This window comes from Anomalospiza imberbis, chromosome 19 (genome assembly GCF_031753505.1).
Source record: "Anomalospiza imberbis isolate Cuckoo-Finch-1a 21T00152 chromosome 19, ASM3175350v1, whole genome shotgun sequence".
NCBI lineage: Eukaryota > Metazoa > Chordata > Aves > Passeriformes > Viduidae > Anomalospiza > Anomalospiza imberbis.
In genome coordinates, this window is record NC_089699.1 from 4235857 (window position 1) to 4374015 (window position 138159).

At 52.7% G+C, this 138159-nt stretch overlaps 3 protein-coding genes and 2 long non-coding RNA genes across 11 annotated transcripts; 3 read left to right on the forward strand and 2 right to left on the reverse strand.

The window, feature by feature from the left end:
- The first annotated feature begins 1026 nt into the window (after positions 1–1026).
- On the forward strand, positions 1027–85683 carry MYH10 (myosin heavy chain 10). 5 transcript variants are annotated; one of them, XM_068209273.1, is made up of 43 exons: positions 1027–1142; positions 3579–3955; positions 14844–15000; positions 29806–29833; positions 40022–40124; positions 44789–44818; positions 48343–48435; positions 50445–50508; positions 52237–52335; positions 53215–53358; positions 53659–53754; positions 57163–57281; positions 57717–57869; positions 58247–58420; positions 59694–59867; positions 60621–60735; positions 61785–61847; positions 64156–64349; positions 64605–64726; positions 65054–65123; positions 65221–65381; positions 65964–66072; positions 66159–66290; positions 67044–67250; positions 68361–68498; positions 68971–69094; positions 71291–71462; positions 72203–72415; positions 72518–72662; positions 73695–73901; positions 74820–74924; positions 75908–76060; positions 76370–76618; positions 77157–77369; positions 78094–78306; positions 79483–79644; positions 80259–80387; positions 81482–81570; positions 81859–81982; positions 82066–82274; positions 83031–83139; positions 83403–83575; positions 84042–85683. In XM_068209273.1, exons 2-43 carry the CDS (start codon positions 3611–3613, stop codon positions 84184–84186), a joined length of 6024 nt encoding a protein of 2007 aa, XP_068065374.1. In that variant the 5' UTR covers positions 1027–1142; positions 3579–3610; the 3' UTR covers positions 84187–85683. The 5 variants fall into 5 exon arrangements, with proteins under 5 accessions (XP_068065374.1, XP_068065377.1, XP_068065376.1 ...); XM_068209276.1 differs by lacking the exon at positions 61785–61847; XM_068209275.1 differs by lacking the exon at positions 61785–61847 and having other exon boundaries at positions 79483–79638; positions 80253–80387.
- Positions 79501–80960, reverse strand: LOC137485059 (uncharacterized). The gene is made up of 3 exons (XR_011005166.1): positions 80845–80960; positions 80253–80413; positions 79501–79638 (listed from the first exon to the last, which is right to left on the reverse strand). It is a non-coding gene; the product is annotated as an uncharacterized lncRNA (long non-coding RNA).
- Positions 85684–86639: 956 nt separating the features above from the next.
- Positions 86640–88196, forward strand: LOC137485061 (uncharacterized). Its single transcript, XR_011005168.1, has 2 exons — positions 86640–87800; positions 87997–88196. It is a non-coding gene; the product is annotated as an uncharacterized lncRNA (long non-coding RNA).
- Positions 88064–111737, reverse strand: NDEL1 (nudE neurodevelopment protein 1 like 1). 3 transcript variants are annotated; one of them, XM_068209284.1, is made up of 10 exons: positions 111622–111638; positions 103259–103329; positions 102821–102918; positions 101306–101459; positions 99567–99715; positions 98428–98564; positions 96256–96429; positions 95435–95526; positions 93256–93407; positions 88064–88310 (listed from the first exon to the last, which is right to left on the reverse strand). In XM_068209284.1, exons 1-10 carry the CDS (start codon positions 111629–111631, stop codon positions 88223–88225), a joined length of 1125 nt encoding a protein of 374 aa, XP_068065385.1. In that variant the 5' UTR covers positions 111632–111638; the 3' UTR covers positions 88064–88222. The 3 variants fall into 3 exon arrangements, with proteins under 3 accessions (XP_068065385.1, XP_068065387.1, XP_068065386.1); XM_068209286.1 differs by lacking the exon at positions 103259–103329 and having other exon boundaries at positions 111622–111737; XM_068209285.1 differs by lacking the exons at positions 103259–103329; positions 111622–111638 and adding an exon at positions 106428–106589.
- A 10827-nt stretch (positions 111738–122564) lies between these two features.
- Positions 122565–123213, forward strand: RNF222 (ring finger protein 222). Its single transcript, XM_068209779.1, has one exon. The coding sequence runs from the start codon at positions 122569–122571 to the stop codon at positions 123211–123213; it is 645 nt and encodes a 214-aa protein (XP_068065880.1). The 5' UTR covers positions 122565–122568.
- The last annotated feature ends 14946 nt before the right edge of the window (positions 123214–138159 follow it).

The following is a 138159-nucleotide window of genomic DNA, read 5'->3' on the forward strand; positions in this document are numbered from 1 at the left end:
CCCCCAGGTTCCAGCTCTGATGCTCGCTCCTGCCGCATGTCCCCGCTCCTGGGGGATCTAACACAAATTCCTCTCACAAAATGCCTTTAACGCCGAGCCCCTCGCTCGCTGCGGCTGGGGCGGGCAGCAGCCGCGGCAGCCCCGGGCCGGAACAGCCGTGCCTGGGGCAGAGGCTGTGCCCGCCCCGCCGGGCTGGAGGCACCGGAGCGCCCCGGGGCTCGGGAGGGAGCACAGCCGGGAAAGGGCGGGGAAGCTGTCCGCGACGAACCCGGAGCGCGGTCCAGCAGCCCCCGAGGCACCATCCCCAAACCCCAAACCCCCCGGCAGCACTGGCAGAGCCCGCGGCGCTCGGGGGCTCCGCAAGCGCCGCCGTTGCCCCGCCGCAGCTCCCGCATCCCCGGCGGAGCCGGAACGGCGCTGCCCGGCGGGCGAGGGCTGCGGAACCACGGGGAGACGGCTCCGGGGCGGGAAACAGCAGCGGGGCCGGGCACGGCGGCCGAGGGGCGGCAGGGGCGGCACGGGGACACTCGTCCGGGACACCGCGTGTCCGCGTCCGTCCGGGGAGTGACCCGGGGGCGGCCACCGGGGGCCGCGGCCGGGTCCGCGGGACGGGCCGCGTGGGAAGCGGGCCCGGGCTCTGCAGAGCCGGGCTCCGATCCGGCCCATTGCCGGTGCCGGTGCCGGGCCGCGGGGGCGCGCGGGCGGGGGCGGGGGAGGCGCGCGCCCGCCGCTCGCCGCAGCACCGGGGACGCGCCCCCGCCGGCCGTGCTGCAGCGCGGGGCGGGGCCCGCCGTGACGGGCGTGGCGAGCGCCCAATCAAAGCGGCGCTGCGGGGTGACGGGAGCCAATGGGCGCCGAGGGGGCGGGGCGGGGCGCGGGGGCGGGCCGGCCCACGGCGTGCGGAGGTTGCTATGGCTGTGGCCGGAGAGCGGCCGCGGCGCGGGCCAATGGGAGCGCGCGGGGCCGCTGACGGACGCGGCCGCGGGCCAATGGGCGCGCGGCGCGCGGCGGCGGGGGCGGGCGGTGCGGCGGGGGGCGGCGGGCCCGGCGCGGCGCTAAAGGAGCGCGGCGGGCGCGGGGCGGAGCGGGCGCGGCGGAGCCGGCGGGCGGCGGGCGGGAGGGCGGCGGCCGGCGCTGCACAGGTGAGCCGGCGGGGCCGGGGCACCGGCACCGGGGGCGGTGGCGGCGGCGGCTCGGCGGGTCCCGCCCGCGGCGGGGGTGTGGCGGGGGCGGCGGGCCCGGCACACAAAGACCCCCTTGTTGGGCCGCCCGCCCGCGCCGCCCTCCCCCCGCCGCCGGTGCCGGCCCCGGCCGCGAGAGGAGGGGGCCGCGCTCGGCCATTTTCTGCGTTCCCCGCGGGCCCCGGGCGGGGGGCGCGGGGCTGCGGGCGCCGCCGGGCCGAGCCGCGGCCGCCTCTTTGTCCTTCGGGCCCGGCGAGGGGCAGCGCGGCCGCGGCCCCGCGGCGCCGCTCGGGCCCGGGGGATGCCCCGCCGGCCCTGCCCCGCCGTGCCCCCCGCCCCGCTTTTGTTCAGAACGTGCGTGAGGTTTTTTTGGGATTTTTTTTTTTTTTGCCTTTATTCGCACGTCGTCTGTTGGGATTCCTGCATGATAAATGCGCTCATTTGTGTGTTTCATTTGAATGCCATTGTTAGCGGAGGAGCCCTGGGTAGGGTGAGCTGCAGCTTGCTTTGCCTCTGCAGAGGGTCTTTTGTGATGGGCTTCGTGGGGTTGGAAGCCCGAGTGCAGGAGTGACCCTGGAAGTCTTGTGCTGCCCCGATGTTCAGGTTCGTCTCAGGAGCTGCTCTGGAGCCGGGTGCGCCATTCGTGTGTGCCCGGTGCATGCACGCGTCTATGAATGCCTTCATCTCAGTCTTCACCCTTTAATTCCGTCGGGCCGCAATAATGCTTAATTTTGTCGTTTGAGCTTTATTTGACCTTCAGGTTTCCGTGCCCCTCGGTGTGTAAAAACGGCGTCCTGGCCGCCTTGGGCTGTCTCACCTGCCTGGGGAGCGCTCCGGGCCTGACACCGAGGGGCACTGGCGCTGGCACGCCAGGGTGGCACTGGCGTTCCAGGGCTTTGTTGGAGCTTGGGCTGGAGCCTGGCACCGTGGGGACAGTCACCTTTCTCACGTGGCTTTCAGGGCTCGCTTATTTCATCTGTGGGCTTCTCCAGCCAAATGTGGCATTCATTGACTAAACCTTGGATTTCCTGGTGGAAGAATCCAGCTATCACTTAGAGGTGTCCCCTCGATGATTCCATCTTGATTCATGGAAATTTTCTCGGAGAAGCTCTTCTAAAATACTTTAAGTGTTGAGTCATCATATCTTGATTTGAATTAAGCCATCTGTGCTAAGGGATCTGCTCCTGGCACCCCTGAAGGGTTCAGTGACTTCAGGCTTGCTTTACCCTGAAGTTGGACAATGTACCATATCTCTTCGCCTTAGATGGAGACACAATTATCCTGTTTAATTATACCTTCTTCTCAGGAGGGTTGGGTTGCAGAACTTCCATCAGGGCGCGTGCCATAGTAGGAAAGGTGACAGAAGCAGTTTGGGAGCCTCCCTGGCTTTGTTCCCAGCTGGCCTTTGGGTTACCTGCTGGGAAAGGATCCTGTAGCCAATGTGAGGTTCTTCAGCAGGGAAGGTGTTGCGTGTTACAAACCAAGACGTTGAAAGTCCTCAGTACCAGGGGTCAGGTTTTACCTTGGCGCTCTGTGGGCAGCTCCTGATGGATCTGCCTGCTCCAGGAGTCCTGGCTGTGGTGGCAGTGCCTGCAGAAGGGACAGGGGCAGCCAGGTAAAATGAGTGTGCAGGGGCCCTTGTCAATCACTGTTTTTTCTCTCTGCTTCAAGTTACCCGTGGAGCTGTTGGAAAATCCAGCATCATTCCTTGCAGTGTTTTGAGCCTGGAGGTAAACTTGAGATCTGGAGACATTTTTTGGAATATGGTGATGTCAGCACTCAGGACTGGGAACGGGAGCAGGCTGTAGAAATGCAAAGCTTTTTCAGGAAGAATATGAGCAAGGCTTAGCTGCCCTGATGGCTTGCAGAAGCCCCAAGTGTCCCAAGTTCTTGTCTGTAGCTGAAAATCCACATTTTTAAAACTCGTCCTTGCCGCCTTCTGGTTTTTGCGGCAGAATCCAGTGAGCAGATTTACGGGTTTGTACCTATCTGTGCATTTGTGTTTTTCACTGTTCCATCACAGCTGAGTTTACTGCCAAGCTTCTGCTCTGTTTGCTCTTGTTCCTTATCTGAGCCCAGAACACAGGTGTGTGTTTTTCCTGCCCGCTGCTCTTGCTGTGATGTCTCTCCCTTGCTGCTGCACAGCTGGAACCAGTCCCTGCTGGCTGTCCTGCTCTGGGTTTGGGTGACACTTGACAGGTAACTGAGCTTTAGTGTGGCACAGGTGTGTGTGTGAGCAGGGCCTCAGCTGTGCAGCAGCTTCTCCAGGCTGGGAGCGATGCCTGGTGCTGCTCCTCCCAGAGGAGGTGTTGGTGGTGGGTCACCGAGGTGCTGTGGCACGGAGCAGGGTGAGGCTGGCGTGTAACGTGCTCCTTGCTTTTCCCTCTGTGCTGGCAGGGTGACTGGGAGCGAGCCCTTCTCTTCCCGGGATGGCGCAGAGGTCGGGGCAGGAGGATCCGGAGCGGTACCTCTTCGTGGACAGGGCTGTCATCTACAACCCTGCCACCCAGGCCGACTGGACTGCCAAGAAGCTGGTGTGGATCCCCTCGGAGCGCCATGGCTTCGAGGCAGCCAGCATCAAGGAGGAGAAAGGGGACGAGGTGTTGGTTGAACTGGCAGAGAACGGGAAGAAGGCGCTCGTCAATAAAGATGATGTTCAGAAGATGAATCCTCCCAAGTTCTCCAAAGTGGAAGACATGGCAGAGTTAACCTGTTTAAACGAAGCCTCTGTATTGCATAATTTAAAGGATCGCTATTACTCTGGGCTCATCTATGTAAGTAGTAATTATGGGATCCATTCTGGGTGCTAATTCAGCTGACCTTACCTGATTGCCATCCCTGCTGTTAGGGTAGGTCTTGGCTTTGATTTTGGCAGCCTAAATACTTTGGATGTATCCCCAGCGTTTGCATGAGTCCAAAGTCTTTTTCCGTGCTGTGTGCAGGTCTAGAGCTCTGTCATAAAACAAATAATAGAATTCTGTGAGCATCTTTCAGCCACAGAATGTGAAGTGGCAGCTTGGGGGGGCTCTGCTGGTGCTGCTCCTTGGAGCACTTGCCTCCTGCTGGACTGATCCAGTGAGCAGTGGCGAGTGGCTTCCTTGAGCTGAGGGAGGTGACAAACCCTCGCTTTGCTGGATTGCTGTGTTTAACTGCTCATGTGAATGTGCACATCTCTTGTTTTAACTTGCTGCATGTTAAAAATGGCAATAAGAGGCTCTGCTGGTATTTAAAATATGAAGTTTGGGAGTACTGGGAGTGCAAAATGTCTTTTTGGAACTGAATACCAGCCTAGCGGCCAGGAAGGGATGTGTTCAAGTGCTTAAAATAAACCAATAAGATAAAGCTTGTTTTTTTCCAGTGGTTTTGAAGCACTAATTGAACATCTGGCTTATCACCATCTTGCTCTGGAGCTGGGAATCACGGTGCCCTTGGTGCTGTGTCTGACCCTGCTCCTCCCTTGGGCTCTGTCCCAGGTCTGTGCCTGCAGTCAGGAGCAGCTCCTGCTCTCTTGGCAGACTGGTTGCACAGTGACTTGTTGGGTCAGGGAGTCAGGAACAGCTACAGGGAGACTTTCTGTCTCAAAAGACACTGGAACATCTGCTTAAATGCTTGGTTCACTTTATAAACACTTAAAGTTAAATCCACTTTATTTAGTCCTGATAGTTGGCTCATTTTTCCCTCCATCTGGGGATTAGGGGGTACATTTTTAGCTTGACCCTTGATAATACTTAGACTTATTAAAAAATATGTACAACTACAAAGTGTTTTTTTTGTATTTGTGTGTCCTTGTCAGCTTCCTCTTCCAAGGTTTTACACCGAGGTGCTCACAGCAGAGCTGGGTGAAAAATACTTCTGGAATGATTCCTGCATAAGGAAACTAAATGCATAGTTAATGGAGACGGGATTGAAAACTAAAACTAAACAGGTTGATAGGTCAAAAGTTTTCAGTCTGTGTATCAATCCTAATTATGGCTGTTAGGAAATTCATTACAACTGTTATAGCTCTATGTCATTATGAAGGTTAAAAACCTGCAGGCCTTAAATGTCACAGCAAGCTGGAGTGCAGGGAGTGCAAACGCAGGCCCAGGTGCTTGTGGGGATGGTGTCAGAACCTGTCACTCGTGTGCACACAGGGTACAGCACTGTCACTCTGGGTCTGACAGTGCCCCCTCTGTGAGAGACTGGCTGCTCATGGCTGTGGAGTTTGTGAGGTCCTGCAGGTGCCTGACCTTTGTTCTCTTCCCAAAAGGAAGAGGGCATTCATTGCTGCTCTGCTGAGGCAGGCTGGAGCTTGTTCCTTGGCTGTGTGATGCTGCTGCCATGCAGGGGGGTCAGTGCATGTGATTTTGTGACAGACCTCCCTGCCCCAGCTGGGAGAGCTTGGGTGGGTTGAGAAACTCCAGGATTTGTTGGGCTTTACTGGAGGCCTGGGTTCCTGGGACTGCTGGAGGATGCTGCTCTTCCCAAGAGCACTGGTTCAGTGCAGCTGCAAGAACTGGCTGCTGGGCTGAAATGAGCCCTGGCTGACGTGGTGACGGTGTGCAGAGGGGCAGTGCTGGGATGTGTGGAGGACTGAATGCTGCAGAGATCCACAGGCCAGAGGGACGCTGCAGGAACTCGAGCTGTTGGGGTTTGAGTGCCGGGGGCTCTGTGGGGCATCCCTGAACTTCGTGAATGTGGCACTGCTGCTGCTGGCACAGCCCACGGTTCCCATTTGCCTGGTGTAAGGAAAGGAGCCCAAGTGAGCTGAGCTGAAGTGAGTTCTGGTGGTTTGGCCGTGCTGACAGGAGCTGGTTTGGATTTCCAGGTGGTACTGCCATAAAATCCAAATGAAAATGGTGTATTTTGGTGTTGGTCTCAAGCAGCTGAGGTGCAGGTGGTGAATCTGATCAGGTGTCCTGGAATTTCCCAACAGGCAGTGTGGGGTGTTGCCTTTCTAGGAAGTGAAAGCTGCAAGAATGTCAGCTGGAGCAGACGCGTTTCCTCTCAATCCCTAGAAAGGACAGAGCTGGGGGCTTTGGCGGCTGGGTGCAGTCATCTGGCTGTGATCTCCACATGACACTGCTGCAGGAACAGGAGGCTGACTCAGGCCTGCAGGGACCTGGGCAGTGGTGCTCACTCCAAGGGTTTCAGGTGACATCCAAGTAGGGATGGCCAGCAGTTTCTGGAACTTGCAGCATCTCTGGTGCCTGCCAAGTGACATGATCTCAGGCTCTGAGCACCACTGCTGAGCTGTGGAGAGCGTGGAAGGTCAGGGCTTGTAAAGGCATGGTGGCAGGGCTTGGTCCTGTCCTTCTGGGGTCTGCTCGTGGCAGCACAGAGCATGAAAAGGAGCAGGACTTGTACAGAATGCTGGGAAAGGTGGTTGGAGTGTTAGTTACGGTGATCCCAGTTTTGCTCTGGAGATGAAATAATTTCTTGCTCCACTTTTAGCATCATCTATTCCATTGGTTGCCACAAGGTTTATTTGGAGTGTTAGTGCTGGTTCTGTGAAGGTGCAGCCACCTGCAGCAGGTAGTTTAGTTGTTTTTTCATTGTTTCTGCCTTTGTTTGGAGCTTTCACTCTCCCTTGTGTTTCATGGCTGAACTTGCCCAAGCCCTGTGCTTTTCCAGGGGTGTCAATGTTCCTTACCTATCATTTGAGTCACTAATGCTCTAAATTGATCTTCACGTGCTGCTGGAGTGGGTTTTACTTCCTGGAAATGCTTGTGAACGTTGATTCTCCAGTTCAAAACTGAACTGCTGTGGCTGCCCTGCTCTGGAGTGGCCAGCTTTAATCCTGGCTTCAGGCTGCATTAGTGACATCCTTCAGCTGCAGATCAGGAGCAGGAGGTGGTTCACTGGGAGGGCACCCAGGAGGAATACCCACAGGCTTAGGAGGTCCTTTGAAGATTTGGAATAAACATCATTTTGCTCAGACTGGTTTTATGGTGATTCCTGAATAGCCTTATCCCATCAGCTGAGTTCCAGGTGACTTTCTGGAGGTGTTGCTTTAAGAAAGGTGTAGTTCCAGTCAGAGGTTTTGGCTCGCTGAGCTCTCTACCCTGGGTGAGGAAACATCTTTATTCTTACAAGACCTGCATGTAAAATGCCACTGTGGAGGCTTCTAGATCTCAGCCCTGGAGTTTGGTTTGTGCTCAACTTGTGTCTGCAGAATATGATTTCATGGGGGGAAGAAGTTTTTGAATCAGACAATGAGATGGAGAAATGAAATCCACTGGGAAGAGTGGATGGTGAGGGTCCCTCAGCCCTGCATGCTGCTCTTTCAAGACCACACTTAATTCTTTATCACAAGCTGTGATAGACATTAGGTGACACTTTACCCAGCAATTTAAAGCTCTTTTGATGGCAAGAAAGGCTCTTCAATCCCACTTTTAAAATGTATTTTATATTTAGAAACATCACCTTATGTACCTCTTGTGGACAGAAATATCCTGTCAAAACCAGTGGGTGTCTCATGGCTGTACTGGTTTGCCACAAAGCCCTGATTTTCCAGGGACTCCAACACCTGAGCTGCAGGTGGCTGGGTTTTAATGGTCTGACTGGTGAGTGCAGCTGAGCACTGAACAGTTCTGGGATAAATGGCACACCCCCCACTCAGTGGGTCTGTAATCTTTGGAGTCTGAGTGCCTTTTCTGGCAGGACCACGAGTGTGGCTGGTGCAGTCAGAAGTTCCCCTGCAGCAGGATGGGATGAGGGAATTGCTCACTCGAACACAGGCTGTAACTAAGCTGCAGTAAAACCCAAGGTATTCCAAATTCAATGTGCTTTATAGTGATTTAGTTTAAAAACGCTTGCTGTTGCCACATCTGTTGTAGGCCCAGCTTTCCTGCTGGAAGGCCTTGCCCGCAGGTGGTTGTGTGGCTTTCTGATGCCCCATAAATCACTGCAGCTTCTCCTTAACTGCTTCCTGACCCCATTCCGTCAGCAGGATTACAATGAACAGAATTTCTCAAACGTGTGACCCCGTGCCAGTGTCCAGATGGGCTCTTGTGACTGGTGGGGGATGCTGGGGAGCCCTGGGCTGCGTTTGGGGGCTCAGGTGGGGACAGGTACCCAGGTGTGTGTGCTGTGGGCTGAGTCAGGTTAGAGTGATGAGTTTTGCTGTTCCTAGAGGAAGGACAGCAAGCTGGTGAAGCTTGAGGAAAGGTTTAGATTCAGCTTCAGAGTCCCCAGACTCCAGGGAGCTGTGCATTATCTTCCCTGCCCACTCCCCCGTGGTTTTTTTTAAGCCAAGACTTTTGAAAAAGCGCTGGAAGCTGTTTATGTGAGGCTTTGAGTTGCTGGAAGCCTCCTACTGGTTCTGCTCTCCTGGCACAGGGCTGCTGGGTTTTCTTTGCACCAGGGAAGTAGAAAACGTGCTCATTATTGTGCAAGTAAAACACTGCAGCAGGTATTTGTTGATAATTGCAAGTGTTACCTCTGTAATGGGTCTGCAGCCTTGTGATTTCACTTCTGAATGTACTTTCCATTTTACTGGAACAGAAGAGGGAAGGAATGAGAGCTGTGCCACGGTGCCCAGTTCCAGAGCCTGCTGTGGGTGGCAGCTCTTACAGCCCTGCACTGGAGGAGCTGTCTTTAAGCTGTTCCTTCTGCTAAGCTGCTGCCTCCTGTGAGGCCCAAGTGTAACCTAGAACAATCTGTGGTATTATATAAGCATCTGTGTTCTAATTGCTTTAATTTTCCTGCTGGTCCAGTTGGGAATGTTTCATGAGTGTCAAAGATTGGTATTAAAAGAAACCTGCAAGAAATGGAGTTTGTTACTTAATTCTTTCCTACCACAAGCCAGTCACTGGATCCAATACCCAGCATGTGGCACAAGAAATGCTGGGGTTCACATTGGAACTGCTTTGACACAAGAACTTTTCTTAATGTTGGCTCTGATTTTTGGAAGACTCATAAATGTGGTCAAGTTGAGGGAGCTCTGTGCAGGGTTAGAAGTGTCTGAGGGACTTCAAGGCAGTGAATCAGGTAAGCAGAGGTATGAAAAAGGGCTTGTTCTTGTCAAACTCTGTGCTTCTGTAAAAAAGGGTGGCTTAAGAGTGTAGAAAGGAGCAGCAGTTTGCATTGTTCTCTCCTGTGCGAGTGCTCAGGTGGGTGCACTGTGCTGCAGGACACCCCTCCAGCCCCGTGCCTGTGGCAGAGCTGCTCTGAAGCTGTCTGTGGAGCAGTCAGGCTCTGACATGCAGCTCTCCAGGAGCCTTGTGGAAGGATATAAATACTCCCGTGGCCCTGGTGCAAGCTCAGCTCATGTTTTAGCCCAGAGCAGTTGCTGTGGCTGCGGCAGTTCTGAGGCCGGGCTGTGACCCTGAGTGTGTCTGTGTGAGAGGAGGAGCTGGCAGGGCATGGCCTGGGCTGGGGGGTTCTCTCTGAGCACATCACCTGAAGGCTGTGAGCGTGGAAACTCAGCACTGCTGAGCCTCTGCTCAGCCCCAGCTGTGGAGAACGCATCAGCTGTGGTGTGGGCTGAGCTTTTCCATTGCTGCCTGGTGCATGTGTGGGGCTCCTTCCCGTTCTCATTCTCCTCCTGGGCTGCCCTGAGTAGATCTCTGGCTGTGATCCCCAGCCTCTCTGACCCGAGCTTCCCAGGCTGTTCCTCGCCCTTGCTGAACACCCTTTGGTTCCAGTGGTGTCCCCACCCCAGGGCACAGCCTCACCTTCATCCCCTCTGGGGCTGAGAGCTGCCTGCCCTTCTTTAAGGCTTGACTTGGATAATTTCAGGGAGGAAAGGTGCTCTGAGAAAACCATGTCTAGCTCAGGGAACTCAGCCTGGGGTGTGAAAGGTGAGTCTGGAACCCCAGGAAGTGAAAACCAGGCAAAGAAGATGCTCTGTTGAGGCAATTCATCAACTGCAGAGTGTGCTCCACTCCATCAGGTACGGGCTAGTGCTCAAAGCATGTATTGCTGGGCTGGGAATGGCTGGTTTCTGTTTCAGGCAATAATGAGAGCTGTCTAGATGCTTCCTTCAGCTTAATTATTTATGTAGCAATAGAGTGGATCTGTCACCTTTTCTGTTTGAAGAACTGCAGCTAAACGTAGAGCCTGTGTTTGGGGTGATGCAGAGTGGTTGTTGGAGATGCCCAGCCTGTGCCTCATGGTGCTGAGGAGCTCTCAGGTGGTGCTTGGAGGAGGCCTTGGCATGGCATGGCATGGCAGAAGAGACCAGCCCAGCAGCCACAGCAGCTCCAGGAGCTGCTCATGCAGGGCACAGCACCAGGCCTTCACTCAGCCTGAGCTCCTCCTGTGTGTGTGCGGGGAAGGGCTGATGTTGTAAGGGAGGACAGGCCGTGATGGAGCCTGGACTCCCAAGTGTTTTCACCTGGGAATAACTCGGGCTGTTTGCCAGTTCACTCACAGCCACCTCCCTCCCAGGATGTGGGGATGGAATGAGTTGGAAACAGGCCAGTGCCAGGATCCTGAACTCTGCAGGTCAGGACAGCTTACCAGAACCCAAATTACTACATGATACACTACTGGATACAGGCTGGAAGCATCTGGAACCCTTCAAAGTGCACATTTGGTGTCCTGAAGGGGAGCTTGTATAACCAAGCTCTGTGTCAGAGCTCTCCTTTGCTGGTTGTGTCTGGAGCCCTGCCTGGAGAGTGCATTCCAGGGTGTCCAGTGGCTGTGGGTTGGTGCTGTCTGTTCCTGGGCAAAGCAGGAATGTGTTCAAACAGCTGATCCATCAGCTCAAGGTGAATCAGCATCTTGGCTTGCCTTTCAATTCTTAATGTGCTCATCCACCTCTGTCAGCTGAAAAATGAATGAAGGCTGGTTCTCCATCCAGCCTGGGCTGTTACTGGAGCTCAGCAGTGCTGATCCCAGCTCTTATTCCCACCTGACAATTCCATCAGAGTCCACCTGCTGCAGGATAGAGTTCATTAAATGGCTGTCCATTTGTTAAGCAGATGTGTATGTATTCCTGATGATTCCTCCTGAGGCTGCTCACCAAGAAGCTTTTTGGAGGGGTTTTAAGCAGTCTCTACTTTTCATGTGTTTGGTTCCCATGCACAAAGCCCTTTCCTGCTTTTTTAGGCACAGTGATGCACTGTGAGACTTGCAGTTATAAAACAGCTGCGAAAGATTTTGCTACCATTTGGTCCCTCCCAATTAAATTTGGCTCATTAAAAGCATCCTTTCTGTGTTTCTCTGCCTGCCAAGCCATGAAGCCAGCCCACCAATATGTTCATATATTGCTTTCTGCAAGAGATGACAGTCAGGAAATAGGGAAAATTCAGTTCCATCTTCTTGTGAGTAAATTGAGGCTGTGCAGAGTGGTGCTGGTTTGAAAAGGTCTCATTTTGAAATTCTGCAGGGGAGCAGCAGGAGAGTGAACTGGGTAACTTTCAGGAAATCAAGGTGTTGGAATTCAGGGTGCTGCATGCAAAGAGCTGCCATGGCACAGCGGCAATGGTCTGGGATAAAAACCTCTCCTTTAGATTTAGTTTCAAATAAATGAACCCCAGCACTGGCAAAATGCAGAATTTTGTGCTTCATAACTTCTAATTCGGCCCTGTTTGATATAAAGATTCTTCAATTAACCCTTTTCAGTTGCCCAGGATATTTGTTGGCCTTCTCTGGTTTGGTTTTGTTGGGCTTTGCTTATTCCATTCCTTCCAGGTTCACAGGTTCATCAACTACTGCTTCAGGAGATAGCCTGGACAGGCTTCCAGGTTAGGTATTATTGATAGAGGTTTGTTAAGTTTGTTTTTCTAGGTTATTAATTCTTTATGTAGCTAAAATAGTAACATTAACTCCAGGTCTGTGCTGGGGAAATAAACTAAAGATGCCAAAGCAACTGGAGGAAGGAGAGAAGGATATTCTTCAAAGAACTGTTTTATCCCAGCAGTTAAGATTTTTTTTTAATTATTTACCAGATCGATTTATTTATGTCTGGGCAAGGACAGTGATTCTGGGGGAGAAAACAACAGCTTTCCTTTGGGAATGCAAAATGCCCAAACAAAGTCCAAGTTGTGGGTGAACGTGCAGAGAAGTTGAGGTGTTGTGTGGCTGGAGGGTCAGCAGTGCACGTGGGTTTTGCAGTAATTCCCTCACAGCTTGGCCAGCCTCAGCCTCCTGGGCTGTGCCTGCACTGGAGGAGCACAGGTGTGGCAGGCACATTCTTCTGTCTCTCAGGTCTTTTTCATAGAGGAGCACAGAGGGAAGAAAGAGAAAACAATTTCTATTTCTGCTCCTTGTTTTCCCATGTGGAATGTGTTTGGAGAATTGTTCACCTGGGGTGATTGCTTGGTTGGGTTCTGGTGAGGATTGTTTGAGCTGCTGGCCAATCCAACCCACCTGTGGCTGCGCTCTCAGAGAGGGGCACGAGTTGTGAGTTAGTGAGATATGGGAGTTAGAACAAGTAGGTTTGTAGTTTTAGTATCTCCTGTAAATAGTATATTGGTGGATTATAGCATAGCTATAATACAGAAATCATTCAGCCTCCTGAGCTGGAGTCACACATCAGCATTTCTTCACCAGGTTCACCTGCGTTTGCAATACTCAGGGGAGGTGCTGCTCCGTGCTTCTGAGCTGTGATTCTGTGGTGGGCTTGGCAGATGGGTTCTCTCCTCTGGTTACCCTCACTTGAAGCCTCGACAGGAAGGCAGGCTTGTGGCAGTTCTCAGAGCCTGCATGTCACTGCTGGTGGTGGCAGAGGGATGTGGGTGACCTCAGCTGAGCACAGGGAGGGTGCTGGGAAGGGCTGCCCACTGTTCAGCAGTTAATTGGCTCCTTGTGTGGTTGTACCAAGCTGTTAAAATAACTGTCCTGCCTTCCTCCCTCCCGGTCTCACCAGGGACCATGAAGGAGTTTGGGCAGGGAAGTGCTGCTGTTCCCAGCCAGCTCTGCCTGACACTTGCCTGCAGCAGTGTCCAGCTCAGTCGGGAAGGACAGGAGCACTGATGCTGGCAGGAGGGACAGTGGTAGGAAAGGAGGCTGGGGAGGAACTGCCCACTTGCCAACAGCCCCATGTTCTGTTGAGTGAATGGCTGATAAGTTGTTCTTTATGCTTGGCTCAGTTGCCCTGATAAGATGTGTTTCCTTTCTCTTGAGAAATAACTACCTTGTTTAGATGGTAAGGCCCTGCAGTTATCATCCAGCAGATCTGACCAAAGCAGAGGCAGCATTTTCCTGCAAGGACATGAGATGTCCCTATGTCAGGATATCTGGCTTAAAACCAAGTTCATTTTCTTTGCTGATGGTGCTCCTGGACTCAGTTCAGAGAACACCTTCTGCCTGTCTTTCCAGAAGCTGGTGGAGGTGTAGAAAGGACAGGGGGGCACCTTTTCCTCCGAATAAAATGTTTTATACTTAAAAAGAAGAAGGCAGATTGGGACTATCAGCTACTGTGTTCATACCAATGTAGCAGAAATACTTTTTAAAATGGACAAATGTTATACCCTGAGTGACCTACTCTTAAAAGCTGTTAATGCTTTCTGCTTATTTTCCCCATTCTTTTTCTCCTCTCAACCTGCAAAGGTAAGAAACGTGGTTTTTCCTGACATTCAGAAAGATGCTTCCTATTTCTGCCAAACCTGGCCTGTCTTGCTCCCTTCCTGAGCTGGTGAAGATGGGAATTTCAGTAGTGACCAAAAGGAGCACCCTGTCCGAGCGTGTGAGGAGACAACGGTGAACGGAGAGATTCTGCTTTCTTAGGAGCAGTCAGCTGTGCTGCTGGAAGGGCTGGAGCCAAGCAGGTTCCTTGGACAGGGAGCAGCCGGGAGGGAGGGAGAGCTGTGGCTGTGCGGGGAGCTCAGCCTCGGCTCCCGGGCCAGGCTCGTCTCTCCTCCCTGCCAGCCCGGGGTCCCTGGCTGCCTGTGCTCCCTCTCCTGCCAGGGCTGTTCTGTCATAACTTCCTCAGGGATACCTGCAGGAGCAGGGATGGGGCTCACTGCAGGAGGCTGTGCTGCTTGCATCACAGGGAAGTGCAGCCCCGTGGGCATTGCTTCAGTGTGGGCTCAGTCCACATTGTCATTTCTGTTCTGTGGCTGAGCAGAAATGTCTCGGTGAAATCAGCCGTGCCCGGTTCGTGCTGGTTCCTTGGTACTCTGCTAGACCACTTCTGTGGAGTGCCAGCTCTGCAGGGAGGGTGTGAAACATCTGCAGGGCTGGGTGCCACGCTGTCCCTCAGCTGGGCTGGCACAGGGGAGGGAATGACCCCTCTGTGGGCTGAGAAGGGCTGATGGGCAGGAAGGACGGGCACTTAGTGGCAGGATAGCAGAAATGATGACATAGGCTCTTCCCTCATCTAGATTATCTACCAGAGCAATGGATATTATCAGTTCCTTCAAAATGAAAATAACTTGGAATGCACATTTTACTGAAGGAGTTGAACATCAAAAGGTGTCCATAAAGCTGGAACTTGGCAAACGGAAGAGAGATTTAAATGTCTGTGGGAAAGAGATCAGATACTCCTCTTCAAATTTACCTACACTTATTATCTTTAAATTACTTTTTATGCAGGTAATTAAAGAGCCTTTTAAGAGAACTAGAAACCAATAATTTGAATGTAGCATGTACTTTGAGTTGCTCTGCAAAAAGCACCTCAATTTTGTTTTAAGATGAATATTCTAGAACCTGTGAAAAGGCCTTCTGTTCTTTACGACTTTATTTCAATACTGTTTACTAACAGAAATGTTTGCTATTTTTTTCTTTTTCCAGACCTATTCAGGGCTGTTCTGTGTGGTCATAAATCCTTACAAGAACCTCCCAATTTATTCAGAGAACATTATTGAGATGTACAGAGGGAAGAAGCGCCACGAGATGCCACCGCACATTTACGCCATCTCCGAGTCTGCCTACAGGTGCATGCTGCAAGGTAAGGAGCAGTCCCTGGGCTCTCACAGCTACCTGGCACCTCCTCAGAGTACCTGCAGCTCGGGGTTTCCTTATCCAGCCACGTGTCCTCAGAGTCCAAGAGGAGGATGTGTGTGCTGCTGAGCTGCAGCAGCGAGGTGACTCCAGCACAGCTGCGCTGGGCCACTGCTGCTCTGGGACTTGAGTCAGAAATACTTTGTTCCTCAAATAAAAGAGCTAAATTGCATGTCCAAAGATGTTGTGCACTGGCTGTGGATGAAGGAAGAGTAAAAGAGTGGGATTGAAAAGGCAGTGCTATAAAAATGTTGGTGTTTTGGCAGCTGGCAAATAATCCGAGGTGACAATGGAACAATGGTGGGTCTGAGTTCAAAAAGAGGTCAGGGAAATACTTAACCTGGAGGAATTCTTTCTGTTTCTCCTAACTGATGTGTCTGTAGTAGAATAGACTGAGTTCATGGAGGGCTCATGGTTTGAATTTTGGCTTTAAGGCTGTGCTGGACAAACACGAAAAGTGAATCTGACGTGACAGAAGTGAGCACGCGCTGTTGAACTGGCACAGTTGCATTTCTGACACAGTGTTTTGGAAGCACAGCTCATTCCAGTACTGATTCATGTTTGGGGGGCTGTTGAAGATGTGGGGACAGCAGCCAGGTGTGTGTAACCAAGAGGCAGCTCTGCACACCGCGCTGTGTGTTGTGCAGTAGCTGAGGATGGGCTGGAAGGAGGGGAAGAGCTGTTTGACCCACTACACACAAACTGAGGGAAAGCTGTTTCTGCTGCCAGCTTAACCAACCATTTAAATGTTAGCTTTTGGGTTTTTTAGACACTTGATATCTTTAAATACATCACACAAGTCTTTGTTTCTTGAATTGTGACTTTGTCTTCAGGGCTGCTTAATAATCAACTACAGGTTGGTGAGTGTCCTTTCACCTCAGGAGGGCTGTGCCAGCAGAGTGGGGTGATGCAGGAACCGGCAGGGGAGAGCAGCAAACTGGGGCACCAAGAGTTGTTCTGCTTGCCAGCGGATACCTGGGACTCTGTTTTCATCTGCTTTTCTGAAAGAAGCTCTGACTTCTTGACCAGAACAGCAGCCTCTAACAGCTCAGATCAGAGGACCCCTAATAAGTGCACGTGGAATAATAGCAGAGCAAACCTTAAGATTTATTTTAAGGAGTTTGTTGTAGCAGTCTCAAGTGGATTGTGATTAAGTGCTTCCCAATCTGAAAGCACCTCTTGAAATGGTCTCAAGAATACACTGAAATGTCCTTGAGACAAATGCCCTCTAATAAAGTAAGTCAATGTCAGCAGTTACCACACTCCGGGTGCTCCATATATTTGCTCACATACCCTGCTGGTACTCATTTGTCTCTCTGGAGATCCTGCTACATGGACAAATGTTACTATTTTTGGAAGATGGAATAATAAAAAATGCACATGTTGGTGTATGTTTGGTTACAGTCCCCTTTTCTTTCCTTCTGGTGGTGGAGGTTTATATTTTGTACCAAATCTCTCTGTGCTTGCTTTCTTTTTGGTTTTGATAGTCTGAGTTCTCATCTGAGCTAATGAAGGCGTAGCTTGGAATAAGAGTAGATGAAGCCCATGCAATGGGATCCATTATTTGGGAACAACTTGTTTAAGGGTAACCAAATCTGTGTTTCTAGTGCCCTTCACCTGTGTGGAGCCACTCCCTGTTTGTTTTAGGAGGCATTTGCAGGAGTCAGTGAATTTCCCATTGATGATTTGCCTGCACAACTGCATTGCAGGGATAAATAAAAACTCCAGCACAGGCATGAGTGCTGGTGAGGGTGAGCAGGGAGTGTTTGTGCCAGGTGGAGTGGGGGGCTCTGGCACTGACCCTGCTGCTCCTGTGCTTCCAGGGCCCCTGATGCAGAGAGAGACTTCAGAGAACGGCCTCTGTCTCCACATAAATAAAACTTGCAGTTACAACAACCAAGGTTTTGTAGTCATTAGAGCACCAAATAACATTTGTCTTAACAGTGGCAGATGATTACATTATTCCGTTTGTTTTCTGGTATCAGTGGCAACACAAGGTCAGCTACTGAGTGTGCCCAGGGTTTGGTGAGGATAGGTTTTCCCTCTCAAGTATTTAACACAATGTGCAAAATGTCTTTCATCTTCTAGCTCTGCCTTGTGTTTTAGTCAGCACTCGGTCTTCAATGAAACAGGAAAATATGTCAGGAAGATTTGGCTGGTAGAAATATGTCTCCAACCAAGAGCTAGCTGGGTTAATCAAAACGCTTCAGATTAATCATCAGAGGTGTCTGCAAGCATTTATTCGCAGCAGAATCCTGGGCCAGGATGCTTTTGCTGATAAGTTACTGACACATGCTTGTAGAAGTGTTGCTGTGCAGTTCCTGTCTGTGCACGTAGCTGCTGTGGGAGGCAGCTGGGGTGGCAGCGAGAGGGCTGGGGAGAGGAGTTTTTCCAGTACTATTGCAAGTCCTGCTTCTGCTGGTGCAGCATAGCCATAGGTTTCTTTTGATATGAATGGCTGCTGTGTTTCCAGTATTTGACGTCTGAAGTTTAATTATTAGGATTCAAACCTGAAATTGAAACCAAAGGAATGCCATTCCTTTGGAGAATATGGCCTTCCCCTAACAGAAATATCCTGGCCACTAATCTAGATTAATGAAAGTGGTTGGCTGGATTTTCCTGGCCTGTTCAGTGGTATTTTGTGCAGTATAATCATGTTTATTTTCCTTGCAGCTAATCACAAACTACTCATTTCCAGGTGTTTGTGAGCTGTTTACTGTGATGAACAGGATACCTGGACCTGAGCGGTGACTCTGAGCAACCTGATTTCTGAAACCACAATTTTACTGTGCTGAGAATTGGGCACAGTGAGTAAAGTGTTACTCAGTTTCTTAGTGCTTTCATGCCTCTAATTCAGAGCATGGAGAGTCACAGCTCAGCTTCCAGTTTCTGCTTTGCTGAGGTTTTGTATGCTTAATACTTGTGCCTGAATAAGAAAATGGAGATTTTTGTTTAGATTATGAAAGCAAAGGATTTTCTGGTCAGCGGGACTGGTGCATGTGCATCTCCATAGTTATTCCTTGTCTTAAGCATTCCTGGGACACTCGGAGTTTTCCTAAACTGGGGATACAAACGAATCCCTGCAGTTCTCCGTGTGTGCTGTGCTGGGAAGGCTCTGTGTGGAAGCTCTGCTGCCTGCAGCCATCAAACCCCGCTCTGTTCTTGGCCCCCTGAAGAATTTGCTGTCTGGGGGGACCTCCTGCCCCCCTGGCTGCCCAGGTCAGCCCTCCCTGTGCCCTCTGGGGAGGGAAGGATGGGCTGGAAGCGTGGCTCAGTGCTTGCCAAAGACGCGGGGCAGAGGGTGGGGAGCTCTGACACGCAGCACGGGTCCGGGACCCGGTGTGGGGGGATGCGTCCCCCGGGCTGGCAGGAGGGGTCCGGGGAGGTGCAGAATTGTTCTCCATGGCCGAGTGCCGCGATGAGCGGCTCAGCGGCGGGGCAGCTGGGAGGGAGCAGGGATTTGGGGCAGGCTCTGCAGGGAAAAGCAGGGCTCAGGCAGTGCTGGGTCTGCTGGGTGCTGCCTTTGCTGCAGCAGTTGCATGAAAGATTGAGTTGAGGGTGCTCTTGTTTGGGACAAGCACGTCCTGGGCTGCATTCTAGTTGTGCCAGTCAGGATTTCTCTTCAGGAAAAGACTCATTACCCAGTGCCTGACCGCAGAAGATAATAACCTGCAATTCAGCTTTCCAGACTGGATTTCCCCTCTCTTTCCCCCAGTAATTATCTTTCAAAGTGCTGTGGTAGTAGGGTGTTACTTCACAGGTGGTTTAGTGGATTTCTCCTGCACTTTCCCTTCATTTCCCTGAGGAGAAGGTGAAGCAGGGAGTACCCATACCCAGGGGTGATGGGCTGGAATAAAGCCCAGCAGTGGGGTAGGGCTGGTGCTGGCCCCACAGAGCATTGCTGACATGATCATAAGGAATTGCTGTCCTAATCCCTGCGACAATGTTGACCCTAATTCTGCTTGGTTATGCAATTTGCAAGCCTTGTTGGTGTTCTTCAGTCCTGCTCAAAGTTATGGGCCACAAAAATTTGCCACAGAGCAGGATTTTCATTTAAGAAAATGAATTTTCTAGGGCTGATAAGCCTGTGACAATACTTTACCAGCCAGGGAGATTTGATTGTGCAAAAGCAGCACTCACAAATTTTTCTCTAGTGCTTTTTCCACAGTTGGCTTTCTCTTTTTTCTCCTCCCTTCCATTTTTCCCACTGGATTTCTAGAGGAAGTATGGCTTTGTTTTATTGTGCCTCTTTATTCAGTGACACACAAGTGTTTCGGAAGAAATATTAAGGAAAACTTGTGACTTTTTGTTGCTAAAGCCCAGCTTGCCTATTAATATTACTCTTGTATAATTATGCTTAGTCTCTCCTTTTTATCCTGTTTCCCTGAGGACATCTTGATGAGCACCAAATTAGCACTGATATTTTAGGCCTGCCTTTAATCCTGTTGCAGAGAAGGTTTATCGGAAACAGCCTAAGAGGGGAAGGGAACACTTGGTGTTGGAGAAGCCAGAACTGCCTACAGGTGCAGTGATTCTCTCTTGAAAATATCTTATTGATCTATATTTGTAGTTAATCTTGATTTAACTCCTCCCTTGGGGGCATATCCACCCCCAGGTACGGGAGAAAAGAATTGGAACTAAAGTAAGCCAATTTTTTTCCTTTTAAAGGTCTATTAAATCTTCAAATGGAAGAGGGAAAAATTGCTCTGAGACTGAAGAAGTTGGGAGTGATGGTTGGTGTTCTCTGCTGTGAGGAGCAGATGGAACCTGATAAATGTGCCATTAATGTTCTTGGTATTTCCATTACATCTTGACTTCCCAAAAGGGTCCCCAAGGGCTTTTAACGAGTTACAAAGTGCAGGATGATGATCCCAGCAGAACTGGCTGCTTGGTAAATGCCATCTGAGGGATTTACAGGTCCCTTTATTGTTACGTTGAGAATTCTGGGCTTTCACTTGGTCCACTCAGGCAGGTGTGGAATATAAATACTCAGGTGACAGCACCATTACCATCCAGATTGCTTGTACACCTCCAGGAGTGTCACGTGCAGTGTCTTCCTGGCTGAGTGCAGGGACATTCTTGAAGCAAGAAATGAAGTAGAAAAAACTGAAATCCATCATCTCGGGAGGCTCAAACAGCCTCCTGTCTCATTCCTTTTGAATTTGAAGTAAAATGATAAATACTTCTGCCAGCTGAATTGTTTTGCAATACTTCATCTCCTTCCCCTCACTTTTGTGTTCTGTCTCTTGGTATTAAACCTGTGTGATTCCGGGGCTGGGAGTTGTCCTGGTTGAAGTTCTTGCACCTTGCTTGGCCAGCTGTGAGTGGCATCAGTAAGTACTTACTGAACAAGCTCAGTTGAGCTTACACAATCTAGTTCTAGAAACTGCTTTTTCAACTTTTTTTGTTATGGTTGGAAAGTTTTAGTTCTTTACTGACCTTTTTCCTTCTCTGTGTCAAAATGTGACTGGATCCCTGCTTATTGCTCAGCTCAAGGTTGGGCACTTAATTAGAATGATGATATTTACAGTGAACAGCTCTTTCTTAAGGCTTCATTGCTTAGAAGTTGGCATCTTTTTTTACGTACTTCCAGTAACTTTGTTGTATTTACCAATGAGCCGGGAGTGACAATTGTTACATGAGGAATTTTTAGTTTCCCCAGTGCCCTTCTGAAGTGCAGTGCTGCAATAGGTGAGCCACTTCCATGGGCTTTTTTGGTTGATATTCTGAGCAACCAGAGATGACTTTAATTTTAAAACTTGCTATGCAAGCTGGCCTTGTAATTGAATTGTGCCTGTGCCTACAGACAGGAATTCAAGAGTGAGTGCATCCAACTTGGGAAATCATTCATGGGATGAATCATTTTGTGCGATTACTCAGTCAGCACCTGCTCCTGCACTGAAGCTTTAGTTTAAATGAAACTCCTTTTATTTCTAGGCAGTTGTGAAATGGATAATTTGCTCCTGCTTGGCCCAAGCCTGGAGATGACAGGCACAAGCAGCAATGCCTTGATGTAACAAAACCTCCAATGTCCCTAATCTCGGGAGCAGCGTGAGAGCCCGGCCGGGCCGTGCACAAAGCTGGGTTTTGTCAGTCCTGCCTGCATTCCTCTGGGCTGCTGAGCTCAGGCTGCAGCTATGCCATAGCTGCCAGCACTTGCTGCAGCTTCTTTTCCCTCCCCCTTCCTCTTAGATGTGTTATCCTTTGGCAAGGGAGCAGCAGAGCAGGGTTTATCCCTCAGCCAGTGGGGAGAGGCGAGGGCTGCTGGTCCTGCTCCTTGTCTTGGACCCCAGGCTCACCTCAGCAGCACAATTGCCAATTTCTTGGTGTATACACCAAATTTTGGTGTATCTCCAGCCTCCTTTCACCTGTCCAGGTTGATGCTCTCAGGTACTTGGCTGCTCAGGAATTCCTGGCAGACTTTGGGAGCCTTCCTCAAGGACTCGGAGTTAAAAGTTGTTGTGCGTCTGTTTCAGAGGAGAAGGTGAATAAAAGCTCATGGCTTTCTGATCTCCCTGGGCCATTCAAATTCATCCTGTTCTAGGGCTTTTTCAGAGTGGTGGTAAAGCCATCAGATGGTGTGGAGAAGGAAAATGCAGAAGACAAAGCAGGAAAAAATAGGTGTCTACCTCTTTATGTATATCTGCTGTGAAGCTGCTCAGGGAAGTTCTTGTGGAAATTTGAGGAAAATAGCAGGAAATCATTCTCTAAAGGGTTAGTAAATAGAAAATGCTGAAAACAGAAAATCTGCAAGAGCCAAATCCTTAATCTCAGAGATGGAATAGCTGATGGACTGTGCTGCACAAAACCATTTGGCAGCAGAGCAGCCAGATGTGAGCTGCTGGGGCCATCTCTGAGGGTCCTGCTCAGAATCTGGAGACCACTGCACTCATGAGCAGCTTTCCAAAAGGAATTAGATAACAATCCTAAGCCAAGGGGAGTTGTAAGCAGTGTGAGGAAAGGCCTTCATGTGGGCAAAGAACTGGTTAAAGATTGGTCAGTCTTGCCCATTGTTTTGTGCTTTTTATGGTTTGGGAGCTGCTGCTGCAAACCCTGGAACCTGCGTTCCTCTGTTTGTGCTTTTTGTGCATAAACATCTTGGGAAAGATGAATTCCCTTGGTAATGCTGGAGCTGCTGCTGCTTAAGCAGGAGCTGAAGGGAGGAAGGGTCTGGGACACCTAAATGCAGCTGTGGTTGTAAATCAGATGGAGAATGTGAGGAGTAAGGGGAAGGGAGCAATCTAAGAAACATTTTTACCATAGACTCGACAGATTTTCTATTTTCATAATACATCTGAACAATCTGTAATAATAGAATAGTTGTAGGATATATAGACTGAGGGTTCATCCCAAGCACAGACACAGGTGAGAGCTGCCTCCAGCCCAGGAAGGATGTGGAGCTGCTGGAGCCAGGCCAGGGGAGGCACCAGGATGATGCTCTGAGAGCTGGAGTTAGTCAGCCTGGAGAAGAGAAGGCTCTGGGGAGACCTCAGAGCCCCTTCCAGTGCCTCAAGGGGCTCCAAGAGAGCTGGAGAGGGACAAGGGATGGAGTGACAGGACATGGGGGAATGGATTTAAACTGACAAAGCAGAAGATAAATGAGAGATTAGGAAGGAATTGTCCCCAGTGAGGGTGGGCAGGCCCTGGCACGGGTGCCCAGAGCAGCTGTGGCTGCCCTGGATCCCTGGAATGTCCAAGGCCAGGCTGGACAGGGCTGGGAGCAGCCTGGGAGGTGGGAGGTGTCCCTGCCATGGCAGAGGTGGCACTGGATGATCTCTAAAGTTCCTTCCAGCCCAAGCCATTCTGTGATTCAGTCTGCGCTTTGCACAGCCCTGGGCTGCCCTGCTTTGGGCAAAGAGGAAATGGAACAGGAGACATTGGAAGAACAACCAGAATGAGCAAAATTGTTCGGTAAGGAAATGACAATTCAGGTCAGATGTAACAGAAGTCTGAATCTGAAGTGGCAGAGGGAATAGGGAGCCTCCTCCACCCATCTCTTCCTGTGCAGGAACAGAGTCATTACGTGAAATTTGCAGATAACATGTCCAAAACAGCAAAAAGAAGCAAATTTTTTAACAGCAGAGCTAAACCCTGATAGTCTGTGCCTCAGGATATAGGGGGGCTTAAAGCCTGCGTGAGGAATACACGGACAGGAGTACCTGGAGCAGGAAAGTGCAGGAGGATTTGGTGGCTGCCACGGGTGTCCGTGGCTGACCTGTGCCCTGCGTGTGGCTGGACGCTGCCCCGCACCGTGGCCCTGCTGTGGCACTGCTGTCACACTTGCCATCTCTCCACACCCGTGCGGTGCAGGCATCATCAAACAGCTTGGGAAGGAGGTCCCTGGAGTGAAAGCTGCCAGCCCCTGTTGTTAAGCGGCTTGTGCTTGCTTGGTTGTTTGGAAGGGAGAAGAGCAGAAGTTAAACGAGCGAGCTTACTCGGCAGATCTTAAAACTAAAGGGCCTCCTTGAATCATTGTCTCGGTGGACAGTGTAATCTTTGTCTAAACAGCATTATTCTACGTGGGAAGTAGAACAACTTAAGTAGGATTGATGGAGAATGGAAACCACTGCTGCTGAGTGCTCTGCAGTCCAAATAAACCTTGTCCGGCCTGTGGCTGGCCAGCTCCTGCTAATCTTAGGTTACTGCTAAGCAGAATGCAAATAAGGACTGAAATGTAAGTGTAGGGGTGGCCTGTGTGGGTTTTCATTCCTCCCGGGAGAGCTCCTTGGGAGCCTGGTGAATGAAGGGCTGTAGGGAGGCAGAGATCTGCTCCCCTGCGTGCCCGTGGCTCTGTGGCCATCAGGGAGCAAGGCCTGGCAGCTCTGGCCAGGGCAGCTTTTCCCTCTGGATTGTCACTGCCCCTCAGCTGAGCTGCTGAAACCCTGCTGGCAGCCCCAGCCCTTGGCCTGGGCGCTGAGCTGGGCTCACAAGCCGTGCCTGGCCCCGAGCGGGGCACTGTGGGCATCAGGAGCACTCGCCCAGCCCAGGGAGCTTCCCCCGGTGTTCTCCAGGCTGCAGCTGCCTTGTGTGCTCTGCTCCTCTCCTGAAATACAGCAGCTCCTGTTTGAGAAGGCTGGCTCAGTCACCCCAGACCTGCTTGCATTTGGTAGGTGAGCAGCACGTTCCTATGAGCTGCTGTTCACACGTGTAGCAGCTCTGCTGTAATTCCTGAACTAATTCTACTAAAGCTTCTCTTAATGGTCATTAATAAAGGGAGTGAACTGATAGTGAAAACGAAACCATATTTGAGGTTCTTCTAACCTAATTAGGGCTAAAAAGTCAAACAGAGTGCCAGTTCTCAGTGCTGGTGTGTGGTGGGGACAGAGTCCTGTTTGTTCTGTGCTGCTGCTGACTCAGCCCTGGCTGGCAGGCTGAGCACGTCACACTTTGCTCCTCAGGAATTTGGGGAATTTCAGGCTAATGTTGCAAATGCCTCACTCGTGATTTCTAAAACAGTCTCGGTTCACAGCTTGGCTGAGTCCTCCCAGGCTGGGCTGGGCTGGGTGAGGGAATAAGGAGCGTGGTCACCTCGTGGCTGTGGACATGCAGAAATCCCTGTCTCCAGTGCTGTGGCTCACTGTAACGAGTGGCAGGGTAAGCCAGGACTGGGCTTTGGGTGACCTCTGCCATGTATCACTGCTAATTTTTAACTTAATGTGCTCAGCCAGCAGCAAACCTGGAGCGTGGCTCTTGTGATTTATCTCAGACCTTCCAGAGGAAGGGATAGAACCACTTTTTTTTTTTTTTGTTTTTCCTTTTTGATAAAAGCTGTTGTTACTTTAACTTCACAAATAGCAGGGACACCTCGAGTGTTTACATCAGTGCTCCAGCCCGGAGTGAAGAGGTGTTTTACTGTCCCTTCTCTGCAGCCCTGGAGATCCCTGCAGTGAGGTGCAGGTTGGTTCCAAGGGTTTGTGGCAGCTGGAGCTGGCAGTTCTGGGGCAGCAGAGGAAGAGCAGCAGACACTGCCTGTGTCTGTCGTGTGTCAGGCTGTGTGGGAAATACCAGGTGAACACCCAGGGCTGGCAGCTGCTGAGTGATTTAAAGCAGCCCTGCTGGATGGGCCTTTGAAGCTGGGCTGCAGGCAGAGGGCTGATGTAATTCTCCATGGAGTGATGTCTGAGCACTTTCAGTGTTCTGAGAGAAAAGTGTCTGAGCACTGCTGGAGCAAAGCTGAGAAATGTTGTTATTCTAGGACTTGAAACCGCTGGATACCCACGAGGAGTAGGCTGCATCTGAACTTGGTCTTTCCTCTGGCACAAATTAATGTTACACCTTTTAGGAGAAAGAATGAGAATTTCTGTGAGTTCATTGCTTGACTGTTTCAAAGAAATAAGAATTGGATGTAGAACCCAACCAATATAGGAATGAGCTGATGATGACAAGGCAAGAAGAAAACGAATAAATGCAGTCTGAAGGTGCACCAAGAGAGAGATGGCTTCTCCTGAAGTGACCTTGAGAGTTTCTCGCTTCCAGAGGTTCCTTTCAGCTTTTGGAAGGGTAGTGCAATGATCCTGCTCACCTTTCTTGGAGATCCCTGTGGTGTTTCCATGCTTCAGTCACCTGAACCCCCCTGAGGAGGGTAGCCTGACAGTGATGCTGCCCAGCTCCCAGGGCACTGCTGGGTGGATATTGTCAGTTCAGTCAGAGAAAATGAAAAAGATTTCTGCCAGGCTAAGCCTGGGAAAAATCTTTTCTTCTCTCTGATTGGACTGAGAATATCCACACTGCTGGACGTGCCACATCAGATGCTTTGGGCACGTGCAGGTTCAGCTTCTTTAAACCTTTAAACACTTCTAACTTGGTGAAATTTAGGTGTTAAAACTTGAAACTTCAACTTTGTGTTATTAGCAAGTGCCCTGCTTCCTGGAAGGTTCCCTGGAGTGTTGGATGGGTCCCTGGGGGCACAATGCTGGTTTATTCCTGCAGGCTGCCCTGGCTGTGGGAACTGCACTGGGGAGGGAGTGAGCTGCCCATGGAGGTGAAATGCAGGATAACCAGAGCTCTCGTGGTGCCCAGAAGTGTGTCAGGGCACATTTGGCCTGCTGGGTGCCCAGCAAGCAAACTTGTGCCTGTCACTCTTCCTGCTGGCTCTGGGCAGAGGTGTTTGTTGCAAGCCACTTTCGCAGTGCTAAGTGCTTGATGATAGTTTAGGGAGTAACCAGGCAACATTTTAAAGACAAACACAAATTAAAAAGGCATGCTTCATCTCTGTAACCAGATCTCTTCCCATGTTTATCAGCCCAGCAGGAAAATAGGAAAAAGAAAATAACTGGAAGCTTGGAGTTGAGGAGTGGCAGGTTGTGGGACACCTGTGTGCTGTCCTTGTCATGGAGCATTGATGGAGCAGTCCTGGGAGTGCTCTGGCAGCAGCACAGTCTGTGCTGGTGGGAAGGTCCCTCTCCCCCAGGCACTGACCTGTTTTCACAGAACTTGTCAGGAATGCAATTTTTAAATGACCTTGGGTAGATTGATATCTGAGCCTGTTCACAGGGCACACACACAGCAGCTCCCTGGAGCCTGCATCCACAACAAACAGGGAGCCAGGCAGCTGTTCCTGGGATGTGCTCCGTGGCACCTGAGCATGAAACACCACCTACAAATAAACCAGAGCCCTCTGTTCCCTGCACAGGGCTCTCTTTAGAAAGCAAATGATTTCTCCTCTTTGAGAAATACCAAATAACTTGCCTCCTCCACCTCCCAAAGAAGCAGGAGTTTTTTTTTTATGTCTGCTCCAGAGATGGGGCTGGCATTTGATCCCTGCTCTGGACAGGGAAAAGGAAAGGCTGTGCCAGAGTGAATGATCTACAAGAGTTTTGTGCTTGGGTTTGAGGAAGGACCAGTAATCACCTGCAAATAAGAACCTTTTTCCTCTGCATGCTGTTCCGCTGGCTGGATGTGTGGTAGCCCATTGCTTTCCCTCCAGCCCGAGCTGGGAAAGCAGATTTAACTTTTTTCACCTCGGCACACTTGTTTTATGTTCTCACCTTAAACAAGGGGATTGTGAGTCAGTGGCTGTATAAAAGTCACTGTTAGATAAGAATTGTAGTCAGAGACAGGTTAAAGCCCAAAGCAGGTAAGGCACCTGTGGAATTGTTTTCCTAGATCTGAGAATGAGTGCTAATTCAAAAAATGCATTTCTGGCTGGGCACTTCACTCAGGGAAGCTCCAAATGCCTTTTCCCATTCATTCCCAAATGGTGAGGGGGGTCTGGGCACCTGCAGTACTTTAAATATCAGTGCAGTAAAGGGTCACTGGGGCACAGCCAGTTGCAGAGGCTGGGTACCTGTGTGCTTGTAAACTGTGTTCTGGGAGAGAGCTCCTGTGCTGTCCTTGCAGCCAGGCTGAGGAGATGCAGGGGAAGCACCTGCTCTGAAATCAGGGCTGCAGGCACACTGTGTTATCTGGGGGACGGGGAGCTAAAGAAACCAGCCATAAAACCCCTCCCACGTTAGTCAGGGAGTGCCTCTGGGCAGATCAGCTCCTTCCAGGGCCAGAGGGCTCCTGGCATTTGGCACTGCCCGAGGCATCACCCCGAGCCTCCAGGTGGGTTTGGCTGTTGCCAGTGCAGTGCTGGATGCTGGAACTGACCATCAGCAGGGGGAAGGCATCAGCAGGCAAACCTTGAAGCTTGCCGTTGTCTCCCTTGCACTTTCCTGGTCTGTGAGGTCCCGAGTCCAGATGGACTCAGAGAAATGGGTTTGGAGTGGCATGCTTGAGTGCAGATAATTGACTTTGTAAGGGCTGTGTCAATTCAGGCTCCTGGACAGAGAAAGTTAAAAAGCTTGGCTGCACTTGCTGGAGCTTCTGGCAGTGACAAATACAACTTGCTGGACTTGTAGATTTTCTCTAAATGGAATTGGGTAAGAAAATTCACTTATAGTGTGCCTTGTGTGTTGTGGCACAGTAGCACTGCATGGTAAATGCACGGGTAACAAATGTCATGACACAAAGCATTGACAAACTCACACTGTCTTTGAATAAATTAAACTTCAAGGCAAATGCTAGCTGTGTTAACTTTTTTGAAGTGCTAAACTGAAGAGGTCTAGTTCAGAGGAGGCTGTGTTTTTTGAGATAATGGCCCAGCTGCAGTGCCAAAATTAGAGTGAAGTTATTCCTGGGAAGTAAGAAAGGGAAAAATCAACTTGTCACTTTAAAGAAATGCCTCAGTAAATACTAAAGCTAAGAACTACCAACTTCCAGCTCTACTCACAGTACCAGCTTGGCTTTCACTCAGCTGCTTCTTCTGCAAGAACAAATGATCTGTGCTGTCACCTTGAGCTCGTGCTGCCCGGAGCTGCCTCGGTGCAGGAGTCACTGCTGGCTGCCCTGGGAGCAGCCCAGGGTCAGAGCTGCCCTCCTGGCTCTGCAGGACATCCAGCTGCTCCTGAGCCCTGCCCTGGCCCTGCTCCTGCCACCAAAAACTTCCCTCTGATAGGTCTTGCAAGACCTGCTACCTGATAGCAAACCCAGAAGAACATAAATAAGTGTTTTCCTAATGTTTCTCTTGTCATACTCCCACTGCTTTTGCCCCTTCTCATCTTTCATTTCTTGCAGTCCCAAGCTCCCCATTCCTTTTCTTGGTCTGCAGGAGCTGCTGCACCTCATGCAGCTGTAGGGAATGATCCAGGAGCATCCCTGCAGCCTTGTCAGCAGGGTCACCAACACTTGGAATTTTTTTCTCCCACTTTTAATAATCTGAACTAATATTCTTTAGTTCTCCTGCACTCGTTCTGCTGTTTGTTACCCTCAGGAGGGATTTTTGGAGCTCTCATCTGCTTGCAAGGCACAGCCACAGGCTGCAGGGCTCACCTGGTGGCCCTGGTGAGGCACAGCCCATCACTCCTAGTGCTTGGTGTTTTTGAACAGCAAACTCCAAGTACAACTGACTGCATGTTTTTAACATTTTTCAATCAGAAAGCAGCTCCATTTTTTTTCATCCTTGGTGTTAATGCGGTCTAGAACTTGCCAGGGGTGGCAGCTGTGGCTCAGCCTGTGCTGGCAGCATGCAGGAGCATCTGCGTGCTCTGAAGGGCTTTAACTGAAATGTTGTACTTGCTGCAGGTGTATTCAGATGTTTTGATGATATAATTTTTAATATGGTGCTGAAGTACATTCTGTGAAGCTCTTGTCATGATGAAATAGCCCTTGCAGGCTGCACCTGACCTTGAGGAGCTCTTCTTGAGCGTGGCACAAAGTGCTGAGCAAGTGCTGCAGCGTTTTGGTTTCCCTGGATGTCCTTTAGACAAGGCTTTCCTGAATAAGCTGAATTGTGGGAGCTCTTCAGGCCTGCATGTTCATTTAAAAAAGAAAACAAAACGCTGGGGAGGAAAGCACTTGTTTGCTGGAGGTGGCAGTGCTCTTTCCAAGTGTGTGGTTGTCAGTGTTGTGTGCTTGAAACTGCTTTTCTCCTCATGTAAAGTTTTTTATTCTTTATGCATTCGGAATAAGATGCGTTAGGTCCACTTTATCTGAAAGTGTAGTTAAAAGCCTTACTGTGGATGATTATTAAATTTAACCAGAATTTTGACTTCATTATCTGAAATGTCAGGACTTTTAGGAACTTCCAAGCTGTTGTTTGAGGGGTGTGTGCATGTGAAATGGGGACATTATTAAAACTGCTTCAGAGGGTCCTTGGAATTGTTAAACTGAAAAGATGAATGTTAGAAATATTCAGTTGAAAGGAACTGTTTTGCAGATTACAGAGCAGTGTAAACAAACCCCTATAACCCTGTTTGTTCTTGTTTTGCAGACCGTGAGGACCAATCAATTCTCTGCACGTGAGTGATCATTTTTCATTTGGCATTTTGGGAATCTGTATTGTGAGAGGGGGCTTTGATACAGCTGTGGGAGGCAAAGCTTGGTCTTCAGTCTTGACAGGCAGTGGGAAAAGATGTAGCATGAAGTGATATTTAATATGGGGATGTCGTCTTTTAATACTGTAATTCTCATTACTGAGTTTTCTAGGCATGTTCTACTTGAGAAATGTGATTTTAAAATGTCAGTGAAGAGCTCTGCATCCAGCCCAAAAGCTTGAAGAAGTTCCCATCTCTGCAGCGCTGTGCAGTAGCTGCTCAGTGGGAAAGGCCTGGGGAAGACAAGATCCAAAAGGGGGTCTGGAGACCCTGAGCAGCAGCTCAGCTCTGGGTCTGCCTCCAAGGGATCTCTGAGGAGGGTGACACCAAGGTTCCCTTTTCACCTGGGCAAACCTGTTGCTGTGGCTGAGGTTCTCCTGGATCTGCCTGGGGAGCCAGAGCACAAGTGGGATTTGAGGCTCGTGAGCTGCTCTGTGCTTGGAGGGCAGCTGGCAGGGGTGACCCAGCTTCCTTCCCTGTCCCCCGTGCACTGAGTGTTCCTGCAGCTGCCTGTGCTGCTGCTGGAGAGTCAGCCAGCGAGACGAGGATTCCCTGGTGCTCAGGGAGCTCAGGGAGCCAGGCTGGCCCAGCCCCAGCCTGCACAGGGCAGGGCTGTTCCTGCTCAGTTCCCTGGGCCGGCGCTCCGTGTGCCAGCCTGAAGGAACGAGGGGCAGGAGGGAAGTTGTCCCTGCTGCGAGCAGCCTCGGGTCAGGATGGCTCATCTGGGTTGCAAACCACACCGTGGCTCTGTCCTGAAGGGTAGAACACAGCAAGCTCAGGTGTCTGAGGGGCAGTCCTGGGTGCCGGCGTGGTGGGGATGTGCTTTGGGAGGATCCTGCTGCCTGCACAGCTCACTGGGGAGCCTGGCTGCTGGAAGGAGGCCTGGGTTCAGTTTCCTTCCTGACATGAAGGGGTTCAAATCTCCATCTTGTGCTCCCTGCAGAAGTGCCTCGACTCTCAGAGTCTGTACAAGACTGGGGCTGGATCCTTTCAAGCCATGTCTTCTCCAGCTATGGATACCACGAGTACAAGATTCTCAGGGCCTAAGGACACAGAAGCAAACCGAGTTCTGTGCTTAAGATAAAAGTTGATCTGGTTGACTCAGGCTTGTCTAGGTCTGTGGTTCCTGCTCCTAGCAGGACTTCTGTTTTCATGTGTTGCCTATTTCATGTGCAATGCACAAAGCAGCCCTCAAAGCAGGGATGGGATCCCAGAGTGAGAAGAAAGGCTTTGTTCTCATGTGCTTGTGGATGCCTTGGCAGCGTGTGCTTGCCCCAGGTGAATGTTTTGAAGTAGCTTCATGTTTTGTGTCTGCCCGTGAACTTTGCTCTCCTTTGCATGGTCAGCCAAGCCCACAAGGTTGGAATGGCAGTGCTGCAGGATTTGGTGAATGTCCAATCTGATCATTTACAAATTGGAAAGCCTCTATGCTCTCCTGCCTTCAACTTTGTCATTATCTCACCTCTAAGGTTCCTGTGAGCTTTTGATCCACCTGTACTGAGTGGACAGTTGATCCCTGTTTGCATCTGGTACAGAGCATGGAGTGTGTGCACCTCGTGCTGGCTTCCACCTTGGCAGGGCTTGGCTCTGCCTTGCAGAGGAGCTGGAGCTCGGGTGGTGAGGGTGGGAAGGGACACACATCCTTACAGCCAGACCTTGGCAGAATGTCACCATACTTCTTGGGAAAGCCTTATTCTTCTGTAGGGCTGCATTACAAACTGGGATCTTGGGGTAGTCAATCCTCCTAGTGAGTGGGCAGGGCCATGGGGAGCTCCCTTGGGTAGCAGGCTGGGAAGAGATCCCATGTTTTGATCAGGAGTGGGAAAGCGTGCAGGACTCCCCTTGCACTGCCGGTCCTGGTGAGGAGGCAAATTGTGTGTTCTCCTTCCTGCCACTGGTTTTGCAGGTCTAGACTAAGGCAGGAATAAATAAAGTGCAAGGACAGTGCTAACCACACTGGAGGTGCTTTTGGAAACTCCTGTGGCAGTTCATAAGACTCATCCTTCATCCCAAACTTGCTGTCTCAGGACCTGCATCACCTGATTGACCCTGGTGTTTACTAAGGCTGGAAGCCCTCAGAATGCTTTCTCATTTTTCCAGCAGGAGAGGTTCAGGGCAGCTACTGGGGAAAAAGCCAGCTCCTGAGTGGTGCCCTGAGCTGAGTGGACAGTTGTGGTGTGCCTGTCATTTCCCTGTCTCCAGCTGCCTGGGCAGGAATTGTCTGGGACAAAGCTGTCCCACTGCTTGCTGAGGGTCTGCCTGCTTTGCATCCTCACCTCCCTCCCCCTGCCTCTGTTGGTGAAGTTTCCTGGTTTTTTACCTCCCGTGGCCTTTAGAGGAGGGGCAGTCACTTCTCCAGCAATGTATTTGAACGACACTTTACCAGGTCTCTGGATCCACCCCCTTTTCTTCTTGACAGCAAGGAGTGCTGCTTTTGGGGGAATTCCTAGGTTTAGGGCTGGGGCTGTGACAATCCCTTGGGTTCTTGGTCTTCAAAGATTGTCTCTGCAGTTTTCCAGATGCCTTCCTTGGGTTCTGACCTAGTGAGTGTCTGATCCATTTGTACTTGGGAAACTTCAAACACTCCGGTCTTCAATTTTGTTGTCACCTCACCTGCAAGGTGACCATAAGCTTTTGATCTTCTGAGCTCAGCAGACAGCTGAATGCTGTCACACATGGCATTTTTATCCTTGGCAGGAGAGTGTGTAATTAAATCTGGGGTAGAGGCGGTTTCCCTGTCTTCCCCTGTGCAGATCTTTAGGAAACACCAGTCTGCTTCCCCAAAAAGGCCTGCACTCCTGCAGTCACTATTCTGGTGAATAACAGGCTCTGTGAAGAAGGTGAGTGCAGGTGGATCTTCTTGAGAAATTCACTTTGCTGAAAGTTCTCCTAGTTTGTTTTTTTAGTTTTTTTTTTTTTTTTTTTTTTGTTTTGTTTTGATTTTTTTTTTTTGAGAGCTGAAGAAAAACCTTTTAATTTCACTGAGCTGCTGCAGGAACAGACATTTATCTCAGTGCGTGCTTGGGGTGGGACAGCCTGCATGGATGCTTCTCCAAGCATGTCTCATAACATCTCATTGTTTTGAAGGCAGTGGGGTTACCTGGAGGTTTCCTGCCTCAGCTTCATCACCTGCTGATGTTCCATCAGGAGTCCTGCATAAACTGCTGTTTAAAGTCAGTGGTATTTTCCCAAAGGAGGTAAAAACAAACTCCACTACAGTATGCTGCTGCACTGTCTGGCTGCAGAGCACCTTGTGCTGACATGGAATCTGCCTCCTAGGAGGGCACTGCTGGCCCTGGCAGCTGCTGTGCTGTCCTTCTCCAGGCCACACCTGGTGACAGATCCTTCCTGCTCCTGCTCTGACAGGAGGTGTCTCTGAGCAGGAGGTGCTGTGCTGTCCTGTTCTCTTGGTTACTTCTTTGCTCTTCCCTTTCCCCTCCCCACCTTTGAGGTCCCAAATGTAGACAGTGGTGGTGTTGCAGGGCCGGGCTGGGAGTTAGTGCTGTGCAGCATGCACTGAGTCCCTTGCTTCTGGCTTTTATCATGGCTCATGGTGGTGCCTCCCCTTCCCCATCTGCCTGTGTGAGCTGGGGAGTATTGAGGCCAGGGATGAAATCTGGGGAGTATTGAGGCTGGGGATGAAATCTGGGGAGCATTGAGGAGTATTGAGGCCAGGGATGAAATCTGGGGAGCATTGAGGAGTATTGGGGCCAGGGATGAAATCTGGGGAGCATTGAGGAGTATTGAGGCCAGGGATGAAATCTGGGGAGCATTGAGGAGTATTGAGGCCAGGGATGAAATCTGGGGAGCATTGAGGAGTATTGAGGCCAGGGATGAAATCTGGGGAGCATTGAGGAGTATTGAGGCCAGGGATGAAATCTGGGGAGCATTGAGGAGTATTGAGGCCGGGGATGAAATCTGGGGAGCATTGAGGAGTATTGAGGCCAGGGATGAAATCTGGGGAGCATTGAGGAGTATTGAGGCCAGGGATGAAATCTGGGGAGTATGGAGGCCAGGGATGAAGTTTGTAGAAGGAACTTCTTGATGGAATTACTCATTATGGATGGGCTTTTCTCAGAGGGAACCAAAAGTCCTTTTCCCATATCTAGCAGCCTCTGCTGCTCCATGGCATCCCCCTGATTTCCTCAGTGATGGGATTTCTTCTGTACCCTTTGGCCTTTCACCAGCTGAAAAACCCGAGTATGTCCAGAGACAGGAACATCCACAGCTCCCAAATCCATTGGACAACCCATGGGTGAAAGCCAGATCATTGCCTGGCTGAAGATGAGATGGGAAGGGCTGAGCAAACAGTAATGGTGAGAATTTCTTTTGAGCTTTGAAGCTGGATGGTTTAGTCTTGGGCTGCTAACCACTAACAGATGGTGAGAAAGGCTGCTGGAGCTCTCCTCTGCTTTGGAGTTTAGTTCATCCAGCTTTGCAAAGAAAAGCAAACGAGCAGCCCTCAGAACCAGCACTTTTCTGGGAAGCTGGACTCAACCAACTTCCATCTCATCATTCCCCCCTTGACTGGGCTGCAAATGAAAGTTTATCTTGGACTTTTTCTCTGTAAATTCTTAGATTGCTGAAAAGAAAGGAAAATACGTGTAGTTCCAGAAACTTCATGTTCCTTCTGGCTTATAGGTAATATATATATATATAATAAAAGTAATATATATATACAATATAAGTAATATATATGTGTGTAAAAGCAGTAGCTTTCAGCCTGTGTTGACTCAGCATCCATCACTGGTTTGTACAGAGATGTGATGCCAACACTGCAGCATTCCCAGACCTTCCTGCACATTTTCCCATTTCTGTGGGATGTGAAGCTGAGCTGAAGAGCTTTTCAGGGTATTGTTTTTTGGTGGGGTTTTTTTTTTTTTTTTTAATTTATTTTTCCCTTGGAGAAGCTGCAGCTGCTATTTTGTTAAGTTTTGGTGTTTCTCTGCTCACTGAGCATGCCAGGCTGATGACCAAGATGAAGAAATTTGTGTTGTGGTAATTAGGAATTTGGGAAATACTGAAAAAAGTCAACTCTGAAAATGGGCTGCACTGCACTTTTAGAGCCAGTGTGTTCTGAAGTGGAGACTCTTACCACAGACTTCTGGTATTCCCAAAGCTGGGCCTGGGCCTGATAAATAGGTGTTCAGCAGATGCTTGCAGCCCTACAAGGATATCTAATCTGAGCTGGCTTCCGTAGGAGTGATGGGGTGTGGGGGGAATAGAGGCTGCTTATTAAAGGCCAACAGCAGCAAATACCAAACGTTTTTGTATGCAACCCCTGGCTGGAGTCCAGCTGGTAACATTCCCATGGCAAGTGGTGTGGAGATGATGGGAAGCATCAGGAGGGAAAGGAAGCAGCTCTAAAGCAGCCACGTCAGTAGGAAAGCCAATTAATGACTCTTTTCCAAACTATCAGTTATACCTCTTGCAGAAAATAAGCCAGGTGATTAAGACACCCTTTAATTACAGGTCTTGTCTGTAAATATCTGTTAATTTGTAACTGGCAGATGATCTGCTCAGTTGTGCCTGAGAATAAGCGTCTCCTCTGTTCTTTGCCACTGCTGTTGTGACAAGGACAAAAGGCCATTGTTGGGGCTCTTACAGAGGCAGTTACTTTCTCCTCCAAACAATTTTAAGTGCATATTTCCATGGTTTGGGGCCTGCTGTAAGTGGCTGCTTCCATGGGAGGAGGCGTTGCTGGCCAGGGGAGCTGTGAGCAGCAGGGTGGGTTCTGCGCGCTGGGACCTTGCCCGGGTGCCACTTCTTCACAGGAGGACCCTCTGCTGCCGCACGAACTTCTCATCCCAGGGCTTGTTCCTGATCACTGCATGACTGAAATTCGTGGGGCAGAGGAAGGGTTTGAGCGACCCAGCCATCCAAAATGTAAAATCCTGACTTTGTTTGGGTTAGTTTTTCAGGAATTTAAATCACAGAGATGATCTCCAACTGCATCTGGCCATCCTACCACGTTGCACATCTTCAGGAATATTGTTGGTCTGCAGGCTGTGCCTAGGCAGCAAGACAGAGAGCAGCCTGCCTTGGAACTGCAGGGCTTTCTTTGGATGTGTGGGATGTGTCCCTGTGTCCTGCTTGTGGCACTTTGTCCCTCGTGGTGGAATTCATAGCTCCCTGGGGAAAGGAGCTGGAAAGGGGCCAGTCTGTGCACTGGGCCTTCAGTAAACAACTTTAACCTCATCTGATTTCCCTGTAGTCCACAAGGCATTTCCCAGGTCAGGGAGGGGTGGTGGCCCTGCCATGCCGGGTGCTGTCACTGTCACAAGATGTGTGAGTGCTTCAAACCTGCCTGGCAGTAAGGAAAGCCCCTGTTCCACTACTATTTTCCTTCAGAAACGGTGTTTCCTCTTGGAATGGACCCTTGGAAGGGGCACTCACGTGTTTCTGGGACAATGCCTGGCGCTGGGAGCGGTGCTGTGGGGACAGGAGCTGTTCCCTGGGAAGGGCACCTCCCATCCCTGCTCTTTGCTTTGTCACCTGCGGGTCCTCTCCCTCTCTGACCTGCCTGTTCTCCAGCTGAGAACCCATTCAGTGCTGGAAGTGCTTCTTGTGCAGGATTTGGGCTCAGGCTGCTCAGGGAAAGAGCTGCAGCTGGTTGAGTCAGTGCCTGGATTTTCCTAATCAAATGGGAGCTGGGATGAATTTGCCTGGAGAGTTCTGGGCTTTGCTGAAAATGACACTCCAGCTTTACATGCAATGAATTCAAAACCGTGTTAAACTTTCAAGTGCTCGTGCTGGCTGAACTTTTCCTATTTTAAATGTGCATGAAGCTGCTTCAAAGCAAGAGCTTTGCTGCTGCGGGGAGGAGCACTTGGACATGGGATCGGCATGAATTCACCAGTCCCTGGCAGACTTTGTGTGACCTGTCCCTGGAAGGTGGCTTCCCAGGGAGAGATCCCCCAGTCAATGGATGGAATAACCTCGTACTTCCAGATGGAGCTGAGGAGGGCTTGCTTCCTTGGGAGCACTCTTTGGCATAGCCATGGCTGGAGCGGAGTGTTCCCATTCAGTCCCAGAAGGTTTTGATTCTGCCAGGGGAGCTGAGCCTGAGATGAAGGAGGTGGGATCATTTAGCAGAGGTGAGGCTGCTTCTCAGCCCAGGGCTTCAGTTGTTTAATTCATGGTAACAGATTGAGTTGTATTAAAACAAGGTTTAGAAAAAGTTAAGCTTTAGCTTTGTGATTCCACCCCCATTCCATGAATACTGTACATGGTGTTACTCAGAGTTTACCTTTTTTGGGCAGGTTGATAGAGGTAGAAGATTTTAATTTACTTTTGTAATCCATGTGTTTGCACTCCTGGGAAAGAACCAAAGCATGCAGATGTCATTATTCCTGTAAATGCAAAGGACTTTATCCTAAATCTTCTCACTCTTTCATAGTATGTGGCAGCAGAGCTATTTGCACGATGCTGCAGGAAATACTTGGCATTCTTGTAAGCTCCAGGGAGAGCAAGACTGGGATGATAACATCCGCTGGTGCTGCTTTTGAATGAGGTCTTGCATAAAGACTCTCTAAAACACCCCTCTCTTAGATTTAGAGGGTTTTTAACGCCAGGAATGTGTTTCAAGCTGCTGCCTTTCCTGTGCTTGTGCAGCTTTGCTGGTGTGTCTGCAGCTGACTCTTCCAGCCCTTTTCCAGAGCTGACATCTGAGCTGTATTTATTGTACCAGCTTCTCTGCACTGCATGTGTTACAGGAGATTTTCCTCCTTTAAAATGTAACAAACCTTCTTGTGATTTGACAGAAAAGATTATTTCTCTAGCTTTACAGGCACAGCTAATAGTGCACTCCCAAGCTCTGCTGACAATAAGAACAAATTGTGTTGTTTTAAAATGTAAATGTATATTTTGCTGTGCTTCTTACTTCTCTTACCTGCTGGAATGGTTTTAGCATTAGCATTTTTTAATACACATCCAGAAACAGGCAAAGCTGCTTTTATTATTGCTCATGGTCATGAATTATGTTAATGTAAACACTGCAGTGAAAGGGAAATGAGAAATAAAGACTTGAGAAGCAAGAATTGGCACCTGATGGTTTGGGTTTTTTTTTTTTTTCCTGCTTATCAGCATTCACATTTGCCTTGTTTGTGGGGACTCTGGGCTGGCTGGAAATGAGATTTTTCATTAAGCCAGAGGGTGTTGTTCCACTTGTCCGCTTGTCCCAAAGTGCACCCAGGTTCTGGGTTTCATAGTGATGGTGTCTTGGCAAAAAGGAAACCCAGTTGTCCATTAGCCAATTCTCAGAGTAATCTCCTTTGCAACCAGCTTTTCAGGTAGGACCTTCCAGGTTTTTCCGGGCACTGAGCAAAGGCAGCGCAGTCAGCACCTGTGCAGGGACCTCCCCTGTCTGTCCTGGGGAGCTCTGAGTGATGGATGCAGTGCTTTCTTATCCTCCGTGTCCTGTGTCATTTTCCAGTGATTGTGAGCAAGAGCAGAACCCAAGTGGGTTCAGACAGGGGCAGATGCCATCAATAAACCAGGGAGCCTTGCTCAACCCCCTGGAGCTGCAGGGTCACTGAGGCTGTGCACTAGCCCCCAGCTCACCTGCAGGGCCATTTGCCTGGGGTTTTCAGCCAAACCCGGAGTTGCTGCTGTTCTGTCAGGTCAAACAGAAGCTGTTTCACCCAAAACTCCTGTGAGGAGTCCCACAAGCTGCTGTGAATGAAGGTTCTTGCTCCTGGCTGCAGAAGTGCCCATCCCACCACCCTTCAGCAGAGGTTCTCTCTCTTAGGGCCATTCCCTGTGGGGTTTCTGTGATTTTAGAGTGTTTGAGTCTTGAAAATCTGGGCTAGTGTCAATATCCTTCCTGTATCTGCAGAATTAAAATTGCAAGTGCTCTCTGGGCTTCTCTCTGCAGCTGCTGAGTGCAGGGTGAGGATGGGGATGCTCCTCAGCTCTTACCTGATCAAGGAGTGCAGGTCTGGAGGTGCTGAATCCCTGAGCAGATGCAGATTAGCTAGAAAACTGGGGTGTATGATGAAAAAGGCTGCACAAGAACGGGCTTAAATTCCCCTGCTAAATGAACATTTCCATTTTAATAGCTTAGAGGAGAAATAAGCGGGCAGGGGAAATGTGTGCTTGTCATTCTTACGAAGGAGCTGGCTTCCAAACTGTTAATTTTTGAACAACTGTTGAATGACAGGAGTGCTTCCACTCTTTCCATGCAAATGCCCATAATAAAACCCTTTTTAGCTTCCCACACTTCAGAGCTGCTCCCTGGAAATCTTCCTTCAGTGGCTTGCACTGCTTGAGTCCTGCCTAAGGCACCCCTGAATCCCTCTGGGTGGATTTGTCTGAAGATCAGACCTAGGTTAGGGAAAAAACCCCAAACTGTCATTTCTAGAGCTGTAGTAACCTCATTTGTGATTGCAGGGACATGAACTTGGTCACATTTCCTGCTTTTAATATCTCCTGCAAACCTCTCCATAAATTCTGTCTAAACAGGGTCTGCTTTAAATCCACCTCTGGCTTAAAAATGAAATGTGCATTTGCTGTCTTTATTATCTGTGAACTCTGCCACTCTGCACTGATAAATTCATTTCTTCATGGTTTCATGTAGCCCTGTAGCCTTAAATATATTTTTAGCCTAGCAAATATTCCGAGATGAGCAGTGGAAAGAAAAGAATCTCTTGTTTGAAGTGTGTTTTACTGCACTCTGTTTCTGGCTCCTAGAGGTACTTAACTTGGTAATTCCCCATACCAAACCCTGGTGTATTAAAATCGTGCCCAAGTGTAAAAGTGTGTGTGTATAGCTCATGATTTAAAAATAAAAATGGATCTGCACCCCAAAACATTCTGTCTGCAGTGATCCAGGGGACAAGTGTTTCATGTCACCTTGGGTAGCAAAGGAGTTCAGGCATAAAGCCAAAAGCTCTTAATCAAACTGATGTCACACCTTGTATCAACACCTCAAGGCTCAGGAGATCTCTAGGATGAGGGAGGGATTTTAAACAAATACCTTTAGTTCCCTGCAGCACCCCTCTTTTGGTCTGTGCATAGCCAGAGCCATGAATGGGGTGAAGTGAGCTGTGTCAACAAAGGATTGCTGAGGTGTTGAGGGTGACTTTTGAAGGAAATGTCTGCTCTGTTTTGCAGAGGTGAATCTGGAGCTGGGAAGACTGAGAACACCAAGAAAGTTATTCAGTACCTTGCTCATGTTGCTTCCTCCCATAAAGGAAGAAAGGACCATAATATTCCTGTAAGTTGGGGTATTTTCTCATTTCTTCATTGCTCTTTTTGCAAATTGCCATCTTTGCATTTGAAAAAATGACTTTTTAAAATTAAACTGGAATATAATCTGTGCAATTTTGTCTCAACCATTATTTTCTCTTTAGCAGTGGCTGAAACGAGCAGTTACATCAAAATTTCTAGTCCATGTCAGCTGCCTAATTTCTGTTGTGAAATTAAAGGCTTTATACAAATAAAAGCAAAGCCTTCTGATGCAATAAACCCCATTTTTCAAAAAGATTCTTTAAAGCCAGGCAATTGTAACTGAATTTAGTTCCCACTGGATGCACTTTTCGGTACTACATTTGTGAATAAGCTTTCTGTGCTTTCAAAAATTAACTTGTACATGGGAAAAATCATCCAGCTTAAAAACTGCTGTAGACTTGCTGTATCTAGAAGCCAGCATGTAATTAAAAGCTCAGATTTTATTACACTATAAACAAGTGAGTGTATACTTTTATATAAGAGAATATTGGTTTTTTTGGTAGCTTGAAGCCAACTCTGATTTATATAGAACTTTCTTCAGATTTCCTGCCAGGCTTCAACGTTTGCACTGAATTTTTAGTGATTCTTTGCTTTTAAAAACCAGGAATGGGTTTGAATGTTCGTTGTGAGGAGCACTTGGATATGTTTGCAGTGAAGTTTTAATTGAGCTTTGCTCCAGACAGTGCCTTGCTGTAATCACAAATGGTTTTCCAGTAGTAATCCTGCTGTCTGTGGTGGCTGGAACCTTCAAACTGCATCATCTTATGGAATTCTAGAATTAGAGGCTTACAGAATTCTAGCAAGGACCTCCAAGATCAAGGCCAGCCTTTGCCAACCCCCCACTCCCACTGAACCCTCCCCTGAAGTGCCACTGGCACTCATTGTCCGAGCCCTCCAGGGATGTGGTGGCAGCCTGTTCCAGTGTTTTCCCTCTGTGGCAGTGAGGAAATCTCTCCTGATTGCCAGCCCCAGCCCAGCCTGGGGCCGTTCCCCTGCAGCAGCTCCAGCTTTGTCAGCCCAGTGCAGGCTCTTCATGCTGGGACAGTGCTGGCTGTGCCGAGGCTCAGGCTCCTGCAGGAACGCCAGCTGACTTTGGACCAGCCTGGGAAGGAAGGAAAAGTGAGGATTGAAGTGGGACAGAAGGGAAGGTTGCAGGCAGAGTTGGAGAAATCCACTGAAGTGTGTGGGGAAACTTGGCTCTGCTTTAATCAAGAGGAAATAATGTGAGCCTGTGCATTGGTACTCGTTCCAGCTGGTGCTGGTTTTTCCCACAGAAAAGATGAAGATCAGTCTTTGTAAGTGTTTGCTGAGCAGGCTGAGAGTGCTGCAGGCCTCAGGAGGAGGTTTCTGTCCACTTTCTGACACTGGAGTGTCAGGGCAGTGTTTGTGGCTCTGCCACTTGTGTTGGCAGGTTGTGACTCGGGTGACACTGTCTGGGACATCATCCAGCACAAGTGATTTCCTCTGGGGGCTTGGAGTTAAGCATGTTCTTGGCTTTACCACTGTGCAGCCTTGGACAAACCCAGTGTTTTTTCAATTTCTACAGAAGCAAAATTGCTAACGGGTTTTTGGAGAGAAGGGAATTGTGCAGGGCTTGCACCCACTATTTCTAAATGTACTGTTGACAACTTGGAATGCCTCAGGCTGAAAGACACTTCTGGAAGCCTCTTGTCCAGACACCTTTCAAAATGTGCCTCCCTTCAAAGTGAGATTGCATTGCCCAATCCCCACAAAAGCTGAGTTTTGAAAATCTTGAGGGATGGAGATGATGCAACTTCTCAGGCAGCCTGTGAAGGCACAGCAAAGAAAGGGGAAGGCTGGGATGTGAACAAAAAGAGCAGGGAGTGTCCTGAATAAAAGTCCTGGATCATGCCCTTCATTCAGTGCAGCACCACAGTGGGCACTGGATTTGCCATGTGCCCATGAAAAATGCAGACTGTTTGTCACCAAACGAATTTTGGAAATTAAATGAGTCTCCCTTGTTGTGCAACAATTAGTTTTTGTTTCTATATTGGGAACAAAGAATGTCTAGCCCTCACAGGTGCCACTGGAAGGGTAGGAAGGGTCAGAATGGGGGTTATAGAAGCAGCCCTAATTTACCCTGTTTGCATATTCATTAGACAGCTGTAGAGGGCTGGTGGTGATCCACAGTCTGTGCAACCTGTGCATTACCCTGTGCACAAGAAGATGCTAAATAGGCTTGTTAAATTAATCCATGGCTTGCAGTCTGTGTGTACCCATCCTGCTACAGATAATTATCAAGGACATGTTTATTTCTGAGCCTCTTTGAATGCCTCATTGATGATTTTTTTAAACAAAGCAATTTGTATGCTAAGCCTAGGGTTAGCTTTGATTTGCCTGACCTAGTGCTGTAAAATCAGAGCAAAGCAGAGGAGCCCCAGTGTGACACCTCAGAGCACTCTGGTGCCACAGGGGCTCAGCAGGTGCCTCCTCCAGCTGGGACAGAGGGGAAATGTTCAGCCTCTGTGAGGAGCTCTGCCCATGCCCTGCACAGCCTGGCGTGCTTGGCATCCTGCTGCTTTTCTGTCCCAGAGCCCCTCTTTCCTTGGAGCTGACAAAGCCCTGCTCAGCCCTTAGCACGTGGTCCTTGGCAGTGGAGTCAGCATCACAGGGGCTGCAGCTTCAGCCTGGACAGTCAGGATTGCTGGGGTCTGAGTGCGGCAATCCCTGCCCCCAGAGCCGCATTTCCTGGCTGATCCCCACGTGCTGTCTTGGCACAAAGTTTGGGGAGGAGGAGTGGTGGCAGGAATGTAGCAGAGGAACGGCAGTGATGGTGGGGTTTGGCAGAGCCAGGGGAGGCTGCAGCAGTCCCTACAAGGGGCAGTGGAGGCTGGGCTGTCCGGGGCACTGAGGGCAGGGCTGGGAGCAGGAGCTCCTCTCAGGCTGGAGGTGGGGTGAAAGCAAGCCCTGCATGGTGTCCAGTCTCCATCAGGTGAAACCTTTAGATCAAGTCACAGAATCCCAGAATGGGTTGGGTTGGAGGGGATGCTAAAGGTGATCCAGTTCTCCCCTGCCATGGCAGGGACACCTCCCACTGCCCCAGGCTGCTCCAGCCTGCCCTTGGGCACTGCCAGGGATCCAGGGGCAGCCCCAGCTGCTCTGGGCACCTGTGCCAGGGCCTCACACCCTCCCAGGGAACAATTCCTGCCCAAAATCCCATCCATCCCTGCCCTTCTTCAGCTTCAGGCCATTCCCTGTGTCCTGCCCCTCCAGCCCTTGTCCCCAGTCCCCCTCCAGCTCTCCTGGAGCCCCTTCAGGCTCTGGAAGGGGCTTTAAGCTCTCCCCAAAGTGTTCTCACCCCAAACTGCCTCTATTTTCACTAAACCCAGCTTTCGTGTTGGGGCTATTTTAGACTTTAGAACTCATCACTGCTACTTTCAGGTTAATGATTGCTTTCAGTGGCTGCATTCGCCTTGGTAGCTGAAATGCTAAGTTGCTTAATTTGTTTTATTAATTTCTAAGGAAACAGAATTAGTTTTTGTAGGACAGGATCTCGGGTAGGCTCGCTCAGGCTGAAGCTCCCCTGGGTTTCCCATGTGGGCTTTAACTGCCCTCATTTAAAGAGAGAGGAGTTAAATCTGTGCCTGATGGTGCTCAGTTCTGTTTCTAGTAGGACAAGAATGGACACCCAAGAGTGCAATTCATCTTTTCCAAATACAAACAAATGAGACTCCTCTGAATTCCGGGGTGCTCCTGTCCTGCCCGTGATTCCAGGAGGGGTGGTTCTTTCCCTGGCAAGAGGAGTGCAGCTTTGAAAATTCACATTACTTACCTGAGCCAGCCAAACCTCTGCCAGGTGCCTTACAGAGCTCTGTCCAAATCTGCCATTCTGCACTAATGAAATAAGAGTCACAGGAAGAGGGAGTTCATTTGGCTTGCTATAAAAATCTCTGGTTGTGTGTGTTTCTCCACAATATTTTGCCTCAGGCTCTCAGATATGAAGCTTAAGATTATTAAACTCACAGACTGAGCCAAGGAAGAGAGAATGGAATTGAAACTTTCTGCCGAAGCTGTGCAGATTTGAGTTTTGAAGGGTTTTTATTTTACTTTATTACCTTCCCGTTCCCTTTGTCCTTCTTGCTGGCAAAATGTCCAGTGCAAGGCCGTGCTGCTGCTCGTGGTGGTGCTTGAAAGAAAGAAAGAAGCAGAGGTCTTGTCTCGAATGTGGCTTTGCATTTCTGAAGTATCTGTAGCAGAGTGCAAAACCAGCCCCCCTGAGTCCTTGGTGTCGCTCCCCTGGAGCTGTTCCAGCCCTCTGTGAGTGGTGAAGGACAGAGATCACCTCCTCCATCCCAAGCACCCCACAGTGCCCAGGGCTGGGCACACAGGGACTCGGTGCGGGGGTTAATTTTGGAGGCAGTGCCCAAATAATGCAGCTCCTGCCCTTCCCTCGCTGCTCAAGGGCCATCTGTCATCCTGGGTTCAATTAGTCCTTGCATAAACACAGGGTGCAGCCCGTGTTTGGCACATGCCAATAACTTCTGTTCTGAAATGAATCTGGGCAGTTTCTGTGAAGCTTTCTGTGGAGTGAGTGTGTGGTTAGACGTGCTGACAGTGCTAATGTGGGATGTGACATGCAGCTGGAATGCCTGCTTGCTAACTTATCATTTGTTTGTTTGCAATGAACAGCCCGAATCACCCAAACCCGTGAAACACCAGGCAAGTGGTTTTCTTTAATGCTTTTCAAGTTATGTAGGAGAACTGATGTATGTTCTTCAATTTGTGCTGATAATGTGGGAAACCTTGAAGGAACACACAGCTAACAGAGAATTTTGGAAGTATTTAACTGGCTTTGAGAGAGGGAAGAGTGAGCAGCTCATGACTTTCTCAGCATTGCAAAGCATTTTAACCACTTTTGAGCCCTGAAATGAAAGGTTTGCCCTCTCTCCAGCCACCCTCCTCCAAAATACTTTGTGTATATTGGGTAGTGTGCTGCTGAGAGAGTGCAGAACACTTTTTAAATATTAAGCAAAGCACTAAGTAAAATATTTGATTAATGGAAGCTACAAAATTCTTTTGATTAAGTGTTTTGTCTGAATACTTTTATAGCTTTGCAAATCACCAATGAAGACTTTGATCTCGAGTGTGAAAGGCCTGGCATAACCAAAAGCCTTCTGAAATCAAGAATTCCCCCAGACTTTCTAGGACAGGTGGTGTGAGCAGAGAGGGAGCTGCTGCCTGAGGTGGTGTTTGCTGCTGGGAGCTGCAGCTGCCCTGGGTGCTCAGGCTGCCTGAGCTGCTGGGCAGATCACAGTGCCCATCGCACTGCTGGTCCCCCAGCCCTGCTCTGCCTGTGCCCCTTGCTGGCTGAGAGAAGGAGCTGCAGTGCTCCAGGTGGAGCTCACCTGAAGGAGGCTGAGGTGGAAGCTGAGGGCAGGGCTGGGGGAAGGGACAAACACTTGCTGCCACGAGATAAGTGCCCCACTCTAACCGGGCTGGTAAGCGATGCCTTCGTGCAGGGCACGAGCTTTTCAGCAAAGCAAGAGCTCTGCCCCAGCTCCCCAGCTGAGACCAGCCACGGGCACTGAGGCAGCCCCCGGGTCAGTCCAGCCGGGTGAGCTCCCCCTTGCACTTCTCTGGGGCTGACGAGTGCAGAGTAACTGCAGTGCAAAGGAAATGGTACAGGAGCCTCCAGGTGTGATCTGTTGGGAGCAAAACGCAATCCCTGGAGAGCTGGGGTGCCTCTGGGAGCGTGTGCCACGCGTTAGACCTCTGCAGCCCAGCTGCGTGTCTGAGCCCCTGCTCTCGTTTTCAGAAGCTGCAGACACTCCTGGTGTTCAACTCAGCCCTCCCTCCTTGCACACATCAGTCAGTTCTAAGGGTTTTTACTAAAATATTTGTCAGGTCCAAAAATAGATGGAGCGGTGTTTGGTTTAACCCTCCCTTTGCTGTGAGCTGCCGTGCCCAGGTTGACGTAAATCATTTGTTGGCGAACATTTTAACCGTGGCCCTGGAAAATGCTAATCCCAAGCAGTTGACACTGCACGAGGCATGGAATCATTAACATGTGTGTTTCAATGTCATGTGGAACTCCAGAGCGGATCCCTGTTGTATGTGAGTAGCATGGAGCCTCCCCTGCCTGCCCCAGCCCCACACTGGGCTGCTGGTTGTTCTGAAGCTGACAGCAGCCTGGTCTTGTCTTCGTGGTGCCTGCATGAACTGTTGCATGAGCTCACTTCTCCCACAATTGCCACACTGCTTTTTCCAAGTTCTGGGGAGAAGCCTGTGCAGGAGCTGTGCCCAGAGGCCAAGCTCTGCAGTTCAGTGTCTCTGCACAGCACTGAGCTCTTCACAAAGAGTGTTGCTTTTGGCTGAAAGCAGCCCCTGGAGAGAGGAAAACTCCCAAATCAGAAGCCTTCGTCCGCAGTGAGGGCTGCGCTTTCCTTGGTGACAGCTGGGAGGGGTCTGTGTGTGCAGCACCGAGCCCTGCTCGCTCCGGTGTTTTCACCCACAGCTGGGCATCCAGCTGCTCCCTTCAGCCGCTCAGGGCACAGCAGCTGCTGAGCCCTTCCTGCCTCCAGCCCGGGACGGGGGTAACCGTGCTCATCCGCGTTCTCCGTGCTTTGTTCAGGTGTGTTCCAGCACTGCTGGGACACAGCCCTGCCACGGAGCCCTCGCTGAGCAGGCAGGCATTTCCTTCCCAGAGCAGCGCAGAGCTGGACGTGCCAGCCGTGCCACGCTCCCTGCCCTGGCTGGGCAGGCTGGGGTTTTCCCAGGAGCAGTGATGGGGGAATGCTTCCCTGGGCTTGGTGTGCCCACAGGAGCGGGCTGGGGAGTGGGAGCATTCCCAGGGTCTGAGGCTTTTACCTGGGAAGTTTGGAGAGTATCAGCTGCACACAGCACTGAGTGCCTGTAACAGGCATCCAGTTTCCCTCCAGTTGCAGGTTTTTGTCAGTTTAGAAGTGCCTTTAAGCTGTCAGCCCTGCCATGGCACTGCTGGGTCTGCTCTGGACCAAGACTCACATTTATTCCTTCTCTATTTATTCCTTCTTGACTTAGCCCAGAATTTAGGGAATGTGTAGTCCCAAAGGGAGCACATTTGGAAGTCACCAACTTCTGAGCAGATAACTTGAGGTCCCATAAAAGAAGGAGCAGCCATTTATTTCCAGGAGAGCTTGAAATGTATTTCAATATACAAATAAAACTCTTTTAGGTGTTAAGTAGTGAATTTTAAAAATTCCTGTCTAAGAATTGACCCCGTGTGGAAGCCTTAAGAGACTTAATGCTTCCTGTTCTTTGATGCTTGGTCTGGGGCCTTTATTCAGCAAGACTATAAATAATTGGAAAAAGCAGGTTCATGAACACAAACATCAGATTGGAGACTACATTCCAGACAGCTTCACTTAATTTTTTCCCCTCAAACCATCCTTCAGAGCAAGAAGACAATATATTTTCCTGTGTACATTTGTGCCTCCTGGGCTCTTGGAAGCAGCACAGACTTTTTTTGTTACCAGACCTCCTCATGGACCAAACTTGTAAAAGCTGTTGTGCAATTTCCTTGAGATAAGTACTTCAAACTCTGAACTCATTGGCCAGAGCTGACAGAAACATTTAACAAATGCATTAAGCACCCTGAGCAGTGCTGGCTGGGTTGAGCAATTTGAAAGCAGTGTTTGTAGCTGGTGTTGCTCAGTTGTGCTGTGCTGGTGTGGCCAGGTCACAGGTGATGCAATGAGCTCAGTTTCAGGCTGGCTGACTGAAGGGGAGTTTCACTCACCTGAAAGTAAGTTTGAAAATAGATATTTCTGAGTTTGAAAATAGATGTTCTGAGATAGCTGTATTGTCAGCACAAAGTTTAAATCTAAAACCTTAAATCAGTTCAATTGGTTTCTTCCCTTATGCTCTCAAAGGTCTGTGCCTGATTTCATTAGCCCTAAATGTGATTTTTTTTCCCCATATTCAGTGATTTTCAACATCCATCGAGTCCTGTCTGGTCCCTGCTCTGTTTGTGTGTGTCTCTGTGTGTGTTTTGATAAACAAACCCTGCCCAGAAAAACACCACCCAAAATCCAGCCACATTCACCCCTGGATGGAGGAAACTGCAGGTTTGGGAGTGAGGGAAGGACAAGAATCCCCTTCTGGAGGTGGTGGCACTGCCACGGCCAGGGGGAGAGGCAGAATGCCTGACCCTGCACGGTGCTGTGTGATAAATCTGCTTGTTTTTCTGTCTGTGTGGTTTGCAGGGGGAGCTGGAGAGGCAGCTTCTTCAGGCCAACCCCATCCTGGAGTCCTTCGGGAACGCAAAGACGGTGAAGAACGACAACTCCTCCCGCTTTGTGAGTGCCCTGGCGCTGCAGAGCCTGCAGAGCCCAGAAATCTGCACCCAGCAGCCTGCACACTGCTGCAGAAAGCGCCCTTGCTAGGTGTTTCTGATTGCCAATAGGAGATTCTCTGTTCTCTTCCTCCAAGAATCCAGGTTCCCTTACAATGCCTTCTGCATTTCTGGGCTCACTGGAGGCACCCCCTCACTAGCTCTTGGCAAAACAGGATTTTATTCCAGCTCCATCCCTGAGCAGTTCATAATCTAGCAGACACAGCTGTGCTGGGGAGCTGAGCTGAGGCTCTGCTGCCTTCTGCCAGGTGGGAAGGACTGGCAATTCCTGCAGCCTTCTTGGGCATAGCTGGGACTTTATCCAGTGGTTGCATTGGAGAGAACATCCTGGATTTCTGCAAAAACACACAGCTTGCATATAAACCCCCATGTAAATGTACTGATGTGCTGCAGGGAAGTCAAAGAGCCACTGTGTGGCTTAGCCCAGGTGTCAGGCACTGCTGTAGCTGCTCCATGTTTTTGTTGGGTCCCTGCCTGCTGTTCACAGTGTTTTGGTGGCTGATAACCACTTCTGATGGCTTCCATTGTTTTAAAAATTGTAGTGGATCTCAGGGTGAATAAATAGCTTTTTACCACTTCTTAGAACTTCCTTTCCTTTGAAGGGGAAAAAAAAAAAGCCATCTCTTATTTCAGGGGAAAGATGTTTTTAATACAACTTCAAAAGTGTACAGGAGGTATTAAATCTTTTTGCTTGCGAGAACAGCACTAAAATTTACTGAACAAATGAAAGATTTCTTGTCTGTCTTTGACATTTCAACAGTTGCTTGGATTTATAATGCATGAACTCAACTCCATGATAAGAACTCCGGAGAGCTGTATGACTAAATCCATCAGCCCTTTCAGCTGAGAAGGGAGAGCAGAGTTTTGTGGAAATTCAGCTTTTTAAATTTTACAGCCCTGTTATTCATAATGTTTCCTGATGCTCTAGAAGCTGGGTACAGGATTTATGACATCAACAGGTTTCACTGCACAATGGCTCTACTTTGTTACCTGTCTTGGATCCATCAGAGGCTGTACTAATGTAATGAGAATACTTCTTTCCCTAAAAGATGTCAGCATCTGGTTTGTGTTATTTTGAGCTCTACATTGCCATCATGAACATAATCACTCTGATGGCTCCAGCTCTGTTTTCATAAAGCAGCAAGTATAATTCATTCCAGATGGTCTCATCTCATGCAGAAAAAAATCATCTTTAACAGCCATTTTAAAACCTGACTTTAAAAATCCCTGTCCTCCCACGAAGTGAGAGGTGGTGGTGTTCAGCCATGCAGGTTTGACAGCCTTGCCCTGCTCCTGATAACCCAGGGAAGACTCAAAGAGCCCAGTGGCCAATGGATTTTATTTTTCCCCCTTTTTTCTTCTACCAAAGGCAGTTCTCTGGTGTTCCAGGGGATAAATCTCTGGTTTGTATTGGACAGGAGAGCGGGCTTGCTGGATTTATGTGGCAGCACTGAATGCTTCCCTCTGATATGGCTTTCCCAAAGCCCTGGGCTCAGTGCTGTGGTGGTGTCAACAGAATTCAGCCCTTAGCTGGGCTGGAGAGAGGCCATGGAGGCCTTTTGGAAAAGGAAGGAGAAATCTTTTGGGCCAGGCAGCAGGTGGGAGTCAGGAGCTGAAGCCCCTTCAGGCACCAGAAAATGCTACAGGAATGTGCACACCTGGAATGTCAGCACTGCTTCCCACCTCAGCCAGTGTTTGCCCAGGGAAAATTGAGCATCACGTTAGAGGAGTTCGGGTTCCAAATAAATCTGCACTGGGAATTCCCCAGCCTTTGGAGTGTGTTTGTGTGCTCCATTGGAATGATGGCTGAGCCCTTGGAAGGGGAAAGGTTTCCTCTGAGCTTGGGAAATCCTTGATCCATGAATGCATTTGGATTGTGTTTGGTGTGGACAGTATTGTCTTAATTAAAGCAAAAAAAAAAGTAATTGTGAAAACCTCTTCTTTTCTTTGCAGGGCAAATTCATCAGGATTAACTTCGATGTCACTGGTTACATTGTTGGGGCCAACATTGAGACCTGTATCCTTTTCCTGCCACATCCTTGCAAAATGCAGCTTCCCTGCTGTGTTTTGCTTTTAACCCTAGAATTCACTGGAATGCAGTGAAAGGTTGCCACACTTGGACATTCCTTTGCCAGCATCCATCTCTCCCTTCCTTTCAAAATAACTGCTCAAATATCACAGATTCAGCAGCTTCCATTTGCTCAGAAATCCTAAACTCCCAAATTCCACTCTCTGAAAGCTGCAGGGTTTTCAGACTGGCCTTAAACCCAGGGTGTGTTAGAAAGGGAAACCATGTAAAATGTGCTCGCTCTGGGAACATTTCTGAAAATCCCCCAGCGCCTTCCTGAGGAGGAGCTGAGCCTCTGTGTCGTGCCAGGAGCAGCCCCTGCCTGGAGAGGGATGCTCCTGATCCAGGACAGAGCTCAGCTCTTCTGGGTGCCATGAAGGTTCAGTAGCACAAGGCCTTCTATTATACTTCATTAATTATAATTAATACCAAAGCGAATTCAGTTTTAGCCCTAAGAGTTGTTCTAATTCATGAGTGTAAAACCAAGTAAAAATACTGGCACTGAAAGCCCTTCCCTGAAGTTGTTTTCTCTGTGCTAAAAATGTATTGTGTAATTTTGAGTTTTCTGGGAGAGCAGCAGTGGAGTGGTCATAAAAGGATGAAGTTGGGAGTCTTGGTAAACAGCATTAAGTGAACATTGATCATAAACAATGCTGTAGTTAAGTTTCCATTTGGTTCCTGTGTTTTGAAACTGCTTGATTTGAACATTAAATGTTTGGAATTGTCAGAAAATGTGATTTCCCTATAAGGCTGGGAAAGATCTACAGTTGTTCAAAATATGCTACAATGATAAGTGTTTTTTTTTCATTCACTATAGCACAGGAATGAAGGCAGCCTTAGGAAAGTCCAGATGAATTGTTTTGCCCAGAGCTGTGTGAAAACAGGAGGATTTAACTCTTGGAGAATTTCTTCATCACAGGAACTCATCCTTGCCACTGTCATTTCAAATCCCTGTCCTGCATTTGCTTTACCATATGGGATATCAAGAAGTAATAAAATTAAATAAGATTACAGCTCATGGCAGCTAATCAGGCACTACCTGCTGCAGAAATTGAATTTGGGAGCTGTTTAAAGGCAGTGTGGATTGTTATGGAAAAATGCAATGCTTGCAAGGAATGACAAGCACACTTTGGATAACAAAGGACTTCTGAGTTCAGCAGCTGCTGCTTTTTTGGGATTAAGAGTTCAGCTCTGACCTCAGTAGAAGTGATGGAGAAGGATGGGAGCTCCCCCTCACCAGAAGTGCAGCTGATCCATGGCAGACAGTGGTGGCTGCAGGGAATGCAGGGAAAACAGCCTGGCATGGGAGTGTAGGAATGTCAAGAGTTAGCTGTGATGAACACTGCGTTTCTACCAGTCTCAGCTGGAAATCCCTTACTTAGTCACTAAAAGTTCACGTTGGACCGAGTCCAGTCACAGAATCCCAGGCTGGTTTGGGGTGGAAGGGACCTCAGTGCCACCCCTGCCATGGCAGGGACACCTCCCACTGCCCCAGTGCTCCAAACCCTGTCCAGCCTGGCCTTGGGCACTGCCAGGGATCCAGGGCAGCCACAGCTGCCCTGGGCATTGCTCCTAAAAGTCTCTCTGCTCTCAGACTGATTGCACAGCCTGCTTTGGAGCTCTGTGTGTGTTTTGAAGCAAGGATTGCAGGTGACCCTTGACTCCAGGTGATCCCAGACTTGCTGGAGAAGTCTCGAGCCGTCCGTCAGGCCAAGGACGAGCGCACGTTCCACATCTTCTACCAGCTCCTGGCTGGAGCAGGAGAGCACCTCAAGTGTAAGCTGGGAATGTGCATTTGAAACCTCTTGGGTGCTGCAGCTGTTGTGTCAGGGGTGCAGGGTGGGTTTGAGTTGTTCTCTGGTCGTGGATGACGAGTTTTAACAGGAGAGGCCGGGTAGCTTTGCCCTGAAATCACTGCTGTGTTTTATCAGATGTGCTGGGCAGCCACTCTGACATTCCAAGCCCATGTCTCCTCCCTGCCAAAGCCCAGTTTGGGCAGGCTCTGGCTGGGAATCCCTGCTTTGGAGCTGCAGAGTTCCCATCTGAAAACAGGCAGCCCCATCTCCTCCAGCCTACAGAGAAATTTAACCCCAACCTAGTGAAACCCTGGGGCTTTCTTCAAGCCATTGCAGTGCTGGGGTGCTTATCTCAGCTCTGTTTGGGGTTTTTTTTTTTTTCCTCCTTGGGAATTCGTGGTGGGTTGTGATAAGTGAAGCTCATAAAGATACAGACTTCAGAGAATTGGTCCACTCCCCCTGTAGGAGATAAGCTGGTGCTCAGCATCCTTGATGGGATCATCAATCCCCACCTCCATTTCTGCCTGGGTCTGCTTCCTTTCACTAGAGATTTCCTTTTAGGATATTCCAGATGAGGATTTGAGATGGTGCTGGACCTGGGTAATGTTCTGTGGGCTGGTTGAATGCATTGAAGAGCTCATGGAGGTTGCTGCAGGGAGAGAGTCTGAGTTTGGCTTCAGCTTGGGAGGTGCACTTGTATTTTTAGGGTTTCAGAAGCTGCTGTCCTGGCTTGTAGCCATTTCTGAGGAACTGATTTCCTAAAGCAGAGCTGGGGAATTGAGTGAGAACAGAGCACGGGTGGGTGTGAACAGCATTTCTGAGCTTATTTTTCTGTCTCTTCCCCTTGCCCCCAACACAGCTGACCTGCTGCTCGAAGGATTTAACAATTACAGATTTTTATCTAATGGCTACATCCCCATTCCTGGGCAACAAGACAAGGACAACTTCCAGGAGACAATGGAAGCCATGCATATCATGGGCTTTTCACACGATGAGATCTTGTGTAAGTTATCTGGAATTTTCAGAGTGTCCTTTTCCCTCTTACACACACACACACTCTCCTAGTTGAATGTCACCAAATTTAATGCTGCTTCAGTGTCTTTGACAGCCTGAAGAAAATGTTTGCTTAACTCCAACTGGAGTTGAATTCAAGCCATTTGCCCAAAAAGCACAGTACAAACTGTATTTCCTCCCTGAACTTCTCCTTGGAATCTGGAAGGAAAGTGACACAAGAAACAGGAGAAAAATTAGTTCAGCTGAGCCCTGTGCCATGAAACTGATGCACATGTCTCTGTTATCACAGCAATGCTGAAAGTGGTGTCCTCAGTGCTGCAGTTTGGAAACATTTCCTTTAAGAAGGAGAGGAACACAGATCAGGCCTCCATGCCAGAGAACACTGGTGAGTTCCCATGTCTGGAGCGTGTCCTTGGCCTTGTGCTGCGTTCCTGCCCTTGGTCCCGTGCACATCTCGCCGAGCTCAGAGCAGTGCTGAGCATCCTTGGGAGTGCTCTGGGCCAAAATGAGGCCAGGCCCGGGCTGATGGCACCAACAGGCAATTCCTGAGCCTCTCCCCTTCCATCTCCTGCTGCAGACAAATGCAGGTGTCCATCAGGGGAATTTATGCTGTTTGCATTGCTGCTAAGCTTTGAACAAGTATTTTGGTTGTAATCTTGTTTATTGCTCTCTCCAAAGACTTAAGCCCTAGGAAGAAGTTCATGCTTAAATCAGTTTGTTTTCTTTGGTTGCTGAGAGCAGTTTTGTTGCCAATGATAAGAGCCCTGGAGCCAAGCACAACTTCCATGGTGCAGTGGCTGAAGACAGGAATGCTGCATTTAGAGCAGGCTGATTTCTGGAGTGTCCTGGCAGTGGGGCTGACACTGAATTTATCAGTGCCTGCAATGCAATCAGCATTTTGAAGGATATATCTCTTCCCCTCTTCCCCCACCCAAAAAGAAAAAAAAAAAAAAAAAAAAGAAAGAAAAAAGCTGCTGAGAGGCACATTTGAGGTTGTTATTGAAGGATGCAGTGCCAGCCTTTGGAATGTTCTCCTGAAAGACAGTTGGAGAGCTGGCCTCAGTGGAAGGGCAGTGGAGCCACCATTCCCAGCAGCTGCTGCACATGGACAGCTCAGGTTCTTGTCTGGTCTCATTCTGCAGCTGTCCCAAATTCCTGAGCACCTGGGTCACCTGCAGTGCCCAAAATTGTCCTTTCTGAGGGCAGTGGCTGCTGCCCAGCTGGGGGTTAAAGGTCAGCACTTACTGACCTGGCTTTTGGCCCTTTCTGTGTTGCACTGAGATGGGTGAAGGGTTAACTTGTTTTGGCTTTTCCTGCTGGTTTAGAGAACCCACCTGGCTCATTGTCCATGTGGAAAGATAGAGATGCTTCTTGGCTGTCTTGACTTCAGTTGCAGTACCATTGGTTTTTAGACATCAGTTCTGAATTACAACACTGGCTGTAAATGTATTGATACTCTTGGATATTTGTAGTGCTGGTTACAAAATTCTGACTTCTAAAGCCAAAAGGATGAAACGCTCAGATCACAATTAGAGCATATTTTTGTCCTCTTGTATTTAAGAATTTGGTATACGTTAATTTCTGAGGAAATTGAGTGTAACTGATGTCTCTTGTCTTGTCACATCTCATCCCCTGCATCCTCTGGGGAAATCAGTCCTGACAGGGACTCCCCTTGTTCAGAGGCTGAGCTGGGTGTGAGCAGGCCAGGTGCTGGCTCTGGGCATGGGAAGGAGCTTGTGTGGCCACTGGAGATGGGAACCCATTCAAAGAACACGGGAAGCAAATTCTCCCTTAGAGATGGGAAATGTAGATAAACAAATCCTGGGTTCAAGTGCAGATACCAGAGCAGCCACAGAGCCTTTGTGCCTTAGGAGGATGCAGGAGCTGTACTTGGAGAATCATTTCATGCTCACCAGATTGGGAAGGGCCCTTTCAGCTGAGAGGGCAGAAGTTCAAAGCAATCTCATAAAGTTCATGTTCACCTCTGATAGGAGCTCCTCGCTGTCTTGGCTTCATAATTAATTCAGAATTTTCTCTCCAAACCCCGGCAGTAATCAAACACGGGTCAGGACAGGCAGGGTTTTCTCCAGTCACACCTTTGAGATGGTCCTTTCTCATTACAAACAAGCCAGGAGGTGCTGCTGCCTGTGGCAGGGGGTGGAACTGGGTGCTATTTAAGGGCCCTTCCTCCACAAACCATCCTGTGATCCTCAGACGAAGGATGCTTATTTCAAAGTGCAGGATGAATCCAGCTGAGGTGGGGTGACCCAGTCCTGCCCTTAGATGTGACAGTTTGCACTTGGAAGTGGGATCATTTTCCTCCGGGCAGCTCAGAAGTGCTGGCTGCAGCCTCCTGCAGTGGCTCGGCAGATGTGATGGTTGGGATCACACCTGCTGTGCTTTATTGGTATTATTCTCACCTGAAGCACAGTTTGTTACTGACTGGAAAGGCTGGGACAATAATTTCCGTGTCCTTGGTTTATGCAAGGAGCTGAGTGTGGTGTTTGGGGTACTCTGGGACCCTCCTTCCTTGCACTGCAATATCCTTTACAGTATCCCATGGCAACTTAATATTTTCAAGTTCTTCTTTTATTTGTTTGTTTGTTTTAAAGATCCTGAGAGCACTTCCTACTTGGCCCCTGAGTTTGTGAGTTTTATCTGATGTGCTGGTGCATATTTGTATACCCAGAGCCCAGAAATGCTCCAGTGAAGGAGTGCTCAGTTTGTGACACTCCCCTGATTTCACTGGTTGTGTGTCAGGTCATGAACCCTTCGAGTGAACATATGGCCAGACAGAGAATCTCAACATTAAAGAGCAATAATAGTTTTTTTAATAGTAAAGAAAGAAGTAATGCAGCAGAAACTCTCATGTATTGGTATGAACATCTGTTTTTCAATGGTGATTTGAAAAAAACAGCTTTTTATTTTCATTTTGACAGTAAAAGGAACTATCAGATGATAAAGATAAGGGGCCAAGTACTTACTGGGTGGTGTGGAGAGCTTCCTGCTAAAGGGCAACACTTCCCTGCACCTAAAAATACCTTCAGTGTCACTGTCATTTTTAGAAGTGTGGAATCACAACCACCCAAGCTCCTGGGCCTCGGTTCAGGGGAAGGGACTGATGCAGCAGGAGTGGGTAATGCACTATTTCAATGGTGAAATAACATCAGGGGGGTTCTGCAGTGATGCCTGTGGTGGTGTTCTGTGTAAAATACTTGGAACCCCAGACTGGTTTGGGTTAAAGATGATCCCATTCCAACCCCCTGCCGTGGCAGGGACACCTCCCACTGTGCCAGGCTGCTCCAAGCCCTGTGCAGCCTGGGCTGGGCACTGCCGGGGCTGGGGAGTGCTCAGCTCCCTGGGCAAGGTGGCACATCCCTGCTTTGTGCTGGCATCCCTGCTTTGTGCTGCCCTGAGCCAGGTTTCAGGCACCTTTGGGAGGATGGATTTGGTGTGTGATGTCCCCATACTGCCCCTTTTTCCTGGGGATGAGAAAAGGGACGTGTTCCCTTTTAAAGCAGCTAAATGAGCACTTGTACCTGAGCTGTTAATGAGCTGCCACCTGCTGAATTCCAGCTCCCCGGGGACATCCAGCTGTGTCCCTCTGGAGAGCTCTGCCAGCCCTGGGGACACAGCCCCCAGGCTGGGCACTGTCCCGGGCACTGGTGCAGCTCTTGCGATGCCAGCTGCTGGTGAGGAGCTGCTCCCAGGTGTCGGGGCAGGGTCTCAGTGCTCCCTCCCTGTGTCCCTGTGTTCCTGTGTCCCTGTGTCCCGTGTCCCTGTGTCCTCGCAGTCGCACAGAAGCTCTGCCACCTGCTGGGAATGAACGTCATGGAGTTCACCCGCGCCATCCTCACCCCCCGCATCAAAGTGGGCAGGGACTACGTGCAGAAAGCCCAGACCAAAGAGCAGGTGAGCTTTAAAAGGTGCTTTAAAGACCGAGGGAAGCTGCCTCATCCTCATTAGCTCCTAACAAAGAAAATTGGCTTTGAGTCTTTGCTGCTCTGTTAAAGCTTTACTGTCTTTGTGAAATGTTCTTATATGGTAAAAATCATTTGTAGAATAGAAGAAACCTCTCCCTTTCCTTGACTTTCTCCTGGTTTCATCCTTTCATGTTGTGACATTATCAAATACTTGGAGACCTTTTGTTTTTGTGGAACAGTTTAGAAAGAAATTTTTCTTAACATTGATCGAACTCCAAAGTGTTCCTACTGCTTGTTTTCATTCCTCACTGGTATTAACTCCATCCAGCTTCTTCCTTTACTGAGTTATTTGTGATAACATCCATGTCTGTGTCCTTTTGATGGCTTTTCCAGGGTAAATAAATGTTCCTGTTTGGGTTTTCAGGCGGACTTTGCAGTGGAGGCTTTGGCAAAGGCCACCTACGAGCGCCTCTTCCGCTGGCTCGTGCACCGCATCAACAAAGCCTTGGACAGGACCAAACGCCAGGGAGCCTCTTTCATTGGCATCCTGGATATTGCTGGCTTTGAAATCTTCGAGGTACCTGGAAATACCCCTGCTCAGGTTTTCCTTTTCCCTGTTTCTGTGGGCTCAGGACAAGCTGCAGAGGCACTGAAAGCAGCATGGTCCCAGGTTGCACGAGGGGTTGGTTTGGGGTGTACAAAGGCTTTGACAGCCCAAAATGACAGTGCCAAAAAGTCATAATTTAATATTTAATCCTTCTTTTATGCGTGACAGTTGCTCCTACTATAATTTATGTAATGGAGATTTGTAGGATTGCTTTCCAGTTTTCTTTACGTTATATTTGAGCTTCACAAAGTTTTGGAGAATTTCCTTATAAAGTCAAATTTTTTGACTCCCAGATGTGTGGTGTCTTGTCACTGACTCATTCTTGAACACTGATGTTATTCTCGTAGCTGAACTCCTTTGAGCAGCTCTGCATTAACTACACCAACGAGAAGCTGCAGCAGTTATTCAACCACACCATGTTTATCCTGGAGCAAGAGGAATATCAGCGAGAGGGGATCGAGTGGAACTTCATTGATTTTGGCCTGGATCTGCAGCCTTGCATTGACTTAATTGAAAGACCTGTAAGTCTGTACATGAATAATGCTCTGAGGAGGAGAGCTTGGAGTGCTGACTGTGGCGTTTGCTGCCTGCAAATGAGAATTTCTTGTGGAGCTGTCATTAAAAGAGAATTTACTGGAATGCTGAAGTTCAAATCTAAAATACCGTGTATTGTTAATAAAAGGATTTATCCAGAGGGGATTTTGCCCTTGTGTCAGTGTAAAACACTGAGCTCAAGATATGAAGCTGCTATTTTTATACCTTTTTCCCTGGTACTAATGCAGTCATTAATCCTGTCAGTGTCATTAAACTGTGCCATTGTGGTGTAGGAGCTTTGGGACTCGGGTGGAAAGTTTTTCCAAGACTTGTGGTAGACTTCCTTCATTGGAAGGAAGCAAAATAGCAAAATTCCTGAAACTTCGTGTAGATTAGAGTTTCCCCTCGGAAAATTGCCTTGCAAATAGGAAACCAGGATCTTAAAAGTGGTTTTAGTCACTGTGGTTTTTAACATCCTCCTCTGGCTGCTCGATTTATGGGAGCTGAAGAGCAGGAGGAGCAGATGGGGAGAGCAGAGACTCCTGAAAGTTTGTCCTTTCCATCTCAGAACCTTTTAAATGGAACCTGGGCCACTGCAGGTACTCCTCCCTACCTGTCTGTGTGTATGCTGGGGTGCAGTGAGCTCCCAGTGCTGCTGTGCATCCTGACCAGCAGAAAAGCTGCATTCCCGTTTTCCTGTGGGAGAACGGAAATCTTGTTTCAGTTATCAAAGGTCTGCACTTTGTGTGTGGAACTGAGAAAGTTCTGCCTCCTTGGAAGGTCAAATCTCCTCCAGAAGGCCTCAGGGGACAAGTGTGGCTGGCCTCAGTGTGCACATGTTTAGCTGAATGTCCTAAAACACCTCAAGTTATTTACTAATTTAAAAGCAAACCTCAGTACCCTCTCAGTTGTTCTGTAAGTGTGGTGCCAGGTACACTGAAACATCTCTCACCAAATGGGTGAACTTTGCATTCCCTCAGAACCTTTTAAGTATAAACCCTTACAAAGCAAGGCTCTGGTCAGCACTGGACCAGCTCAGTGGTGTGCCCATGGACATGGCAGATTGTTTGAATCTGCCTTAATCTTGACCTGGACTGCCCCACAGCTTGTTTTAACTGAAATTAGGCTTGAAGCATTTTGGACTAATTGTGGTGTTCAGTGGTGCACTGGAAATATTAAACTGAAATATATATATATATATATATATATGTGTGTATATATATATATAAAATCATGAACACATTATCAAACTCTTTTCAGGCAAATCCCCCTGGTGTGTTGGCATTGCTGGATGAAGAATGCTGGTTCCCTAAAGCTACTGACAAGACATTTGTGGAGAAATTGGTCCAAGAGCAAGGAACTCATTCCAAGTTTCAAAAGCCAAGACAACTAAAGGACAAAGCAGACTTCTGCATTATTCACTATGCAGGGAAGGTAAGGGCTCCACATTAAATTCTTGTTTGGAAAGGTTGGTTTGGGGAGAGTACTCTGCTTTCCTTCCAAAGCCTGGATGCAAAATTAGACAATTTTTGCCTTGGTTGAAGCAGAACCATGCTGGTGTACAGAAATTTTGTTGGACTTAGGGAACTTTAGGGCTCCCTGTGTTGGGATGAAGCCCAGGTTGGTATCAATGATGTTTTGCTGCTGAGCTGGGGTTTATTTGGAAACCACAGGTTTGGCCCTTTAAAGATAAGAACTTTGTTTTCTGTATAGAACCAAGTGTTTAAATGTAAATACTGTAGAGAAATTTTCAAAAATCATGCTGCAGCACATTCCTAATTTCCTCTCCAGTAATTTAGATAAAGTAATTGGTGTCTATCCTAGAGCTGGCTTCACATCTTCACAGTGAAACCTTATTTTGACAAGAAACTGGGCAGCAAATAAACACCCAGCTGTCAGTAAGAAGGAAGTCAGATTGCTGAATTTTGAAGAAAGCTCCCATTTACTCTTTCAAGAGCATAACGAACTTGTGGCCCTTTGAGCTGTCCTAAGGAGGCTCAGCAAGCAGATGTGAGCACCCAGGGCTGGCACGGCCAGGCAGGGCTGGGTCTGAGCCTGGAGGTCTTTTCCAGCCTTTGTGATTCTGAGCATTGACAGAGAGGGGAAAACACCTCTGATGTTTGATGCTGAGAAACAGAAACCTGCAGCTGGTTTTGCTCTGAGCCTGTGCCCTTGGCTGCCCTGCAGGTGGACTACAAGGCAGATGAGTGGCTGATGAAGAACATGGACCCCCTGAACGACAACGTGGCCACGCTCCTGCACCAGTCCTCAGACAAATTCGTGGCTGAGCTTTGGAAGGATGGTAAGAGAGCTCTGAGCACAGACTGTTGGTCATTTCACCTTGCTGGATGAGTTGCTTGGGTTTTTTTTTTTATGCCTGTTCCTTCCTTACCCTCCACTTCTCCACTGTAAATACCTACAGCATTTTCTCTCTTACTTAGTGCCCAAAGTACACCAAGAAGCTGAGTTGCACCTCTGGTCCCTTGCACATGTACCATTTCTGAGTAGCTGCTTCTCATGTTCATTACTGGAACTGATACCCACTTATTACTTGTTTCTCTGTGTCCAGTTTCATGTGGAATCTTGTCCAAAACTCTTGGTTGGGACTTGCTGCAGTGGAGTCCTGAGTGTGAACAGCTGGGGTGGTTCTTGCTGTTGGTAAAATGCTGTAAACATTGTCTGTGTGAGCACCAGCACAGTTATTTCCTGTGCAGTGGTGGGTGGTACTCTGGAAATCCACATCTCCTAAAATGAATTGCAGTAACAGCTGTAGCAGTGCTGAGGTATTGCACATTAAAATCAAACCCTGTTTTAACTGCTGCTCAGCCAGGTTACCTGCCCATCACCTGAAAGTATTTATCAGTACTTGCACCAAATGACTCCAAAAAGCAGAAACAGCCACATAAATACTTAGCAGGGACTTATCTATTCTGCTTTTTAACATCACAGTCTACTGATTAGAGTATATTTCCATGTGAAAGGATACAAACCCTGTAGTTTGTTACTTGAGGAGGAAATAAACCTTGTGACTTAGGTGGTGCTGGAGGTTAATGCTGAGTTTCCCACTTTGGGCAGCCACAGACAGCAGCTTTAATGAACCTGTAAAGAACTTTTTGGTTGGGGATCTGCCCCTTTCCCTTGGAGGACACACACAGCAATTGTGTTTTGGTCCAAATCCTCAAACCCTGTTCCCACAGACCATTGAAATGTGCATGGAATATGTTGTGGCCTAACTGCTTTTGTAGCACAGTGAAGTGTGTTTGCAATTGATGAACCTGTTGTTTTTACTAACTCAAGTGTCTTGTGTATCTGCTCTTCTGTCTTTGTGTTTCTGCTGTTTCTCTGCCTTAGAGATTCAGAATATTCAGAGAGCCTGTTTCTATGACAATATTTCTGGTCTTCATGAGCCACCAGGTGAATGGATATAAAACTGTAGGCCTACTAAAGGCAGGGCTGTTGTACCTCCAGGAGAACCATTTTTGCTCGTAGGCTTGCATGAACTTCTCATTTCATGCTGAATTTAGGTGAAACCCCCCCAGCCCCCCTGGGGCCCCCAGTGCATTCCTGTCCAGCTGCTGCTGCACACACACAAAGCATCTCCAGTTTTGCATTGCAGATGAAAAGGTTTGTTGCTTCCTGGTTCCATGAGGAGATGTAGAATTGCCTCTAAGTGACAATTCTGGTAGCTGCAAGCATTTGAGAGAATGCAAAAGCTTTGGAACACTATCAAGCTTCTTTCTGCAGTCCAACATTGACAAAACTCTGGGATGTTTTAGGACGTGGCTGTGTCCTTTTGGGAGGAGAGCTCAAGAGTGTTTTGAAGTATCAGGATGAGTGCTGCAGTTTTAGTGGGGCTAGAAGGTGAAATTAACTTCTTCCAGCCTTGTTGGAATTGTTCTTTTATTTAAAAGCCTATTAATTTTAATATTTGTATAAGCTGCAGATGTTTTTGGGGTATTGAGAAATCAAGAAATGCACTTGGAATGTCTTTGAAGACACTTGAGATATTTAGGTCAACTTCCTCATCCTTCTTGGATTCCTCTCCCCACGTTTAGAAACACATGGATGGGAAGGTTGTGCCCTCAGATTTTGGGTTTATCTTTCACCACCCCTGATACATCCCATCCCTGAGGAAACCAGGGGTGTTCCTAAAGGAATTCCTGCAGAGCTTTGATCCAGGGGTGATGGTCCAGTCATGCAGTTCATGCTTTAAACCTATAGGCAGAGCTTACATTTAACTCCAATCATCCTGTTTGAAATATAAATCACCTTCCTAGAGCTGGAGCACAGAGGGGAGCAACACAAAACTCTGCAGGACCAGATCTGTTTGCTAAATTGTGTAGGAAGTACACGGTGAAAAAAAGCTGAGTGGTTTTAGTCCTTAGTGGGGCCTGGCGGGTGCAGGTTTCCAGTACTGCCAATCATTCCATTCTCTGTAAAACTGACTCCCTGGAGTCTCTATCCCATGTCTGATTTGGGACTGAGTTCTGCTTCAAACCAGATATTTAGATGTGACTGTGTAAACACTTTACCACCTACTTATTTCTCCAACTTTAAGGAGTTTGATTCTTGTGTTAACCCCGTGGAGGATCTAGGCTCTGCTTTACACACAAAGAGTTAAAACTGCTTATTCAAATTTGCTGCCCTGTTTTTCTCTGCTTTTAATTTCCCTTTTTTTTTTTAATAGACCTTTGACCAGTTGAATATTAGGAAGAAGTTAAATAGTGTCCCTTATTTGTCAGATAATTGTGGTAGCAAAGCATAATTCCCTCTGCTTTGGTTTAAATGAATTTGAAGATAATGTGACAAAGTTGAAGCTGTAGCCTACAAACAGTTCCTTGGTTTTGGCTGCCCAGCTTGGATTTCATGGAGAACCCACCAATGTTGGGATTTGCTCAGTCCTAAGAAGCACCAGCTGTAATTATTGAGGTGTTAAACCACCTGTGTATCTTTTAGTGAACTGGTAACACAATTCTTGACATGCACATGGAATCACCTTCAAGGTTTTCATAGTGGCACTCGCATTTCTGATTGTGCTTCTGAAAAAAAACCCCTTGAGATCCTTACCCAAAATGTTCAAAAAAATCAAAGGCAAATCTCTATTGTGATGCTTTATGGCAGCTTGGAAGTGCTTTGGTGTGGAGTTTTCCTGGTCTGAAACTTGTCTTTTGGTTAGGGAGATCTTTGCAGGTGTATTTAAAAATGGGAAGAACTCTTCCAAATAGCAGCTGAGCACAAGTCTGGCAGATACTTTTTCCCCTCTTGTCACTGAAATAACACTATTTCCACCTCCTGCAAATTTCTATTAAGACATGAACTAAACTCAGGTTTAGTCTATCTCATTGTCATAAGTGACTTTTCATGCACAGATGTGTAATTCCAGAAATGCTGTGCACTGTAAGAACTCCGAGAGCTGCCTGCAAGCTGGGATTTACACCCCTGTAAAGTTGATTTAAATGCAGAAAACGGCTTTCCTGGTCATGTAGAACTGCAAGTAAAGAGCTGGATGTTTCAGCCTGTACCTCCTGAAGCTACACTCTTGTGCTGGATGAGTTTGTGGCTTTTGGTCCCCGAGCTTGCGCACAGTGTCGCGGTCCCGCTGCGCTGCCTCGCCCCGCCGGCGCTCCCGGCGCTGTCCCCGAGCTTGCGCTGCTGCTCCCGCGCCACCGGCCGCCCTGCCAGCCCCGGGGGCCACTCAGCCCTTGCCTCTTGTCGCCCGCAGTGGATCGCATCGTGGGGCTGGACCAGGTGACCGGCATCACCGAGACAGCCTTCGGCTCTGCCTACAAGACCAAGAAGGGCATGTTCCGCACCGTGGGCCAGCTCTACAAGGAGTCCCTCACCAAGCTGATGGCCACGCTCCGCAACACCAACCCCAACTTCGTGCGCTGCATCATCCCCAACCACGAGAAGAGGGTAGGGGCTGCAGCCGCTCCTCCTCCTTGCTTCTCACCGCTCTTCACCTGCACGCAGTCCTGCAGCCTGCCTGGGCCTTCCTCCTCCGGTCACGGTTTGGCTGGCACGGTTGTCACACGGAGCGGTGTCCGCTCAGAATTCCCTGCACGTCCCCTGACTCACCCAGCTGGCTTCTGGCCTGAGGAGCTGAAAGTACACTTTGCCACTAACACCGGTTGAAATCATCCTTGTCTTGTTTTGTTTTGTTTCGTCCAGGCTGGAAAACTGGACCCACATCTGGTTCTAGACCAGCTCCGGTGCAACGGGGTTTTGGAAGGGATAAGGATTTGTCGGCAGGGATTCCCAAACAGGATCGTGTTCCAGGAATTCAGGCAGAGGTAACAGCAGCAACAGCCTTCTGAGTTCTTAGGAGCTAAAGTTCCTTGTTAAATCATTGAAGACCCCACACTCCTCCCTCCTCCCTCAGCCCAGCTCAGAGAAAATCTAAACCTGATTGTGAGGCCTTGAACTTCATGTGTTTAACTACTGCAGTTTATTCTAAAGGCAGTAGGCAAGAGGAAACAATCCAAAATTGGCTGCTGGAAAAGCTTCCTGGAGAAATTCCCTAACTGTGACTTGGTCACTGTAGTTTGTGCTACAGGTTTATCCTATAAATCACATTGGTTACTGCTGAATGTAAAGGTGTTTTTTCATTTGCCTTTGAGGTACGAGATCCTCACTCCCAATGCAATTCCCAAAGGTTTCATGGATGGTAAGCAAGCCTGTGAGCGTATGGTAAGTATTCATAACTAAATATTGTCAAAACATTGAAAAGTTCCCCTGAATTGTCCTTTTCTTGGTGTAACTACAACGCCCTTGCCTGTCTGTTTAGATCAGAGCCTTGGAGCTGGACCCCAACTTGTACAGAATTGGACAGAGCAAGATCTTCTTCCGAGCTGGAGTCCTGGCACACCTGGAGGAAGAGCGGGATCTGAAGATCACAGACATCATCATCTTCTTCCAGGCAGTGTGCAGGGGATACCTGGCCAGGAAGTGAGCGTGCTCTTGGGACTGCATCTGCCTTTGGGTCTCTCAAGCCCCTCTGACAGGGAGCTGTGCTTTAAAACTTGAATTTCAGGAGATTTTCTGAGGGTGTTGCCTGAGGAACTGTAATTGTATCCTGGGTATTAAGTGGATTTTTGCCTGGGGAGAATTTGCACCTTCATTCCTTACCAATATCTCCTTTCCCTGCTCTTGCCTTTGTGGCACACACAGCCCTTTTCAGTGGCTGCATGTTCCTTTGTCCCTCCTCCTGTCCCACTGGAGGTTCCTGGACGTACTTTGGAAAGCTGCTTTTTAAAAATGAAAGTAGCTAATCCATCCTGATTTTGTCTTTTTAAGAAAAAAGCCTGTTGAGAGTCAGAGCAAACAGCATTTTTAATTATTGGAAATGGTGAGTGCAGCTCTTGCTCTGACTCTACAGGAGCAAGAACTCATAAATTCAGTGTAATTACTGAAACTTATCAATAAGGCTATTTGTGGTCTGTAAGTGTTGTAGGGTTGGGTAACCTACAAATTAAATGATGCTCAGCTGTATTTAACACATTTATTTATTTATCTTTTTGCTGTCTTCAGGGCCTTTGCAAAGAAGCAGCAGCAGCTGAGTGCACTGAAAATCCTGCAGAGGAATTGTGCTGCATATTTGAAGCTGAGGCACTGGCAGTGGTGGAGAGTCTTCACCAAGGTTCCTTCTGCTCTGTTCTTTTGTGTTTCATTCACCTATAAATAGGGGAGTGCAGGGTCTCACATTTTCATTTCAAACCTTTGCAGGTGAAGCCTCTTCTCCAGGTCACTCGTCAGGAAGAAGAGCTTCAAGCCAAGGATGAGGAGCTGATGAAGGTGAAAGAAAAACAGACAAAAGTGGAGGCAGAACTTGAGGAAATGGAAAGGAAACATCAGCAGGTTTGTGTCCAAGATCAGCTTTTGATATGCAGGACATGGATTGTGCTCTGTCCCATGTGAGGGAGCAAAAGAGGATCAGGTGAGCTGATTCCCTGCTGGAGTGTGGAATAGGAAGATACAGCAAGAGCTGCTCCTGCAGAGAGGCAGAAGCATGTTAGCAAAACAAAACCTGATTGTGTGGCCTCTCCTGGTTTGCAGGAGAAATTCAGAGGCAGTGTCATTCTGTGCCTGGGCTGGGCAAGCTGTGGGCAAACAGCTGGGACAGCTCTGCAGCTCTGGTGGCTTTCTGTGGTGGCAGAAATTTGGTGAATGAAGGAAGAGCAGTTTCAGTGTCACCTCCCTGCCCTTGTGCCTTTGGCCGTGTCCCATCCTGGAGAGACACGGAGTTCATGGGTGGACGCTCAGTGGGTGGGGCACTCCAGGGGTGGCAGTCCGAGCCTCCACGTCCAGTGACAAGTGGCATCCTCAGGGATGGGCACTGGGACTGGCCAGAAGTGCCAGGATCAGCCCATGGCACTGCTCTGCCACTCTGCAGGGAGCAGTGCAGGAATTGCTGCTGCAGCCAGAGCTGCTGTCCTCTGGACTGCTGCTAAAGCCTCCTCTGGAAGTCCTTGGTTTGGGATGTGGGCATGGGAGGCAGGAATTGGAGTAGAACGTGGTCTTCAAGCACCTTTGTGGCTGTCACTGGTGTAATCTGTCACGAGAGTCTCGGAAGTGTCATTTTTGAAGCTTTACTGCCTTTTGTATCTGCAGGTTCTGGAGGAGAAGAACATCCTTGCAGAGCAGCTCCAGGCTGAGACAGAGCTCTTTGCAGAGGCTGAGGAGATGAGGGCTCGCTTGGCTGCCAAAAAGCAAGAGTTGGAAGAAATTCTCCATGATTTGGAGTCCAGGGTTGAGGAGGAGGAGGAAAGAAACCAAATATTGCAGAATGAGAAGAAGAAAATGCAGGGCCATATCCAGGTATGGTTCTCAGTGACTGGAGCAGGAGAAGTAGGATGGGGGAGCTCCCTCAGCATCTCTCCAGGACAGAGGAATTTGGCTCCTGAGTGGAATAAGATGAATTTTTTTTCTCTGCTCTCCTCTCCTCTCCCTGTGTTGAGTGTGATGAGCTGTGTGTGCTCTCAGGCAGGTGAGGACAGAAAGGAAAGCCAGGCTGCCCTGCCAGTGTGTGCTGAGGCATCATTAAAGGCAGCAGAGGGCTCTGAGAGGGCAGCAGCCAGGCAGGGCTGCACAGGGCTGAGGGGACAGACATGCCATGGTGCCACTTGTGAGAGAAATGTTCCTTTTGGGAGCATCATGAAGGATTTTACTCACTTGACTTCACTAAGACGATGTCATTTCCTCCATGTTACTCGATGGAGGTTTTTTTGACAATCTGATTATTTAGAGGCTTCCTTTTAAATTATGGTGGCCCTGAAAAAGGGAGCAGCTGAGAACTTACCTGTCTTTAAAAATATTAAAAGTAGTTGAAGAGGAAATAAACGCCACTTCTCACAGCTTTTGATGCAATTTAGAATTGTCTATTATTCGTATTTAAATGAATCATATTTAAAGCCTCAGAAGCACAGGGCATTATGGCTTTTTAACTCTTTGTGTCAATAACTGGACTGGCCCAGCTGTGATATTGAAATAAGGAGAGCTGTTTCCTGTGGAATCTCTTCCCAGATCCTGGCTTTTCTCCACCCCGTGCCCCATTCAGGTGCAGTGTGCTGGGAAGTCTCTGACATAAAGCCTGATCTGATTGGTTGGCATTAATTGCAGATTTTTTATTTTGTAGTTGGAATTAGGAAGGTGAAGACTGAGGAAGTGAGTGTGTGTTTCCTAGAGAGCACATTTCAGCCAAAGCTGGAATTCAGAGCATCAAAAATCCCATGTGTGTCCCATGGCCCTTAATTCCTTACCAGATCATTGATCCTGTAAATGAATCCAACAAAGCAAACGTGGGGTTAGTGTGTGGTAGGGCAAGAGGCTTTTCAAAATAACACATCTTTGTCACTAGGTTAAAAAAGCCTAAATGTTACCACCTGCATAACCTGGAAAATGCACAGATGCAGTTGTCTCTCTTCCCAGGACCTGGAGGAACAGCTTGATGAGGAGGAGGGAGCTCGGCAGAAGCTGCAGCTTGAAAAAGTGACAGCTGAAGCAAAGATCAAGAAGATGGAGGAGGAGATCCTGCTGTTGGAGGACCAAAATTCCAAATTTCTGAAGGTGGGAGCAGTGTGCAGGATGGAGGTGCCAAGGGACAGCTCCCAAAGCTGCTGTCACAGGATCTGGGACTCCTGGACACTTTGGGCTGTGACCAGGACAAGGCTGAGACACTGGAGACGAGTTTGGGCTGACATTCCAGAGGGAGTTTGTCATGCACTCTTCCCAGTTTCATGACCCTCCCAAATCTTAGAGCTGGAAAAATGGTTTATGGCTGCCATTGTTCTCTGCAAACAGATTTCCAATGCTGCCCTAAAGCCAGGCCTGCTGTGTGCTGAATTCCAGGTCTCTCTTGGAAAACAAGTGTTCATGGTTCCAAACAATTCCAGCTGATCCCTGATATTGACAATCACTTGAAATTAAATGTGTGTTAGAAACAAAATCTGTAGCAGAGTCTTGTGCTCTCTGACAGCCCTCTGGGGGTTTTGTGCATTCCTTTATTTGAAGTTGTGTTGAAGTTGTTTCTCCTCCCCAGGAGAAGAAGCTGATGGAGGATCGGATTGCGGAATGCTCTTCTCAGCTGGCTGAAGAAGAAGAAAAAGCCAAAAACTTGGCCAAACTGAAGAACAAGCAGGAAATGATGATCACTGATTTGGAAGGTTTGTTGTGCCTGGTGTGGCCTGGGACCAGCCTGGAGCTGCTCCAGGGGGGATGGATCACCTGGGGCAGGGCTGCAGGGTCTGCTCAGCTCAGCTTACTCTGACAGGCTGAGCAGACCCAGAGCTGCTGCTCCAGCCCGTTCCTGCAGGAAATCTGTGGCTCTTGCAAGGCTTGTTGCATCTGGCTGCTCACTCTGTCTCCTGTTGAACTTGTCAGGTTTTCATTTTTGAGAATCCATGTCCTTTACAGACACACTCAGAAATTCCTGCTCTTGACTGCATCCATTAGCACCAAGGGAACACATCCTGGCTCCTGGGAAGCTTCTCCCACCTTTGTCTGACACCAGAGCAATGTATTCCTGCAGGAATGGCAGCAGGCACTCTTTAGGCTTCCAGGACTGTTTTTCAATAAGCAAATCTTTTTTTTTTCCTTTTCTTAATATTTATCTTCATTATAGATATATTTTATTTTACATTGCTCTATTTTCATTGAGCAGCCTGCTCTGGTGGAAGGTGTCCTGCCCAAGGCAGGGGCTGGAATGAGCTGAGCTTTAAAGTCTCTTCCAACCCAAACCATTCCATGATTCCATCTAAAATGGTTCCATTCCTTTAGCCATTTATTTCAGATTGTTTTGCCAGTGTTGTCACAAGTCAAGCCTGCCCCATATGCAGCTCTTCTTGATTTTGTGTTGCTTTTTTTTTAATTACTATAGATACAGTGCAACATTAATGAGCTGTCAAATCAAAGTTGCAAAATAATAGAGAAAGTTGTTCTCTGTGCCCTAATTTGGGAATGGTTCTTGCACTTGGTGTGCTGGGGCCTGTCTTGGTACATATTTTAAGGCTGATGTGCTTCTGGAAGGATATCAGAGTTTTACCTTATCTGTGTAGGCAGGTGTTGAACTAACAGGGGTAGCAGTGATTGATGAACCTTGTCTTCAACAGTTGCATTCAGAGACTTTAAGATGGGTCTAAGTAAGCTTTACTCACTGGAAAATAATGCTGGAGTGCTTAAATCAGGACTGGGAACTTGACAGATGTGTTTGGTTCCAGAGCCATTCCAAGACTGATGATCTTAGAAGTGGAAATTAAAGCTTATATTTAAGGCATTCAATTTCTTGGCTGGGAAAGCAGAGTAAAATGGTATTTACTCTTGGAGGTGAATCAAGAAGCCATTAAGGTCTCTCTGCTAGAGTCTTGGCACTGCTAGGCACTGATATTTGGGGAAAAAATTAATTCAGTTTGCTGTGAACTCTCTCAATTACAAAATTGGGCCTTGTGTCACTGCTGTAAGTGTCACTCACCAGGAACTTCACATAAAACAGAGGGAAAAGTACAATTCCTTTGGAATGTGAAACTGCTTGGAGAAAAGCAGTGTTACCTTAGGTTGTCTGGAAAATCCCCAGTAGCCCAGGGTGGCTCTGAGCCGGTTCCTGAGCATGGCTCCCTTTCCGTCTCGTCCAGAAGGAGGTTTGGGAAGGGAGTGAGGGAATCCCTGCACTGAGGAGCCAGAGTACTGAACACGAACTCCTGCTGTCACCTGGAATTCTACATCTGTGCCGGTGCCCCTAGAACTGGCCGAGGCTCTGCCTTGCCTGTGCCCCAGGCAGCTGAGAGCAGTGGCTGTGATTGCTGTGGCCCTGCTCGTGGGGGCTTGTCCCAGGGAGCCCCTCGGGATGGCTAGCCAGCTGCACAAGGAAGTTGCTGGAGGGAGCTCTCAGGCTTGCAGAGGTTTGCTAAATGCTGATGGCATGGGATTAAACAGCACAGATCCTTGTGAAATGGTTTGTTCAGGTTTACTTTAAGCTGTGCCATTTTCCAGTAGACTTTCTGGGGTCTGGCCTAGCCCTTCCAGAGCCATGCAATTGTTCCAGTCCACAGTTTCTCTTCTGTTTTGGGTGTTGATGTCTCTGATTATCTGGCCTAACAGCTCAAGCTGCTCTGTCAGATCCCACTCCTTATTTTCTACCAAGATGTTTCTGTTGCCTCATCTCAAACCATTCACAGTTGTCAGAGACTTTCCCCTGACTTTCTGGCTAAGTCATGCAGTTCTCCTTTGCTATTTCATTTTTCCGCAGGCTGGAGAAAGAATTGGGGCAGCATAAATGAAACTTCCCACCCTTCCTGCCACCCCAGAGTCCCTGAGGGTGACAAGAGGAATAATTCCATAGGAATGTAATTCTTTGCTTCCTTTAGAACGCCTGAAGAAGGAGGAGAAGACCCGTCAAGAGTTAGAAAAAGCTAAAAGAAAATTGGATGGGGAAACAACAGACCTGCAGGACCAAATAGCTGAGCTGCAAGCCCAGATTGAGGAGCTGAAGATCCAGCTGGCCAAGAAGGAGGAGGAGCTGCAGGCTGCTGTGGCCAGGTCAGTGTGGCACAAAGCTGCTCCCCCAGACTGATTCCAGCTGGCTGCAGTCAGAGCTGGGCTGCTGCAGCAGCAGCCCGCTCTGGAGCCCTGTGCTGTGCACAGACCAGGCAAATCTACAGGAACTCGGGGATCCCTCGGCATCCTGGCTCTACAGACCTGCAAAAAGAGCGAGTTTCACGTGGTATAACAGTGTTTGGGCTCTGGAGGCTTTTGTAATCTCCCAAAATTTGGCCTCAGGAGGGAAAAATGTGTATTTCCCAGGGGGTCTTAACAAAGTGCTGGGCAGGGCAGACTTTATCTGGGTTTGTGTGATGCTCCTGCAGTCCCATGTCATGCTGAACACCACCTGCATTTTTTAAGTATAATTTTGTAGGAAGAGAAAATTCTACAGATGGAACATTTCTGGGGCAGTGTTGAGATCTGCAAAATGGGAAAACTTGACTGTGAACTAAAGCCTGATAATTCTGCTAGTGCACCTTGGTTTTATCTGTGATATCTTTCATCCATCCCTGGAGGTGTCCAAGCTGGACAGGGCTTGGAGCAGCCTGGGATAGTGGAAGGTGTCCCTGCCCGTGGAAGGGGTGGGAATTTGATCATGTTGAAGGTCCCTTCCAACCCAAGCATTCTGTAAATGTTTCTGTTTATTCTATGGAAAGTTAAGCTGTGTTTGCAGCTAATTTTAGCAGGGGGTTTGGAGAGGAGGGGCAGTCCCAGTAACTGTGGTGCCTGTTTGACAGAGGGGATGAGGAAGCAGTTCAGAAGAACAATGCACTGAAGGTGATCAGGGAGCTGCAGGCTCAGATTGCAGAGCTCCAGGAGGATCTGGAGTCTGAGAAGGCATCAAGGAACAAGGCAGAAAAGCAGAAAAGGGATCTGAGTGAAGAGCTGGAGGCTTTGAAAACTGAACTGGAAGATACTTTGGATACCACTGCAGCACAGCAAGAGCTGAGGTAGGATCGTGGTCTGTGTAAGAGAGCACCACTGAAATTCATCTGTGATTCATAAAAAACTGAAGTGTTGATTTTTTTGGTGACCCTTCATGCTTCCTCCAGGACAAAGCGAGAGCAGGAGGTGGCTGAACTGAAGAAAGCCATTGAGGAGGAAACCAAAAACCACGAAGCCCAGATCCAGGAGATCAGGCAGAGGCATGCTACTGCCCTGGAGGAGCTCTCTGAACAGCTTGAACAGGCCAAAAGGGTGAGAAGAAAATGAACTTTCTGCTTCAGGGCTTTTTCTAAGTACCGTAGGCAGCGTGGTTCCTTCCAGAAGACCTGAGCTGAGGCTTTCCATGATCACAGAGCTAAGCTGTCCTCTAAAAATCCATCCCAATTGTTGAGATTTATCAGTGCTGCAGCTTTTCAGCAGCAGATCTGTGCTGTGTCCTCTGGCCTGTGACCAGCGGCAGGAGGCACAGGTGGATCACATGGCTTCTGTCTTGTTCAGGAGAATTATTCCAAAAAAAGAAGTGTCTAGTTTTTGAAATTACAGCTGGGGTCATTCACAAATGTGTGTGAATTCACCTCTCCTCTGTTGCTGTTTTTATGTATTGTGAACACTCCACAAGCTTCCTTAGTATTCTAAATTAAGTGAGAGATGCAGTCGTTAAACTATGCTTTTCACCAGCTTTATTCACCTGAAAATCTTCTGCATGTCTTCTGTTCCTTATTCAATAAATATTCTCAATAAGAGCATGAAAAGATGGAAAAATACCCTGCAATCTGAAACAAAGCTCCTGTGACAAGATGCTGCCAGCTCTGATGATAAAGCACAAATGACACTTAAACATCCCTGATGCCAGTGATTGCTTTTTGAAAGCTTTCTGACAAATGTCAGTGCTGAGAATTGCTTTGTTCTGCACTTCAGGCTGCTCTGCCTGCTCAAATCAGGGCAGCTTTGGTTCATATCTTCCCTTTTATTTCTGTGAGATGAGCCATGCTGATCTCTTAATGGGCACATTCCTTCCTCCTTGCAGTGCCACCAAACCAGTCAGTTCCAGTGCTGCCATCCCAGATCCTGCCCCTGCTGCTCCTCGCTCCTGCCGGGGGGAGAAGCCCCTGATCCCCCCAGTCCTTACCTGACACACACACACACACACAGTGTTTCACAGCAGCATTCCAAACTGCCTGCTCACATCCTGCTCAGCACGTGGCTTCTCTCTGAGCATGGAAACCTGCAGGAAATACCCACCTGCAACAAAGAGCTGAACTTCTTTCCTTTTGTCTTCCCTAGTTCAAAGCCAACCTTGAAAAGAACAAGCAAGGCTTGGAGTCTGACAACAAGGAGCTGGCCTGTGAGGTGAAGGTGCTGCAGCAGGTCAAGGCAGAGTCTGAGCACAAGAGGAAGAAACTCGATGCTCAGGTGCAGGAGCTGACTGCAAAGGTGTCAGAAGGGGAGAGGCTGAGGGTGGAGCTGGCTGAGAAGGCAAACAAGCTGCAGGTAAGGCTCTGGAAGTCCTAAAATCCTGGAAAACGGGCAAGGAACTCCAAGTCGTAACCATGCGCAGAAATGGCCTGTGGCTGGTGTGGGAGGTGACCTCAGCTGGGGCTCTCATGGCCCTGGGAGGCCTCAGAGTGGTGCTGTGACATCAGTCCTGAACGTCCTGGGCTGTGTGAGAGTTCCAGTGGCTTTGGAGCATGTGCCTTCCATCCTGGAGAGCAGATCCTGCAGGGAGCTCTGCACAGGCCAGCTGGATTCAGGTTCTTGGCTGTGGAATTGAGTAGATTGGGCTGAGCTTTTCCACAGGGATGAGAAAAAAATGGATGGTGGCCACAGGTTTGCTTTGGTGCTCCAAGCTGGGAGCCTGGCAGGGAGGGGTTGCAAGCACAGGCCCATTCTGCTGAGAAATGGAGCAAGCAGGCAAAGCGCAGCCGTGGCTGACTTCTGCACCACAGCGTGGTAAATCCAGCTCTTCCAAAGGAATGGCCCAGCTCTTCGTGGGGAAGCTTTCAGGCCGTCTCTCACTGCATATAAACGTAGTGTAGCCCAAAATAATAAGCTGGCACCTGGCAGGAACTTTTTCTCTTGCAGTGATGCTTTAGGTGCCACCCTGATGATCCCTGAATTAATGCTTGCATGAAATATATGGTCCTAGAATTAAAAACAGCATTAAAGTGTGAATGCAGGGATCAGAGCAAAGTGCTAAATGTCAGAGCTCAATAGCCTAGCTCTGGTTTTGTTACTGCACTTCAGGACTGACATTCAGCTTCCATTTTGTAGCCAAACTTCAGTGGTTTTAGCTTGCTGTCTCTCTCTGTTGGGCTCTGTACCTGGAATTTGCTGAGGTTCTGTGCTGTGCACTTCCAGCCCCAGTGGGATTTGGGCTGTGCTCTCACCTTTGGGCTGCTTGCTTTGCAGAATGAGCTGGACAATGTCTCCAGTCTGCTGGAGGAGGCAGAGAAGAAAGGCATCAAGTTTGCCAAGGATGCAGCCAGTTTGGAATCCCAGCTTCAGGATACACAGGTGTGTGTGCAGCAAAGCTGAGCTTGGCACTGGAGCTCTGCTCCTCAGGGAAATGCTGCCTGCTAACAGAAAACACATTTCCATTCATGCTTGGGGAAGTCCCCTGGGTAGAAGCTGGATTTCCTGTTCACCCCAGTGAAATGGGATGGATTGGGATGGCTCAGCTGCATGGGGAACCAAGTTTTCATTATCTGAGCTTCACTACCTGGTAGCTGGTAGTTCTGTTTTATGTCTTTGTCTCTGAGGGAGATAAGAATCAAATAAAAAATCCCTTTCCAGGCAGAGTTTAATGTCAATATCCTTGGGATATATGAGGAACAACAGTCTTCTACTGACACTTCAAATTCTTACAGCTGAAGTTCAAGCTGTCAGGTTTTGGTTCTTAATTAAGAAAATGCAGCTCTCTGCAGATAATCATCACTTCAATATATTTTATCTTGCATGTATTAACGTTCTAATGGTGACCACTTAATTTTGAATAATGTTAACCACAACTGGAGGGGGTTGTAGGGAGCAGGATGGGAGTTACACCTTCCATTACTTTGTTATGACAGAAGTTTCCGCCTTTAAAGTGGCCTTTATATTTAAACAATTCAGAAAACCTGGAAGCATGCTGCCATTGCAGGATTTGCTGCTCCATGTTATTCCCAGGTGGTTTTAAATAGGTGCACTGTGCTTGTCTGAAAAAAGAAAAAATGTATTTTGAAGGTGACTTCTGTGCTAGTCCCCTGAAAGATGGGAAAGAGTCATCCCTTGATTTCTAGAAGAGACTCTGGCTTGGGTTCCCTGACCAGAAATCTGCTTTATGAAGGTTTAAGTTTGCCCAAAATGAATGGTCAGTGGCTTTTTAAAACCCAAATAACAGAAGTCTTCATAAAGCATGTGCTTGTCCCAAAATCGGAGGGAAAAGTAAACCTGGGAGTCCCCATGTGGAGCTGTGGGGTTTCAGAGCACACTCAGCCCTGCCCATGCCTGTGTCCCAGGAGCTGCTCCAGGAGGAAACCCGCCAGAAGCTCAACCTCAGCAGCAGGATAAGGCAGCTGGAAGAGGAGAAGAACAACCTGCAAGAGCAGCAGGAGGAGGAGGAGGAGGCCAGGAAGAACCTGGAGAAGCAGATGCTGGCCTTGCAGGCCCAGGTAGGGTGCTGTGAGTGGCAGCACTCGTGTGAGGAGCTGTCCCAAAGCGGGGTCCCAGGGCTTTGGGGAACACATCACGGAACTTCCACGGGTGCTGGAGCAGATTTTGGAATCAAGTTTCCACACAGCAATGCTGTGTACCCTGACCTGTGATGGGCAGGGCTTTGCCCTCCGAGAGCCTGGGAACTGCCAGGTCTTGTGTTCCCTTAGCCTGCAGTGAGAGCTGTTCTGCTGCTGCCCCGTGCCCCTGTGCCTCTCCTCCCTCTGGTGATGCTCTGAGGGACTTCACTTGCTCTTGCTGAATTTCAGTTGGCTGAGGCCAAGAAGAAGGTGGATGATGACTTGGGAACCATTGAAGGCCTGGAGGAGGCTAAGAAGAAGATGTTGAAGGACATGGAGTCCCTAAGCCAGCGCCTGGAGGAGAAGGCTCTGGCCTATGACAAACTGGAGAAGACCAAGAACCGCTTGCAGCAGGAGCTGGATGACCTGATGGTGGATCTGGATCACCAGCGCCAGATCGTCTCCAACCTGGAGAAAAAGCAGAAGAAGTTTGATCAGGTACTCCAGTCTCCTGCCACCTTCCTGGGTTTTCAGGGTTTTTAAACGGCATCTTGTTATTGTTGCTGAGCCTCGGAGGGAGAAGGGTCTGACTGGTGCGCTGTGGTTATTGGTAAATCTGTGAGCAGCTGGCCTTTGTCAGGAGCAGCTTGTCCTTCCCAATTCTCTGAGCCACATGCCACCTCTGAGGCTTGTTAGATCAAGTGATCAGCTGTTCATGTGGAAAAAGAGAATTATGCTGGAACAAAAACTTTAGTGTTTTATTGTAGTCCCTCAAGGTAGACTAAAAAAAGGATCTGAAGAGTGAAAGATGGGAATCATATGAAACTTGAGTCTTGCTGAGTAGCTTGCTTTCCCCTCTGATCCCAGAGCAGCTCTAGCTGTTCTCTTCTGGCACTTTGATCACGACCGAGGGGCCAGACAGCTCCTGAAGGCCACTTAAACTTAGAGCACGAGCCACTTCCTGAATAAAACACCTGAGGCAGGAAGGGCCTGGTTGTGGAGCTTAGGAGATGGATTAATTGTTTCTCGTGTCCAGATGCTGGCAGAAGAAAAGAACATTTCTGCCAGGTATGCAGAGGAGCGGGACCGTGCTGAGGCAGAGGCGAGGGAGAAGGAGACCAAAGCCCTGTCCCTGGCCCGGGCCCTCGAGGAGGCCCTGGAAGCCAAGGAGGAATTTGAGAGGCAGAACAAGCAGCTGCGTACAGATATGGAAGACTTGATGAGCTCCAAAGATGATGTGGGCAAAAATGTGAGTATGGTTCCACAGGCTGTTTGTTACAGACTGGGAATGACAGGGTTCTTCCCTTCTCCCTGGCCGGAGAAGGGTCTGTGCACCAGAACAGAACTTTCTGAAGCTCACCCAAAATACTGGAGGAATTAATGCTCAGAATAATTGTTACCATCTTCAAAAGCTGTGTTCACAGCCTCATGGAGATGCCAGATACCAGTTTTATACTTTTGGGTCGATGGAGGTGGGACTGCAGTCAGATAGAACTGGTTATGTGTTGCAGCTGTGACAGACCAGGGCAGCCACTTGCCCATTTCTGTGTTGCTGGGTATATTTATTGTGTGTAAATGAGGGATGATGAGCGCTCCTGTTCCCTTGGGTCAAGCTGAGCTGCAGGACATGGTTGAACCAAAGGCAGAGCAGAACTGTGACCCTTCAGTGTCCTCCCTCCTGCGCCCAGCTGGGGCAGCAGCAAAGGCCCCCTGCCCTTCCCTGATGGCCATCATTTGCTGTGTCACCGTGTCCCAGCCCCTCATCTTTGCCCAAGAACCAGAATTCCCCTTCTGCCAGCCTGGGTAGGGGAGTGGCTCTGCCCTGGCACCGTGGGGCCTCTGCTGCAGCCCCCAGTGCTGCTGCGCCTGCTGTGGCTCACGGCCAGCTCAGAGTGACCAGCTGCAGTCACTGACCTGCCCTGCTCCCACAACTGCTGCTCCAGGACAGGCTCTGATCAGAGTTTGTGCCGTAGGTCCACGAGCTGGAGAAGTCCAAGAGAACCCTGGAGCAGCAGGTGGAGGAGATGAGGACTCAGCTGGAGGAGCTGGAAGATGAACTGCAGGCCACAGAAGATGCCAAACTCCGTCTGGAGGTGAACATGCAGGCCATGAAGGCCCAGTTTGACAGAGATCTGCAAGCCAGAGATGAACAGAACGAGGAGAAGAAGAGGATGCTGGTGAAACAAGTACGTGTGTTTTACTTTGTGGCGTAGTCAGGAGGGGAGGAAGGGCTTTGGCCAGAATTCTGGGCCTCTGTGCTACCAGAAGGATAAACCCCTTTGCTTAAAGATTCCATCCAATGGAAACCCCAAACCATAGCATTTTTACAAAATAGTTCTGGCTGAGGGCTGGCCACTTTCCCCAGGCAGTGTCAGGTGGTGCTGCTGGCCTCCAAAGCCACTCCACGAGGTTTGGCTGTTGCTGCCTGGGTGTATTCCCTGGACAGGGATATCTCGGTTGCATTTTCAAGCCCATCTATTTGATGTCCAGGATCAAATCCATGGATGCTGAGATAAGACTTTTAAATTAAGTGAACAGTTTCCTAAATGCAAATCGTGGCAGAGCTTCCAGGTTTGCCAGACCTGAGAATTCTGGGAACGCAGAGATCAGAAGAGCCTCAAGAAATGCCTTTAGAGGATCGTGCTTGGTTCTAAATTAACATTAAGTGTTCAGGAACAAACCAGCCAATATTTCAAGATTTATCCCAAGAAAACAAAAAACTGAGAGTCACCAGTGTAGAGATATTTTAGGAATAAACCTGGCCTGCAGGGTTTGGAAGGTCACTGCAGGACAAAGTTGCTGTTATCTGAACTGGACAAGAGCTCCTGACCTTGCACTGGGAGGGAGATCTGCTTCAAAACAAAATTTGCTTTCGTGTTGGTAACCTGTGGCATTTCTGGCTCAGTTTGTCTTTGCATAGGTTTGGCTCAGTCCATGTTGCCTGGCTGTTCACACGCTCTTGTTCTGTCTTATTTTGGAAAAAGAAGTTGTTGGTGTGTAAGTGCCAGTAACAGGCTGTTCAAAGGGAATGCTTTCATTGTTTTCTTGAGACTATGAGGTGATTCTGCTTCTTATTTTCCATCAGAGTTAGCTCCACCTGCCCTGGAGCCATCCCCTGTGGTGGATGGCAGTGGTGGGCAGGAGGCTGAAATGGAAATGCTCCAGGAGCTGAGTCCTTTCCTGGGGCTTCCCTTGTGCTCGGTGCAGAGATCTCTGCTTCCATTTGGGATCTGCCCTTGCCCCGTGCCTTCCCCTTAGCTGCCATTGCCACGGGGAGGTGCCCGTGGCCCGGGCAGGCCCCAGGGGTGCCAGGCTGGCCCTGCCCTGCCAGGCCTGGCCCTGATGCTGCCCTGCTGGCCCAGGTGCGGGAGCTGGAGGCCGAGCTGGAGGACGAGCGCAAGCAGCGCGCGCTGGCCGTGGCGGCCAAGAAGAAGCTGGAGATGGACCTGAAGGACCTGGAGGGGCAGATAGAGGCTGCAAACAAGGCTCGGGATGAAGCCATCAAGCAGCTCAGGAAGCTCCAGGTAGGCACAGCTGATCTGGGAGCTGGGTTCTGTCCTGGGAGCTGCCCAGGGGCTGCTTCCATCCAGTGCAGCTGCAGCTGAAGGCAGGAGGAGAGTCAGGCTCCACTGATGGGTCTGAGAGTCCAACCTGGATTTATCCTCCAGGCAAAACTCATCACTTTATAGAATCACAGAATGGTTTGGGTTGGAAGGGGCCCTGAAGCTAATCTTGTTCCAAACTCCTCTCCCACAAAACCACTTTCCACATCGCTGGCAGTGTCCAAGGCCACGTTGGACAGGACTTGGAGCAACCTGGGATAGTGGAAGGTGTCCCTGCCCATGGCAGGGGTGGCACTGATGGTAATTAAGGGCCCTTCCAGCTCAGGTCATTCTAAGATTCCACACTATAATTCTGTGGAATGCTCGAGTCTTGGAATGTGATATTTCTGACCAGGCATTGAGGGGTGGAATGATGAAGAAACGAAATTTTACAATACAGAAGAACTGGGAATGCCTTGAAGTGGAATGAAGCCACTTTGGGAGAACAAAGGGGCTGAAATGCTTCGGAGATGGAATGGGTCTTGTGATTGTCCTGATGCAGCCTGGCTGCTCCTCACCCTGCTCTCCACTTGCAGGCTCAGATGAAGGACTACCAGCGGGAGCTGGAAGAGGCCCGAGCATCCAGGGATGAGATCTTTGCCCAGTCCAAAGAGAGTGAGAAGAAGCTCAAAAGTCTCGAAGCAGAAATACTCCAGCTCCAAGAGGTGAGATGGAAATCCAAGAGATTTTTCTTGTTCAGAGTAAAGCAAAGATGAGAGGGTAAAAAAAGTAAAAAGCAATGTAGGAGTTGAACAGAGAAATGGGAGCCAGGAGAACTCCGGTTCCCCTGCTCCAGGCCGTCAGTGAGTCCTTAGAGCTTTGCAGGAGTCTGGACTTCCTGGATAGCAGGGAAGCTTTACTGCTGCTGGAACACATTTGCTGGGTGTGCTGGGGGGTTCTCTGAGAGGTGCAGTGCTCAGTGTCAGCACTGAAATGGGTTGTTGGGGTTTATGTATTTACAGTTCCCTCTCTGGTGCTCCAGTGGCCCATTTGTGTGTGTGGAGCTTTATCCCTCTGCCCTCTCAGCCCTTTCTCTAATGGGTCTGTTTGCCCTCACTGTTGGCAATTTATGTGAGAGCTCCAAGTCTTGCAGCATCTCTCATCTTCCACAGGGTCAGACACTGCAGTGTCCCTGTGCCTCTCCTGTCTGCTTCAGCTGCAGGGCAAGGCTTGCAGCAGTTGCCCAGACTCACCACACTTCCCTTGGAGCCTTCACAGATAACCTGGCACTGCCTGGGGCTTCTCCAGGTGGACTTGGGTGGCCTTCAGACCTCAGTGTGGCACTTGTAGAGCATTTCATCATCCTTAGGAAATGCTTGAGTGTTTCTGCCACTTAATGCAGATGTATAATCTGAGGTTCAGTGCTGTGTGTGCTTTTGTGCTGAAGCTTTTTAATTTTTAATCTCTTCTTGTCTTCATGCTGAGAACTTTGTGAGAACCTAAAACATTTGCTTAATTTAGCACCTACTTTTCACTGACTTGTCTATCAGAGCATGGGGCACAGTGGTTTTTCCTGCTGCTGAGGGCTCGGGGGTTACTGATCTTCACAGATTTTTCCCCTTTGCTTTGGGTGGGGAAGGGTTCACGGACAGGGAGAAGTAACCCTGCTGCAGTCCCAGGGCAGTGAGGGACCATCCAGCTGGTGTCCTGCTGCCTTATCCATAAAACCCCTGGGATATCCCAGTTCACAGCATCTCCCAGAAGCTGCTAGAGGCTGTGGGACTCCTGGGGCTGCCCTGACTGTTTCCCACCCTGGCAGGAGTTCGCAGCGTCGGAGCGCGCCCGGCGGCACGCGGAGCAGGAGCGCGACGAGCTGGCGGACGAGATCGCCAACAGCGCCTCTGGGAAGTGAGTCGGGCTGTGCTGGGCAGGGAACGGCCTGAGCTGGGCTAGGGAGGGGCAGGATGGAGAGCAGGGAAAGGTGCTTCCCCAGAGGGTGCTGGGCACCGCCCAGGCTCCCCAGAGAATGGGCACTGCCAGAGCTCCAGGAGCCTTTGGGCAGCGCTGCCAGGGTGGGAGCGTTGGGGTGTCTGCAGGGACAGGAGCTGGATCCTTGTGGATGCCCTGAGCTAAGTGACCTCCCCAGGAGCTCTGTTGGCTCTGGACGTGCCCTGACCCCTTCCCTTCCCCGTGCAGGTCAGCGCTGCTGGACGAGAAGCGCCGGCTGGAGGCTCGGATTGCCCAGCTGGAGGAGGAGCTGGAGGAGGAGCAGAGCAACATGGAGCTGCTCAACGAGCGCTTCCGAAAGACCACGCTGCAGGTGAGCCCCGGGGCAGCTGCTGCTGGGTGTGACGGGCACGGAGGCTCTGGTGGCACTGAATGATCCTGTCCCCTCCCTGCCAGGTGGACACGCTCAACTCGGAGCTGGCCGGCGAGCGCAGCGCGGCCCAGAAGAGCGAGAACGCGCGGCAGCAGCTGGAGAGGCAGAACAAGGAGCTCAAGGCCAAGCTGCAGGAACTGGAGGGCTCTGTCAAGTCCAAATTCAAGGCTACCATTTCTACTCTAGAAGCCAAGATTGCACAGCTTGAAGAACAGCTCGAGCAGGAAGCCAAGTAAGGGGAAAAGACCTGGTTGCCTGTGTGGGTTGAACGGCTGAAAGTTCCATGCTGGACGTTTCTGAAGGGCCTTGGGTTTACTGTCTGGAAACTCCTGTTTAGGGGATAAACTTTAACAAGGCAGCTGCAGAGTAACTGGGGCTGGGAGTTCCAGAATGGATTTGCTTCCTACCAGCTGCATGAACTCTGCAAGGTGTCGGTGTCCCAGAGCCACAAGGTGCTGCAGGAGTTTCCTGGGACAAGGTGAAATGTCCCCTGGTTGCTTGGTTAGAGGAACAGCTTATGTGGGACAGCTTGAGATAATCCTGTGCTCTCCAGAAGTCTTTCTGCAGTGAATTATCCATCTGTCCTTGCAATCCTATTCTTAAAATACACTTTTTTAGCTGGTTCCTCCCCCTGTTTGCAGGTGGGGCTTGTCCTACCACCACCTCCGTCCTTTCTGTGCTCTGGCTCTGCAGCAGGGTTGTGTTACTGGTTAAGCAGCAGCTTTAAAACTGCTCTGTCCAATCTCCTTGTGAAGGCACCTTCTGAGTCCTCTTTGTCTCATGCTCACATTGCCCCAGGGCTAAGGCTTTGTGCTCTGAGAGCTGCATCCCTGCATCCCTGCATCCCAGCCAGCCCCTGGCACATGCATCAGTTGCATTGCTGTGTCTGGCACGTTCAGAGAGCTGTACCAGTTACCCTTCAGGGGGGCAGATCTCGTGTTCCCAGCCCTCAGGCAGGGCGACCCACGATGGCTTTGGGCTGTTGCAGGGAAAGAGCAGCTGCCAACAAGCTGGTGCGCCGCACGGAGAAGAAGCTGAAGGAGGTCTTCATGCAGGTGGAGGACGAGCGGCGCCACGCGGACCAGTACAAGGAGCAGGTGGGTGGGGGCCCAGTGAAACCTCCGTGGCTGGGAAGGGCTTGTGAAGAGGAACTGTAATGGAAAGGGAATCTAGAGCGGTGATTAAACCAGCAGGGGTTCTCCCTGTGTGCGTGTGAGCTCTGCTGGGACGGGCTGTCCCCACCCTGCCCTCCCAGGCTCCGCGGTGTTCCGGGGTCCAGGCCGTAGCCGGCACGAGGCTGTGCTCATCCCCGGTCAGGGCTGCAGCTGTGGGGTGACCCCGAGCGCTGGCTTGGTTGCAGATGGAGAAGGCCAACGCCAGGATGAAGCAGCTGAAGCGGCAGCTGGAGGAGGCGGAGGAGGAGGCCACGCGCGCCAACGCGTCGCGGCGCAAGCTGCAGCGCGAGCTGGACGACGCCACGGAGGCCAACGAGGGGCTGAGCAGGGAGGTCAGCACCCTCAAAAACAGGCTAAGGTCAGTGCCCCTGAAAGGCTGGGACTGGGATTGACCTGAGCCCTTCCGAGCCCACAGTCCCTCCGTGGGGCATCATCCCTGGGGAACATCCAGCTGGGGAGCTGCTGGGATTAGGGGATGGCTCAAAATGGAGCCTGGCGATGGAACAAGGAAGCTGCCAGATGTTCCACAGGGATATTCCTGACAGCTGCAGGGATGGATGGCATATTGGGAAGGAGTCCTTCCCTGGGAGGGTGGGCAGGCCCTGGCACAGGGTGCCCAGAGCAGCCGTGGCTGCCCCTGGATCCCTGGCAGTGCCCAAGGCCAGGCTGGACACTGGGGCTGGGAGCTCCTGGGACAGTGGGAGGTGTCCCTGCCATGGCAGGGGTGGGGTGGGCTGAGCTTTAAGATCCCCCAGCCCAGCGCAGCCCCTGCCGTGCTCCCGGGCGGTGCAGGAGCCTCGCCCAGCGCTGCTCTCCGTCCGCAGGAGGGGGGGACCCATCACCTTCTCCTCGAGCCGCTCGGGGCGGCGGCAGCTGCACATCGAGGGCGCCTCGCTGGAGCTGTCGGACGACGATGCCGAGAGCAAAGGCAGCGACGTGAACGAGGCTCCGGCCGCCCCCGCCGAGTAGCGCCCGGCCCCGCCTGCATGCAGAGACCGTTCCAGCCCCGGCAGGAGCGCTGCGAGCGCCCTGCCCTGCCCTCGGAACTGCCTTGTGGCCGGAAAGCTGCCTTACGACCCTCGGCATGTGCTACAAGGTTCCTTATCATAGGTCAACCATGTCTTAAGGCTCTCCAGCCTCACCACACTGTACCCTGCTTCAGATATAGGTACAACTGCTTTTTTATATATAGTAAACAACCGGGATCGTCTCTGTTCAGTGCATCTCTTTTCCAGATACTCATTGTAAAGCCATTTTATAAAGCATCATGTGAAGGATGAAACTTTTTTTTATCAATCCAGAAGCGTCATTCCCAGCGGGTGGGGGGCCAGGACAGACCCCTTGCCGTGGCTGTGCATGCCTTGTGTCCAGCAGCATCCTTCAGGCTCCGGGCTCGCCGGCCCCGGGCTGGGCGCAGCCTCTCGGATCAGTGAAGACCAAACCGCTCCCGTTTCTTTGTTTTCTCCCAATTGTTGTGATCCGCACACAACCCCTGAGTGAACTGTGAAAAACGGCCTTGGGAAGCGTTAGAGGGAAGTGTAGGGATGAGTGAGTAGTGTCCGTTTTTATCCTGCAGTCCCATTTGAAGTGTTCTCAGCACCTGCTCCATCCGTTCGTGTCCATGCAGTCCAGGCACACCGAGGTGGGTCCCCATCCCCTGCACAGCCCGGAGTGCTCAGAGCCCCCGGGGCCCTGCGGGCACCGGCCTGGGATAATGTGAACACCAGAGGGAAATAAACACACAGCACAGGCAAAACTAATTTATTGACGTGAGGCCGTGGGAGGCTCCGGGACCCCCGGGCTCCTGTGGGGCTGGGGCTCGGGGCTCCCGCCCTGGATGGATGGATGTTGCCTGCCTACAGTTAACATGCCAGTGGATGTGAATCCTTTTTTTTTTTTTTTTTTTTTTTTTTGGTTTTGTTGTTGTTGTTTTTTTTTTTATTTTGAGCAGTATTACAGTGAGTAGTTAGCGTTCTTTTTGTTTAAATAGCTGAAAACTGACATTACAGAAAGTGCCTTAGACACTACAGTACTAAGACAACGTTACATATATAATTTGCCTATATAACAATGATTTAATGTATTAATTTTGACTGTGCTTCATATCATGTACCTCTCTAGTCCAAGTGGTATTATTGATATTAGTGACAATGAATCAGTGTTAACTAGGAAGCTTCCTCTGCCACATGCTCAAAACCCATGGATTTCCCTTTTTGGTTAAAAGCTTTAACATCTGTCGCAAAAGGTTTTGTTGTGTGTGTTTGGATATTTTTAATCAAACTGGCTGTTGACCACCAGGCGTCTGACTGCAAATATCTTGTTTTCTTGTATACCCATATTTCTAGACAATGATTTTTGTAAGACAATAAATTTATTCATTATAGATGCGGCCGCCTGCTCTGTTTACTTACTGGAAGAGCTCTCCCGAGGCTGGCATAGACCTTAATAAACGAGATATGACTGGAAGCTGCCTTTTCCCTTCTTCCTGTTTTGTTTCCTTGCTTTTTTTATTTTTTTTCATTTTATTTTGACCTAAATACAGCATCACTGGCTTGGTCTGAGCTGAGCCTTTGCCTCTGAATGCCACTGGCAGGACCCAGCTGGAGCACAAAGAAACTCTGAGCCCTGCTGCTGCCACTCAGTGCTGTGGCACAGGGCTCCTGCCTGAGCAGTTACATCCCCTGTTTTGGGGTCTTGGGGTGCAGAACCTGCCTTGGAGCTGGGCGGGAAAGGCCAGGGAGCTGCAGGAGCTGGAGTCCAGGGTGGGAGCTTTTGGCTGGGTCTGGGACCAGGGGGAGCCCCAGACAGGTGGGAGGGAAGGAGGGAGGGCAGGAGGGGGGACGGCCGTGGGCAGGGTGACCCCGCTGGGCTGGGGGGTGAGGCTCTGGCAGGAGCTGGCAGCCCCAGAGGAACGGGGTGGGCTGCCCGGGGTGTCTGTGCAGGGCCAGGGCCCCCAGGACAGGGGCAGGACACGGGCACAGCCCCGGGCTGGACAGGGGCAGGACCCGGGCACAGCCCTGGGAAGGGAAGGGATGGAGCAGCCCTAGAAGGGATGAAGCAGCCCAAGAGGGGACAGAGCGGCCCTGGAAGGGATGGAGCGGCCCAGGAAGGGATGGAGCAGCCCTGGAAGGGCCCCAGCCCAGCTCCTGTGCACAGGAAACTCCTTCCAGCTGCTCTAAGGAAGCAAAAATCCCCCGGAAGGCTCAGCTGGATGCTTCCAACACGTCCCCACCTGAAATAATCGTGTCCCCCCCATCAGGGCCAGCAGCAGAGGCTGGGATGGCCCCAGCAGTGCCCGTTCCCCTGTGCCCAAACTGAGCAACATTCCCAAGGGAAGGGCTGTGGGACAATGTGGCACTGCCTGAACACTGGCAGAAAACCCTATGGGAGAAAGTAAGAGCCACGGCCACTGGTTCTGCAAAATCCACTGATTCCACATTAAAAGAACTTTATTTTTGGAAGATTACTCTCATTTGTTTTCATTCTTTTGAAACCACATCATGTCAGTGGCACCAGGGTGGAATGGTACATCCTATGGAAACATGCCAGAGAGAGGCTGAATAAATAAAGCTACAAAGCCTAAGTTATGTACAAAGACCTCAGGCAAAGGTATTATGTTTACAAATCTATGTACAATAAAACAAATGTAAACAGTCAAATGCAGCAGAGGATGCACAGGAAGGAAGGACCATACAAACCCTAATGGCAAAGGGACAATCCCACCTCCACTGCTGGGCCAGTGGGGTTTTTTCCTCAGCATTTGTAACTCAACCACCTGGGAGCTGCAGAGCCCCTGAACGACGACTGCTGAACCCTGGCTCCATTTGCTGGTTCAGTCTGAAAATCCACTGACTCTGAGGCACATGGACAGAGAAACCACACAGATGTGCTGCTTGACAGACCCACAAGGCTCAGTCGCCCCAAAGTGTCACAGCAGCCCTCGGGTGAGGCTGCACAGTCCAGTCCTACGGCACGGGGGGTGATGGGCAGGGGGCTCTTGGGGCCAGGGGGAGCAGCAGCTTCCTAAAGCTCCCATGGGCTCGCTGTGTGTGGGGTGAGGGACAGAGGCCGAGTCCCTCACCAGGGAGACGTGGGGCAGCCCTGGGGACACCTGAGGGCACAGCCCCTGGCCACAGCACTGCCCACCCCTGCACCAGGGCACGGAGAACAGCTCAGCCGTGCCAGGCCCATCTGGGGGGCAGGGATGGCCACAGAGCCTGGCTCTGTGCGTGTCCAGCTGTCCAGCGGGGATGGGCCCGGCCTGGCCAGGCTGGAGCTGCTCATCCAGCCCTGCTCTGACTGCCCCTGAGACAGGACCTGGGGCTGGCTGCCAAGTGCAAATGGCCCCAGGGCCACCACTGGCCTCCCCAGGGCACTTCCCCGAGGTCTGAGAGCAGCAGCTGCAGGGCCTGGGAGGGGACAGGGACAGGGGAGCCTGCGAGAGGAGCGGCCAGGGCTCTGTCAGACCTAAGTGAGAGGAGAGGGAAAGCCAAGGGGGCGAGGCTGGGCCTGTCCCCCAGACAGAGCAGCACTTGGTGTTCCCAAGCACAGCAGGACCCTGTCCCCAAGCACAGCAGGACTCAGTGTCCCTCAGACAGAGCAGGACCCAATGTCCCCAAGCACAGCAGGACCTGGTGTCCCCCAAGCAGAACAGGACATAATGTCCCCCAGGCAGAGCAGGACCCTGTCCCCCAGGCAGAGCAGGACTCAGTGTCCCCCGGGCAGAGCAGGACTCTGTCCCCAAGCACAGCAGGACCCAATGTCCCCCGGGCAGAGCAGGACTCTGTCCCCAAGCACAGCAGGGGTGGCAGCTCGTGGGGCCGGGGCAGAGAACGTCCACTACAGCGACAGCAGAAAACAAACTGTATTGACAGGACATGGAGGGCCGTGGGCTCGGGGTCTCCTCTCAGGGTCATGTTCCAGCGGGGTGGGAATGGGGAGGAATCAGGAGCAGTTCTTCTCGAGGTGGGCTGAGAAAAGCACCCAAGTCCAAGCCCCTGCGGGCTCATACGCTCAGGGGGAGCATTCCCGGCGCCGAGGACGGTCGGGAGCCCCCCAGGCCGGGGTGCCCTTGGTCAAAGCCGTTCACTGCCCTGGGGACAAGAGAGAGCCCGTTAGGGGAGCAGCAGGCAGGACAGGCACTGGAAGCCTGGCCCTGCTCCCGCCTCTCTCCTCCGTGGCCGGGAGCAGGGCGGACGGGCCCCAGCTCTGCTGCCAGCGCGGTGCCCGCCCCAGGGCCGAGGTGACCGGCCCAGGAGGATGAGTGGCCACACAGCCTGAGCCCTCTGGGGCTCTCGGTGGGGCTGTGCGGGGTCAGGGCATCCCTCGGGGCCGGCCCCAGCCGTCCCTTCCCCGGCACTCAGTGCCCTGTGCCCGGAGCCAAGGCACAGCCCCGTGTCCCTGTGCCCGGGAGGGGACACACACACTCACTCAGCAGTGTCACAGCCCAGCAGAGCTGGCTCTGTGCCACCAGGCCCCACTGGGCTGCAGGGGAGGCTCCTGGTGCCTGAAGCCCAGGCTGCAGAGGCTCTCCCTCCCCAGCGTCCTGCTGGAGCTGTGCAGCACCTGCCTTCCCGGCGGGGTGGCACAGGAGCCTGTGGCTCCAGCAGCTTTCCCATGCTCTGACACATCTCCTGTGAGGAGCTGCAGGCCCCATCCAGCCAGGAGCAGCGTTCCCTGCTGGAAATGTCCCTGCAGTGGTTCCTCAGGGATGGTTCTGACTGCCTGTCCCTGCAGTGCCACGGGCTTTGTGTCCATGTCCAACCACTCTCTGCCCTGATTACTAATTTGGACTCATTGACCTGCATTTCAAGCTGTATTTTGTACTTAGCACCTCAAGCCCAAGACTCCCTCAGCTCTAAGTATCCAGCAAATCCTTGGTGGAAGATTTTTCTGGAGCTGCCCAGCCTGGCCTGAAGGGGAAAAGGAGCTGGTAAAGCACACCTGGAGACCTGGAACTGCACAGGGGCTCTGGAACTGCCCCAGGTGCTTCCAGCTGGCACGGCTGTGCTGGGCAGGGACAGTGACACGGAGCAGGGACACTGCTGTCCCTACCCACATGGTCCCCTCCCTGCTCTAGCTCTGGCCATCTCCCAGGCACCTGTGCCCTCGTTTGCTTTCCTGTCAGCCACAACCACGCCACTGCACATCAGCAGGCCAAGAACCACAAAATGCTGAAGGAAAATCACAACCAGAGGGCAAACCTTCCACATGAACTCCATCCATGAAGCCACGCTTCCCCTGCATCCCTGCTGTGACCAGTTCCATCAGAAACATGCACTTATGGGAAGTATTAAACAGATGAAGAAAGCAAGCAGCACTCAGGCTTATGTCGGCAACAGGTCACAGCAGCAGAGAGGTTTATTTCAAGTCAGGAGAAAGAGCAATTGCAGCCTCAGGTTTGGTCAGGGCCCATTAGTGTGGCACTACCAACTACCTCGTGCAGTTAGCAGAGCCCCAGAGCTGCCCCAAGCCCCAGGTTACCCCACATGCAGCCAATCAGTGCAAATGAATTCATTTACCCATGACCAAGGTGGGGAATATGACCTTCTCACGCCTAGTGGAGAGAAAGGGAAAGTTTATGCACACAAAAATGACATTCCTGAGCACAGCCCTTGAGGCAGCAGCTGGGCCAAGCAAAGGGGCTCAACCAAAGGTCAGCAAAGCTCTCCTGAGCTCTGCACAGTGACACTGCTCCGCATGGGCAGTCCAGCACACGCAGGACCACTGCACCTGAGTCAGCACAGCTCCCCCTCCGCCAGGGAAACCTTTCACTGACGTGGGTCAGGGACTGAAAACACACCCCGATCTCCCAGCCTGGTGCATTCTGGTCAGGGCTGTGGGTGACAGTGCGGAGACACCTCTGACTGCTGTGTGTGAGCACAGGCACTTCTCACATTAAACTTCAGCTCGTTTCATTAAAACAAAGCCCAAGGGGGTCACAAAACCAACCACGAATGAACATCAGCTATGAGGGCACTGGCAGTCAGGACTGCAGGAAGGGGAACAACACCTCAGGCTGGCTGGCCCAGTGCCAGGGCCCTGCAGAGCCCAGAGCAGTTCTGTTTCCTGGACAAAACTGGACTGACATTAACAACCAATTAACAATAATTACAACAGCAAAATACAAGTATCCATCCTGAGGACCATGCTCAGGTGCTGTTCTGCCATTCCCTGGCATCTGGACAGAACCTGCATGTTCCTGAAGGGACAAATCTGCAGGAAACTGATCTCACACCAGACACTGCTGAGTTTTTAACAAGCAGGTAAACCCTGACTGCCCCAGTTCTGCAGCCAAGCTTTGGTGCAAGCCCTGCTGTGCTCCAGGCCTCCCCTAAAGCAGTGCTGCCCTGCTCCCCTCTGAGAGCAGGGCCTTGGCAACAGCTGGAGACCTCAAATATTCCAATGAAATGGCAGAAGGAGCTGTAAAGGTGTGGCTGAGTAATCTCTGTCCAACCCAGCACTCAGTCACCAGCTGCTACTGGGGCACTGGCTGCAGACTGGAGCAGGGCTGCACTCCCACCTGGAGCAGGGTTACACCTGGAGCAGGGCTGCACTCCCACCTGGAGCAGAGTCACACCTGGAGCAGGGCTGCACTCCCACCTGGAGCAGAGTCACACCTGGAGCAGGGCTGCACTCACACCTGGAGCAGAATCACACCTGGAGCAGGGCTGCTCTCCCACCTGGAACAGGGTCCCACCTGGAGCAGGGCTGCACTCACACCTGGAGCAGTCACACCTGGAGCAGGGCTGCTCTCACACCTGGAGCAGAGTCACACCTGGAGCAGGGCTGCACTCACACCTGGAGCAGGGCTGCTCTCACACCTGGAACAGGGCTGCACTCACACCTGGAGCAGAATCACACCTGGAGCAGGGCTGCACTCACACCTGGAGCAGAATCACACCTGGAGCAGGGCTGCACTCACACCTGGAGCAGAATCACACCTGGAGCAGGGCTGCTCTCACACCTGGAGCAGAGTCACACCTGGAGCAGGGCTGCACTCACACCTGGAGCAGGGCTGCACTCACACCTGGAGCAGAATCACACCTGGAGCAGGGCTGCACTCACACCTGGAGCAGAATCACACCTGGAGCAGGGCTGCACTCACACCTGGAGCAGTCACACCTGGAGCAGGGCTGCTCTCCCACCTGGAGCAGTCACACCTGGAGCAGGGCTGCTCTCCCACCTGGAGCAGTCACACCTGGAGCAGGGCTGCACTCACACCTGGAGCAGTCACACCTGGAGCAGGGCTGCTCTCACACCTGGAGCAGGGTTACACCTGGAGCAGGGCTGCTCTCCCACCTGGAGCAGAGTCACACCTGGAGCAGGGCTGCACTCCCACCTGGAGCAGTCACACCTGGAGCAGGGCTGCTCTCCCACCTGGAGCAGTCACACCTGGAGCAGGGCTGCACTCACACCTGGAGCAGTCACACCTGGAGCAGGGCTGCTCTCCCACCTGGAGCAGTCACACCTGGAGCAGGGCTGCTCTCACACCTGGAGGAGTCACACCTGGAGCAGGGCTGCTCTCCCACCTGGAGCAGTCACACCTGGAGCAGGGCTGCTCTCCCACCTGGAGCAGGGTACCCTGCCAGCTGCCCCTGCCCCAGCACAGCCACCACGGGCTGCCCTGGGCTGGGCCAGCTGCCAGCCCAGCTGCCAGGGCCAAGGCAGGCTTTCCTCAGCAGCCCTGGAGCACAGCACCGGCACTGCCAGCCCCTCGTGGGCACAGAGTGCCTGCAGGGACAGCCTGGCAGCAGCACACAGGGGACAAGGACAGGACAGGGGGGCCGTGCAGCATCTCTGGCAACTTGCACATAAGCACACGAACCACTTCCAGCCCTGCTCCTGCCCACTGCCACCCTCAGCTCTGCTGCAGCACTTCCTTCCAGGCTTGCTAAGCCTTCCTCAGCCCCAGGCTGCTCCTCCCTCCAGGCAGCCAGCCCGGATAAGGAGTGTGATGACAATCTGCATAATTACAAGTGACCCCCACCCCAGAGAGCAATCAGCTTATTTATCACACCACACCTCAATATAGCCACGCTGCCTGCTAAGAGCTGCCATAATCCCCCCCAGCACTTCCCTGCTCCCTGGAGCTGCAGCCCTGCTGGGGGGGGCACACCCCCAGCCCTGCAGCACACGCAGCCCAAAAGGCTGATTTGCACATGACTTCAAGGCTCAGAACTCTTCCTTTCCCAAAGCAGCAAACACCAGTGGCTCCAGAAGCCCTCGGTGCCAGTTATGAGGTGCAGCTTGCCCTGCTCCCCACACAGCCCCACTGAGGATGGATGTGGGGAGCTCAGCTGGCTGCTCTGGCACTTTCAGGTTGGAAACAACTCGCTTCATTCTCTAAAATAAATGTAGGCTTGAGGAAGTGCTGAATATCAGCATTACCTTGCACTGAGGTTTACCATGAAGACAGGCAGGGAGCATGGAGGCTGTTTGCCCTCAGCAGCACTGCAGAACTCTGTGCTTTCCACCCTCGTACACCCACGGGGCGCTGTGCTGCGAGGAGCTGGGGAAACCCTCCTGCAGGAGCACTGCCAGCATCCCAGAGGGAGCTCTGGGCACGCCAGACACGGCTCCTGGCTCCCAGGAGAGCAATCCCTGCCTCCGAGGCTGGCTCACAGCAGGGAGGAGCCACAGCTCCAGCACCAGCGGTGCATCCCTGCCGTCCCGGAGGGGCTGTGAGCGCCAGGACTCCCTCCCTGGCAGGGAACACCCCTGCCTGCCCGCAGCTCGGCAAGGGGATCTCCAGCTGTGGTTCTGCACTTCCCCAGAGCACACCTGCAGCTTGGGCGACCGCTCCTCTGCTCCCGAGGGCTCATTCCTCACTGCCTGCGGTTGCTTACAGCCACCAGGAGATCGGGCAGGACTGGCACTGCCACCCCCACACCTGCTTCTGTCCCTGCTTCACAGAAATGCCCTGCAGCCTCTGCTCCTCGAGCTGCTTCTCCTGCAGGAGGAGGGCTAGGCTGAGGATGAGCCATGGGCAGAGCTCCAAGCGCCCCTCCCCGAGGGCACAGCTGTGCCCCGACTCACCCCTTGTCGAAGAAGGACGTGTGCCCCGGGTGTGGGTACTTTGTGCCCTGGCTGCTCATCACGGCGCTGCCGACGTTCCCTGAAATGTAGGATTTCCGTGATGCCTGGTCCTTTGCAAAATTCCTGCAAGCAGCTAATTTGGATTCTAAGGCCTGCAAAAGGAGAGGGAAAAATAGCATTAAAGAGGTAATACCATTAAGAGGAAGTATTTTGCTGCTCATGAGCCCGAGACTGCCATGATAAGACTTCAGTGTGATCACCCTTGGCAAAAAAAATGGGAACAAAGCTGTCATTTTCTCATCACCCAGCCACAAAGGAAACACACAGATGCTGATGCAGACTGCCAGACATTACTCAGCTCCACGAGGGCTCAGATTCTAGAGCAGATGAACTCTGAAATAATTACCCAAGATAAGGAAGCCAAATCCTAGCAGAAGTTACCCAAACTTCTTGCTTCAGCAGCTGCCTTGCACTGATCAGAACACTGAGAGCCTAAAGCAGAATCCTCAAGCTTTGAGAGGGGCTGTGCACATGGAAAGTTGGTTTTTTCACCAGGACAATGCCTCCCGGAATTTCTTTCTTAATCTTGGCTTGCAAAATAAAGTCAGTTTCTAAAGCTTCACTGCCACCCTTCCAACCTGGCCTGGTGAGGTTTTCTTCCCATGTAAAGTGACAGTAACTCCTGGAAGGAGGAGCAACATCCCCTTTCTCTCCTTTAGTCCAGAACATCACCTGCCCTTTCTGCCACCATCAGAGGCTGAGTACCCACCTTATCCTGAATATCCACGTGCTGCAGCAGCAAGTCCTCACTCGTTACAGCCCCCTGTGCACAGGGGCCTTCAGCACATTGCAAATGCCTGCCCTGGAGACTGAAATTCATCTCCCCAGATGTGGGGCTTGGTCCTGCTCTGCACAGAGTATTCCATCACGAGGGCACTGACACGCTGCCACAGGTAAGTGAGCCCTGTGCAGGCTCCTGGGAGTCCGTGGAAGTTTATTTAGGGGTTATGGATGACACAGGCAGCTGTAGGTAACTCTGGGTGTCACAGCCTGTCCCCTGGCCACAGGCAGCGTGACCTGAGCCCTGTCTCAGCTGCAGGCAGGAAAGCAGAGGGGAAACCTCCTGCAGAGACAGGCAGTGTAAAGCTTGGGATGAGGCACAGCCAAACCCCAAAGAACCAGAGCACCCTCTAATTGTGCCCAGAGCAGTGCAGGAGCTGGAGCCCTGGCTCAGGGCAGGCTGGCAGAGCAGCTTGCTTATTTGGCATTTCCTGTCCTCGCAGAGTAATCACATGGGATTGTCACTAAGCTCCCCAAATCCCCTGCAGACTCTTACTCACAATGATCCCCTTTGAAACGTGTCACTGCTAACCCCGAGCTGTCCTGCTGCCCTTTCAAAGCAGGGCTGAGCTCAAAGGGGAGCAGCCAGGCGATTTCTCACGTCCAGCTCTGCTACAACAACTGTCTGCAGTGCAGCTCCTGGCAGGCTCAGCGTGGTTCCACAGGGCACAGGCAGCCACAGCTGCCCTGAGCTCCCTCACACACAAACCACGGCCCAGCGAGAAGCTCCTGGCAGCTCAAAAGTCAGTTCTTCTTCCAAGAGGAGCCTGGGTCCTGAAGAGCACTGCAGCAGATGTTCAGAGCAGTTCTCTGCTGGCAGTGTAATCCCTTTAAAGGCTCATGCATTTCACTTCCCCACCAGCCATACATGGGAGCATTTGGCTTTCTCCTCATTTATTTTCTCACTTTCTTACCAAAGGTTTCCAGGCTGGTTTTTCTTGCAGTACCTGTGGCAGATCTCAGTGGGTGAGGAGCTGTCCCACCCTGGCAGGGTGATCCCAGCTCCTCCTCACCCAAGGCCTGAGCTCCAGCTCTGCAGCCCAGACAGAGGAAGCTGCAGGCCCAGCTAAGGTAAGAACAAGCTGGCAGAGTCTAACCCAGCATTTGAAAAATTTTTATTCCAAATATGAATTTTGTAACCCCAAATGGGATTCAGAACCATAGGATCAGGCTTTAAAAATCAAAATAATTAAAAAAAAAAAAAAAAGCATTACCAAATACTAAGCAGTGAATGGATGGTTTGGCAGCTCTAGAGTGAACCCAGCACGGGCCAAGGCTGTGCTGTGACTGAGCACAAGGACAGGAGCCCCAGGGAGAGCCCAGCGCTCAGAGCACTCACCCCCACTTTGCGTAGCAGATCTCCCACAATGTTGAGTGCAGATATTCGAGCTGAAGGAGTGAGTGGGCTGGTACCAAACCCATTTGGTATAGCTGCAAACACAGACACATCTTATTACTTCACTCCTCCACAGTTCAGGTTTTCCAAAAATTTAAATAAATCAGCTTCTACATAAAAAAAAAAAAAAAAACCCAAACATATCTACAGTCTTGCTGCAGACATTTCATACAGTTACTCACAGTAACTGCAGGATCACTAGCCAGGGCAAATGATAAAGCTTAATTCCTGCCCCCTGCCCTGGCTGCCATTACCCCCCAGGCAGAGTTCATGCACTCTCCATCTGCAAGGCTACTGACTGCAATCCATCTGATCAGCCAGAGCTCCCTTCCTCAGCTGAAACATCCAGGATTAATCCCTGTCGCTGCCCAGAGCCCTCCAGATGGGAAAAGGGGCTGGACTAAGATCCCACTGCCCCACAGAGGAAACAGGACCCCTGAGAAGCCAGCGTGGTGACAGACTCCAAATTCCTGACCATGCTCACCCCCCACTGCTGCTGCATATTTGAGCAGAATTATCAGTCCCTGCACTTCCCTGCATTCCCAAATATCTCCAGGGCTCCACAGCAGAGTGCAAACCCCTGCCTGCCCCCAGAGGCAGTGCCCAAGCTTCCCTGTCCTCTGCCATGCCATTCACTCCTGAAATGCACCTGCTGCTGCCCTGGGATCCAAACACACTTCATGGAGGAGTGTGAGATCCACACCCCCATGTCCACCTCGGGCTCCTTAGGGAGCATAACCAGACCCCATTGCTACGGATGGTACCTTTTGGGGAAGGAAAACTATTTTCTGATCCTTTTCCAACGGGTGTGGCTGGCAAGGAGAGAGAGGCCTGGACAGCAGAATCCATCTTCTCACAGTCCAGAGTGGGGGAGCTGGGCGCTGATTTCCGGGTCACCTCCTGCTGCCTTTCCCTCACAGCCAGCTCCTGCCGTAGGTCTGAGGGTTGAGAGAAGGGAAAAACCCCACAAAATCCCGTATTAGTGACCGATTCTCTCACAAACACTCCCTCTGCTCATTTGGGAGGGGCAGCAGCAGACACTTCCCAACAGTCCTGGGTTAGTGCCTGCTGCTGCTTCCTCCAGCAGTGGGGACAGCCTCAGAGCAGCGCCATCCCAGCATCCCAACATCCCAGCATCCCAGCATCCCATCCCACAGCAAACAGCCCTGCCTGCCCCACACAGCTCCCTGTCCCTGGGATGGGGGCAGCTGATTTGCCTCAGGATTTCTCCCCATTTGCAGTGTGAGCTCCACGTTACCAAAACTGCAGCTGGACACAAAGAGCTGCTGCTGCTGCTGAGCCCAGCTCCTGCTCAAACACAGCTTGGAAAACAGAGCAGCGACCTGATCCTGTGATTCCCATTCCCTACATTCTCCACCCAGTTAATAATCCACACAAGCCAAAGGCAGTCCAAGGGTTGCATCCAGTTTCTTGATGCCCTGACAAGTAAAAGAGCAGACTGCAGGTCAGTCCAAAGGACAGGGAAAAGACTGGGCCTTAGAAAAGCCTGGCTTTACTCTCACCTCCTCCCCAGACTGGAGCTTATCCCTTCCCTTTCCACAGCTTTTTGGTACAAAGAACACCCAGCACAGCCCAGCAATGGATCTCCCACATCCTCAGAAAGATGCACACAAACATTACAAGTGAGTTGTTCCTTTTTGGGCAGAGCAACTTCATTTTCACAGACCTCTTATTCCTTGCCTCAATCTGGTACAAAAGCAAAATTAACTGCACATCACAGCTTTTAAGCAGTAACAAATATTTAGAGCTGATTTTAGGTAAAAGAGCAGAGCTGAAGTGAAAATCTGTCTGGGCTCCCAGAAGAGGCTCTGAGGCTGTTCAATCAGAAATGTCATATTTGAGTTTGACAGTATCAGTTCTTTTAGAGGCTCCCGTTCCTGCTTGCTGCCAGGGGGAATAACTCACAAATACTAAAAATGTCCAAATGACTCATCTAAGAAACAAGATGTCTGTTTTGCTGATTGTTCCAGTGCTCTAGAAAACAGTCCCCTAGGTTTTGCTGGTTTTTCCATTTTTCTTGCCCTAATCTCAAATTACAATACATATACTTCCTCAGAAAATTTCTTTCTTCATATTTATTTCAGAATCCCAGTGCTTCCAATAAAGCTCTCAATTTCTGGGGCACAAACTGGCTTCCAAAGGGTTCATAAAGGAGAACAGCAACAAAAAATCCCAGCCTGCTGTCAGGTGTGTTCTTGCACTCAGCTCCAGGCCTTAAATGAGGAAATATTTTAGAAAGCTTCATTTAGGGAACAAAGTTGCAAACCACCAACCCCTAAAGCCATCAGTGGCTGGCACAGGCTCATGAGCAGATCACCTCCTCTGTCAGAGAAATCACTTTATAGCACCATTAAAAATGCTTCCCCAGCATCCTCATGTGAAATCCACTGGGGAATCCCCAGCTCCTGATCTCATCCCAGAACACCATCCCAAACATCTGCCACAGGTCTGAACACAGCCTTTACCAGAATATCTTCAATTATATATGTAAGGCAATTTCCAAGGGGCGTAGAAGGAACACAGGAGAGATTTTTTTAAAAGTTACTTGATCATTTATCCTGTATTTCCCTGTCATTTCCTGTGCTTTCCCTTCCTATAAACACACAGCAAGAGGAACTTCTGAAGCAACTTCCTCAATTCTCTTATATCTGTGGAACAGAGCGTTTTCGTGTTAAAAATCCTGGATTTGTCAATTATTAATTCTGCCCTAAATGAGGAAACTTTTCTTTTTGGCTACACTGGACATACAAAGTCTGTTATTAAAACCTGTTAGTAAAATACACTGTTAGTAAAACCAAAACCAGTTCAAGTCTCATCATGTGAGGCTTTCTAGAAACATGAGCTTTGCTGGCTGCACATCTCTTTTAGCAAACCAACCCTGCAGCAGGAGCCAGAACCAACCAGACCAGCCATACCTCTTGCTTCATCCTTTAATCTCTGTACAGAGACCAGCAATGACTCCTTGTCATCCAGTTCACTTTCTAAAAATGCATTTCTCTCAATAGCTTGGTTCAGCCTTTGTTCAAAGTCTTCCAATGAAACTATTGTTGCCCTAGAAACAAAATCCAGAATATTAGGTTCTTCAGCTCAGCCAGCATAAAAGCTTATTCAAAAGCATAACAGAAGGGACATGTTAGCAGGGCTATGTTCAAGGTAAGCATTTGAAAGCCATGGAAATGCTTCTCAGAAAGGAGCAATCAAAGAAACAGGAGAAAAAGATGAGAAGAACACGATAGCATCTGGCTCTCAGAGATGTACCGAGGATGTGGGAAAGAGCCAGCCCAGAGCTCCTTTTTCCCCAAGCCATGCTCCCAGGCTGTGCATTAATCAGTGCCCCAGCTCAGGAGGGGCTGTGCTCTCAGGGCTCTGCACAGGCACAGCCCAGCAAGGTGGGCAGCAGAGCCATTACCTAAGACTCAATTCCTCTCAAAACCAGTGTCAAATGTTAGTCATGAGCTTAAAAGCCTTGTGCAAACACGGCTCAGCTCTCAGATCTTTTCTCCAGATGGCCAGAGGCTCATTCTGCTCTCCCTGAATCAATGGCAGAATTCCCACCCAGCAGAAGGGAAGCAGGACCTCCTCCCAGTCTGGGTGTTCCCAGCAGCAGCCTGCTCATTCCAGCACTTGGAAAGGGCAGGACTGCTCCCTCCAGCTGCTCTGCAAGGCACCAGGAGACTCCTCTGGCCTGGCTGATTTAACAGGGACTATGGAAAGCAGAAGACTCTGACTTCAAAGGGGCTCTGAGGCAGCAGGACCACAGCTATCTGTCACTTAGCTGGGGGCACCAAGGGCAGTGCAGTGGCCTGGCTGGCTCTGGGCTTGCTCCTCACAGGAGCACCAACCACACTGCCCCACTGCCCTTCCTGCTGCAACAGGAACCAGCTGATGATGAGGGGCAATTGCACTGCTCAAAGAGCCCAAAGGCTTGGGGGTGTTTGGGGTTTTTCTGATTGTTATTTTCCCTTTAAGGAACAATGACATGCTCGAGCTGAGTAGCAAAGAAAAGCTCTTTGTGGTGCAAACTTGAAGGGAAGAGGAGGGTTGCAGCCTTCACCTCTTGGCACGTTCCAGGTCATCGTTGGCCTGCTCCAGCTCTCTCACATATTTGTGCAGCTGATCTTTGATGGCCCTTGTCTGGCTCAGGTCATCTTCCAACAACGACACCTGCTTGTAACTCTGGGCGTACTGGTGCTCCAGTTTCTCCTGAAACAAAGAACAGGGAGATAACATCAGCTGCTGGCACTGGCCAAGCCATCAGCACGAAAAGGGGACAAAAAGTGTCACTCTGTGTGCAGAATGCTGGTTTGGGACTGCTGGCAATTCACAGCAGAAACTGGAGAGGGAGAAGGAACACGCTGTGATCATCAGAGCTGGCCGCAGTACAGAATGGCAGCCAGCTCCCCGTGGCACAGCTGCCTCTCAGGGATGCATCCCTGCATCTGCTCCCCTCAGCCTGCACTGACAGCTGCTCCAGGAAGGCAGGGAGAAATCCAACTGCAGTGCCTCCCCCTCTACTGTAAATGCAGGCAAACCCAGTGGGAAGAAATGCTGGTGTGTGACTCCAGTTCAGAAGGCTGAATGATTTCTTTACTATAGCTATGCTATAATCCATTAATATACTATTTAAAGGAGATACTAAAACTACAAACCTACTTGTTCTAACTCCCATATCTAACCCACTCACAACTCGTGCCCCTCTCTGAGAGTCCAGCCACAGGTGGGTTGGATTGGCCAGCAGCTCAAACAATCCTCACCAGAACCCAACCAAGCAATCACCCCAGGTGAACAATTCTCCAAACACATTCCACATGGGAAAAACAAGGAGCAGAAATAGAAATTGTTTTCTCTTTCGTCCCTCTGAGCTCCTCTATGAAAAAATCCTGAGAGAGCGAGAAATGTGCTTGCCACACCCCTCCGTGCTTCTGCCCTGGCAGACCCACCCCGACAGCAGAAATTCTCTGATGTGTCCATTGGCAAAAATGGGCCACTGAAATCTGTCACAAAACCTCCAGGCCCACAGACTCATCCTCAACAGACTGAAGAATTCACTGCCCAAAACCCTCTGAGGGCCTATGGAGAAACTACTCCACAGTAGCTCATAAAATACATCCTGACCCTGCAAGTACAGCTGGGACTGGACACACAAAGCATTCCCACAAACCCTCCTTCCACTGAGTGGATTTCTAACCTCTGTCTTCACTAAATAAGCCAAGACTGCCCAAAATGATGCTTTTGCAAGATTTCAAGAGAGGCAAGAACTTGTTAACACAGAGGCATCAACTGAGAGCTACCCTGTGCAAATGCAGACCCGTCAGCAACTCCTGGCTCCACAGATATGGCTGTGAATGGTCGTGGAGACTCCCTGAAAGATGTGCACAAATCACCCATTTTCTGCCTTCTTTGGGGTCTCATAAAACCTAGGAGACCCTGAGGGCAACAAGACTGGTTTGCAAAGAAAGGTGATGAGGCAGCGGCCTGACAAAACCCCTGGTGCTGTGCCCTGTTGCTATGCTGACGTTCCCTGTGGAACAAATAAAGCTCCTCCTTGGCACAGCCTGGGGAATTCAAAGCAGCACAAACTCCAGGATGAAGCTTCATGATGTGAAAAAGAGAAATTCTGCCAGAAATGTCCCTGGCCTTATTTGGGGTACATGCCATGCTTCAGTGTGGATCTTAACCAGACAACTCCTTTTTTATTTGGATATTCAGTGCCCAAGAGCAGCCCAGATGATCCAAAAAGAGATCCAGGATGTGGCTGAAAGGAAAAGCAACACTACCACAGAGAAAACCTACCTTTAATGTTTCCACTTCATATTTCAGTCTTTGGTTATCTGCTTGCAAATCTCTGTTCCTCTGCTCAGCTTGCACTAGCTGTGCCTCCAACTCAGCCTCTAACTCCCTGCTTCCCTCCTGGAACTCAGCCAGCTCTTCACGGGCCTCCTGGAAGCTGCAAGGAGAGGACTGCATCAGTGGGAAAGCCAGCATCTCCCACGTTAAAACAAACCTGAGGCTCTTCTGAAATAAAAAGCTGAAAACCAGGAGTTTTAAAGCACTTAAGTGTCATCCATAGACCTCTAAGGGGAAAAAGAAGAATGGGAAAAGAGAGAAATTACATTAAGCCAAGCTATTGAAAGAAATTAATTCCCTTGCAACAAACCCAACGGCCACCTTGAACGCCTGTGTGGAATCAAAGCTATTTACAGGATTCAAGGGAGCCTGAGAAGCACTTTGTGCTCCATTAGCTTTCAGTGCTGGCAGACTTTATGGAACAGACAATGAATTAAGCAAACATTTAACCAGATTTTGGTCAGCAACTGAAGAGAGAACAACATTTTCTGCATCTCTGCACTAGCTGGAAAATTAAAGTTTGTAAAAATCATGCATACTCAGGAGGGCAGGACATGCCTACCTCACACCACTGCGAGTTATTAAATACCAGAAGTAGCCACCCCACATACTTTGCTTATTAAATTTGCATCTTTACCACACGTAATAGCTCAGCCCTGAGCAAGCAGCAGAGAAAACCACCAAGGCTTTGGGCATCAACACAGCCAGTGGTGCCTCAGATGGAATTTCTGACACACAAGAACAGCTTAGGGTTCTCCACAAGGACAGGCCCCTCCACATTCCCAACACGTCCCTCCCAAAAAACCCCAAACCAAACAAAAACAACCACTTGGGCCTTGGGCTCTTTGGCCTTGAGAGGGATTTAACTCCAAAAAAACCTCAGCCCAGCCCCCAGTCCCTCCAGATGCACAGCACTGCTGCAGAGAGCAGCTTCTCTTGGCACTTTTGGTAACAAAGCCCTGTGTCCCCTTGGAGATGCAAACCACGGGTACAGGCAGGACCAGGAGCTATGAAACACTGGAATAAAATGCAGCAGACACCAAATCAGGCACTTTTCATACCAGTAATTCCACTACAAGAAGCTTGAGGGAACAGGAAAGATACAAGGCAAGCCCAAAGGTGCCTCCTTATGATAAAACATCAAGATACCACTCAAGGCAGCACTTTAATTACACAAAGGTGCACATGATCATAAAAAGGCTCTGCTCTTGCTCAAACATGCTCAAAACATAGCCTGCAGTTCCTGGCATGGTGACACTGGGCTAGAAACACTCAGCTCCCACAGAGATGGAAATTTTAAAGCTGGAAATCCTTTCCAGAGAATTCTCTTCTCACAGGTTTTCTCTAAAGTATCTAATAAGCATCTTGGTGTGGCCTTGCAGAGGAATACGTTAAACAGCCATCATTAAGATCCAAATTATGATCATTAAGAACCAAATTCAGCTTGCAAATCCACGATACCTTTGCTTGTACTTCAAGGAAAGCTCTTTCCAATATGCAGTTTCCTCCTTTGGACTCGAAAAAGTAGGGATTTCTTCACTGTCCATGATCAACACGACCTGCAGGACACAAACACAGGGATACCCTCAGGATAAACCTGGGCACACCACCCCAAAACCTCTGCTCAATCCTGGGCGTCCCAGCCACGGCACCAGGACTTGGCAGCCACAGCCAGGATGTCAAGAGTCCCTCCCAGGGCTCATCCAGCACCCCGACCTGCCCCAAGGAGCCCCAAGATCTTACCCAGCCTCTGCAAGGGCTTGTGGAGCAGCCTGAAATGAGAGCAGAAGTTCTGGTTGTATTTTGTAGCTGCCACCAAAACTCCAGGGGTGCCACAAGCCCACTCAGGCCCACAGCTGGTAATACACTCTCATTTACAGCTACCAGTTTCCACTTTACTTCATTAAATGCTTTGAAGAGATTTTGCCTCCTGCCACCACACAGTGACTGCACTACAGCTGCTTTTAGAGCTGCAAAGGAGAGCAGTGAAGGAGGATGAACACTCCAAGTGAGGTAAGCACAAGCAGCTCTGTGTGGAGATCAAAACTCAACTTATTCTTCCTGCAGCAAGTCCTGGCTAATTCCTACTTGTGTCACATGCAGGGGACAGGAATTATCCACGTAGTTCTGCTGCCTCAGACAGCCACAAGGAAGATCAGCCTGTCCCATAAATGACATGCTCACGTCACAGAGGAGTGTTCCCAGCCTGGAGGTGCTCAGAGCAGTTTCCCACACCAAGGCACTGGAGATCCCCTCTCCGTGAGGATCCTGCTTTCTTGGAGGATAACTCCCCAGGCTATCAGGCAGCACAAGAAACAGAACCCAACATACCTTTGGTATGGTTTTATATGGTCTAGGGGACACAAGACATCAGCTCACACCAGGTCTCAGAGGTGATGAAGGAGATAAAATGCAGAGCAGGACCAGGAGAATGCTCAGAGCCCAGCCAGGAGATGCACCATTGCTGAGCCTTCCCCAAGCAATCCCACAGCTCTTTAAGCCTTTTTTTTTTTTTTTTTTTTTTTTCCTCAAAAAGCCAAGCCTCAAATTCTGTCCTTATCACCCTGGAAAAGAACGGGGTGAAGCCAAGCTCCCCTGTGCTCCAAGCAGAGGCTGTGAACAACGCCTGCACCAAGCCCATTGATCAGAAGAGCTGACCTACAAGTCCTGACTCTAACAGCCATCACTTCCCAGCCAACTGTGTCCCTTCAGGCTAAAATTGTCACACTAATGTGTTCTGTGTCTCGGTGACCCACATTTTTGACACCTAAAAGTGGGCCAGAACAATCCCATGCTTTCGTCAAAGAGCAGCCAGGCCAAACACAGCGAGGCAGAGCTGGCACATTGGCTCTCCAGCTGAGCCTGCAGCTGCCACAAGCCAAGAGCAAATTGATCCAGAGAGGGCCAAGCACCTCAAAACCGCCTCAGATCTCACACTGTGTTTATTTAACTGCACAGCTTCACTGCAGGAGCAAACGTGTCATGGCTCAGGAGAACGCATGGTGTTTCCTTTCCTGCGCTGAGAACATGAAGAGTACCTGTGGAGCCATTCCCATCACAAATTTCAGACTGGATTTTCTTTGGGAGTACTTGCATCAGCCGTTACCAAGGCAGCTCAGCCACTCCACAGGGACAAATCCCAAGCCCTGTGCAGAACCTGTGGATGTGCAGCTCTGCATTCCTGCCCCAACTGCTGCACTTCCACGGTGGGAGCACGGAGGGGAGCAGACACCTGACACAGCTCAGGTGTGTCCAGCAGCTCCTGGACAGTGATTCCCACTGCCAGGACCAGGCACTGCTGGGTGCTGTCCACCGCACCTGTCAAGCACTGATCCAACCCTTCCACAAATCCTCCAACCTCTCCCTGACCGGCTCTAAACCGGCACACGGGAGAGGCTCAGAGCAGCAGGGAGCACATTCATCCCACAATAAACCAGATAAAGCACAACCCAGGCGCAGCTCCCACAGCCCCAGAGGAGCTGGGCTCAAAAGGTGAGCAGCCAAGCGGCTGTCAGTAAAACTCAGGATGTGGCCAGAAAAAACCTTGCATGAGGAAGCGTCTTACATCATTTCCTAGAAGCAGCTGAGATAAGGCACAAGACTCCTTCCTGTCTGCTCACACAGGGCACACCCTTGGAAATCAACATCTGAGGGATCCCTGCAAGCACAGCAGCCTGAGCAAGACCGGGAAGGGCTGCCCGGGGCTCCCAAGGACAGGAGGTGTGCTTGCCCCCCACTCCTTGTCCAGCTCCTTTTCCTTCCACACACCGGAGGGAGGAGATTCAGCCCAGCGCTGCCTCAGGCCCTGGGCAGGAATTCTTCCTTCCCAACCCACCCAGATCTTCCCCAGCTCTCTGGTCCTGCTTGGTGAAGGGGGTGGGAGGTGATGATTGCCCCTGCTCCACGTGTCCCACCATCCCTAATGCCATCAGCAGGGATTTGGGATCTGCTGACTGCTCTGCATAAAGCCCTGCTGCAGACGCCAACGCCAGCGTGCACTGCTCAGCTCCAGCACCCATATCCTGCTTTTTGTCACTTGTATTCCCATGAGGGGCAGGACAAAGGGATTAGGGCACACAGAGACCCTGCAAACACGCTGCTTCACAGCCAAAATATCATCCTGGGAGCTGGGAGGTGCTGACACTTCCAAACCTGCTCCCAGCACACACGTGGCCATGGGAAAATCCTTCACTCCACCAACCTCTGCCCATTCCCTCAGAATGATGGCACAAAACCATGGATTGTGCAAGCAGAGAGCAAATCCCAGGAGTTATCAGAACACAACCAGACAGCTCCACACATCTCATGTGTGGGAGAGCGGATGCCCACGGAATACCAAGAGTTTAACAAAAACTGCTTTGCCTCAGCCTGCTGCCTGTTGTCCGGCCCTGGGAATTCTGTCAGGAGCTGAGAACCAGCACGGCCAGTCCTTCCTATTCAGGGCTTCTTTGCTTACGTGGCACTTGCAGAATCCAGCCTTTGACAAACAACACTGAGGCTTTCAGGGAGCAGACAAGACAATGCAGCGGCGTCTTCCAGGGAAAATGAGAGCAGGCTTATGCTGCTGCCCACTCAAATTCATTCCAACACAGCTTAGCATTCACACAGTGCCCTGGGAAAACACAGATCAGTGGGCACAGCTCCAGCTCCAAAGCTGCTCCCAGACAAGAACTACCGTCAAAACACCGGGGCTCCTTTCAAGCCCCCCCGACAAAGTCAGCAGGACCCAGCAACTCTCCACTGTGAAAAGGAAAGAACTTCTCCACGCTGCAATGGCTCTAAAAAAAAGCACAGTGTGGAGGTTAAGAACTTGTCTAAATCCAGAGGGGTTTGTACAGGACAAATCTGTTTTCCCACCTTGAATGCATCTTTAAAACGAGAGCAGCAGTATCCTCCGGATATCACCAGAGCCAGAGGCTCAAGAATGCACCAGAAGTAACCAAGCTAACATGCAGACAGGATTTTTCAAGTCATTTACGGAATCTTGCACTCAACCCCAAACCTCTCTGGAGCCACCTTCCAGCTAAGCCACGAAAGCACAAAGACAGCTTGAAGTGTAACACAGTACCTTAAACAAGCTTCCCAGGCTTTCCATGTGACAGGAGACTGCAGCAAAGCTTGGGATGAAATCTAAGACCAAAACACTCAGCCCGAAATCCAACAGGACTCTCAGCTGGGACCCACCCCTTCCCAGAGCAGGGAATCCACTCCTCCCTGCTCTCCAAGTCACTCAGTCCCTCACACGTCACGTCACGGCAGGGATGACTTTGAGCACTGCAATTCACCCCAGATGTACCTGCAGCATCTCAAGTGGCTGCAGAAAGAATTCCTCCTGATTGTAATTGCCTCACACTCTCCCATTTAAAAACAGCTCATAAATACTGCCATATGAAGAGAATTAATATTATTTGATCTTCATGAACATTTTTCTGAACATTTTTCTGCTTTCTTCCTCACAACCCCATTTGCCCAATATTTTCGGACACTAAAGATGAAAAATTGAGCAGAAGCAAAGCAAGGCCACTCAAACAGGACCAACCACAGGGCTGAACTCCCCCAGCCACACTTGGCTGGTCCCCCCTCCCTTCAAGGCACCACAAATGTCCACTGACCTTTGGAATTACACAAGCAACCAGCTCACATAGGACTTGATCAAGAAGTTCTGCCAAGCTCAAATGTGGCCTTCAGCTCTCGAGATAACAACCCACTCTGGCTATCACAGAATGTCCCAGTGCCTGCTGGCTGCCAGCCCCCTCTTCTCAGAGGCAGTGACGCCGTCACCGAGTGCTGGCACCATCCAGAGCTGCCACGCACAGCAGGAAGGGCTGTTCACAACCAGCTCTTCTTCCTCTTCCCCCTTTTAGCTGATTCACGGGCAGAAAAGCAGAAGAAAACCTGTTTCCATCATTCTTCACCTTCTCAAACCACGAGGACCAACAGGTGACCTCCAGCTCCTGAAGCTCTTGACTTTCTCCCCGCAAACCCAACCAAGACTCAAAGCAAGGTAACCCGAGCACTTCAGCCAAAACTCGGAGCAAATGTGCACTGCCTTATTGGAAGATGGAAAACAAACAAGCAGAAGGCACAGATCAGATCTCACCAATCAATTTGGGCTCGTTCTGCCCGTGCTGAAATGGGAGCCGGCGGATTTCCATACGCGCCTGGATGCGTGCCTGCATCCATCGCTGCGATGAAACTGAACCTCTGGGAAGCGAACCTTCCCCTGCAGTTCTATTTTTGAACTGAATGTTCTCGAGTGAACCACAACAAATGCCTCCTTCTCTCTTACAACAGCAGCACGGGAGCTTTCAGGAAGAGGAGAAAGTCACCGAGCACAGCGTCAGCACAACGCTCCTTGCTCTGCTGCAATAATAAATCCTGCATTTCCAATTTGGGCAGCACAGGAGGCAGGAGATAACCAGCCCTACCTGCAGGAACTTGGTGCCAAATTCAGAAAAGTCTTTAAGATAAACCAAGCACCACACAGCAAAGCCTTGTTATCTCAACAGCCTCATTAATCAAATATAACATGTCTGCTCCACACCACATGGCCAAGACTCATCTGTCTGGTGAATATTTGATATCCAGTCTCAGGAAAACCCTTGAAGGGTGAGCCAGCACTGGGTTAGAGGCCTTGAAACCAGAAGAAATGCACTGATGGAAAAAGCTTCTTCTCAGAAATCAACCTATGACTACAAAAAAAAAATCAGAATTTTGTAATAAAAAACATTTATTGCTTTCACAAAGATGGGAAGCTTCAGGCATTTGACTGCTGATCCTTCCCAAGTAACCTCACTGAAGTGACTAAAGAAGCAGAGGTTGGTGCTCCTGCAGCAGGTTCAGTATCTGCAGAGGTGAAGGAAAGGCTCCTGGGGATGTGCATGGCCCAGAACACCCTGGCCTGGGCACGGGGACAATCTGCTCCCAGCTCCATACCCAGGAACTCCAGAGGGATGAATCCACACAGGCAGGAGTAAACAGCAAACTGAGAAGGAAATTCAGCCTGTGGAAAGGATTTGCTTGTCCCTGCCTCAGTCTGTGCTCCCTCCTCGGCAGGCTGGCGAGGTGTGGCGGGCAGCAGGAGCTCTGATCCTCACCCACACCAGGCTGGCAGCTGGCACAGGCTGCCAGGACCTGAACCCCTCTGGAGCTCACCCAGCCACCTCCACCTGCTCCAGCTCTGCTGCTTTCCCTTTAAACCTTGAGGAATGCCAGGGCATCCCAGGCAGCAGACACGGTTTACCTGGGAGGTTGTGGCACACAGCCTGCACCAGGGACAGCTCCAGGTCCCCTGGGTCACCCCAGCAACCCAAACCATCCCGATGACAACATCTCCTGGGAAGGCAGTGGCCAGAGGCTGACATGCTTCTGGACACCACCCAGTGACCAAGGAATTCCAAGGGGAAAGCACTCAGCATGGATTTCTGCCAAAAGGACTGAATTCTGTTGCTTTTACAAGCTCTGAAGTTATACCAGTGCTGGGGGAGGTAAAATGGATTTGAAAAATACCCCCCCAAAATGGATCACAGACCAGCCCCCAGCAGAGAGGGGCTCTGAACAGAATATTAAACAGAGTATTAACAGAATATTAAAAGTAACCCCCCAAACTCTGTGTTGATCAGGAGAAAGAACCAGCACAACCTTCCACTGAGCTCTGGGGACAGAATAGCCCTTGAGGGGCACAAGCACATCATGAAAAATCTGCTCTGATGGGTCTGGCTTTGCCTGGGGGTCAGGGCAACACAGCAGAGCAGGCAGTTTGTGAACACTCCCCACTTTATCTTGATTCTGTTTGTGGTGTCACAAACATCAAGGGCTGCAAAAATACCATTCCTCTTCTGCAGTCTGACTTTCCTGGCACCTCAAAAAACCAAATGTAATAGACTGAGGGCATAAAATGTGCTTTGTTGCTGTGCTTCCTGGCAGTCTGCTGCCAGCAGCGTCTCCAGAGACAAGATTCCTTGTGACACCAAGGTCACAGACATCATCAGTCTCATGCTTTCTCTCCACTTTCTTATTTTCCTTTCTCTTCTCTGTCCTTCTCCACCAAACGAGGAATTATCTTACGTATCTGCAAACTCTAAAGAGTCAGGGGGGAAAAAAGGGAGGGTTTTCCCCTGAAGAGGAAGGAAGGCGACTCAAACACCGCCCCTGAACACTTCCTTCACTTCTGGGACTCCCAGTGACAAGTTTAATTAAATTATCAAACCTTTTCACCAGGGCTCTGCCTCCACATATACAATACAGAAATGCACAGCCCAGCCAGGAAACAGGACAGGGGATCTCTTCTAGGGCAGACCTAACACTACTAATCCCAGATCCACACTCTTTACCCACCTCTGCCACAGCGGCCGCAGTTAACTGGCACCAGCAACCAGCCTGTCTGTGCAGTCACACTGCAAGCACATCAAACTGGCATTTAAAGAAATAAATATAGAAGCACAGAATCATTCAGGTTGGAAAAGACCTCTGACATCATCAAGACAACCTCTGACTAATCACCACCTTGTCAAGCAGACCAGAGCACTGAGTGCCACATCCAGGAGCTCCCTGAACACCTCCAGGGATGGATGGGGACTCCAGCACCTTCCTTGACAGCCTCTTCCAAAATATCTAAAAGCTTCCCAGTCTCTTTTCTGCCTTGGGACAGCTTCTTCCTCTTACAGTTACTGATACCTCTAACAAAACACTGACCTTGGAAAGTCCACCAGCTCTCAGCAGGAACAGTTCCTTCCTCAACAAGGAATTGTTTCTTGGGTGGGAGATGGAAAGAAATGTAAAGGAAGAAAAAAAAATGTTCTGAAGTATCCAAGGAACTTTTCTATAGCAGTTTCTCGTATTTAACCACCTCTCAGGCAACAAATGCCACAGGCATCCACACGTGCCCTCCTCCCCTACACCTGTGAGCAAGTCAAGACAGGGGGAAGAGAGAAGCCCTGAGTCATTCCCAGCGCAAAGCAGGCTGTGGGAGGGAGAGCACAGCCGGGAAAGACAGGGATGTGCCAGGGAGAGCACAGCTCCATAGCTCTGCTCCTCCCGGGAGGGACAGGGATGTGCCAGGGAGAGCACAGCTCCATAGCCCTGCTCCTCCCTGGAAGGACAGGGATGTACCAGGGAGAGCACAGCTCCATAGCCCTGCTCCTCCCGGGAGGGAGAGCACAGCTCCATAGCGCTGCTCCTTCCCGGGAGGGACAGGGATGTGCCAGGGAGAGCACAGCTCCATAGCGCTGCTCCTCCCGGGAGGGAGAGCACAGCTCCATAGCCCTGCTCCTCCCGGGAAGGACAGGGATGTGCCAGGGACAGCACAGCTCCCCAGCAGCCCTGCTCCTCCCGGGAGGGACAGGGACGTGCCGCTGGGGTCACCGGGCTGGCTCGGCAGTGCCGCTGCTCTCCTCCCAGCGCATCCTTCCCGCACGTCTGCTGCAATTCGGGTCACGCTCATCACCCGCCAGGGCACGGGCTGCTCGGGGTGGGCACGTCCAGACACAGCGCACGGGGCTCTCAGGGAGGGCAAGCACCCCGGAGAGAAGCCCCGGCGGAATTATTACTGACGGAATTACTGACAAAGCCCAGCGGGACCGCAGAGGGACGGGACGGGGCAGGACAGGAGCCGAGAGCAGCGAGCCCCAGCTGGGAGCAAACAGCCCTCGGCACCCGGCAGGGCACCGAGCTCCACCGGCCTGCCCCTCAACACCCCCGCGGGTGATGACTCCACCGCCACCTCCCTGCCCCCTCCAGCACCCCAGCGCCAATTCCGGGAGGAATTTCCTCCGAGAAAAGACGCTGTGCCCCGGGCAGAGCATCGATCGGGGATTTTACGACAACACAGGCAGACCACGCGCCCAGCTCCCTGCCAGTGACGGGAAAACGCCCACGCTGGGGGCCGAGGCCGGCGGAGCGGCGGGCAGGGCCCGCGGCAGCTCCGAGCCCCGGCGCGGCCGGGCCGGCCCCGCTCCCGGCGCCGCGGACCGGCCAGGGCGGCGGCCGAGCGGGGCCGCGCCGTGACTGACACCGCCCGCAGCCAATGGGAGGCGGCGGCGCCGCGCCCGCAGCCAATGGCGCGGCTCGGGGGCGGGCCGTGCCCCGTTGTCAATTTCCAGCCAATCGCGGCGCGCAGCGGGGCCCGCAGCGCCCCCGGCCCCCCGCCCGCCCGCGCCGCGCCCGCCGCCCGCCGCGCCCGGCCCGGCTCGCTGGGGCCCGCCGGGGACCCCCGGGCCGGCCCCGGCCCCGGCCCCGGCCCCGGCCCCGGCCCCGCCGCTCACCGGAGCGCATCCCCTGCCACAGCCGCCGCAGCGCGCGCCCGCCGGGGCCGCCTCATCCGGGGACTGGGGGGCGAGGCCGGCGCGTGATGCAAGGGCCGGCGGGGCGGGGGCGCTGTCGTCACACGAGGGGCGGGGCCGGGGACGGGGGCGGTCCCGGTCCCGGTGCCGGTGCCCGGTGCCGGTGCCCGGTGCCCCGTGCCCGTTCCGCACGGCGAGGGGATCCCCCCCTGCTCGCCCCCATCCCACCGGCCGCCCCCCGGGTGAAGTGGTCCCGCCCTGCTCCCTTTGCGGCCCTCGGGAACTGCCCCCTGCCCGTCCTCCGCCGCTCTGTCCCCGGTGACCCCGGCAGGGGCACACCCAGGCACGGGCATGGACACCGTCCCTGCCTCGGGGCCACTGGACATCCATCCCTCGGGGCTCAGGACATCCATCCCTCGGGATCCCTGGACATCCATCCCTCGGGATCCCTGGACATCCATCCCTCGGGATCCCAGGACATGCATCCCTCGGGGCCCAGGACATCCATCCCTCGGGATCTCTGGACATCCATGCCAGGACCTCCATCCCTCGGGATCCCTGGACATCCATGCCAGGACCTCCATCCCTCGGGATCCCTGGACCTCCATCCCTCGGGGCGAGCGCTGGAGCGGGCAGGGGCAGCTCCGTCTCCTTCCTCCGCATCCTGCGCCCGCTGCCTCGCTCCCCGCACCCCGGAGCAGGGAACTCTGTGAACAGAGGTTTTTGGAACTCCCACAGGGACCCCCGCTGGCCCCGAGCTGAGCTTAGCAGAGCTGACAGCCTCCACGGCCGTCCCTGTCCATCGTGCCTCTCTCATTCCGTTTTCTCGGCACAGCGTGCCCCTCCGGCGGGGCTCGCCCGCTGCCCCATGGCTGTCCCGGTGCCCGGCGTGTCCCCGCCGTCCCCGGGCTGCCCGGGTTCCTCTGCAGGGCTCCCCGGGCGGGCCGTGCCCCGCGGCTCCCTGGCACTGCCCCGATACTCCGGCTGGCTTTGCGTGTTTAATTTCCTGCCCTGTAATTAGCTGCCCGGGCTGTCATTAGCGGCGGGCGGGGCAGCCGGGGTGCCCCCGTGCTTCCCTTGCCGCGGGCCGCTGCTGCCGGGCCCCATACCGCATCTGGGACAGCTGGAGCCCTCCGTGGGCACGCTGCCACCACGACCACCTCTGTCCCATAGCCGTGTCCCACCCATTCGTACATGGGGTCATCCGTGCTGTTCCTGCATTTCCCATGGATTGCTGCAGGCAGCCCGAGGATAAGGAGCACACATCTCTCCCCTGCCGCGAGTCCAGCCAGCCTGGCTGTCCCCTGACCCCTGCACGGGCCTTTCTGGGTCACCCTGTGTGACCTGGGTGTTGCACAAGGCCACAAATGCCGCTGAGCCACGTCAGAGCAGCGGGCCAGGACGTGCAGCACAGCACGGCCCCGAGACACCTGAACCAGAGGCTGTGCCAGGAGGGGAAGCCACAGCGTCCTGGGAGCAGTCATCCCTGGGTGACAAACTGCCCTTGGAGCTGCCTCGTCCCTCCTGGGAACAGAGCCTTGTTCCCAGGGCACCTTCCCTGTGCTCTCTGCTCCCAGAGGCTGATGTGGTGCTGCCACAGCCTGGACCAACCCACCCAGCCGTCACCTGCTCCCTTCCACCGACCATCCCCTTGGCTCGCTGACACCCTCTCTGGAGGGCACGGAGGGACATCGAGGTGCCTGTGCAGAATCTGGAGGCCTATCTGGGAGGGTATCTCCTTTCCCAGGATCCAGCTTGGAGCTACTCGGAGGTGGGAAGAGCCAGAGCTGGTGGTGCTGAGCTCTGGGGCAGGCTGGGCACCCATCCTGGTGCTCTGAGGTGGCCACACTGCAGCGTGGAGCAGGCTGGCTGCCCGGTTTTCCCACTGCACTTCAGAAGCCAGAAGGACAAGTCGTGCACTGTTTGCATGGAGTGTCTCACATGGTCTTGGTGCAGCTTTTCCAATGGCAGAGCTGCCCCTCCGAGGGGACAGGAGTGTCCCTGCGAGGGGATGAGCCAGGCCGAGGTGTCACTGGGGAGCTGTGGGGGTGAGAGGGCTCTCTCTGCACATCTGTTTGCACCTCTGGCCATTTGTCCGTGGGAAGGAGGGGTGCCTCGCTCTGCTGGATAATGCTCCATGCCAGATCTGCACTCAGAACACAGATCCTCACCTGGGAGGCAGCTGGAAATGAGCTCTGTGAACGAAGGGCTCTCCTTTACAGAAAAGCCAAGGCTGTGTCTATTCAATCCTAAATTAATTCCGCAAGGAATTAACCCGCCACCGACCCACAGAGCAGCACACCCCTGGTTTCTTTTCTCTCCAGCGGGATCCTTTAAACCCCAACCTGTGCTCCTCGTGCCTCTTTTCCCAGGAGCAGGCACGGATGCCAGCCATGCCATCAAAGCCACCTTTCCGAGCCGGCTGGTGACAAAGGCCCGGCGCCGGCGGGGCTGCGTTTCCCAGGGGTGCGGGCTGCCTGCCTGCCTGGTTAACAGCGGCTTTGAGTGGATGTGTGCTCCGAGGCGGCCCCGCTGTCGCCCATTGTGCGCGGGGCTGTTCCCATGCGGCCGCCGCGGGCCGGGCGCTGCGGGCAGCACAAAGCAGCAGTCACTCAGCATTAGCGGCCGCACAATGCGGCTCCCGCTGCACCCGCCGCCGGCCGCCCCACCGAAACCCTCCCGGAACGGCCGCGGAGAGACGCGGACCTGCGGCAGAAAAGGGTGGGGGAATGAGCTGGGGTGTCCCACAGTCCGTGCGTGCGAGGGAGGGCTTGCGGGCAGGGGGCTTTGTCCTGGTGCAGAGAGACCCAAGGGGGAGACAGGGCGGGTGTGGGGCCCTGGGGGATCGGTTATGGGCTGGGAATTGTGGATCCACACCTGGGGCCCTTCAAGGTGCAGGTACACCTGGGAATGACCTTGGAGAGGCAGCGGGGAAGGTTTGGCAGGGAGAAATGACCACTGGGGCTGGTGCTGGGAGAAGAGCGGGGATTTTCTCGCTAATCCCTGTCTTGGAGGGTTGTCCAAGGCCATGGAAGCCAAGCTGTGCCCAAGCCCCACCTCATCACCAGCCCAGAGCACTGAGTGCCACCTCCAGGTATTCCTTGGACACCTGCAGGGGTGGTGGTCCCACCGCTTCCCTGAGCCTTCTGTTCCAATCCCTGACCACCCTTTCAGTGCAGAAATCCTTCCTGATGTCCAGAGGGTTATCCTTCCCTTATTTTGAGTGCAGGCAGCCAAACTGGGCAGCTGCACCTTGTGCTGAGCATCCTCCTCTCCAGAACCCACCTGGGGCTCTGGCTGGCAGCTGAGTGATCCTGGAGGGGCTCTGCCTGCAAACTCCCCACTCACAGTGTTGTTAGATGATTGGAAATACCATTAAATGAACCCAAGTTGAGTATTCAGTATTACTGAGCCTTTTCTTTCTGTGCTGCTGCAGAGCTGCTGTGGGGTGAGAAGCTGCCGTGTTCCCATTAGAGGCAGCAACACCTCTGCAATCCCAGCCCTGCAGGAGCCAGGCTGGAAGCAAAAACCCAAACCATGCCACCACTGGGCAGCCTAAGCCACGGGGAGCATCCCATTTGTGTCAAAGGCTCCAAACCCCAATTCCACAAGGTTTTCTACTGGAATTGTGGGGTTTCTACACCTTCCCTCCTGGAATAAGGCTGGAGGGAGCTGCCTGGTGAGAGGGCAGCCAGAGGGGATGGTGGAAGAGAGTCAGGCAATCCCCCTGTGCAGGGACACTGGGGACACAGCATCCCTGGGGTGACAGGGCTCTGGCATGGCAGGGTCACAGGAACAGTGCCAGGTTCACCTCGGGCTGCTGTGACTCCCAACAGGGGCTGGGTGGGCACCGGGGCACGGTGACAAGCAAGGGGACAATCTGGCCGTGTTCGGTGCTGGGTCCCTGTAGGAATGTGCCCCTGTTGATGGAGTAAACAAGTTACCCTTTGTCTCCTTAAAAAGGACAAAAGCCCGGAAGTTTCTCTCCTGAATTTAGTTAAAAGACACCTCACAGGACCTTGGGGACTTCACTTCAAACCTAAGGATAGCCAATTGGACAGGAGCCAAAAAGTCCCACCTAAGCAATTCACTAGAAAAAGAAGAGAACAAAAGATGTAATCGCTTTTGTGAAGTGTTTTAGCAGGAGCAAGAACCTCTTGCCCTGGCTCGGTTTTTCTCTGTAAAGAGCTTTTTTATTTTGCCTTTTGTTAAACCTTTTCTGTTTCCAACACTGTCACAGGAGCCATCCTGCTACTCTTATGCCACCTGAGGTAGCTGAGCTATCTAGGGTGTAATGCTTGTCTCTGAGAGCCTATAAGACCTGGCTCGAATAGAAAAAACATTAGGTTCCCCCTAGATTTGCTGCCCCCCATGCCGGCCCTGGGGAGGGGCTGCAGGGTTTGGGGACCCCCAGCCTGGCAGGGCTCCGTGCAGGGAAGGGGGCTGCCAGCCCAGTGCCGCTGCTGAATAATCCCTTCTTGTCCCTGAGCATCTGCCCGCGGCCCTCAAAGCCGCATTGTTCCCCCATGAGGCACACGGGATTCCCGCTGGGCCACAGCGCTCCGGGGGATGGGAGCTGGAGAGCCGGGGGAGCGCCTGCCCGGGGACAGCCTGGGGCAGGGGAGGGGGACACGGGCCACAGCCGGGCACTGCCACATCCAGGGGGCCCGTGGAACCCCTCACCCTCTCAGGGGGCTGCGCTTGGGCCACCCCCAGACTCACTCTGGCAGCTCCGGGGTGACTTTGGTGAGGGAACACACCTCTGGTGAGGGAATACCTCTGGTGATGGAACACCTCTGGTGAGAGAACACACTTCTGGTGAGAGAACACACCTCTGGTGAGGGAACACCTCTGGTGGGAGAACACACCTCTGGTGAGAGAACACACCTCTGGTGAGGGAACACCTCTGGTGAGGGAACACACCTGGTGATGGAACACACCTGGTGATGGAACACTCTTCTGCTGATGGAACACTCCTCTGGTGAGGGAACACCTCTGCTGATGGAACACTCCTCTGGTGAGGGAACACCTCTGGTGATGGAACACACCTGGTGATGGAACACTCCTCTGGTGCGGAGTAGCTGGTGAAGGAGCCCCTGGAGCCTGGAGCTGCCCTCCCAGGCATGGGAGAGGGGCTGGGTGGCTCTGCACGGGCGGGATGGGACAAATCCCCCACATTTGGTGTCAGAATAAGGCTCGGGGTCATTCCCGAGGGGATTTGGTGGCAGCAGCAGGGAGGCAGGGCCAGGGCAGGGCTGTGCCACCACACAGGTCCCCCTGCAGCCTCTGACAGGGGAGCCCTGACCTCAGAGCAGGGTTTGGGGTCACAGCCAGCTGCTCCTTGTGTGGGACAAGCGTTCACCCCATGGAGGAAGAGCAGATCCCCTCGATCCCGGTGGGAAGGGGCAGCACCCCAGCTGGTGGGGACTGTCACCCCCTCCCCTGGGCACCCTGGCCTTGGGTGCTCCCTGCACTGTTTTCCTGGTGCCAAAGCACATCCGAGAGCACCATCTCCTGGGCACCACGGAAACCACGGAGCAGAAGCTGAACGAGGAGCTTGCGTTACGCATTTTGGGCTGCCTCGGCTGAAGTGGTGTCCTCGTGGTGGGGTCCATCCTGCCAGGTGCCTGAGGAGCAGAATGGACACCCCCAGAAGGAAAAAACGCTGATTTTCCCACTCTAATTCAAGCAAAGCAAGAGTGGGGGAAGATAGATAAGCTTGTGCTCCTTTTTAAAAGCTTGGATTCCCTTGAAGTTGTCCAACTTTTCCAGCTGTTTGAGTTTATTTTGACAGCATGGAAATGGATAGAACCCAGGGCCCAGGACTCTTGGACCTTCCACCAGCACAGTGCAGCCCTGGAAAAATAATTTTGTTTCACAGAACTTCTTCTTCAGCTGGGAATTTCCCCCTGGGCTAGGATCAAACATGGATATACTCTTTCCTGCCTTCACCTCATTCCCAGCAATGCTGTGTTTGAGCTGGGGCTGGGACGGGTGGGAGGAGAATGAGTTGAGCAGAAACTCCTGTAAAACCTCAGGTTTGCAGGTTGAACGCGGCCACAGGAAAAGCTGAGGGGGTTTAGGAGGGCTGGCTGCGAGCTGGGAGGGATGGGGCAGGCAGCAGGCACCCCCGGAGGGATGGGAAAAGGTGTGATGGATCCAGTGAGGGAAGGATGGAGGAGAGAGAGGAGGGGCAGCCTCCCCTCCCCTCTGCAGCCAGCCCTGTCCTGCACTGGGACACCAAGCCACCTTTCCATGGAGCATTTGTGGCTCTGGGACAGGAGGACATGGACAGGGGCATGGGGAGCCCTCAGCAGCTTTTGGGGCCACTCATTTACACGATTCCCAAGGCAGAGGTTTCACCCAGCCCAGCCACACCGGGGGTTGTGCCTGCAGCCACTGGAATTCCACCCGGGGTTTTCTCCCCAGGACCCCAGCCCCAGCTGAGTGCAGGGATGTGGGACACTGAAATGTCCCTGGTTCCTCATTCAGGACCCAGGGAATTGCAGCGTGGATTTGACATGGAGTTATTGAGCCCTGCCATGTCTCCAGGCTCAGACTTGGAGCAATCTTGTGGCTTCAAATGTGCTTTGAAAATAAACACTTTCCATAACTCACTGTGCCTCCTCCACACCCGGCCAGGGGAAAGTTCAGGTGCTGCTGTGGAGCTCCAGGGCTGCCTCTGCATCCTCCTGCCCTTGCCAAAGGCTGCAAAGCTCTTCCCAGATGCTGCTGGGGCTGCAGGGAAGGGACCTTGGCCACCCTTCAGCCAGGGCTGTGTCCTCCTCTGGGTCAGAAATGTCCTTTGGTCCCTGGCAGCCATGACCTCAGCACAGGGAAAGTCTCATCTGTGGTGTGCGGAGAGGAGCTGAGCCTGGAGCCACCTTGCTGCCTGGATCCAAGGGTCCTGGAGCCTTGCTCTGGGGGGCTGAACCGCTGGCCACGAGCTGGGCTTGTTAAAACACGGGCAAAGGACACGCAAGCAGTGATCAGGGACTTCTCTGCACTTGGTTTCTTGTCCTTCAGGCACTGCCAGGCTCAGCCCCGTGCCTCAGGAAGGGTTCTGCTGCTGGAGTGGGGCAGAGGGAGAGCCAGGCCTGGGAACGAGGGAGGCTGCTGGCAGGGCTCTGATGTGCCCAAAGCCCTTGGATTTTGGCGTGGTCCAGGCAGCCGAGGGAGGCAGACTCGTTTTTCCAGTGCCTGTGTATAGAGCCATGAGCTCATCGCTCCGACTGCGGGGAGCATCCCAAGTATGGGAAACGGGAGTTGCCACCCACCCAGGCCAGCAGGGAGCAAACTGGGGCTGGGGAGTGCTCGCTGCCCCACACCTGCCCCAAAGCCCCCCCAAACCCGCCCCAAATCTGTGTGTGTGTGAGCAGCTGCCAGAGGGAGCAGGGATGGGGATGTCTGTCTGTCTGTGTGTGCCAGGAGGGAGCAGGGATGGGGATGTCTGTCTGTCTGTCTGTGCCAGGAGGGAAGGTGCAAGCCCAGCCCTGGCACAACCTCCCTGGAGAGGTTTCACCTGCACTTTCTGACCCTCTCCACAGAACTGGGATAAGGAGTGGAGCAGCCTGACCCCCGAGCCTGGCAGCTGAGGAGGGTGTTGGTGTGCTCAGGGTGCCCTGGCAGGCAGGGACAGGGGCTCAGGGCTGGAGAGGGCACCCCTGAGGGCACCGGGGTGCCCTGGTGGGGCTGCACCCACACTTCTCTGTCCTGTGGCAGCCCTGGCTGTAAGCACTGCGCCCACAGTGACTGATACTGCTGCCCACGCCCAGCCCTGCCCGAGCCTGCCCGGCCCATGGAGGCACTGCAGGGCCTTTCTCACTGGGCTTTGGGTGCCAGGGGTCACCTCCCCTTCCCTCTGTCCCACAGAGCCCTGGGCACCTTCCTGAAGTGCCCTGGGGCCACTGTGTGCACTCCAGGACCTCCTCTGGGTGTGGCAAACAGCGTCCAGATCCCTGTGGAGCCACCTGCAAGATGAAATGTGGGCTGGCCCTTCAGGCTGGGGGTGCCAGGGGGGCTTCAAAGAGCTGGGCTGGGGCAGGAGTGGTCCAGCCTGCTGGCAGCTTTCACGAGGCTGTGCAGGGAAGGGCCCTCTTGGCTCCTGGCCCCAGGGCCAGCCGAGGCACAGGTGGCACTCTGGGACAGGTGAGGTGACAGGGAACCTTCTCTGGGAGGGTTTCCACCTGCACATGGCCAGTGGTGGCTCATGAGCCACCTGAAGGTGCTGAGATGGCCAAGGACGGGGCTCCTGCCCACCCTGAGCCTGTGGAGCTCCTGCTGCGCCTGGAGCACGGTTTGGGGAGCTGCTGGAAGCCCCCAGGGCAGGGACACAAGAGCAGAGCCCCCCGTGGCTGCTCGGGGGTTCTTGCTGGGCCCTTCAGTGTCACCCGGGGCTCCGGTGGGACTGCAGGGCAGGGGGCAGTGATGGGGGTGAGGAGGGGAGGAGGATGAGGGCAGGTGAGGGACGGGCAGTGATGGGGGTGAGGAGGATGAGGGCAGGTGAGGGACGGGCAGTGATGGGGGTGAGGAGGATGAAGGACGGGCAGTGATGGGGGTGAGGAGGATGAAGGACGGGCAGTGATGGGGGTGAGGAGGATGAAGGACGGGCAGTGATGGGGGTGAGGAGGATGAAGGACGGGCAGTGATGGGGGTGAGGAGGATGAAGGACGGGCAGTGATGGGGGTGAGGAGGATGAGGGCAGGTGAGGGATGGGCAGCGGGGGTGAGGAGCCCAGCCCGCTGCAGGAGCCGCTGCAGGACCCGCTGCAGGACCCGCTGCAGGACCCGCTGCAGGATGTGCAGCTCACCCCGCGCTGCCGCCCCAGAGGCTCCCGGCACCCTTTCCGTGCCGGATTCCTTGGAGTGGCCCCGCAGCGTCGCAGCGGGGACACGGCGGCAGGCAGGACCGTGCCCGTGTCCCTGCCCCCCACGCCTGACGCCAGCTGCTCGCCCACTCCCTGGCCAAGCGGGCCAGCGGGAGCCTTTAAAGGCGAACGGGTTCCTCCGCATTCACTCGGCGGGAGCTGTCCCCGCTCCGTCCCTGCCCCGGCCCTGCCCTGTCCCCGCTCCAGCCTTTGCGCAACGCGCCCTCCTCAGACGCGGCCGGCACCCGGTGTCCCGGGGCTGTCCCGGGGCTGTCGCGGTGTCCGCAGGTGTCCCGGAGCTCTCCCGGGCCAGCCCCGTGCCTGGGGACAGCCGTGCATGGAGGGGCCGCTGCCCCGGGGCCCCACAGCAGGTAAGGGCACTTTGGGGCACGGGGGAGCGCGGGGCGAGGGGGGGAGCAGCCCCCCTGAACCCGGGCAGGAGCCTGGATCTGTTCCCTGCCTGGGGAGGGGGGCTCCTGGTGTCCGGGGCAGGGGTGCCAGCCCTGCAGGAGGAGGGCAGGACCTCAGGCCGCTGGGAAGGTGTCCGTGGCACAGTCCTGTGTGAGAAAAGGGCTGCAGGCTGGGCGGGGTCTGCAAACGCCGCCAGGTCCGGAAAAACCTGCAGCTTCACGCAGGTCTGGCTCCTGAGCTGCTCTGGGAGGGCGAAGCCGAACATCTCCCCTCTCCCTTCTCCTCTCTGCCCTCTCCCTTCGTGCCTGGGGAGATGCAGGGCAGAGCTTCAGCCCCATCTGGGGCTCGGGGCAGCCCACACTGCTCTGGGGCTGGGCTGGGCTGGCTCTGCCTTCCCTCCTCTCTGGCTAACCCTGGCACAGGCTTGCTGCACCCAGCTCCAGCCTGAGCGTGCCCACGGCCTGGAGATGCCATGGCCTGGCCACCTGCACGGCCTGGCCACCAGCATGGCCTGGCCACCAGCCCGGGCCATCCCCCAGCAGCCTGGAAGGAGCCCAGCGAGGGTGTCTGCTGCCTGCCCTGGCCGTGTCACCTCCCTGGCCGTGTCACCTCCCTGGCCGTGTCACCTCCCTGCTCCACCAGCCTGGCTGCTCCAGGCTCCCCCGGGAGAGGTCTCTGGGATGGGAGCAGCTCCCTGTCCTTGGCAGGTTCCATTGTGGGATGGCAATGCCCAGCTCCCAGCAGCTGAGCACAGAGGCACCGGAGACAGTCTGAGCCTGGAATGGCACAGTGAGCCTGGAATTTCTGTACCAGGAATGGCCCAGTGTGAGCCTGGAATTTCTGTACCAGGAATGGCCCAGTGTGAGCCTGGGATGGCACAGTGAGCCTGGAATTTCTGTACCAGGAATGGCCCAGTGTGAGCCTGGAATGGCACAGTGAGCCTGGAATTTCTGTACCAGGACTGGCCCAGTCTGAGCCTGGAATGGCACAGTGAGCCTGGAATTTCTGTACCAGGACTGGCCCAGTCTGAGCCTGGAATGGCACAGTGAGCCTGGAATTTCTGTACCAGGACTGGCCCAGTCTGAGCCTGGAATGGCACAGTGAGCCTGGAATTTCTGTACCAGGACTGGCCCAGTCTGAGCCTGGAATGGCACAGTGAGCCTGGAATTTCTGTACCAGGACTGGCCCAGTCTGAGCCTGGAATGGCACAGTGAGCCTGGAATTTCTGTACCAGGAATGGCCCAGTGTGAGCCTGGAATGGCACAGTGAGCCTGGAATTTCTGTACCAGGAATGGCCCAGTCTGAGCCTGGAATGGCACAGTGAGCCTGGAATTTCTGTACCAGGAATCCAGCAGGCACGGCTCTGCCCAGGGGCTCAGTCCCCTGCCCCTGTGCTTTGGCAGCCAGGGATTTTTGCCCTGCAGGGCTCTGGAGCTGACACCCTCCCACCATCCCTGCCCAGGGGCAGCACGGGGAGGTCGAACCCTGCTGAGAGCGGCCAGGCCATGCCAGGCACCCATCCCACGCTCTGAGGGGTGAAGGGCAGTGCCGAGAGAGCAGGGAGGAGGAGAGCCGAAGAGATGGACAGTGCTAATCGCTGCCACCAGAGCCTGATTAACCCCTCGTGCCTCTCCCCGGCCAGCACAGCAGCGATGTCCGAGACCTCCCCCAGCAAGGAGGCTGCCGCGGCCGAGTGCCCCGTGTGCTACGAGAAGTTCCAGCCCCTGGAGGCCACGCACCGGCGGCTCAGCTGCGGCCACACCTTCTGCCACGACTGCCTGGTGAAGTGCCTGCTGTCGGCCAAGCTGGACGGGCACGTCCAGAGCAGCATCGTGTGTCCCGTGTGCCGCTTCGTCACCTTCCTCAGCAAGAAGAAGGCTCTGTGGCCGCCCAAGGGCACCGACCCCCGCGCGCTGGAGGTGCCTCTGTCACCATCCTCCCTGTCCCAGCTGGCCAAAGGCGAGGCCAGCAACACGCTGGTGGTGCCCAGCCACTTCGTGATGCCGGTGCAGAGCCTGGAGCGGGGCCCGGCGGGCGCGCAGGGGCTCCCGGGGGTGCTGGCACGGGAAGCCCACATCTTTGTCATCAGCGAGCACGGCATGCCGCTGGTGGCCGCGGACTGCGGCTCGCTGGCCGGGCGCAGCGGCGCGGACACGGCCAGCTCGGTGGTGTCCAGCCTGGCGCTGGGGCTGCAGTGCTGCCAGTCCCCCATGGCCCTGGCCGTGCTGCTCATCCTGACCGTGGCCATGCTGGCGGCCGTGCTCCCGTGGCTACTGCTGGTCAGGAGGGACTTGTAGCCCGGGTGGGACACCGGGGTGGTGTCGCTGGTGCTGGGACACAGCTGGGCTGGAGCCTTCCTCAGAGGGCTCCTGGAGAAAGCCCAGAAGCAGCTCCGGGTGAAGCTCTCTCATCTGGCCGGGGACTGAGTGGACTCTCAGACCTTCCTGCAGATCTCCAGCTGCTCGCAGGGTCACTGGTGGCATTTTCTGTCCCTTTTGGTTAAGATATGGCAGGCCAGAGCCTGCTGGTGGCTTCCTGCGGGGTGTCTGTGGAGAGGATCCTCCCGCACCCTGTGACAGCACCTGCAGGGCCGAGGGGGGCGTGCTGCTCCTGCCCAGCTCTAGCCCAGGCTGCCAGGCTGTGGGGCTCTGGAGGTCCTCAAGCTCCCAGGGCATTGGGATCATGGTGATGCAGCCAGCCTGGAGCAGAAACTCACAGCTTCCATCCCAGGATGGGGAAACCAGAGCCTGCAGCTGCTGGGCACGAGGGCAGGGAGACCAGAGGATGGAGAGAGCGATGCTGGCCCTGCTGAGCTCACCTTCGCCTCTGCCAGCCTCCCTGCAGTGCCATGGGGTGGGAGGGAGCCCAGCTCACCCCACAGGCAGTGCCAGCCGTGCTGTCCCTCGCTGAGCTCCCCAGGGTCGTGGCCATCCTCCCGTTGTCACAGCTTCCCTCCTGCCTGGGGCACCCAGGGACAGGGGTTGGGGGTAAACCCAAGTTCTGGCCATCATAGGGGGGCAGATTTGGGATCCCACCCTGCTGTCCTTGCTAGAGCCCTGTGGCAGAGTGACACTTCCTTGTCCCTGTATCCCACTCCTGAGGTCTCACAGCCAGGGGCTCATTTCACCTGTGCCAAACAGGCTGGGCACTGCTCAGCCCCCCAAACCTCCTGGCTTTGCCCTTTTTAGGACTGGTGCCACCTGAGGGGACCCCAGTGACAGCCCCCAGCCCAGGGAGGGCAGTGGGCAGCAGGGAGGCACAGCTGGGATTTGGGAAGCTCCAAGCCTGCTCTCAGGGGAGGGGGAAGGGGCTTGCTGGACACCCCTGCTGGTGCTGGGGCCACTCAGGGCATTTGTCCCCAGCCCAGTCTGCACCTTCATCACCTTTGTCCTCCTGACCCAGTCCCTGGCCCTGTAGGTGCTGCTCTCACTCCGTCACCTGGGAATGTGTCACTTCATGGGCACCCCAGGGTGAGCAGGATGTCCCTCACTGTCCCCCAGGGTGGGCAGGACATCCCTGACTGTCCCCCATGGGAGGTGGCAGTGGGGCACAGGGCTGGCCCAGGGTTCCCATGTCCCGAGGGAGGGACAAACACGGCCAGCAGTGCCACCAGGGTGGCTTTGGGACCAGACAGGACTTTTCAGGGCACCAAATCAGGACAACGTGGGGCTGGAGAGGGGGAGCAGTGTGGGGCAGGGGAGCTGATGGGCCCCTGCCAACCCTGGGGTCACAGCTGGGGACATGGCCCTGCTGTCCTGCTGCTCCCTGTGATGCTCCTGCACTCCCCCAGCCCTGTCCCAGTGTCCCCACCCAAACCTGGGGTGCCATGACCCCGACCCCGTGTGAAAAGTGCCTGAGACACCGCACTGGAATGGAAACTCTGTTTCATAAGAAATGGTGACCCGTCATGACGCGTCCCCGCCCCATTGTTTAATAATAAACCCTATTATTATCTGTCTGGGCAATCAGTGCAGGGTGCCAGGGCAGCTGCCCCCCATGTGGGAGGGGGCACAGGGCGGCTGCAGCCCTGGAGATATTTGGGAAGGCGGTGGGGACTGGGGAGAGCTGCAGTGGCAGCACTGGGAGGGGCTGGGGTGTCTTGTGCCGTGCCAGGCACAGGCACAGGGCAGGGGACATGCACGGAGGACAGGAGGGAGTTTTCCACAGGGTGGCACTGCTCAGCCAGGGATGGGGATGGCGGGCAGGGCTGGCAGGGGCAGCCCCGAGCGCCCAGCCCCTGCCCTGGGCAGGCGAGGGAACAGAACTGGAGACACCCCGGGAAATGCTGTGCCGGGCATGCAGGGATGGCACCTCCTGTGCCCGTGGCAGCTCCTGTCTGCACAGTCGTGCCTGGCGCCCAGTGCCACTGCCCCCATGTCACTGCTGTCCCCATGTCCCTGCTGTCCCCATGTCCTCACTGTCCCCATGTCCCTGCTGTCCCCATGTCCTCACTGTCCCCATGTCCTCGCTGTCCCCATGTCCCTGCTGTCCCCAGCCCAGGCCTCGTGGCTCACGGTCAGTGCTCCACAGGGATCGTGCCTGCTGTTTGAGGCTGCAGTCTGGATCTGACAATGCTGCTCCCAGATCCTTCCTGTGCAGATGGAAGAGCTGCCCTGCCCATGCTGGAGTGCTGTCAGAGCAGAGCCAGGCCTTTCTGAGCCCTGTGGTGCCGATGTCCCCGAGGAGATGTTTGGATCTGCAGCAAACCACGGCCCCCGGTGCTGCCAGCTCCTCCTCTGTGCCCTCCAGAGGGTTCTGGGGCCATTTCCAGCTCAGTCCTGAGGGTCTCAGAGCCTGGTTTGCCATGGGGACCTGAAATCCCAAGCACAGCTCAGGCCTGCAGCTCTGAGAAAGGGATTTCATGGAATCCCAAAATGGTTTGGGTTGGGAGGGACCTTGAACCCCCATCCAGTGCCACCCCTGGGACACCTCCCACTGTCCCAGTGCTCCCAGCCCCAGTGTCCAGCCTGGCTTTGGGCACTGCCAGGGATCCAGGGGCAGCCACAGCTGCTCTGGGCACCCTGTGCCAGGGCCTGCCCACCCTGCCAGGGAAGGATTTCATCCTGATATCTGACTGATCCCTGCTCCTGTGCAGCACCTGGCCCAGGCTCCCAGCACCCAGCTCTGCTTGGGCTTTCACCTGGAGCTGCTGGGGATTCCTGGCCACATCCCGGCTGCCCTGGGGGCCCTGGCTCACCGTGCCTCTGTGTCCCTGGTGCTGCACCCCAAATGTCCCCTTGGCTCCCAGCCCAAATGTCCCCTTGGCTCCCAGCCCACGCTGTGGCTCCCACCAGAGTCCCCTCCGTGTTGACCCGGCCCAGCCCTGCTCCCCTCTCCCCTTCCCAGGCTGGAAGGGGCTGGAGTGTGCCATCCCCTGTCTCACAGGTGACACTGGAGCCCAGTGGCCAGGCTCTGCTCAGCAGCAGCCAGGGGTCACCCGAGGCCGCGACCAGCGGCGTGCAGGGCCAGGTGACCCAAGAGCCCATTAGGGCAATTATTGCCTGTCGATTATTGCCAATTATTGCCTAATGCGAGTGCGGGGAGGGAGCCAGCGGCTCTCCCGCCGCTGGGGAAGGCCGGGCTGTGCGCACGGATCTCAGCTAATGGCCAGCCTGGCTGCAGGGGCAGGGACCCTCCCTGCAGGCAGAGAGCCCACCCTGCTCCCTGCGCCGGGGCTGGCACATCCCCACGTGTCCCCTGCCACCTCCTGCCCTCCCTCTGCCTAGAGCTGGGCTCTGTGCAGCCCGTGCTGTGCCCCAGATGTGCCGCAGCTGTGCCCCAGCTGTGCCAGCTGTGCCCTGCTCCTCCTGGGCTGATCTCAGCTGGGCTTTGGCTGCTCCATCACCATCCTGGCAGGTGCCAGCGTGTGCCAGTGCCCGGCTGGAGAGCAGTCCTGCCCTCCCCCAGCCCCGCCCTGCTCCCTGCAGGGTGGCAGCAGGCTCCGAGCCCCAGCAGAGGCTGCGCCATGCACCATTAGCGGCAGGAGGTGGCACTTTCGTGGCACGGGGATGGCAGGAGTGGGAATTGTGCAGCCCAGGAGTGCTCGCTGCGCAGGCACGGCCGCAGGCTCCATTAGGAGCGGCTCAGAGAGCCCCAGCTCCATCAGCCAGACCTAGCCATCAATAATTGAGCAGGAGGCTCCTCCGAGCTCCGTGCAGCCAGCCCGGAGAGCCGCGGCAGCTGCGGCTGGGCTGGGCTGGGGCTGGGCTGGGCTGGGACTGGGGCTGGGACTGGGGCTGGGACTGGGACTGGGGCTGGGCTGGGGCTGGGACTGGGCTGGGACTGGAACTGGACTAGGACTGGGGCTGGGACTGGGACTGGGACTGGGGCTGGGACTGGGACTGGGGCTGGGACTGGGACTGGACTAGGACTGGGACTGGGACTGGGACTGGGACTGGGACTGGGACTGGGACTGGGACTGGGACAGGGGCTGGGCTGGGGCTGGGACTGGGCTGGGGCTGGGACTGGGCCGGGCTGGGCCAATGTGGGACACGGACAGGAGGTGACACTGACCTGGTTGTCCCTACCCCTGGGGCTCTCCAGCCAAGATCCTCTTGGCTCCATCTCCAGCACGTGGCAGATTCCCTTCTCCACTGTCCACCCTCTCCACTGCCCATCCTTTCCCACTGTCCACCCTCTCCACTGCCCATCCTTTCCCACTGTCCACCCTCTCCACTGCCCATCCTTCTCCACTGTCCACCCTCTCCACTGCCCATCCTTTCCCACTGTCCACCCTCTCCACTGCCCATCCTTTCCCACTGTCCACCCTCTCCACTGCCCATCCTTTCCCACTGTCCACCCTCTCCACTGCCCATCCTTCTCCACTGTCCACCCTCTCCACTGCCCATCCTTTCCCACTGTCCACCCTCTCCACTGTCCATCCTTTCCCATGCCCAGTCCATGGCCATGGCTCCTCTCCGGGGCATTGCAGAGCAGGGGGTTTCTGTGCCCACAGGCTTGGCAGTGCCTGAGGGGCTCAACCACTGTCCCCACTGTGACCCCAGTGCCCATGGAGGGGTGGGCATCCCAAAATGAGGGATCATGGGGACAGGAGTGGGGCTGGAGCTGTCCCCTGCTGAGGGGCTGATTTCTGTCCCTGTGGCTGTTGGCAGGGGACAAAGCTGCGGTGCAGAGGAGGGTGGGGCCAGCCCTGGGTCACTCCAGCACCCCGGGTCACATCCCACTCAGCTGCCTGGGCAGGCTTTACACTTCCCTCTGTCATCCTTACAGACCCTTTTGTCAAAAATTCGGTGATGTACCATGAAAAGCCCCTCTGGAATATCACCAGAGGTGTCTGCACTCTTCTTCCAGTAACGGCTGGCAGGGACCAGCAAATGCATTTTCTGGGAAGAGCTTCTTTTGAGCAGGTTTTGCCTTAACTCATGTCCCATTTTGCAACAGGAAATGGAGCTGGCAAAGGCATTTTCCTCGTCTCCAGAGTGATTTATCTGCTGGCTGATGGCAAATCTCCCCTGTGGCAGAGCTGTGCCTGACCAGGAGCACTGCAGGGCACTGGTGCCCTGTGCATGCCCAGGCCCTGGCACAGGAGCCCTGGCCAGCCCGTCCTGCCAGGCTGGAGCCAAGCAGGGTCTGGAATCCCCCGTGGGGTGCCCGAGGGAGGGACTCCGGGCTTCAGAGAGAAGCTGAGAAATATTCCTGGGGGCAGGAAAGCCTGGGGTCACTTTACTCAACTCTAAGGTGTGGAGACTCATAGGAAACCCTCCTTGGGTGCCTCAGGGTTTGGAGCTGGCAGCCCCTGGCACAATCCAGGGTTGCAGGTGGCTGCTGTGGATCCTCAGGGGTCCCTGTGGGAGCATCTCCTTGGGGACAGCTGGTGACTGGATGCTGGGGTGAGGTGTCACCTCCAGCCAGACCTGGACCCTACCTGGGCAAGGGCTTGGTCCCGAGGTTTTCACTCCCCCTGGACTGCCCAGCCTCCCCTGTGGTGGCCCCGAGTGACAGCACTGAGCCGCAGTGGCCCTGATGGGGGCAGGACCAGGAGCTGGCCCGGAGCTGCTCCTGCTGAGTCGCACCCCGAGCATCCCCGGGCCAGGGCTGGGGAGGGTTAAATCCCAGCTCGGAACCCATCCCCGCAGCTCGGCTGTGCTGGAACCAGCCGGGGCCGGGGGCCGGGCAGCCCCTGCTCGGGGGGCTGGAGCTGTGCAAGGAGACACGGGGCTGTGCAGCCTGGGAGAACCTGTTCCTCCAGGATGTGCGAATCCTGCTCGTCCCCCACCCCAGCAGCCGGCTGGAGGAGGAGTTTGGGGTCCCCTGCCAGCTCAGGGGCGCCGGTGCCTCTCCAAGCCGCGGGCAAAGGCGGCTCTGGAGGCAGCAGGGGCAGCCCTGCGATTGCCCAGACCCGTTATTCCATCGGCCCCTGCTGCCGGCTGCGTCCCTCCGGCAGGCGCGGGTCTGGCCGCGGCTGGCAGGCTGCCCTGGGCAGGGCTGGCTGTGCCCGGGGCGGAGGGCACGGCTGCAGGGACAGCACGGCTGCAGGGACAGCACGGCCGCTTATCGCGGTGACAGGGCTCCCGATCTCCTGACAGCGGCTTCAGAGTCTGAGGAACCTGCAGAAAGCTCGGAGATCCTCTTGACATGATTTTATATTTGCAGGGGAAAGGATGAATCAGTGTCCCACCGCCTCATTGACTACAAATGCAGCAGAGCCAGCAGTGCTGGTATTTTTAAAAGATTAAAAAAAAAAATATTAGTTTTTCCTTGCACTGGAGGGTCTCTCCTTGTTGCCAGGGAGGAGTTAATGATGTTGATGTTTGCCACTGATGGCGTGACTCTGATTTATCCCACAAGTGCTCCCACAACTTCCAGCTCTCATCCCCCATCGTGTGACAGCTGCTCCTCCACGGAGTTACTGCAACCTCACCACCCCTGCCAGGGGCAGACAGATCTGGGGAGGAAGGCAGCAACTTTAATAAAACAATCCCAGAGAAGTGGCTCCTCTCCTCTCCTCTCCTCTCCTCTCCTCTCCTCTCCTCTCCTCTCCTCTCCTCTCCTCTCCTCTCCTCTCCTCTCCTCTCCTCTCCTCTCCTCTCCTCTCCTCTCCTCTCCTCTCCTCTCCTCTCCTCTCCTCTCCTCTCCTCTCCTCTCCTCTCCTCTCCTCTCCTCTCCTCTCCTCTCCTCTCCTCTCCTCTCCTCTCCTCTCCTCTCCTCTCCTCTCCTCTCCTCTCCTCTCCTCTCCTCTCCTCTCCTCTCCTCTCCTCTCCTCTCCTCTCCTCTCCTCTCCTCTCCTCTCCTCTCCTCTCCTCTCCTCTCCTCTCGGATTTGGAGTGTACCAGGGCTCTGTTCCCATGCTGAGCCGCCCCTGGGGTGGCAGCTGAAGCTCTGAATCCTCTCCTGGCCCTGGCAGCTCTGCTCAGCTCCAGCAGCTCTTTGCACTGAGGTCTCTGAGCATTTCCTGCAATGCCCTCGGAGGGTGCCTGGGGCCTTGGCTGAGCAGACCTGGCACCTCCAGCAGCTGGATTTTGCTCAGGGCATCCTGTCCTGCTGATTTTGCTGTCTGGCTCTCCCATCACTGCCCAGAGCAGGTCCCAGCTCAGGCACTCGGCTGCACTGGGGCAGTGTGTGCAGGTGGGAGCCCTGCTGGACCATCCCACTGCTCCAGGAAGGGTGGCGGCGCTGCCAGCCGCTCCCTGTGGCTCTGTGGCCCTGCTCAGGACAGGGGGAAGAGGCTCTGCTGCCACCAGGCTGCTCCTGCTGGGCCCTGGGAGCCAGCAGCGGGCAGGGGGTGAATGCAGACTGATTGGAGAGGGTGCAAAAGGGCTGTCCATCCTTCAGGGGCTGTCCATCCTTCAGGGGGTGCCCATCCTTCAGGGGGTGCCCATCCTTCAGGGGCTGTCCATCCTTCAGGGGGTGCCCATCCTTCAGGGGGTGCCCACTCTTCAGAGACTGTCCTGAGCAGTTGTGCCAGTGTCCCCAGCACAGCAGGGTGACACAGCTCCTTCTGTGCTGGCTGTGCAAGGGCAGCACAGCAGAGTCCGTGTGGAGAGCTGCTCCTCTTCCTCTGCTCCCTCCTGACAGCCACGCCTGTCCTTTCCTCTCTCCCTATAAACAGAGTGAAAGGAGACGTGAATGCCTTAAAAACCCGACAATAGCTAAGAAATTGCAGTTCTCTTCGATAAAGACATGTGGAATCAAACCACTGGGGCTCAGGGGCCCATTTCCCAGCAGACAGATCCCAGACAGAAGCCCCAGCAGACCCCGGGGTGCCAAAGGGATGCCCAGGATCACCCCAGCTCCTGATACAAGTGAGGCCGGTAACATTTGGGCACAACAGGAGGATTTTCCCTCCCTGGAAGATCCAGACTCAAGAGCAAACCCCTGGCACTGCTGGGGCTGCTCCTGGTCCCTGTCCCGGTGCCCAGGGAGGGATCCATGGCAGGGGAGGAGTGGGAAGGAGCCCAGACTGCTGAGAGCAGGGCAGGTCACAAGAGGGGACTCCTGGAGCCACCCCAGAGCATTTTGGGGCTGCCATATCAGTGCTGCAGGCTGCTGGGCTTTGGGCCACTGGTGTCACTGGGATGACTGGGGGAGCACAGACTGGTCGGGGAGCAGAGGGAGCTGCTGGTTCCCAGTGCCCACGTGGGCTCTGTGCCATGGCCACGGGGCTGTGCCAAGCCCAAGGATCTGGAACCACCCCCAGGCTGGAGCAAACAGACCAAGCACAAAACCACAAAAACCCAGAGAGAAAGATAAGCCCTTGAGTCAATATCTCACTGGGGCTGGGCCAGTGCTCCCAGTGCTGCACCGAGGGACAGGGACCACAGGGGCTTCACCCACTCCTGTCCTCCCACTGGAGCTGTCAGGAGTGGGCTCTGCCCCAGCCTGAGGGATCTGGGACAGCAGGAGAGGGAAGGAGCTGCGTCCCTGGCACGGGAAGGACCTTGGGGACCATCAGAGCTGCTGCTCTGGGGGTGCTGGGGTGTGCAGGGCCACGGGCAGGACGGGGGCAGGAGGAATCTCACGGTCCCTGCCACGAGCACACACAGAGCTGGGAGGTTTTTCCCTCGCCCTCTGGGCCTGGCTGGTTGCTCCTGCCTGTGCGTGAGGGACGTTGAAGCCACCACGTCCTGCCTGTCCCTTTGTCACCCCGAGCCAGCCTGCAAGAGGTGGAGGATGCTGAAGGCACCTTGCACACAAACACAGACGTGTTTGGGTTTGGTTTGTGCACGTGTGCCCGCACTCATCCTGCTGGGGAACGGCCCAGGTGAGCTGGGGGACTGTCACAGACCACGGGTGGCCCAGAGAGGGGAAAACCTGCGAGCAGGGCAGTGCGGGGTGCCGGGCTCTGCTTTCCCAGGCTGTGGTGGTGCACTGGCAGCCTCTGCTCTTCCATGGGACTGGCTACACACTCTGAGCCCATCCCAGGAGGTCCAGGCACAGGGCTGGCAGCACTTTTCTGTGCGGGAGTCACCATCTGCCCCTCACCGTCCCCAAACCGTCCCCAAACCGTCCCCAAACCGTCCCCAAACCGTCCCCAAACCGTCCCCAAACCGTCCCCTGGCAGGTGCACAGGACCAGCCGGCCCCAGGTGCTGTTTGTCCCCGAGAAGCTCCGCTCGGGAGGGTGTGTGTCCCAGCAGCCCGGGAGGCAGGAGGGACCCGCGGGGACAGGGAGCTCGCCCCAGGTCCCGCTGGGCTCCCTGGATGTTGTCCCCGAGTGCCACAGCCAGGCACACGCCCGGCAAGGGACAGCCCTGGGATGGTGGCAGAGCCCTCGGCCGGGTTTTACGGGCTCAGCCCTGGCAATTAAAAACCCCCGAGCAAATAAAGGAGGGTGTGGGCTGCTGCTGCCCTTCCTTCTCTGCAGCTGCAGGATCCCGCTGGTGCTTGTCCCAGGTTCTTATCCCGAGGCACATCAAGGAAATTCCTGAAGGACCAAGTGCCAAGGGCACAGGGGTGGAAAAACACCCTGGGACCTGCTGAGGGCAAAGCTGAACTCCTGGCCTGGGCATCCTGGGCTGTGGAACAGCGTGAGCCACACAGCAGCCTCCACTCACAGGAAAACCCGGGTCTGTCCCCTGTGGTCACTGCCAGCAAGAGAGGAAATCAAGGGAAAAATAAGGAAATGATTAAAAAGAATCTCACTGGTTGTGGGAGGCTTTATAGGGAACTGTGCGAGGCAATGTCCCCGCTGTGAGTCACGGGTGGGGACACGTCACTGGCCACGTCCCTGCCTGGGACACTGGCCTGGCTCAGATGCTGACGGTGAGCTGAGCGTGGGTGTGCTCTGACACTCACCCTGGTGGCAGTGGGGACATCTCCCCTGTCTCTGCCTCCTCTCTGCCTCATTCTCTGTTCAAAGCCATCCTCCTTGGCTGGTTCTTGCTGTGGGGGCACGGCTGGCTCTGGCTGGGGCATCCTCCTGCTGTCACCTCCTTTGCCACAAGCAGCTCCAAGCACTGTGGGGCTGCTCCTTATTTCACTTTTATTTCACTTTTATTTCACTTTTATTTCACTTATTTCACAGGAGAACATCCCCGGGGTGCTGGCAGGAAGGAGGACACCATCCCTGCAGCAGTGCTGTCCAGCACTCAGACATCTCCAGCTGCCCTAAGCTTTGGTGCTGCTGGTCACAGATCAGCCCAAAGGGAGCCCCCTGAGGTTCCCAGGCCAGCACCAGCCCCTCCAGGCCGTGCTGATGCTCAGTGGTCCCCATGCTGCAGGACCAGGCTGCAGAGACCAGGCAGGACCTGATCTTTCTGCCCCTTGGGTGGCTGCCAAACCAGCCAGGCATGTTCCAGGCAAGCCTGAGATTTACAAGGCCTAATCTCAGAGCCAACGTCCAAGCCTGGTACTTTGTCCCCATTTCTGTGTGTCCAGCATTTGTCACCAGGCTCCTGCAGCACATCAGAGCAGTGCCTTGCTGACACAACTTTCACCTGGGTTTTCACTGCTCCCCATTGCTTTGCTGGGAAAACGTTCCCTGTTGGGAAAAGCCTCCCTGCAGCACCCAGGGTGTGATGGGGGCACACAGGAGCAGCTGGGTTTGCTCCCTCACACCTCACACAGAGGTGCTGGTGCTGGATTATCCTTTGGGCTCTCCCTGTTTGCCCAGGGTGGCTGGCCAGGCGTGGCTCGTGCTCCTTGTCCCCCCGAGGCACAAAGCTGTCACGAGAGAGCAGCAGCTCTGCAGGACCCTCCTCTCCCAGCAGCATTTGATGGGAAGCACTGAGGAATTACACCCCAGACAACAGCCACCTCCAAAGTGCACCAAAACCCTCCCAGAATTAACTCATCCCATCAAACCAGCTTCCTGACCATCGTTAATCCATCCCAGAGCACTTCCAAATCTGATATTACTCCTGAGAGCGCCTGTCACCAGCAGGAAGCTCTGCCAGGACCTCTGCATCCCCCACACCAGCCAAGCACCCCCGTGCACGCTGAGCTGTGGGTACAGAATCCCTGGGTTGGAAGAGACCTCCAAGATCATCGAGTCCAACCCAGCCCCAACAGCTCAACTCAACCCTGGCACCCAGTGCCACATCCAGGCTTTGTTAAACACACCCAGGGATGGTGACTCCACCACCTCCTCGGGCAGCCATGCCAGAACTTTATCACCTTTCTGGAAAAAACTTTCTCATAGTATCCAACCTGTATTTCCCCCAGTGTAGCTGGAGGCTGTGTCCTCTGGTTCTGTCAGTGCTGCCTGGAGAAAGAGACTGACCCCACCTGTCTACAGCCTCCCTTCAGGAAATTGTAGAGAGCAATAAGGTCACCTCTGAGTTCCCTCTTCTCCAGGCTGAGCACCCCCGGCTCCCTCAGCCGTTCCTCACAGGGTTTGTGTTCCCAGCCCCTCTCCAGCCTTGCTGCCTCCTCTGGACGTGCTCAAGCATTTCGATGTCCTAACATCCTCAACGTACCTGTCCCCCGAGGCTCCATCAGGCTGCCTGGTGCTGGCAGGACCAGCAGCTCCTTCCTTCGGTCTCTTCTGGGCGCTCCTCACCCGCTGAGCGATGCTTTGGGTCTTCCCGGGGGAAGGAGCCCAAGCTCCTGCTGTTGCTCGGGGTCAGCTGCCCTGCAGCTCCCTGAGGGGCACCTCGATGTTGAAGGTGTACCAGAAGACCCAGAAGACGAGGCTGAAGGCCAGCAGCAGGGCCCCCCCGTAAACGAAGAAGTCCCAGAAGCTGAGGGGAGCCAAGATGCCCAGGAGGAGGAAGAGGAGCCCCAGGGCGTCGCAGAGCAGGGCCAGCAGGGCGATGGCAGCGCAGCGCCCCAGCAGCCTGGGAGTGCCCCGCCAGGTGCCCATGGTGCCGCCCCGGAGCCCCTCAGGGCGGCGGGGGCAGCAGCATCCCTGCCTGGCCTTGCTCCCGTGCCTGCGCTGCCGCTGCCAAGAGGAAGTACAAATGTCACAACACACCTTGCAGAACAATCGGCAGGGAGCACACGATCCAGCTTTAACCGTTTCATGGCCCTGCCCCTGCCCGGCCCGCGGCACAGCCCAGGGGGTTCTGTGGGAGCCCACCCTGGGTGCTCTGCGGTCGCCCAGGGGTAGCTGCTTCCCATCCAGTCTGTCCCAAAGGTGCAAATCTGCCCCAGCCCCAGCCCCAGCCCCAGCCCTGGGATGTGAGACCCAGATTTGCTGCTTTTGGGCAGCATCCCAGGGAAGTCTGCAGGACCTTGGCTCTGACATCCCAGAAACAACCTGGAAACACCCTACTATTGACCGACTTTAGAGGTAAACTGAGGCACAGGAATTTCTCCAGAATGCCAAAACGACATCACCCTTGCAGCACCTCCAAGAGCAGCTCTTGCTGGAGAGCCACCCATCAGGCCATGTGTGCCACTGCCCATCCCCAAAATGGGACACCAGGAAGCCAGTGAGGAGTCCCCACATCAGCCAAAATCTCCTGGCTGGTTTGGGAGCAGCCAGGGTGACTTGTTGGGGTGCAGGTGTGCGCTGCTCTCTGCTCCCAGGCTGTGGTGTGACACTGGAACATCTCTGCTGTCCTTCCTCTGGGCATCCTCGGCAGAATGGGGAAGATCGTGGGAGGTGAGGAATACAGGGGGCCCTTGGCTCTGGGAGAGCCATCCCAAAGCTGTGGGGTGGCAGCTGCCTGTCCCATCCTTGGCCCTGCAGAGGAGGTCCCAAAGCTCAGGACAGGCCTGAGGGCACAAGGTCAGCGTCAGGGATGGAGCGGTGCCAGGTCCAGGGACCTGCTGGAGGTGGCCTTGGCTCCAGGACATGCCAAAGGCCACACCAAGAGTGTCCTCCTGCCAAACCAGGGCACCCAGGGCCCGTCTGCCACCTGGGCAGCCCCAGCACAGCCCTGCCACGAGTGAGGGGGTGGCTGCAGGGGACAGAGGACATTCCCTGCATCCTCTGCTGCCCAGGGTGCTCAGTCACACTGCCCCTGCCTGCCAGGTGCACGTCACAAAGGGCAAGCCCAGGGCAGGGGAGGCTGCCCAGCACAGCCATGGTCCTGCCTCCCAACCTTATCCCAGCCTTATCCCTCCTGCCACTCCCAAACGCACACACCCAGCCCTGAGCAAACCCTCTGCTCCCTGAGCAGCTCCTTCCCGTGGGCAGCAGGAGAAAACTGTCCCTCCCCTGTGACATTCCCGTTCTCTGGACAGAGAGACACAATTCTGTCTCTCAGGACTGCACAGAGAGAAGAAAAGAAAACAATCTTTCTCTCTGCCCCTTTGTTTTGCCCATGTGGAATATGGTGTGGAGATTGTTCACCTGCAGTGGTGGCTGGGTTGGATCCTGGTGAAGTTGTTTGGGGTCAGTGACCAGTGGGATCCAGCTGTGGCTCGGGCTCTCAGCAGAGTCACGAGTGTGAGTGAGTTAGAGAGGTGAGTAAGAAGTCAGTATGTAGAACAGGATAGCATCTCTTTAAATAGTATATTAATGTAATATAGCATAGTTTTAATAAAGCTGTCCTTCAGCCTTCTGATCTGGAGCAGACATCAGCATTTCTTCCCTGAGCCAGGGTTCAGCACATTTTTACTGTACCTCCCCCCTTCCCATGTGCCCAACATCCAGTGTGGAAATAGGAAGGGGTTTTTAGGGTTTTGAACTCGCTGTGGGCACTGAGAGCCCCCTGAAGTGTTTACTCTCACTAAGGACAGGGAAGGCTGCTGGATTTTGGGGAGTGACGGGCAAGTGCAGGTCATCCTGCTGGGGTCTCACCTGCTGCCCAGGTGGGAGGAACAGCAGCAGCATGTCGGGGTGCAGGATGGCCTGGCAGCCTGGCTGTGATCCAGGCTCAGGCATGGAGCCAGCCCTGCAGCGCCCCAGGGGAATCTGGGCCACCAGCCCGAGGCTGATTCCAGGAAGGAGCTCTGGGAGGTCTCAGGGGGATGTGAAGGTGTGATCACAGCCACCAGTGGTCACCTGCTTCCTCCCACACCTCAGTGATTTATCCCAGCAGCTGCAGAAACCTGATTGCCCCAAGGGTGAGTGTGACTGACATCCTGCAATCGTGGGATGGTTTGGGTTGGAAGGGACTTTAAAGACCATCAATTCCAACCCCCTGCCATGGCAGGGACACCTCCCACTGTCCCAGGTGCTCCCAGCCCCAGTGTCCAGCCTGGCCTTGGGCACTGCCAGGGATCCAGGGGCAGCCACAGCTGCTCTGGGCACCCTGTGCCAGGGCCTGCCCACCCTCCCAGGGAACAATTCCCAATCTCCCACCCATCCCTGCCCTCTGGCAGTGGGAGCCATTCCCTGTGTCCTGTCCCTCCATCCTTTGTCCAAAGTCCCCCTCCAGCCCTCTTTGAACCTCTTTAGGTCCTGGAACTCAGGTAGGATGTAAGATCCTCAGAGAGGGGTCTGCCCCAGGGGTGTGCCCATCTTTGGGCAGGTTTGGTGCTGTGGAAGCCCAGGAATGAGGCAGCTCAGACACCTGGAGCAGGGCGTTCTCCACCCGAGCCTGCCGGGCGGGTTTGCCGTCTGACCTTTGAGATGCAGGGGCAATACTTCCCCTTTGAGCTGCTCTGCAGAGATAATGACTTTTGTAATGGATTTTCCTGTTCTTTTTATAGCACAGAGGAAGCTGGCAGACCATGTCTGAGCTTGCTTCAGTGAGACATAAATTATGTTTGCTGGAAAACCTGATCTTTCCTCTAAACGTGTTTTCCTTTGGTCTGACCCAAAGCATCACAGCAGGATTCAAACAGGCTTCAGTGGGAGCGAAGAGGAATAGCAGGGAGCAGCCAAACAGGGCTTTGGAGGTGCAGGGGAACAGCCCAAAGGTGGGAACTTCCCCATGGGCTGGAGAAAGG

What these genes read in the sequence shown, in the direction of transcription:
- MYH10 (XM_068209273.1), top strand. Translation starts at nt 3,611, where the DNA reads ATGGCGCAGAGGTCGGGGCAGGAGGATCCGGAGCGGTACCTCTTCGTG. An exon ending in TTGACTTAATTGAAAGACCT is followed by an intron (nt 58,421 to 59,693) that starts GTAAGTCTGTAC and finishes AACTCTTTTCAG; the next exon opens with GCAAATCCCCCTGGTGTGTT. An exon ending in TTATTCACTATGCAGGGAAG is followed by an intron (nt 59,868 to 60,620) that starts GTAAGGGCTCCA and finishes GCTGCCCTGCAG; the next exon opens with GTGGACTACAAGGCAGATGA.
- RNF222 (XM_068209779.1), top strand. Translation starts at nt 122,569, where the DNA reads ATGTCCGAGACCTCCCCCAGCAAGGAGGCTGCCGCGGCCGAGTGCCCC.
- NDEL1 (XM_068209284.1), bottom strand. An exon ending in TCTTCAAAGCATTTAATGAA is followed by an intron (nt 102,919 to 103,258) that starts GTAAAGTGGAAA and finishes TGTGTCCTGCAG; the next exon opens with GTCGTGTTGATCATGGACAG. An exon ending in TCCTTGAAGTACAAGCAAAG is followed by an intron (nt 101,460 to 102,820) that starts GTATCGTGGATT and finishes CTCTCCTTGCAG; the next exon opens with CTTCCAGGAGGCCCGTGAAG.